General features: G+C 46.6%; 1 protein-coding gene and 2 long non-coding RNA genes across 9 annotated transcripts; 1 reads left to right on the top strand and 2 right to left on the bottom strand.

Moving 5' to 3' along the window:
• Positions 1–44,156: 44,156 nt before the first annotated feature.
• Positions 44,157–113,021, top strand: PXYLP1 (2-phosphoxylose phosphatase 1). Of its 7 annotated transcripts, none has more exons than XM_032347294.1 (9): positions 44,157–44,322; positions 65,017–65,139; positions 68,024–68,167; positions 76,903–77,268; positions 79,643–79,774; positions 96,449–96,607; positions 97,589–97,715; positions 105,999–106,138; positions 110,720–113,021. In XM_032347294.1, exons 5-9 carry the CDS (start codon positions 79,696–79,698, stop codon positions 111,658–111,660), a joined length of 1,446 nt encoding a protein of 481 aa, XP_032203185.1. In that variant the 5' UTR covers positions 44,157–44,322; positions 65,017–65,139; positions 68,024–68,167; positions 76,903–77,268; positions 79,643–79,695; the 3' UTR covers positions 111,661–113,021. The 7 variants fall into 7 exon arrangements, with proteins under 7 accessions (XP_032203185.1, XP_032203172.1, XP_032203195.1 ...); XM_032347281.1 differs by lacking the exon at positions 76,903–77,268 and adding an exon at positions 70,150–70,309; XM_032347304.1 differs by lacking the exon at positions 76,903–77,268 and having other exon boundaries at positions 68,034–68,167.
• LOC116593287 lies at positions 47,798–49,358 on the bottom strand. Its single transcript, XR_004286853.1, has 3 exons — positions 49,305–49,358; positions 48,378–48,445; positions 47,798–47,836 (listed from the first exon to the last, which is right to left on the bottom strand). It is a non-coding gene; the product is annotated as an uncharacterized LOC116593287 (long non-coding RNA).
• LOC116593282 lies at positions 111,347–121,043 on the bottom strand. Its single transcript, XR_004286851.1, has 3 exons — positions 121,000–121,043; positions 119,409–119,481; positions 111,347–111,434 (listed from the first exon to the last, which is right to left on the bottom strand). It is a non-coding gene; the product is annotated as an uncharacterized LOC116593282 (long non-coding RNA).
• Positions 121,044–122,089: the final 1,046 nt, after the last annotated feature.

Below are 122,089 nucleotides of genomic sequence, written 5' to 3'. Positions count from 1 at the left end.
CGGTGCCCGTCATAACCCAACCCCCAGCCCCTCTCATCCCTGCACGTTCTCTGAGGTTTGGCCTTTCTCTCCATGACCCCTTTCTGATGGAGGCCTGTACTGAGACAGTCCCACTAACCACTTTCTAATCACCAAAGACTAGAGCACATGGGAGCACAGTCTCCCAGAGAGCCGAGCCCTGCTGAGCTCCCTGGTTCACACTTTACCCCATCTACCATTGCCACTTTCTAAACAAAAACCACCCTCTTTCCTTTGTTTTTTCCTCAGACTTTCATGCTAGCAGCTGGCCTCTTTGGGGGCCACCTTTCACTGAGAAACAAAGACTTCATCGCCTCACGATGTGGCAGCAGGTGACAAGTAACACAGTGGTGGTTGATTTGTGCCAGGACAGCTGGGCCTGCTCCCCAGGACCCTGCTCCCAGCTGCAGCTTCCAAACACACTGAAAACTATTTTCAAGAGACATTGAAGGAGACCTAAATAAACAGAGAGATACACCATGGCACTTAGAAGATGAAATATTATTGGGAACCTGGGTGCCTCAGTCAGTAAAGCATTGGACTCTTGATCTGGACTCAGGTCATGATCTCAGTGCCATGAGATCAAGATTGAGCCTGGCGTCAGGCTGCATGCTCTGTGTGGAGCCTGCTTGGGATTCTTTCTCTCCCTCTGTCCCTCCCTGCCAAAAAATATTTTTTTAAAGGAAAATGCAATATTGTTAGTATGTTATTCTGCCCAAAATGATCTAGAGTCAATCCAACAACAATAAAAATTCCAAGTTTGTTGTAGGAATTGATAAGTTGGTTCTAAATTCATCCGGAAATGCAAAGGACCTAAAATAGCTGTAATGGTCTTAAAAAAGAAAAGCGAAGTAGGAGGACTTACATTACCAGATACTGAGAGTTTCTATAAACATACAATAATTAAGATGGTTTGCTGGTGGTATAAGGATGAACAGAGATCAGTGACTTGAATACAGTTCAGAAACAGACCCACATTTGCATGGTCAATGATTATATCACTGAAATTCAGTGGGGGAAAGATGGTCTTTTCAGTAAATGGTGTAGGGTTAGACAGACATCCATATGGAAAAAGCTTCAATCATCATCCCTACCTCACACCGCAGACAAAAATTACTGTGAAAGTGATTAGAGGCCTAAATGTGAAAGCAAAACAACAACAACATATGTTTTCTAGAGAAAGTAAGTGAGGCTTTCTTAAGGCACAAAATGAAAAGAAGAAGAAAATAAAAAGATAAATATATAGCACTTTATTAAAATTAGCTGTTCTTCATCAAAGGACAGGTTAAGAGAGTGGAAAGGCAAGGCACAGGCTGGAAGAAGCTAGTTGCAATACACAGAACTGAACATGTCATAGCTATTCCTAACAGGCCCAAATTGGAAACAGCCCCAATGTCCATCCCCAGAAGAGAAAAATAAATTGTGGCATATTCATACAGTGAAGTACTATATAATAATTTTTAATAAAAGGGACTATTGCTACATATGACCTGAGTGGATCTTATGACAATGATGAGTGAAAGAAGTTAGACATAAGAGAATGAGTAATTCTTGAGGTGAGCTCAAGAACGGGCAGAAGTATCTCTGATTATAGAATTCAGAAGACTTTGGAGGGGAGGGGGTCGTGCCATTCATCAGGGATAAACATGAGGGAGATCACTAGGGTCCCAGAAAAAAATCCACATTTTCACCTAGGTGATGGTTACATGAATATATACATATGTACAAACTCACCAAACTATATACTTAAGGTTCACGTACTTTGTATATAAACCTATATTTAAAAAATTAAATTTAAAAAAAAAGAGAGAGGGAAACATATTCCTTCAAAAGTCACTTCTCACTGGAAATGCTTTGGACTCAATAAGGTATTACTCTTGACCACAATTAGTAGTTATGACATCTGAGAAGGGAGATGGTTCCAGAGAAGGAGGAGGAGGAAGAAGGAGAAGGAGAAGAAGAAGGAAGGAGGAAGAGGAGGAGCAGGAGGAAGAAGAAAGAAGGGGGAGGTGAAGAAGAAGGAAGGAGAAGGAAAGGAAGAAGGAGGAGGAAGGAAGAGGAGGGAGAGAAGGAAGGAGAAGGAAGAAGGAGGAGGAGGAAAGAAGACTGAGAGATTGGAAGGTTTTGAAAGAACAAAGAATCCCATTGTCTCATGAAAACATTACCAGAGAGCTGAGGTCGTAGAAGCACTCCCAGGAGTGCAACATCTGTTTGGTGATTTCCCATTCCGAGTGGCCACCTATAAAGCAAGCGTAGATGCCCTCACGAGCCCGATTGTACACAGGGGAGAGGTTTCACGTTTCCATCTAAAAATGCACATTTCTTTCCTGGATAATGGTCATATTACACAGCAGCCCCTGGGACTGTCACATTGAGCCTAATGGGATAGCACTGCCCACCAGTTATAGAAAAACCAACTTTTTTTTTTTTTTTTAAACAGAGAAGAGAAGACAAGCATTTTCTTGAGAAAACTGTCTTGGCCAGTAAATCCCTTCTCCTTTATCAGTGTGTGGGCAGTCCTATATTCCTCCCAAACTCCTCCAAGATTTTCAGATGAAGTTGCCAGGACTGGTTCTGAATTCTTAGAAATTTAAAACGGAAACTGAAAATAATCTTTTTTTGGGGAAATACAAACAAATAGTTCCAGATGGAATGGCATGATGTTGGGGCTGGAGTCACAGGCAGTGGATGCAGATATATGGATGAAACAAAATAGGCAATGAGTTGAAAACTATTAGAGTTGAGTAATGGGGACATGAGAGTTTATTATACTGTCCATTCTACTCTCATTGTTTGAAATTGTCCACAATAATAATTAAAAAAAACCAGATTCTCTGCAGATGAATTGATTTGGAAGGATGAGCGTTTATATCCGATCACGCAGATTAATAATCAGGGAGGTTCTGACTGTTGAAATCAACATTTGATTGCCATTTCTCATCCACCTTAGAAAATGAAAATAGGGGGGCCTGGGTGGCTCAGTGGGTTAAAGCCTCTGCCTTCGGCTCAGGTCGTGATCCCAGGGTCCTGGGATCGAGCCCCGCATCGGGCTCTCTGCTCAGCGGGGGGCCTGCTTCCTCCTCTCTCTCTCTCTCTGCCTGCCTCTCTGACTACTTGTGATCTCTCTGTCAAATAAATAAAATTTAAAAAAAAAAGAAAATGAAAATAAAATTTCCTGATTTGCCCTCTAGGTCACTAATAATTTTCTGTCATCAATGTGTCCTTCATTAACTAGAATCTAAGCTTAGGGTTGAAGAACTTATTTCTTTCCTTTTTGATTGTGCAGATATATTTTGTTTTTATGTGCTCTTTTTTAATCTGGATTCTTTCATTCGCCTAATTCTTTTTAAGGTGCATCCATGGTAAACCTGGCAATTCACAGACCGGTACCCTTGGGGCTAATAATACATTATATGTTAATAAAAAAAATTAATTAGAAAAAAAATTTTTAAAAAGATGCATCCATGGTTTTTTGCGCAGCAATAGTTCATTCCTTTTTCCTGCTGAGTAGCATTCTGTTGGATGAATACACCACAATTTGTTTATCCATTCACCATTGGTGGACATTTGGGATGCTTCTGAATTGGGGCAATTACAAATAAAGCTGCCCTGAATATTCATCTGTGGGCATATGCTCATTTCTCTTGGGTAAATAGGAGAGGAATGCTAGACCGTATGGTAGGAGTATGTTGAACTTTTTAAGAAATTGCCAAATTGTTTTTTAAGTTTGTTGGATCATTTTACATTCCCAGTGTGAGTTCCAGTTCCTTCATGTGATTGCTAACATTTGATATCATCAGCCTTTTTACCTTTAGGTGTGAAGCGCTATCTCATTAAGGTTTTGTGCTTTTTTTCTATTTTATTTATTTATTTGAGAAAGAATGGTGGGGGGGAGAGAGAAAGCATGAGGGGGAGAGGGTCAGAGGGAGAAGCAGACTCCCTGCCAAGCAGGGAGCCTGATGTGGGACTCAATCCGGGGACTCCAGGATCATGACCTGAGCGGAAGGCCATTGCTTAACCAACTGAGCCATCCAGGCTCTGTCATTAAGGTTTTAATTAGCAGATTTCTAATGACCAAAGACATTGAGCATCTTTTCATATGCTTATTTACCATCCATACATCTTCTTAACTGAAGTATCTGTTCCAATCTTTTGTACATTCTTAGTTGACTTGTTTGGTTTTTATTATTTAATTTTGAGAGTTCTTTACATATTCTGGATGCATACTCTTTATCAGATATATGCTTTATTTTCTCCCAGTGTGCAGCTTGTCTTTTCATTCCCTTAGCAGTGTCCTTTAAGAGCAGAATTTTTAAACTTCAACGCAGTCTAAATCATTAGTTTTTTTCTTTTACACACTGTGCTGTTGGTGTCTTATTTAAAAATCTTGGCTATACCACACTCACGAAGATTTTCTTCCATGTTTTCTTCTAGAAGTTTTATGGTTTTAGATTTTACATTTAGGTTTTGATCCACTTTGAGTTAATTTTTATATGTTGGGTAAGTCATTGACCAAAGTCATGGTGTTGCATATAGATATCCAAATGTTTTAGCACCATTTCTTGAAAACATTATCCTTTATCCACCCAATTTCCTTTACATCTTTGTAAAGTGTAGTTGTTCATATATGTGTGGTGTTTTTCTGAACTCTGTATTCTGTTCCATTGATCTGTTTATCTTGATGCCAATACTACACTGTATTGACTACTATAGCTTTATAATAAGTCTTGCAGTCATTATTAATCTCCCAACTTTGTTCTTCATGAAGTTCATTTTGGCTATCTTATTTCCACATAAATTTTAAAATCAGCTTGTTAATTTCTCCCAAAAAGAAAATGTGCTTGATTTTAATAGAGACTGTATTGAATCTGTAGACCATTTGGGAAATAAATGACATATTAACAATATTGAGTCTTCCAACTCATGAAAAACATATATCTGTCCATTTATTTAGGTCCTCTTTAATTTTTCTCAAAAGTGTTTGATACTTTTAGTGGATAAGTCTTGCACATCTTTTGTGAGATTCACCCCTTCAGTAATTATTTGTTGATGTGTTGTGATGTTTAAAAAGATTTCTGCTTCAGATCATTGGTACCTGGTGTATAGAAATACAATTGATTTTTGCACATAAATCTTGTGTCCTGAAACATTGCTATACTCACACACTGGTTCCAGTGTCTTCTGTAAATTTCATTTGACTTCCTATCTAACGGATCATGCTGTCTGCAGGCAAAACAACCCTACTTCTGAATTACTAATCTGGGTGCCTTTTATTTTTATTTCTTGACTTATTGCATTGGCTAGGCCCTCCAGTACAAGGTTGAATAGAAGCAGTGAGAACAGAAATTTTTGTTTTGTTCCTGATCTTAAGGGCTTAAGTATTCAGTTTTTCACCTTTAACCAAGATGTCAGCTATAGGTTTTTCATAAATGTTCTTTAACATGTTGAAAAAGTTCCCTTGGAAATAATTGCTATTTGCTGTGAGTTTTTATGTGGAGTGGATGTTAGATTTTGTCAAATGTTTTTCCACATGTAGTGAGATGATTATGTGGTTTTTCTTTTTTAGTTTATTAATATGATTAATTGCACTGATTTGATGACATATGCATTCCTGGGATAAGCTCACCAGTGATATATTATCCTTTCTTAATTACTTTTGAATTTGACTTACTAACATTTTTATTTTAGATTTTTGCATTCATTTTCTGAGGTTATACTCTGTAACTTTTTTTTTTTTCTTGTAATGTCTTTTCTCTGGTTTTGGTGACTTCATAGAATGAGTTGGAAATGATTCTCTCCTTTTCACCTATCTTGAAAAATTTGTGTAGAATTGATATTCTTTCTTCCTTAAATGTTTCATAAAATTTATCAGTGAATTCATCTGTGCCTGGATTCTTCTTTGTGGGTAAAAAAGCTAGTCCAACTTTAACATTATACTGCCTACAAGAAATATGTGTTGCTTTTTTTTTTTTTTGAAAGAGAGTTCATGTTCCATCTGTTCTTTATTCCCTTTTTCTTCTTTTTTCTGCCTTCTTTCGTATGAGCTGAGTATTGTTTATGCTTCATTTTATCTCATTTTTTTGGCTTATAAACTATAGCTTTTTGTTTTGTTATGTTAGTAGTTGCTCTAAGGTTTATACATTTTTAACTTATGCTATACCTTCAAGTGGTATTTTACTATTGCTTACATTGTATGCGAACCTTGCAATCATATGCTCTCATTTCACCCATCCTAGCCTTTCTGCTTTTGTTGTCATGTGTTTTATTTATACACATATTATAAGCCTCACAAACCATTGTGTTTTGTCGTTATTGTTGTTGTTGTTGTTGTTTAATTATCTTTTCAATGAGGTAAATAATAAAAAAAATCTTATATATTTACCTTTTTAGTTACCATTTCCAGTTTTCTTCATAAAGGTACAGATCTGCGTATCTGAATTAGGATTGCATATTTTCATACTGACCATCTGTTAGCAAATCCCATTTCTATCTTTCATCCTTTCTATTGTTTGTTGCTTTGCAAGCTTTGAACATCTTGAAGCTCTTTCCATCTGTGGTGTGTCATGTCCCTCTCTGATTTCTATAAGAACACCATTTTATTCAAGTATGCTTTGAAATGTTTTGGAAAGATAGCCCATTCTATCCTCTGTATGGAAGAGAATGTGTCAGGAGCCTGCTGCTGATAAAATGAATAAATGGAGTTTAACAATTTGGTGCAAATGAATTGACATTTGAACAGAAGTTCAAAGAGATCACAGACGCCAGGGAAACTTCTCTTTCCTGAAGGAGACCATTCCCATGATTTTTTGCAGGTCAGAGAAAAATCATAAGCCTGGAAAAAATTATAGGGCGATATTTGGAGCCAAGTTCCTGACCAGATGGTAAGATGAACATAGGATACTATCCCCCTTAGTGATTTGTTTATAGTAAACACTCAGTAAATATCCACATGCTTCTTTAATGGAGTAATAAAAAATTACTACTCACACATTTGAGTTGATGTGTTCCTTCTCCTAGAAGTTTCAGAGTTTTAAATCTTATTGGTTGCTAGGGGACTGTACACTTTACACCCAAGAGGGAGATGTCATTCTTTCTGGCCATCCAGCCCCTTTGAGCTGAGTTTAGGAGATCCTCCATGTGTGGGTCAGGGCTTCCTGACTAGAAGAGTTAGGGAAGCTCTCCTTCCCAGCTTCCTTTGAAACAAGGGAACAGCCTGACTGTCACTCCGCCGGTCAGATACCCCATGTCAGAGTGTGAAACAAGTTCATAGCAGCAACAGGAGACTGGGGGAAGAGTGCAGGGCTCAGCGCCAGCGTTCCCAGCAGGCTCTCCATAGCTCCTGTGCCTGCTCCCCAGGGTGATTCCACTTGACCATGATGCCACCTTGCCTGGTTTTCTGGTTCCCCTGGAAATTCTGTGAGCTACTAAACATTTTCTAAGTTTTGCTCCTCTCTGTGTGACCCATAGACCAGCAGATGGGCATCACTTGGGAACTTAGTAAAAATGCAGACTCTTGGCCTTACCCCCCACCTTACTGAGACAGCGTGTATTTAAACAAGATCCCCGGTGGCCTGAATTTGGATTAAAGTTATAAAGCACTAACAGATTTCTCAACTATCCATAGAAATTTTCCATCATTTGTGATAAAGAATCTGCTGGTGAGAGGCACCTGGTTGCCTCAGTCCATTAAACATCTACCTTCCGTTCAGGTCATGACCTCGGGGTCCTGGTATCGAGCTCTGCATCAGTCTGCTTCTCCCTCTCCTTCTACTCCTCCAGACTCATGCGTGCTCTCTCCCTCTCTGTTTCTCTCTCTCAAATAAGTAAGTAAATAATCTCTCTCTTTTTTTTTTTTTAAAGAATCTGTTGATGGAGCACACCCCTGTGCCCCAGTATGCTCACTCACAGATCAAGAAGGTTGGACTCAACGATTTTTGAGGCCTCTTCCTACCCTGACATCCTGTGGTTCTTTGAGTTTTAGAAACCCCCACACCCTCCACTTAAAGGGGTCTCTCCTCTGAGTTTGACCCTGCCAATCCATTCACCTAAATCTCATCTTAATTGTTCACTTAATTATCACTACTAAAAGAAATGATAATTATGTGACCTCATAGAGGTGTTAGCTAACACTACGGTGGCAATCACAGTACAATATAAATGTGTCAAATCAATGGGTTTTACGCCTTGGACTTACACAATGCTATATGTCAATTTTTTCTCAATCAAAAAAATAATAATAAGGACAATACCAAATACTGTGAGGATGCCAAAGGGCTAGATCACTCACGTCCTATTAGGAATGTAAAAGAGCACAGAGTTCCTTGAACTCTGGGACACAGTTTAGGCAGTTTCTCCAAACACTGGACATGCAACATCCATAGATTTGGTAGTTGCACTTCTGGGTATAGATTTCAGAGAAATAAAGACTCCTGTTCACATACACGAGTATTTATGGCTGCTGTGGTCATAACAGTCCAAACTTGGAAATAATCCAGATGTCCTTGAACAGATGAACGGGTGAACAATCTGGCTCCCCCACACAACGGAATACTATGCAGCAAGAAATCAAGATGAACGGTTGCTGCGTGTGACGAGAATGAATCTCAAGAGAATGGTGCTGAGCATAAAGAGCCAATCCCAAAGTTGCACACTGTCTGACTTCATCTGTGGAACATTCTCAAAATGGCAGAATTATAGAAATGGAGAACAGACTAATGGTTGTCAGAAGTGAAAGAGACAGTATGTGGAAGGGAACCAGACCTAGCTCAAAAAGGCAGTATCGAGGACACTCGTGGTGATAGGGATGCTCTGAGCTTCACGGTCTTAGTGTCTCTAACCAGTTTGTGATGTTGTACTATAGTTTTATAAACATTACCATTGGGGGAAAATGGATAAAGGTACTCAGCACCTCCCTGTATTATCTGTCACAACTGCATACAAATAGATAATTACCTCAAAATTAAAAATTTAATTTTTGAAAAGCATCCCAAAGATAGTATATGGTTCTCATACCGCAGGGCCCACTATGATCGGACCTTTGTTTTAGGTCTCCAACTTCACATCCTGAAATTCCAACTTGTCTTTCCAGTCACATAGAATTACTAGGGCACCCCCAGTTTCCCCCAGCAGGTCCCACCTGCTCCTAGAGGTCTGCTCTGCTCCGCCGTGCCTCTGCTAGAAACATGGGTGCCTTCCAGAGCCTGCTTCCAGAGAGACACCTCCCTCATCCAGGGACTGGAATTACTATCTCCGGGGTGGCCTGGGACACGTGCGTGTCTCCGCCAGGCTGACAAATAGGGGCTGCTTTGATATTTTCACAGTAATCGTTCCACATGTAGTAGGCAGGTGCACTCCTTGGGTATTTTTAATTTCCCCTCCAGGACATTGTGGGCCTCAACAAAAGCTGGACAACAGTATATCTTATCAAGCGGGGACACCTGAGTTACTGGTGTCATGTTTTCAATCATTCCACGGACATCTTAGCACGGCTATGGAGGGATCTATCTATAGATTGGTGCCCGGGGCCCACTGGTCTGCCCTTCCCTGTGGCTCTGCTGGCTGCGATGGGTTTGTGAAGGCCAGGAATGTCCTTCCATCAGGCCAGGCGGCCCTAAACTTTGCATTCCTCAAGGAATACGCTGGCCTTTGTCAATTTTGTGAATTCCTCCCGGCTTTCTTAAACCTACACCATCTCTCAAAGTGACAGGCTGCCCTTAGGGAAATAGGATGTCCTGCTCTGTGTTTTAAAGTTCCCCTGAGGGTCTAGACTTCGTCCCAAGATCCAAGCCTTATTCTTCATCTTCTCCATGACCTCACCTACTTCGTGAGTCTTTAAGGAGAAAGAGGCACTTTTTTTTTTTTTTTTTTTTTTGGTGTCTGTCACTTAAAAACCACTTTGCTCTGTGTTCTAGCCTCGGGATGCCAGTCCACTTGCTGCAGGGGGGACGGCTTCCTTTCATGTGCGTAGGCAGGACACACATCCTTTAACTATAGCTGCTCGTCCTTGGGATCCGGGCCCCACAGTTCTGGCTTCTCTCCCATCTGATTTTAAAACTTTATTCACTGCAACCCTGAAATAGGTTTGCATTTGCTCCACAACACTCAAGAGCAAGAAGCTTCATATTACTTCTCTTTTCCTCATTCAAGTTCCATCAGAATCTCAGCCCCCACTTACCAGGGCAGTGAAATGCTCAATAGAACCCATTACTGGGGTCCCTCTCTCCTCCCCAGGGTCACCCGAGTTGCTGGTGGAACTTGCAGAGTCCTGAAAACCTGAGGCAGTATCTCTGGTCTTCAAACCATCACAGTCACCAACGAGATTCTCCTCACCCATGTTGCCCACTTTTTTATTTGTTTGTTTGTTTTTAAAGAGTTATTTAATTATTTGAGAAGAGAGAGAGAGAGTGGGTGAGGAGGGGAAGGGGCAGAGGGAAAGATTTTCCAAGCAGACTCCTGCTGAGTACAAACCCGGAGGCGGGGCTCGATCTCAGGAGCCACAAGAACAGGATCTAAGCCAAAACCAAAAGCCAGACGCTCAACCAACTGAGCCACTCAGGTGCCCCCCAAGCTGCCCATTTAAAATGGATGGTGTTACCTCCTCTCCAGCTTGGGCACAGTGTTTGTTTGCTGCTTTTCCCCGGAGCCATACCCCCTTATGATCCAAGACTGGCCATCTGTGTACCATCTCTCGGAGGTCCTGATATGAAAGTGAGGTGTCATTGTTATTTTGCATGGACTCACCTTCTTCCCCTCCATCCCCAGAAGTCACCCGAAGTCCCAGGCTCTAGCCTCCATTCCTTCCCCTCAGGGAGAACCAAGCTCACAGCCCTCAGTGTGGAGGAGCTGTCTTCCAGGTGTCAGATGGAGCTGTCACTACAGGTGCCCTGCTCCTTACCCCAAGCTCACCTTTCTGGGGAAGCCAACAGCATCTTCCTGCAGGCCCCTGACATTCTGCTCGAGGGCTTCTCCAGCTGCAGGAGGATGCCTGGCCCAGGGTGAAGGCCAGAAGTACCCAAAAGCTAGTGCTCTGGGAGCAAATTTAACTGGGGATGAATAGGACTCTGGGGATAAATATGCCAGTTCTGGACCCTAGGGTGGGACAGCACACATCTGTGTTTCCCACAATCTCCCAGAGGTCCAAGTAGGATGGAGCCCAAGTGCTCATCAGCACATTAGCTTTCATTCCCTTTCCCTCCACTCCCTTACCTGTGCCTCCTGGGATCACCTCCCAGAATGCTTGCAAATCCTCATCTTGGGGACTGCTTCTGGGGACCCCAGCCTGAGGCTCTTGGTAGCTTCTGTTCTGGGCTCTAGAACCCAAAAGCTCTCAACATCTCCAGAGGCAAAGGAGTCCAGACCCAGTCTGCCCTTACCTGTTAGAAGAGAGGCAAAAGAAGAGAGAAAAATGACCTCTTCTTCCTTGGGAGAGTCTCCTGCAACAAAGAGAATATGAGAAATGAATGCTGCCATCCATTTTCCTGCCACAGAACAATCACATACTGAACACTGTGCCCAGCCTGATCCATAGCCATGGAGTTGAGGTGGAGAAAGAAGACAGATTAGAAGGTGCTGACAACGCACATCTCAGGAGAAGAAAATCAGCATTCAAGGATGGGAACGCACCTGGTTTGGGTCATGTGTCATGCTCACAGATACGGGTGTTTATGGGGGAAATAGGGGCTCGGAGGCCTGCACTGATTTGCTCAAGCTGAAGTTCACACGGTCTGACCTTGGTGTGACGAGACATTGGTCAGCAGAGCCTCCCGCCCTGATATGGGGGGATCTGGGCCAAGAGGATTGACATTTGACATTTGACAGGACTTCTCGGCCTTGACTCAGTGTTTTAAAAACCAAGTACTCTAGCCCCATCTCTTCCTGCCAGGAGGGAATGAGAGGCGCAGGGAGACAGAATCAACACTCGGGAAATGGGTGGACGGCAGTGTGGGGAACGCCTGCTTCATCGCCTACCCCAGTGACCCAGGCGTTACTAGGGGTCACATGGAGCAGAGAGAATAGGGGGCCACCCTCTCTGTATTTAAGCCAGCAGAGTCACAAATCACTGCAGTTAAGGACATAAAGTCCTCCCGGAGCCGTGATTGGTGGCAGTCACCTTATTCTGGCCTCCTTGCCAGAGCTCATATAAGAGAGCCTGGCATGGTTGGAAGTCATTGCCGAGACAAAGTGCAAGCTGTGTTTGTTTTCACGGCGGGCACCTTCTCAAAGGCACAGTCTGTTTGGAGCTCGGTTTCCCTGGCTTCCTCTTCTAAAGGCCAAGAGCTTGCAAACACTGCAATGTGAATGATGCATTAAAATTTTATACACTAATATATATTTTACTGAACTTTTTAATAACCCAGGGAGAGATGGCTTTAAATAATTCAATATGGTGTTGGCCCCGAGCTGAACTATGCTACAAGTAACCATGTATAAAATATGACACTAATATTGCATACCTTAATATAATAAATGTTTATCTTGATAATAAGCCATTTGAATTCTAGTAATGTGGGAGTTACGGTTGCCATGGCCTGGTCTTGTTAAGTTTTTAAATGAGACGTCAACAGCAACAGCCACATAAATGTACACGTTCACCTACTTGCTGTTTATAAATGAACGAACTGGACAGTGAATAGCTTATTCATCAATAAAAGTTTTAAATGCTATTTATGAAGCAATTGAATGACTGGAGGAAGTGTGTTGCCAGTAATGTATGTTCCCTCTCAGAGCCAGCTTTGGGATTTTACAGAAAGTCGGCACGAGGAGCGAGGTCACCCTCCCTGCCCAACAAGAAGGCCATTGTCAGAAGAAGGGGCCACTGGTGCATAGTAGGTGCTCAATGAATCCTTTTTGAGCAAATCTTTAAATGGCTGCCTCAGGAAAAAGAATTCAGAAGTCTGAGTGGTTTCCAAACCTGGCTGTGTAACAAAACCACCCGGACATTGCATTAAAAATACAGATGTGTAAGCCCCACCCAGACACAGAGTCAGAATCTCCAGATATGCAGCCCATGAATCCCACCCCAAGTCCATGGTAAACTTGCCTTTCATTAAATCTCTACAAGATTTTTTAGGCAGAAGATCTTAGAGTTGGAAGAACCCCTGGAGATGACCTCATTCAACCCTTAAAATCACATAGCAAGTTTGTGGGAATGCTAGGACCCAAATCCAGTCTTCTTGCTTCCATGCCAAAGCTCTGAAATTCTTTCCAATAAGCCTGGCCTCTAAACTGGAGCATGTTCCCACTGGTTAAATTAGTCAGAACTCTTTCAGTTACAAGTGAAAAAAACCTGATGCAAACCAGTTTCACCAAAAAATTACACGGCTTCAGGTATAGCTAGATCCAGGAACTTACACAGCCCACTGGGACTTGGGCTCCTTCCATGTTTCAGCTCTGCTTCCCTTTGGGTTGGTTCATCCCTAGGCAGCCTTCCTCTACTAAGTGGCCTTGAAGCTTCCAGGCTCTCTCCCAGCAACTTAGCCATCCCAGCCGAAATAGGCCTTCTGTGTCCCAACAGCAGCAGCCAAAGCCCCCAGGGTGATGCTCATTGGTTCACCATGGGCCACACGTTCACTCCCAAAGCAATCACTGCGGGCCAGAAGAATGTAACCTAAGTTTTGAATCCACCCCTGTGAGAGAGGGCAGAGTCTGACTGTAGAGGGAGCATGAGGGGAATGGGTCCCCCAACAGACACTGAGCCACTGGCAGCAGAAAGGGATGGAGGCAGGGCAGGGAAAACTGCAGAACAGCTGTCTCCTCACCAAGACTAAGATGGCACCAACAGAATGCGAAGTCACCGGGAAACTCAGGCATCTCTCTGCAGCTTCTGTTTTACTCACAGAAAGTAATTTCATACACGACGGTACATTAAAACAAGCCCAGGAGTAGCATGCAAAATTCTCATGAATTTTTAAGATGAACAGGTAATTTCAAAGAGCCCTCAAGCTTGTAGCAGGTGGCTCGGGCTCACCCCAGACTCCCAGGGGCCCCAGGCAAGAGTTCAGTGGACATGCTCACTGCAAAGCCTGAACACAGGGTCTGGCCCTGAAATGATCTGCAGGCTTGAATTATTCATTATTTGTTCTCATGATGGATCTAATATCTCCCCCACCCTGGCTATCACTCACTGACGGCCCTGTCTGCCCCTTATCCCTCCTCAGCTGCAGGGAGCAGATCTTCCTTTGGGTGGAAGGGCCTAGAAGGCCCCACTCCTACCTCTGGCCTCAGGTACTTTGACAAGACTAGGTCCCACTGGAGATCAGAAATGGCACAGTCAAGTAGCTCTGAGTCCAAACGGGAGAGAGCTAGAGGCTGAATCAAGTTTAGCTTTACCCTACCAGCCAGGCTATGCAGTGCATCTCTTTTCCCCAACCCTGACAGTTGAGCTGGAGGACCTGAGTGTGAGGCCATCCATTCATCCTCCTGAGTGGCAAGCCCTGTTCCTGGACACTGGGTGTCAAAGACGAGTATGATAGTGTCTTTGCACCCAAGATGAGCAGAGAACAGGGAAGGTTCTTAAGCATCAGGATCATCCAGTATGGTTTTGCAGGTTGAGCACTGCACAAAGGCACCTGAGGGGGTGAATGAAGCTGAAGCCCAGTCAGCACTCTGCTTGCTTATCTGTGACACCCCCACCCCCACCACACAGGGCTGTGTCTGCCCAGAGACAGAGGCACAAAACCCATATGTTCACTAGTGGGTGCAGGAGGGGTACCATGATGCCAAGACCTGGGTTAGATCTGAGGAGGATGCTGGGAAGAATTGTGGAGGTCTGAGGTGTTAGCCAAAAAACTGGGTTTGGAAACCCAGCAGCAGGGAGAGGAGAGAGCAATTGTGTGTCAGTGAAGACAGTAAAAGCCTTAGTCAGAAAAAGCCTGGAAGCCAACAGAGACAATGGAAAGTCAGGGGAAGCAGGTGGTGGGCGAAGGCCTGGAGCAATCCGCTAGGGAGGGTAAACGTTGCCTTTGCTCTCTGACCTATGCCCAGGCCTTCGCCTACCCCGCTCTGTGTTGTGACTGCCTTCCCCAGGCCTCTTGCTTTCTGGCTGCTGGATGGTGTTGTGTATCAACTGCCATTCCAGCCTTGGTGTTATGCCATTCCCTTCATCTAGATCACTCTTATCCACTGGCCTAACTTCCTCAGCACCCAACTCAGGGGTGGCCTCCTCTAGGGAAGCATTTCCTTTTGCACAGAGGGGATTGTACATCTCTCCTGTGGCTCCCATAGCCCCCAGGCTTCCCTGGAGTAACAGACATGCTGTATTGTTGTAAATCACCCAAGATAGGTCAGTTGCCCCCACCCCCAGGGCCCTGAACTCTCAGAGGGTCAGCTCCCGGTTTGGTACTGGCCTCAAACAGGGAAAGCAAATAACATCCAAAGCTCACTGTTAGTAAAAGGATGCACATACCTTCTCACAGGATAATCAGCTAACCCTGCGTAGCAGAAATCGTTGTTATCATTCTCATTCCACAGATGCGGCTAAGTGACTTGCTCAAAGTCACCCACTTAAAGAGTGGCTCTTGAATCCATATCCCCTCCCACACTGTCCTCAGCTCTTCCCAGCTCCCAGACAGCCTCTCCTGCTTGAATGTTTTTCTGAGATCTTTTAGAATAAGAACAAACCCTCCCCAGATGGATAACATCTTTGTTAACCTCAGTCTTGAAACCTGAGAATTTTCTGGAGTCAGATTGCCTGGCTTCAAATCCCAGGTGGGTCCCAGTAATCTTAGGCAAGTTGATTGATCTCTCTGAACTTTAACTTCTTCATCTGTAAAATGGGCTCAATAAAGTCCCTACCTTGTCAAAGGTAGTTAGATAAGACAAGACATGCAAAGTCTTAGCCCGCAGCCTATGTTACAGGAAGGATATTTTTAAGTGTTAGCTCATAGTAATCAGATCAGGTGTATGATCAGAGAGTGTATTCTAACTCGCTGCTTCTCAGTGTTAATGTGCATATGAGTCACTTGGGGTTGTCTTTTTTCTTTTTTAAGATGTATTTATCTTAGAGACAGCAAGAGAGCAACTGCTTATGGTGTGTTGCAGAGGGAAAGAGTCCTCAACAGACACCCCGCTGAGTGCAGAGCTTGACTCCAGCCTTGATCTAGCCACAGATGAGATTATGACCTGAGTTGAAACCAAGAGTCAGACCCTCAACTGACATAGCCACCGAGGCACCCCCCTCTTGGGGGTTTCCTTAAAAATGCAGCTTCTGAAGCAGGAACCCACGATCCAGCGTTAAGCTCCCTGGCGATGCCTGAGCTTCTGGCCCAAGAACCAGCCTTTGAGCAGCAAGGCTGCAGGTCAGGGAGGAGGAGGACCTTGAGACTCTGGGTTTGACTAAGGACGAGTAGTATATTATTTTGGAATTAGGCGCTCTGCCCAAGGTGAGAGGAATCTGGGGATCTACGCCGGGGTTGCAGTGGGCAGAAAGGGGAGTAGGAGGAGGGGCAGGAGAGGGCCCTGCACGCTGGTATCTTCAGCTCTACAGATCAGGTCAGAGGGGAGGAGAAAAGGACCCGGCTTCCCTTCCTGGGGCCTGCCCTCCCCGCAACAAATGGACAGCCTTTGACCCACCTGTGTGAGTGTCTGCCTGCCAACTGCTGCCTCCATCTGTCCTCAAGGAGGGGTGCTAGCCCTGCGGAATGGCCCAGGGCCTAGGGGTGGCTGGTCCACCATGCAAGTAGCCCTGGGTTCCTACTCAGGGAGCAAGTATGACCCTGCCCTGGGGTTCCCCAACCCTACAACCCAACTAGGGCTGTGCGGGAGCTGTGGGGCCCCTGGAGTGCTGAGCTCCTGCTGCCTGGGCTGTGGTCTGGTCCCTGCTCTGCCACCCACAGACAGCACACATGGCCCATCCAGAGAAGGACCCCCAATCCCCTTCTGAGCTCAGCAGCAAACTTCCAGCTTCAGGGCCCCACCTGGTTGCCTCTCTCAAACCTCACCTGATGAGATCCAACATGGGAGAGAGGGGAGGTTTTTGTTTTTGTTTTTGTTTTTAATTAACATATAATATATTATTTGTTTCAGGGGTACAGGTCTGTGAATCACCAGTTCTACACAACTCACAGCACTCACCATAGCATATACCCTCCCCAATGTCCATCCCCCAGCCGCCCCTCCAGCAACCCTCAGTTTGTTTCCTGAAATTAAGAGTCTCTTATGGTTTGTCTCCCTCTCTGGTTTTGTCTTGTTTCATTTTTCTCTCAAGAGGGGAGGTTTTTTTAGAGAGTCCACATCACAACAGATTTCTAAGCAAAGCGTGTCTGTCAATACTTTTTTTTTTTAATTTCAAGAACCGCCACTTAGGGGACAGCTTTCAAGAAGTTCCCACCTCCTCCACTTTAATCAGGAGAAAACTCCTTTCACTGGCTTTAAGTTTTTAGCAGATGCACGTGGTTGATAAAATGTCAAGGAGCACAGAAGAGCTTGGAAGGGAAGGTCTAGTCACCCTTCCCAGCTGTTCCCAGTGGGACCATTCTGAACTCTGCCAAGTACTTTTGGGTGTTCTTTTCATATCTTCAGACAGTTTGATTCTCTTCTCTACATTTAATTGTGGAGTTTGTCTGCCAGTCTTCAGATTGCTTTCCAGTTTATTTACTCAGATGTGAGTGATACCTAGTGGTAAACATGGGAGACATGAGCTTACTCTGCCATCTTTCCAAGCCTCTTCAAGACAGTATGACTTTAACATACTTTCTAGACTTATACATTTTAGACATTATCTGTTACCTTCCTAATTAACCTGAATTTAGATAATCATATGCATTCCTCATTTGGATGTCTTTGTAAATATAAATACTACCTTTTTATGTCTATTCGTAGGCCCACCAACCCTCCACAGTGTATTCTGACTCTGTTAGTCATCTGAAGATATTAACTTCTCTCCTTATTCCTTCCTCCTAACACTGGTCAGCTTTACTTTATGTTTTCAGGACTGGTGTTCTGTTTCACAACTACAAATAAGATTTCCTGTTCTTTGTTTACAGGCTGAATCTAAAAATTGAAAATCAGGCAACAGTGTTTACATGATTATTACTAGGCAAATATTGATGGTGGCTCAGCCAATTATGATAACATACTATAAGCACCCTGTCTTTCTTGGAAGTCTTTTGTTTGTTCAGGAGTTTCTGTTTGCCTTTCTTTTCTTTGTCCCATTTGCTTATATCATATCCTAGTTCTCTTTCAAACTTTCGATCATATCAGATAGTCTAATAAGCAGATAATTATACTAAAAATATTTAATCAAAAACCAATCTAATTTAATTCAGTATGTGGGGATGATTCATAACAGAAAGCAATCAAAATGGACAAAGCCATCAAAGCACAGGGCAGGTACTGGAAGTTCTCTGTTGTGCCAGGCATCAACTCCTAAAGGTCTGGACCATGATGAGGTCCAGAGGATCTGACTGGGCGGGGGAAAGAGTGTGGCTCATGCTAGCTGCTATTTAATAAGCACTTAAGAAGTACTTCAGTGGCACATTTTGGCTAAACATCGGTCCTGCTAACAAGTCATTTTCTTCTGAGTCATTCAGCCCTCAGTCATTCAGTTTCATTGGACCTGCCTGCTTTCTGGACCTGCTGCCTCTCAACCATTCTAGACCTTCTTCACCTGGCTGTGCTGTGAGATCCCCTGGGTCCTAGATCCCATGTGTTCTTTCTTGTTTTACCCCCTTGTTTTGCTAACTATAATACCCAGCTTTGCAATTTGAGCTTAAATTCAGTGGATGAGATTAACTATATTTAAATACCAACTAACTCAAAATTTTTGTCACTCAACACAATCGGGAGCAACGCTCGATTGTCTAATACATCAGCTGCCTCAGGATCCAGCTAGAGGTAATTAATTCCATTCTTATTTAATTTAAAAATAAATGTAAGTAGAAGTTCCTTTTTCAAGATTTTGTTTATTTATATGACACAAAAAGAGAGACCACAAGCTGGGGGAGAAGGAAGTGGGGGTGGGGGAAGCCCACTCCCCGCTTTGCAAGGAGCCCGATGTGGAGCTTGATCCCGGGACCCTGGATCATGACTGAGCCAAGGGCTTAGTCTTAGATGCTTAACTGACTGAGCCCCTCAGGCACCTCACAAATGGAAGTTCTAATGCAGGAGGCTGCATTCTGGTGGGATCGTCTTGCACAAACCCTGAGGTGACCAGCTCCCACTTTGGGCATCACTGCTTTATTCAACGAGCATTTGCTGAGTCTCTACACTCCAGTCCCCTGTTCTCAGTGAGCTCCCCGTTGAGAAGGGCATAGAGGTAAGAGAAGAGACCATTACACCCAGAGCGATAGGCGCTATGATAGAGAGAATGTGAAGAGACTCCACCCAAAGGAAAGATGGTCTAAACAACTGGTTAAACGGATGTGCTGATAAGTGGGATGATGGATGGATGAGTGGACAGGTGGGTGGATGAATGAGGGATGAATATGTGGGTAGAGAGGTGGGTGGTTGGATGGATGAGCAGATGAATGGGGAGCTGGTAGGTGGGTCTATGAGTGATATATGGGTGAGGTGACATCACGTAAGGCAGTGGGGAATGACAACACAGTCCTGATTGGAGCAAACATCCTTTCCCTGGACTGTGAACACCTGAGGTATGGGGGAAATATCTGAGTCACCCCAGTTTTCCTGTGCCTGACAGAATCCTGACACACAGTAACTATTTGATAAATGTTTGTCAAGTATGTGCATCAGTGAAAAGCAATGAACACCAGCCAGCTGGGAGAGTTCAGCTAACTCTCTTCCCCTTTGGGGAGTCTCAATCTTTCCATGTACGTCAAATATGAAAATACCCACCACCAGAATGTATAAGCTCGTGTTGCAAGGGGAGACTGCCCTTGCAGCTCGTTTTAGACTTCGCTCTGTGACAGACCTTAGGTACCGCGGTGGCATCTTTTACTTCACCCACTTGAGTGCTCCCACCTGCACCGCTCCGTGGGCATGACCCTATTCAACACTGGCATAGGTCTTGTTATCATTATGTCCATTTAGCAGATGCGGCTACTGAGGCTCAGAGAGGCTGTGAAACTTTGAAGTTGGTTTGATTGGGATTGCAGTCTCGTAAACTTGAGCAAGTCACTTCCCTTCTCAGAACCTCTCGAACACGTGAAGGTCAAATGCGATAAAGCATGTAAAGCATCCCCACCCACGAGGTGGTGATTCTCTGTTGCTCAAGCCCCGAGCAACAGAGGGGCTGCGGAGGGGATGCTGTTCATTCTATCCATCACGCTGATGACTTCTAGTGAACAAAAAAGATCAAAGTTCTGCTTAGGCTAGGGTGCTTTGATATCTGTAAGGAAGATTTCAATAACGCATTTTGGAACTTGCAGTGTTTAGCAGAACTAAACATTCTAAACTAAACATTCTAAACATAATCAGTGCCCTGCGGGGGCCTTCCCCTGCCGTAAGGTAACGTGGCTCCCTAGTCATTTAGAGCGCCGCCGCCTCTTGTGCGGCCCCAGGCGCAATTTCTTTTCCCCTCCTGCCCCCTGGTGGTAAAGGTGGGCACCACAGCCTCGGCCTCCCGCTAAGAGTCCTTCCCGGGGAGCCCGGCTCGCCGCTGCCTCGCGACACCATCTAGTGACTATTGTTAACACTGCAGAGCAAGAAAGGGCTACCAGGACCTGAGGAAATGATTGAAAACGCCTGGGCTGGGCCTCACTCCCACCGCGCGATCTTGAGCATGTAGCTTAACTTCCCTGCACGTTTGTTTCCGTATTGGTAAGACAGCTAATGCACCTACCTCAAAGAGTTTTTGTAGTAAATGAGATAACCGGGGTAAAACACCTAGCCAGGGACAATGCTGCATAAAATGTAGCTCCTCTCCTAACAAAATGAAAAATTAAATCTCATGATTAGATTATTACAAACTGGATCATTGGTTTCTCAGCAGAGTAAAAGGTCATAAGGCAGGTCAGTTCTGAGGGCAGGGAGGAAAGGGCAAAGGGAATTGCTAGGACAACGCAGGCTGGCCATGGCCAACGCAGGCCATGGTTCAGGAGTACGGATGTGGAGTCAAGAAGACATTCAAGACCCAGCCAATGACATCGAGAAGCAACCTGTGCAGTGTCCTTAGGCTGCAGAGGTGTGGAGGTCACAGCACAAAGCAGCAGAAGACATGAACAACAGGGAAGTTCTAGCGGGACCATGAAGGACATGGCCCAGACCAATTAAGGAGGGCTCCCTGGAGGAAAGGATAGGGTAGGATCTGGAGAGTGAGGGAGAGTTTGGGGAAGAGGATGCTGGTTCTAGATCAGGGAAAGGGAGAAAAGAGAAGCACAGCAAAGGGGCTTTGTGAAGGACACCAGCCAGAGGGAAGCAGAAGCAAGGAGTCAGGCCAGACCGCAATGGGGCCAGGAGCTTCACAAGGACCCTGTGGAATGGGAGGAGCCCATGAAGATATTCGAATACAGACTGAAATAGGCAGATGCTGTGCACAAATGTGGCATCTCTGTGCAAGGTGAATGGCAAGAACAATTAGACTGGTCAAATGCACAAAGAATTCAAAGCAATGGTCCCTGAAACTAGTACTATTAAGCAGGAACAGCTGTCTCCTGGCACCAGTGCTCTTCAGCAGGCTCTGCTGGGCCTTCAGCAGAGTGCAATTCTTTCATGTTCCACGGGACCCCTGTGCAGGGCTGCAGCTGCCTCATCCAGTAGTCCCTCCTCCCTACTTCGGGGGGCGGGGTGTGCATGGTGGTTAGCAGCAGTTCCTAGATCCAAGAGGCAGCAGGACTTGGTGCAGCTCCAACCTTAGACCTGGTGAGCATCAGAATTAACTGGGAATCTGGGGCACATGTGAAAAAAAACAAAACAAACAAACGAAAAAACTCCCTAGCTCCAGCCCAGAACAGCTGGGAGACAATCTAGGGTTTGACCCTAGAATCGGAATTTTTTTTCAAAGATTTTATTCATTTATTTATTTTAGAGAGAAAGCATGAGTCGTGGAGAGGAGGAACACAGGGAGAGGGACAAGCAGACTCCCTGCCGAGCTCAGAGCCCAATGCGGGGCTTGATCTCATGACCCTAAGACCATGACCCAAGCTGAAATCAAGGTTTAGATGCTTAACAAACTGAACCACCCAGACACCCCCAAGACACAGACTTTTTATTTTTATTTATTTATTTATTTATTTGACAGACAGAAATCACAAGTAGGCAGAGAGGCAGGCAGAAAGAGAGAGAGGAGGAAGCAGGCTCCCCACTGAGCAGAGAGCCTGATGGGGGCTTGATCCCAGGACCCTGGGATCATAAGCTGAAGGCAGAGGCCTAACCCACTGTGAGCCACCCAGGTGCCCCGACACAGACTTTTTAATAGCTCTGCAGGTGATGGAGATATTTATCCAGGCTTAAGGGTACTGGTGAGCAGGGGAAGAGCAGGGATTTGGAGTCAGACAGACCCAGGGTAAATTCCAAGCCCATTCCTTTTCAGCTGTACTGCCCTGGGCCAATCATTTTACCTCTGTGAGTTCCACTCTTCAGCCTAGAAAACAGGCATGAGAAAATCTCCCCAAAGGATGGTGGAGGCTCCTAGCACAGTGCCAAGCACACAGCAGGGGCTGAGTAGACAGAAGACTAAGCTGAGGGATGCCTGGGGTCCCCGGTTGTCCTTACCCAAGCTCCACACACACAGACTGTGAGTTGATAACTAAGCCTCCCCAAGAAGTGGCTGGAAATGGCTTTGGGGGGAAAGGGAAGTCTCCAGGAAGGCACTGCTATAGCGTCCCAAAAAGTAAATGTTGAGATTTGGCCTGGATCTTCTTCCCTTGCCGATGACGCCATCCCAGCCAACTGGCACTGGACGGAAGGGTGGGGCATCCAGGGCTTGTCCCTGGGGCTCTCGTCCCTTCAGGGCTCTTTCTCCCTCCATCCAGGCACCCTCACCTCCCCCTTTGCCTTTTGTCTCAGGCAAGCAGGACCTAGCTCCCAGGATTACTGAGGGCATTTGGGGATTCCCTGGCCCCCGGGGCTCCTAGGTCTATGAGTGGTTGTGGGGTGATGGTTTATGCTGGCCTTAACCAGGGCCTAGAGGCAGAGCATGAATCCTGAGATGCGGTGAGGAGATAGGGATGACAGGGTTCTATCACCGAGTGTCACCAAGTGTCATCTATCTCCGAGTGTCACAAGGAGACACTTGGCAGTCAAAAGTGACTCCTGGTTTCTGACTGGGAGAAAGCCAGAGGGAGGACTGCACCTTTACCTGTGGTTGGACACACAGAGGGAGGAGCAGGTAGACAGAAGATCACCAATTTCTTAATGGTCAGTCATGTGGGAAACAGAAAAGAAAAAAACTTAAATTTCCTTACTACTTACAGCCCATTGACAGGTCCTTGAAAAGGCCTCCTCTAGGAACTCAGCAGTTTCGATGTTAATACTTTGCTGAGGGCAAAAGGCAATCTTAGCCTGATCCCCAGGATCATGTAAATCTACTTTAATTATAAAAATTCCTTTGGAAACTTCCTTTATCTCTACTCCCCAAGATACATGTTAGCAATCATCCCCCCCAATTTATGGGCCACTGATATACATCTGAAGTCTCATGACAAGGGTTTTACTAGACAGCAATAAATGACATTTTCCAGGGGCACCAGGATGGCTCAGTTGTTAAGCATCTGCCTTCAGCTCAGGTTATGACCTCTGGGTCCCTGCTCAATGGGGAGCCTGCTTCTCCCTCTCTCTGCCTGCCACTCCCCCTGCTTGTGCTCTGTCAAATAAACAAAATCTTTAAAAAAAAAAAAAAAAAAGATCTTTTCCTAACAATGGCTAGCCCCTTCAAGGTCCTAGAAACCTTGCTTCCAAAATTTCTTAAAGACTTATGCTATCCCCAGACCCTTCCCAACTTGAAAGTATATAATCAGTCACTCAGCACAACCCCAGTGCAGCAGTTTCTGCCCTTGGGTCCTGACCCTGTACTTTAATAAAACCACCTTTTGGCACCAAAGACAACTCAAGAATTTCTTTATGGCCATTGGCTCCAAACCATGACATGTCCTACATCCATTGGGAGGTCAAGGGATGTATCAGGGCTCATTTCAGCTGCCAGACTCGACAGTGGCTTAGACACAAAGCAGTGCTCTGTTGTGTATGGTTTTCTTCCTCCAGAAGAAGTCCAGGCAGGCACCGAGGGCAGGCGTTGAGGCTCTGGCAAGTTCTCCGGGACCCAGACAGTTCCTGTCTCTTGCCCCACCACATGGGACAGCCATCCTTAATACGGCCTCCTTACTACAGCCATCCTTAATACTGCCTTAATGCAGCCGTGGAGTCAGGCATTACATCTCCTTCCAGTCAGTGGACAGGAGCAAGCGGGAAAGGAACACGAAATGAAACCCGGAGTTCAGGGAGCTTCTTCTAAGTGCTTCTCTCAAAAGTCCTCTGTGACGTGTTCACACCTACTGGCCAGAACCGAGTCCCATGGCCCCAACCACCTGCGGCGGAGCGGGGAACTACCTTCTTTACTGCGGACAGCCACGTACCCCGATTAATAGAATGAGTCTGCCACTCTGTATAAAGGGGAGAAGAGATTCGAGGCGGCAACTTGGCAGTCCCTGCTATCATCATCACCCCAGACATGCCCAGAACTTTCTGGGGAGGGTGGGGCTTAAGAAACGGCGACCTTGCTCGGGCAGAGCAAGCAAAGCAAGAAGGTGCCTGGACGCGGAGTCCTGCGGAAGGACAGGTTCACGGAGGGCGGCAGGGGAGCGTGAGGAAGAGCCTGAGGAGGAGCGGCTGGAGGGGCAGGAGCGACGTCCGCACAGCTAGCGATGGGGGGAGGAGCCCGCCCGGAGGGAAGGGCAGGTTTCCAGCGTGAAACGCCCGCAGACCCGGAGACCCCGGAGCTTCCGGCGGAAGCTGGATTTCACTACAGAGCGGTGACCCCAGAGGACAACGTAAGCAGGTTTCGGTGAGGTGACACCAGAGCATGCGGGCTGGAGGAGCCCCAACGAAGAATGCCTGCACTTTTCCAGATCTTAGGGGGTAAATGAGAGGAAAAGGTAGAACAGCAGTTGCAGAAGGAAGATTTAAAGAGGATTTGGGGGGGGGGTGTCCCTCCCCCACCCCCACCCCGACTAAAAGAGAATTGAGAGTATTTACATGCATATGGGAAGAAGCCACTGGAGAGGGACACAGGAGTGGCTCAGTTGGTTAAGCGTCTGCCTTTGGCTCAGGTCATGATCCCAGGGTTCTGGGATCCAGTACTGAGACGGGGTCCCTGCTCACCGGGGAGCCTGATTCTCCCTCTGCCTCTGCCCGCTACTCCTCCTGCTTGTGCGCTCTCTCTGGCAAATAAATAAATAAAATCTTTAAAAAAAAAAAAAGAAAAGAAAAAGCCGATGGAAAAAAGAGTTAAAACCTAGAGAAAGAGGAGGAAAAAGTACAAAAGTGGAGCCTCAAGAAGGTCGGAGGGGAGAATTCCAGACTCCGTTTGCTGCTAGGAAGGAGGGCACCTCTTCTCTGGGGACTGGGGAGCAGGGGACATGGGACACAGATGTGACAGAGGAGAGAATCATTTTTTAAGTAAAATCTGATGGTGGTTTCTTCCCTACCACCACACTCTTGGATCAGAGAGAGGGTCAAAGGGGAAAATCATTTCTCTACTTTCCCTCCTCCTGGCAGAGACAGGTGCATAAGAGGTAATTGGGACTGGAGGGACTCTGGGAATCCCAGTGTTGGTATAAATATTATTTTAAAATAAAAGCATTTGAGGGGTGCCTAGGCAGCTCAGTTAGTTAAGCATTTGACTCTTTTTTTTTTTTTTTTAACTGTATTATTTGCTTCAGGAGTACAGGTCCTGTACTGATGGGTCATCAGGCTTACACTTTTACAGCACTCACCGTAGCACATACCCTCCCCACTGTCCATAACCCAGCCATCCTATTCCACCAACCACCACCACCACCACCACCCCGCCCCCAGTAACGCTCAGTTTGTTTCCTGAGATTAAGAGTCTCTTATAGTTTGTCTCTCTCCGGATCTCATCTTGTTTCATCTTTTCCCTCCCTTCCCGGCAGGACTCCCTGCCCTACCTCTCAAATTCCCCATACCAGAGAGATCATATGATGATTGACTTTTTTTTGCTTAGCATAATACCCTCTAGTTCATCCACATTGTTGCAAATGGCAAGATTTTAGGGTTTTGATGGCTGCATAGTATTCCTGCGTGTGTGTGTGTGTGTGTGTGTTCATTCATATTCCCCATTCATCTGTTGATGGGCATCTAGGTTCCTTCCATAGTTCAGCTGTTGTGGACATTGCTACTATAAACATTCGGGTGCACGTGCCCCTTCGGATCACTACATTTGCATCTTTAGGGTAAATACCCAGTAGTGTGATTGCTGGGTCATAGGGTAGCTCTATTTTCAACTTTTTGAGGAAACTCCATAATGTTTTCCAGAGTGGCTGTACCAGCTTGCCTTCCCACCAACAGTGTAGGAGGGTTCCCCTTTGTCTGCATCCTTGCCAACACCTGTTTTTTCCTGTGTTGTTAATGTTAGCCATTCTCTCCATAATTTTTTAAATCCATTCTTCTAATGATGTGCAGTTGTCTTTTTTTTTTTTTAGTTTGGGGCTATAATGGAAAAGGTGGTGATGAACATTCATATATATGTCTTTTGCTAGATGTATGCATTCATTTCTCTCTTTTTTTTTAAAGATTTTATTTGTTTATTTGACAGGCAGAGATCACAAGTAGGCAGAGATGCAGGCAGAGAGAGGAGGAAGCAGGTTCCTCGCTGAGCAGAGAGTCCGATGTGGGGCTCGATCCCAGGACCCTGAGATCATGACCCGAGCAGAAGGCAGAGGATTTAACCACTGAGCCACCCAGGTGCCCCCTGCATTAATTTCTCTTGAGTATTTGCCCAAGAATGGAATTTCTGGATCATGGAGTAGGTGTTCATCTTTAGTAAATATTCCCAGACAATTTTCCAAAATCTTTTTTAAAGTTTTTATTTATTTATTTGACAGAGACAGTGAGAGATGGAACACAAGCAGGGGGAGTGGGAAAGGGAGAAGCAGGCTTCCCACCGAGCAGGGAGCCCCATAAGAGGCTCAACTACAGGAACCTGGGATCATGACCTGAGGGAAGGCAGACACTTAACGCCTGAGCCACCCAGGCACCTACAGTTTTTCAAAATTGAATCAGCATATACCGATGTACAGATTGCATTTAAATAGTAAGAAAGTCTTAGTTATTGGAGTGATGGTTCCTAAAAGTGAACTTTCTGGTGTTAGTGAGTAAATAGGGGAAATGCCAGACCCAAAAGTCCTAGAAATGCTGGTTTTGTCCAGCTGGTGGCAGTATGGATCAACTGGATGTCATTAATCGCCTGCAGAATGGACGGTGCCTCTCTGGCCCATCAGAACCCGGGGAATCCAGGCCTGGGGCTGGGGCTCACAGGCCACTCAGAATTATGTCTTTCAGTGTTCTGCTCATGGTAACCATACCCACAGGAGACTGATGTACCCCTTCTCCCAAAAGGCAGTGTAGTCCCAGCACTGGGGCCCTGATCTGGAGTCAGGAAAGTTCTGAATGTGTCAATGTGCTAAGATGTTAAGGTCTTAATCATTCAGCTGTTTAGGAGCCATGGACCCTGGACCAGAACGTCTTAAAACAGTCTCCTATTCCAGGACTAAGGTCCCTCTCTAGCAGCACAACTGCTACTAGAACCCCTCTCTCCAGGTACTCTCCTCCTGGGACAGTGACACAGTTTTCTCTCTGGACCCCAGGATTTCTCTGCTGTACTTTTTTTTAATATTTTATTTATTTATTTGACAGACAGAGATCACAAATAGGCAGAGAGGCAGGCAGTGGAGGTGGGGGGGACAGGCTCCCTGCCGAGCAGAGAGCCTGATACGGGGCTCGATCCCAGGACCCTGAGATATCATAACCTGAGCTGAAGGCAGAGGCTTTAGCCCACTGAGCCATCCAGGTGCCCCTCTGCTGTATGTTTCTTGAGGGGGGTTCATGTTCTTGAACTAGGGGTAGCCTCTCTGTGCTACTCTGCTTAGCCCAGGAGACATCCTCTGCAGGTTTCATTCATCACATCTTAAAGTCCAGAGGCCTTGCTATTATACTTGCCTTCAAGTTTGATTTAGGACAGACTGAGTATCTGTGCCCTTTGGGATATGTGAGTTCAGCAGGAAAATAGACACATAGGTCATGAGCTTAGGAGAACTTACTGGACCAGGATTCAGATTTGGTAAAAAAAGAAATGTTTGAACTCACTCAAGGTACATAAAGCAGAAGGCAAAGAAGTTAACCTTGGAGAACACATCAAAATTTTAGGACAGAGGCAACAGAGGAGCAGGATCTAGAAAGAAACACATACCTTTTGGGGGCACCTGAGTAGCTCAGTCAGTTAAGCATCTGCCTTTGGCTCCGGTCATGATCCCAGGGGATCAATCCCTGGGATCAAGCCCCGCGTCAGGCTTCCTGCTCAGTGGGGAGCCTGCATCTCCCTCTGTCTGCCACTCCCCCTGCCTGTGCTCTCTCTCATTTGCTGTTTTTCACATGAATAAATAAAATCTTAAAACAAGAAAAAGAAACACGTACTTTTTGAAAATAATTCCTCAATCCTGCCAGCCTGTAATAGTATTCAACAGATTTGAATATTTATTTCAGAAGGCTTTGTGCTGTTAGTATTACAACCCAGAAGAGCTTCCCATGAGTTAGGTACCAGAAGGACTTTGCACCAGATTCTGAGATCTCTGATTGTCTACTCTGATCACATCCATCTCAGAGAGTGCTTTGAGGGAATCTCTTGGATTCTGCTTCCGTAAGACTGGGGAGCAACATTTATCTGGACATCCCCCAGCCAGTGTGAGATGTGTGACTGCAGAAATGAGAGTCAGGGTAGTGGAGGAGATTGTAATTTAGGGATGGTACCCAACTTCGTGTGGAGAATGAAGATTAAACTATATGAGGACAGTGGCCTTGGCTGCCTGATCTCGAATTTTCTATTGCAATGCTTGGCTTTATCAGGTGCTCAGTAACTATTTGTTAAATGGATGTGTGGGGTGGATAGGGAAATGCATGGGTGGGTAGATGAGTGGGTGAATGGAGAGTAGGGTGAGGTTCCAGTCACCTATTTCCCAATATCATTAGGTTTGCTGCACTCCCCCTCTCCCGGGGCCCATACCACCAGGACCCCTCTAAGGAAACACAGAGGTCTTTTACTTAATCTCTCCAATTTCAGGGGTAGTAATACAGATTTCTCTTTCAAACATGAGGCTTATGTTTGCTTAACAAAAATATTGTACATGTGGACTCAAACCTTACCAGAAGATAAGATTAAGGGATTAATATATGTGAATATATAAAACTTCTATTGTATCTAAATGACCTCTACAAAAACACAATACATAGAGTACCATTTAAAAAAAAAAAAAAAAAGGAAGAAACTACCATCTTAATGGCATTTAAAACATTCTAGGCGGCGCCTGAGTGGCTCAGTCGTTAAGCGTCCGCCTTTGGCTCAGGTCATGATCCCAGGGTCCTGGGACTGAGCCCTGCACTGGGCTCCCTGCTCAGCAGGAAGCCTGCTTCTCCCTATCCCACTCTCCCTACTTGCGTTCTCTCTCTTGCTGTCTCTCTCTCTATGTATATCAAATAAATAAATAAAATGTTTTTAAAAATACATTTAGATTAGTAATAATGTGCCCTATATAATTAATTCACAAAAAATATTTTCAGGATCTTCCTTCTCTAAAATGTAAAAACCAAACAAACAAATAAATAAATAAAAAGCGAGGGTGGGAGGATTCCTGTATGTCCACTTGCCTCACTGCAAATACCATGCATATTTGTCATCTCCATGCAAATATTCAAAGACTTTCTGACATTACTATCTAGGGTCCCTAAGTCATGACTGGAGTAACTCACTCTTTGTCCTGCTTCCATTATAATGGCTCCTGAATGTGCAAAAAGGACCCAGAAGTCCAACCACAGAGACCAGCATTTTCAGCTAGAGGGATGCAAAGCTGGGGAGGAACTTCCTGTACCTGCCTCAACTACTTCACAGGCTTTCTGGGAGAATCCCTGAAAAAAATAGGTGAGAGGCTCTTTGTGACTTTCCAGGCTCTGTGTAGCTTCAGCCAATTCATACTGTATTAGAAAAGGATCATCCTTCCAGGGAGACTCTCATAAGTCAGAGCATGTCATGATTCAACTTGAGAAACCTGATCCCACCCCAGGACCTTTGGATTTGCCATTCCCTCTGCCTAGACTGATCTTCCTTCAGATATTCTCACTTCTTCCATTCTCTGTACATATGTTTCCTCTGCGCAGAGAAGTTTCCTCACCAACCCTATCTAAAATACCATCCATGGAGGCTCAGTCCGTGGTGCAAGTGGCTTTTGATCTCGTAAGTTTTGAGTTTGAACCTCACACTGGGTGTAGAGATTACTCAAAAAAAAAAAAAAAAAAAATCTTAAAATACCATCCACCTCCTGTTCTATTCCCTTGCCCTGATTTCTTTTCCTCCATGGCAATGATTTATTTATTTGTTTGTTTTCTCTCTCCTCAACTGGGAGGGAATATCCACAAAGGCAGGAAGTTGTCTGCCATGTGTCTGCATGGTGCTGAGAACTTTAGTAGGTGGTCAGTCAGAACAGCTAAAATTAACAAGTCAGGAAACAACAGATATTGGCAAGGATGCACAGAAAGGGGACCCCTCCTGTACTGCTGGTTAGAATGCAAGCTGGTGCAGTCATTCTGGAAAACAGTATGGAGGTTCCTCAAAAAATTAAAAATGGAACTACCCTACAACCCAGCAATCACACTACTGGGTATTTACCCAAAGGATACAAAGAGTGAGCCGAAGGGGCACATGCACACCAGTGTTTATAACAGCAATGTCCACAGTAGCCAAACATGGAAAGAGCCCAGATATCCACCAATAAATGAATGGATAAAGAAGATGTGGTGTATATATACACAAGGGAATATTACTCAGCCATCAAAAAATGAAATCTTACCATTTTCAATGGAGGGTATTATGGTAAGCTAAATAAGTCAATCAGAGAAAGACACCTACATGATTTCACTCATATGTGGAATTTAAGAAACAAAACAGGATAATAGGGGAATGGAGGGAAAAATAAAATAAGACAAAATCAGAGAGGGAGACAAACTGTAAGAGATTTTTTTTTTTAAGATTTTCTATTATTTATTTATTTGACAGACAGAGAAGAGATCACAAGCAGGCAGAGAGGCAGGCAGAGGGGCAGGGGGCAGGGGGCCAGGAAGCAGGCTCCCTGCTGAGTAGAAAGCCTGACACAGGGCTCCATCCCAGGCCCCCGAGACCATGACCTGAGCTGAAGGCAGAGGCCCAGACCACTGAGCCACCCAGGTGGTCCAGGTAAGAGATTCTTAGGTTCAGGTAAGGACTCTTACTCCCAGGTAAGAGATTCTTAACAATAGGAAACAAACTGAGGGTTGCTGGAAGGGATGTGGGTGGGGGGATGGGCTAACTGGGTGACGGGCATTATGGAGGGCACTTGATGTAATGAGAACTGGGTGTTATATACAACCGATGAATCCCTGAACTCTGTCTCTGAAACTAATAATACATTATAGTTAATTAATTGAATTTAAATTTTAAAAAAAGAAATCAGAAGAAAAAAGAAGAAAAAGAATATTACCAGGTGATTGTATTAGTTATCGATTGCCATAAACACGAAGGTAGTGGCTTAAAACAACATTCAGTTGTTATCTCAGAGTTTGTGTGAATCAAGAATCTGGGCATGGCTTAGCGGAGTCCTCTGCTTCAGGATTTCTCATGAGGCTGCAGTTAAGAAGTTGGCTAGGGTTGGAGTCTTACCTGAAACTCTGACCAGGGGAAGAATCTACCTCAAAGCTCATACTGTTGCTGGGAGAGTTCAGTTCCTTGGGGTTGTTGGACTTATGGTCTCAGTTCCTTTCTGGCAGTTGGCTAGAGTCCGCCTTCAGTTGTCTGCCAGAGGGTTTCTCCATAACTTAGCCCACAATATGGTGCCTTGCTTCATCAAAACCAGCAAGGGAGAGAGTCAGTTAACAAATTACATTCTATGTAATGTAATCACAGGAGGTCATCTTATCACCTTTGTCATATTGGCTAAAAGAAGCTTGAAGGTCCTGCTCACATTCAAAGTGAGGGGGTTACACAAGGGTTTGAATACCAAAAGGTGGAGATCCCTGGAGGCTATTTTAGAGTCTATCTACCTCATTCCTTGCTCAATACACTTGATTTTAGCCGAATGGCTGAGAAGCGATTATTACTTGCTCAATAAACACTAAATATTTTTAATCCAATGTCCAAAGTTGACACTGGGGAAGGAAAGCTGTTAGATTCAAGATTCTTGCAATTTATTTCTTGCACAATGTAAAACTTCTTTCAAATGTACCTATTCTTTTTCCAACTTCCCTCCGATGTTCTGTGACCAGCCTGGTCTGCCTATCTGCGCAAAGTGCCCCAGGTTTGGAGGATTCACCCAAGGGAAGAGACCCACACACAATTCAGACCCTTCAAGAATCTACAGTCTGAAGATATCCATTCACAGAGCTCATTCCTTCTCCAGGAGTTTCTCTGGAATAGGTGAGTTGCATCCTTATGTATGACAAGCTGGAAGTGGTGTTCTTAGAATGGGCACTTTGCATTTATGAGGTCTCGCTGCTAGCCAAGTTAATAATGCATCTAATAAAGAGAAAGAAAGAAATACATTGTTCCGTCAGGTAGATATTATTAATATGATTCCATTTTAAAAGGGCCATTACTTCAGAGCCTTGATGTCTGGGATGCTGTTAAAGAAGACTTTTTAAAGAGTCACCATGACAACAGAGAGAGCCCCACTTCCCCTGAATTGATTACAGATTTGTCCATGTAGGGGACTGGAATACATCCAGCTTATTGGGAATTCTTTTCTGTCTCCTTTGGCAAAAGCCCTGGCTTATTGTCCAGAGTGAGCAGGAGTCTCAAAGCCATCAGTATTCACTGATGAAGTCGTTGCCATTCATTAACAGAGACTTGATCAGCAGACATTTATCGATCTCCAGGCCTGTGCAAGGCACTCTGGAGGATTTAGAGACATTGCTGTCTGACCAGCTGACATGTCTGCCATGTGACAAGTTCCAGCCCCTCGAGGCAGCAGGAGCCATGTGGGGGAACTCTAGGGAGTACAGACCCTGCTCAAGGACCTGGGATCTGCACACAGGGCCCTGGTGAAGAACTACGGTATCATGATGTGCACCCTGGACGGTTCTGCCCTGTGAGGGCTTTCTTGGTCTGTAGGGTACAGTTGGATGGATGAGAGCCCCGAGACAGTGGATGAAAACTAACCCTGGGCCTTAATTTTATACAAATTCAAACACCAGATTCTTGGGTCACCTTGGGCACATCACTGAACCTCTCTAGCCATTACTTTTGTCCCTTACATGAAATAGGATTGCTTTTCTTCCTGCAGAACCCAAAGTGGTCACATCGTGCACTGTTGCTTGTTGGACAATACAGCTTCCCAGACAGGCTTTTGAAACTGCTCAAGCAGTGAAGATTCAGTGTTGTCTTGCTGAGTGATGCCCAACTCAGTGCTGGGCACTGGGCACAGGGCATATCCTAGCACTCAGTAAATGAATGAACAAGAATTGGAGCCTTCTTGTAACCACTCCATTCTTTGCCCACCTCTCCATGCGGCCATTATGCCGGTCTGCCACTTTTTCAAAGGGTTTTGGGTGGATAGACCTTTGGTTCTCCAGGACAACAGAGAGCACCCCAGTTGTCCCAGGCCTGCTTCTGCCTCCACCCCAACCTATGGCTCAGCTCAGCTTTTCTGCTTTGGATCATTTTGCCACCCAGGAAGTGTCCAAAGGAATGGGATAGGGTGTTGAAGCCAGGTCTGATGGATAGGGAGAAGGGAGCAGAAGAGGGACAAGTCAGGATTATTTGGCTTCTTGCTCCCTATAGAATGTGTGAGAATATGTTTGGGGCTCTGTGCAGTGAGGGAGCACCTCTGTACTCAGCAAAATGAGCAAACAAAAAGCAGAATGGGACAAATAAAAAGCAAATAGTAAAATGGTAGTGTCAAACCCAACGAAATTATTAATCTTTTTGAACAAAAATAGTTTAAACACTTCAAATAAAAGGCAGATTGTCAGACTGAATAAAAAAGCAACATACAGGGGCACCTGAGTGGCTCAGTCAGTTAAGCATGATCTCAGGGTCCAGGCATGGAGCCTCAAGTAGAGCTCCCGGCTCGGCAGGGGAGTCTGCTTCTCTGTCTCCCTCTGCCCTTCCTCCCTGCTTGTGCTCTCTCTCTCTCTCTCTCTCTCTCTCACACACACACACTCTCTCAAATAAATAAGACAACATCTTTTTAAAAAAGCAACATACAACTTTATGATGCTTACCAAAAAACTACTTTAAATATAAAGACATCAATAGATTAAAAGAAAAGGGATAGAAAAGGATGTGCCAAAATACATCCTTTCTTTTCTAACCAAAAGAAAGCTGCAGTGGCTGTATTAATATACTAAGTATATTTCAGATCAAAGAACATTTGAAGGGATAGAAAAGGTCTTTTCACAATGATAAAGGGACAATCTATTAGTTACAAATAACAGACCAAAACATGTATGCATCTATTAACAACTTAAAAATGCATGAAACGGACGCCTGGGTGGCTCAGGGGGTTAAAGCCTCTGCCTTCGGCTCAGGTCATGATCCCAGGATCTTGGGATTGAGCTCCACATCGGGCTTTGTGCTCTGCAGGGAGCCTGCTTCCTCTGCTCTCTCTCTCTGCCTGCCTCGCTGCCTACTTGTGATCTCTGTCTGTCAAATAAATAAATAAAATCTTTAAAAAAATACATGAAACAAAAATTAATAGAACTGAAAGGAGAAATAAACAAACATGGAATCATTCAATAATTGATGGAACAAATAGAAAATCAGTGAGGATAGGAAAAGTCTAAAACCACTATCAACCAGCTTGATTTAATTCATATCTATATGACACTCTACACAACAACAGCAGAATGTATATTCTGTTTCAAAACTGTTAATGTTAAACTATACTGTGGGCCATAAATAAGTCTCAATAAATTTTAAAACAATCAAATCATACAAAGCATGTTCTTTGACCACAGAGGAATAAAATTAAAAATCTGTAACAGAAATATACCTGGAAAATCCCCACATATTCATAAGCTAAACAAACTATTAAATAACTCACAGCTCAAAGAGCAAACAGAAAATATTTTGAACTGAATGTAAATGAAAACAATGTATCAGAATTTGTGCCATGCAGTTAATGTAATGATTAAAAAGGAAATTTATGTAGCACTTAAAGCCTATATTAGAAAATAAGGAAGGTCTGAAATCAACGACCTAAAATTTTACCTCAAGTAATCAGAAGGAACAGGGGGGAAAGTAAATAATAAATATAAGAGCAGAAATGGATGAAATAGAAAACAAAAATCCAACAGAGAAAACCAATGAAATCAAAAGCTCATTTTTGAAATGCTCAATAAAATTTATAAACTCTAGCAGAAAGAAGAGACAGATAAAATACACAGACTACCAACAACAGAAATGAAAGAGGAGAAATCACTACAGATTTTATAGATATTACAAAGATAAGGGAATATTGTGAACAAGTTTATGCTAATATGTTTGACAACTTAGATGAAATTGACAAATTACTTCAATGACACAAATTACGGGGGCGCCTGGGTGGCTCAGTGGGTTAAGCCTCTGCTTTCTGCTCAGGTCATGGTCTCAGGGTCCTGGGATTGAGCCCCGCACCTGGCTCTCCGCTCAGCGGGAAGCTTGCTTCCCCCCTCTCTCTGCCTGCCTCTCTCTACCTACTTATGATATCTTTCTCTGTCAAATAAATAAATAAAAATCTTTTAAAAAAAGAGAGAAGACACAAATTACCAAATCTTACTGGAAAAGAAATAGATATTTTGGGCAGTCACATCCATTTATGAAATAAAATTCATGGTTTAAAAATTCCTATAAAGGAGACTCCAAGTCTAGATGGCTTTCATGGCAATAGCTACAAAAATTTAAGGAAGGAATAGCACCTGTTCTGCACAAAATTTTCCAGAAACTAAAATAGGAATAGATACTTCCTAACTCATTTGATAAAGCCAGCCCTGACTCCAGAAACAGAAAATAACTTTACAAGAAAACTATACATTAATATCACCTGTGAACATAGATGCAAACATTTGAAACAAAATTTTAGCAAATCAAATACAACAGTGTGTTAAAAGGAGAATGTATCATGACCAAGTGGAATTTATCCTAGGAATCCAAGGCTGGCTTAACATTTTTAAAAAGTGAGTATAATATACCATGTTAACTGAGATAAGAGAAAAAATTGTTTGGTCTTCTCAGTAGATGGATAAAAAGGATCTGGCAGTAGGGAATTTTAAAAAAAGAAAAAAATGAACAAGATGGGATGGAAGGGAGACAAACCATAAGAGACTCTTAATCTCACAAAACAAAATGAGGGTTGCTGGGGAGTGGGGAGGTAGGGATAGGGTGGTTGGGTTATGGACATTGGGGAGGGTATGTGCTGTGGTGAGTGCTGGGAAGATGTAAGCCTGATGATTCACAGACCTGCACCCCTGAAACAAATAATATATGTTAATTAAAAATAATTTAGAAAAAAAAGCATCAGACAGAATCCAACATCATTATCGTTGAAAACTCAGCAAATTAGAAATAGATAGGAGCATCTTCACTCTCATAAAAGGGACCTATGTAAAGCCCACAGCTAACATCATACTCAATGGTGAAAGACTCAAAGATACTTTAAAATCATAAACATTCTCCCCACTCTTGTTTAGCATTTTACTAGAAGTTTAAACTGGTACAGTAAGAACAAGAGATAAAAGGCATCCAGTTGGGACAGAAGAAGAACTCTAGGTGTGCCTGGATGGCTGAGTCATTAAGCCTCTGCCTTCAGCTAAGGTCATGATCCCAGGATCCCTGTTCACAAGGGAACCTGCTTCAGGATCCCTGCTCACAAGGGAACCTGCTTCCCCCTGCTTCTCACTCTCCAGCTTCCCCCTAATTGTGTTTCCTTTCCCACTGTCTCTCTCTGTCAAATAAATAAAATCTTAACAAAAAGAAGAAGAACTCTAGCCACACATGATATAATCATCTCCATAGAAAATTTTAAAGGGATCTCCCAAAAGCTGCTAAAATAAAAGAGGTTAGCAAGTTTGCCGGATACAAGAGCAATATACAAAAATCAATTGTATTTATACCTTCTGTCAATGAACAATTGGACATTTTAGAAACAACACCATTAAAACGGCATCAAAAATATGGAACTATTGGGGGTAAATTCAACAAAAAGTGTGCAACACCTGCCCAATGAAAACAACAAAACATTGCAACAGAAAGTTGCAGTAGACATATATGGTGTATATTTCAAAAGACTTACTATTGTTAAGTTCACTAACCTCCTCAAAGTGATCTATAGATTTGATGCAATCCCAATCAAATTCCCAGCAAGTGTTTTGTAGAAATTCACAAGCTGAGTCTAAAATTTATGTGGAAATGGAAAAGACCTAAAAGAAAATTCTGAAAAAAAGAAGAACAAAATCAGAGGATTGTGCTATCTGGTATTACAACTTATTATAAAGCTACTGTACTGACCATGTGGTACTGCCATGAAGAGAGATGCACAGATTAATGGAACAGAGTAGAGAGGTCACAAATAGACAAACACGAATAAAGCAATTGATTTCAACAAAGGAGCTCAGGCAAATCAATAGGGAAAGGATAATGTTTACACATGATGACAAAACAATTAGAAATCATATGCAAAAACTTGCACCTCCACCCTGACCTCTCACTCTCTCTAAAATTAACTTGAATTGGATCATAGACCTAAATGTAAGAGCTAAAACTTCTGAAGAGAGTAGGAGAAAATCCTAATTGGCATTGGGTTTGACAAAGATTTCTTTTTTTTTTTTTAATATTTTATTTATTTATTTGACAGAGGGAGAGAGATCACAAGCAGGCAGAGCCGCAGGCAGAAAGAGGAGGGAAAGCAGGCTCACCACTGAGCAGAGAGCCCAATGCGGGGCTCCATCCCAGGACCCTGAGACCATGACTTGGGCCAAAGGCAGAGGCGTAACCCACTGAACCACCCAGGTGCCCCGACAAAGATTTCTTAAAGAAAACACAAAAATCAAGAACTGTAGAAGTAAAAAAATCAACAAATTAAACTTCATCAAAATTAAAAATTTTTGCTCTTCAAAAACATGGTTATGAAAACAAAAATGCAAACGGGCTGGGAGACATTATTTGTAAAATGTATGTCTGACAGACTTGTTTCTAAAATATATTAAAAAAACACTCATGACTCAATAAGAAGGCAAAAAATGGTTAAAAGGTTTGAATAGACACTTCACCAAGGAAGATATACAGATGGCAGATAAGCACATGAAAAGATGCTCAACGTCATTAAACAGAGGTGATATGTAAATTTAAACTCCAGTAAGATACTCTACACACCCACCAAGATGGCTAAAATTTAAAGTACTGACTGTATGTATCAAGTATGGGTAAGGATACAGAGCAACAGGAATTGTCATACACTGCTGGAGATAATATAATATGATATAAGCACCCTAGAAAACAATTTGGCAGCTTCCTAAAAGGTTAAACATGGGGGGTGCTGGGTAGCTCAGTCAGCAGAACATGAAGCTTTGATCTTGAAGTTGTCAGTTTGAGCCCCACGATGGGTGCAGAGATTACTTAAAAAAAAGAAAAGTCTACATATGCCTACCATATGACCCAGCCAGACCGTATCTAGTTACCTAAAAGCAATGAGAACGTGAGCTCACTAATGCAAGTACCAATACTTGTACACAAATGTTCATAGCAGGTGTCTTTGTAACAGCCCAAACTGGGAACAACCTAAATGTCCATCAACAGGTGACTTGATAAACAAACTGTGGTCTGTATTTAAAATGGAATAATACTCAACAAGAAAAAGAATGAATTTTTAGTACACACATTAGCATGGATGAATGTCAAAGTAATTATGTTAAGTAAGTGAAAAAAGTCAGCAACAAAACAAAAAGCATGCATTCTGTGTGATTTCATTTATATAAAATTCCAGAAAACGCAAAGTACTCTCAGTGACAGCAAGCAAATCTGTGGTTTGGGGTATGGCAGTGATAGGGAGAAGCAAAGTGGGCAAATTGGGGGAATATTTAAACAGGTAGTGATTAGCAAGAGTTGGGAAAGGTTGATGTAAAGGATGAGGGAGAGAGGACGTCTCCCAGTCTCTAGTTTCCAGATTAGGGAAAGTATCTGATGTGCTTTTCCATAGGATAGGAGACACTAGGTTGGACATCAGATAAAGTGTTCAGTTTCACATGGTGGAGCTTGTGGAGGTTCAGGTGGAATCACTGAGCAGGTAAGTAGATATTGTTGTCTATTGCTCAACAGAGAGACCTGGGCTGGAGGCAGAGGATCTCTCAACCCAAGTCAACTCAGCCAGTGGTAAAAAAAAAATATAAGTAACCTGAGCACACCGAGAGTATGGGTGACTCCAGTTGGCTTTGGAATGCAATTTCCAAAAAAAAATTCAAAGTGACTATAAGATAAATTTGTTCAGCTCCTCTCTGGATAATACTGAGATGTTTCATTTTCTTTTCATTCGGTGGTTTAAAACATATATATGAAGTAAAGAAATCCCCTTAGTTCAGTGAAAAGGACCCTGAAATGTTTATGATGCCCCAGATCTCCCCTTTTCTCTGATTGATTTTTGGACAAATTGACTGTTCTCTGTCCCCTCTTTTCTCTGGCACAGAATTCTGCATTGGCAATGACTTTCTTTTGGCTTTTTTTTTTTTAATTTGAGCAAGAGAGAGAGTGGCAGTGGGCAGGAGAGGATGGTAAGCAGAGGAGGAGGGAGAGGGAGAGAATCTCCATCTGAGCACAGAGCCTGCCAGATGACTCAGTCCCACAACCCTGAGATCACAAGCCTAAGACAAAACCAAGCTTCAGTCAATAGACTGAGCCACCCAGGCACCCCTCTTTCTGCATTTTAAAGCTGTTTTCTTTGAGCTTCCATCTTTTCTGTTTTGGGTCCTAACTGGAAGTCTGGGGTTACGTTCATGAACATGAATCCCATGAGACTGCAGAAAGCTCCATGGGAGTTCATTTTTGGGGTTCTCATTTTTTCTTGTCCCCTTTCTGATTGGCTTCTAACTGAGAGGGAGGGACCCTTGATCCATTCATCCGTTCATCCAATTTTTATAAAGTATGTGCTAGGTACTGTGGCAGATGAAATAGATTTCCAGAATCTTTGTTGTCCCTTTATGATTTCTAAATGATATTAGTGAGTTCATCTAGTGCTTGTTTCTTTTTTTCTCAGAAACATCTTTCAATTGAGCTCCGAGTTTAGAGGATGAAAATGAATATTTAGATCTATGATTCAGCAAATTACTTCAGTTCTTTGTGATCCTTTTTGGCTCTAGGTCAGGTTCAGAGCCATCTTTTATTTTTATTTAACGTGGTTATTTTGTGTTCTGTTCTTCCAGATTTGCCTTTCTAATTAAATTTCATCCTGATGGATGGTAAAATGAATTTGCCCTCCCTAGTTGCTCTCAGGAGGGGAAGGGGCTTAAAGAATAAGCCTGAGGCAGTGAGAAGGCATTACAGCTGGTAAAATGAATCACGCATACATAAATAATAGAGAACAGACCACCCTGAAACTGAGAGGCTCTCATCGCATTTTTTCGGAATACGCAAGTGTTAGGGCAAGTACACATTTTTGCAAGAACCTCTGAAATGACTTTTAGCCTTTTGTAAGACTTTTATGTCCTGAAGCCCTGTGTCTTCAGCAGCGGGGTGGACGGATCTCTCTTGAGAGCTTAGTTTGATATTCTGTACCATATGAATCGACAGAAATTTATGATGGAGAATTTTTATTTTCATGTTTATTTTTGTGTACTGTGTATTTTTCCAAGTTTCTACAGTGAATGGGCACTCCTCTAATAATCAGAGAACCAAAACCCACAGTAAATGGAATTTAAAGATAATATTTGTAACCTAGGTATGTGGTGGGGACAAAAGAAATATTTTGTGTGGATATATAATTCTATTGTAAGGCAGGATTGCAGGCAGCAGACCTTTGGAACTTAGAGCCTGATGCAAATAAACTGCCCCACCCCCTCCTCTAGAAGCTTCCCCAGTATTGTTATGTTTCCTCAGTTTCTGTCCTAGACTGCTTGTCTTCTTCCCCTGTAGTGAAGTTCCCTTAAGGGTGAAGCAGTAGCCCATTGTTCCTCTGAGTATACAGGGCACGACAAAGAAGGCTGGACAAATATTTGTTCAATTTTTGCTTAATGGATTGAAACTGAATTGAAGATGGGCACCTGCTCCTAGCTGCTCTTGGTCTAGGCAGATATTGCGTATGTGAAATGGCAGCAAATGTCAGCAGAATATTCATTCAGTAAATGGCAGCTGCCTAGCAGAATATTCATAACTTGGGCGAGCCTGGGAACGTTTTTGTAAGACGGATGGGTTCTGCTTTCACTGAATTTTTATAGTTTCCCTGGGGGGCCAAGATGTGTGTGGAGAGGACAAAGGAACAGGCTGGGAAAAGAAGGGGAGACCAAGGCTGGGAGCCGATGGCATGGCACATTTTCATTTCTGCTTTGTTTCACTGTCGTCGGTGGGCATCACTTGCTCCTCCATCTGATGAATAACAATGATGACAGTTCCTATTTTGTAGGAAGCAATATGCCAGGCACTGGGCTGTGGGCTGGTCCTACTCAGGACTCTCTTACTTGCAGGTGACAGAAAAACCAATTCTAATTTTGGGGGGGATGTAGGGAATTTTCTGGACAATGAACCTGAAAAAAAAATCCAGGTACCTCTCAGAACTAAAGTCCACAGAGAGGAGGAAGGGGATACCTCTTCTTGAATGGAAGGCACCATAGAAGCTCTCAGGGAATAGGCAACATGAGGAAAGAGATAGGAGAGGATGAGTCTAGGGATAGTATGACACCCAAGTTCCCTGAGGGGCCTGACACCACCTCTGTCCCAAGTCTTGACCTAGGAGGGGGTAGAGTACAACAACAGAAGTTCCAGCAGGTTGAGGAGAAAGCTGAGAGCAGAGAGAGTCTGTGCCCACTTCCTGTCTGGGACTCTGCCCCAGAAGGTCATGTGCCAACACAGGAGGACCGCTGCCAAGTGAAGTGGTGGTGTGGCATATTTCATGAGAAATGGCTCCCAATGGGGCCGCTGAGTGACCTTTAGTCCCCCTGTGACAAGGGAGGGATCCAGAAGCACCCACATGTTCCCTGTGGGGGATGAGAAGGCAACTCAGAGAGAGAAGAAACCAATCTACCCTGAGGTAACAGTGGCTGAGAGAACAGGACGGACAGGTGACCCACTCCTGCTGAGGTCAGTCAGGCCCAAGGTCCGGTAGAATGGTTGACAAGGAGAAGCTATTTCTCCACTCGACTTATTGCTATGAGGTTATCAGCCGGGATCTGCTAGAGTGTCACGCTGAAGGAATCAAAGCTGAGAGATGGAGAATCTCATCAATCTTCAGTCTCTAGAACTAAATCCAGATCTGAACAGACGTGCCTGGGATTTTCATTTGTATGTCAACCAATAGTTTTGTTTTTTGTTTGTTTAAGGAAGTAGTAATTGCACCTTCTGTCATTCACAGCAGAAAGTGCTGAACCCATGTAAGTTAGAGGGAGGCAGCACCAGCGGAGGGGTGGAGCCAGGAATCAGTGAAAAGACAGAAGGAGGTGGGCTGGGTGGGATGGATACACTGAGAACCAGGTGAGAGGGGCGATGCTACAGGCACAGTGAAAATATTTTGTTGTGAGAGACGCACCATCCGGCTTCATGACTGGAAGGGGTTTTGTGTCAGGGCAGGAAGGAGCTCAGGAGGGCAGGGCAGGGCATCACATCACAGAAATGCGGTGAGAAGGGCAGGCTACCAAGGTTTGAGGCACCTTGAGCCTTCAGGGGAAGAAGGCATCCGAATTGGCCGGGGGAATGATGAGACCACATGGGTAGATGGGGTTGGGAACTGGGAGCAGACAACTTTGGTGGAGGAAGTTCTAAGCAGAAAACTAGAGAGCCGGCAGAAACATGGGTAAAATATCTGGGTGTAGTATAATGTAGCAGCCATTAATACACGAGTGAAAGACGAGGCCAAGTGATGGTTTTCTCCAGAACATGCTTCTCGAAGGTAAGTCATAGCTAAACACAGTGTCTATTTTGTCCAAGGCCAGTATGCTAGGGCACATAGGGGTCACTGACACCAGAAGCCCGACAGTCGTAGTTGGTGAGATCATCTCCCACAGAGAAATCATGTAGGAATTCCCCCAGCTGGAGCCCACCATGGGAAAGAAATGACCCACAAATGCAGTGTCAAATCAGGTTCAACCGCACAGCACGCGGCTGTCTAACAGCACAACACAAATCCACTTCAAGTGCTGGCTGACTCCTCAGGGGCCGGCTCCTCAGAAGTCCCGGGAAGGGACAGGGCTGACGATGAGGCCTGGGGGCCCGCGACCTGCCCAGGGCGCCTGCGGGCCATCACCACACCCAGCAGCCGCTGGTCTACGGTCCGCGCACAGAGCCGGATGTGGTCGGTGCCGGAAGAGAAACGTGAGGAAGGCTGAACCGGGGCGGGGGCACCGTGGCAAGAATAGTGACAATTTGGGGCCACGTGTCAGCATTCGCCCGCGGTGGAGGACCTCAAACACGCTTGCCCATCCCAGCACGGGGATCTGGGCGGCGCCTGGCCGGGAACACCGCCCAAAGGCACCCTCAGTGGGACCCGGGGTCCTGGCAGGACTCGTGTACCCCGGCCGGGACGTGCATCTGCGTAGTCCCTGATCCCAAGTCCGGCTTTGTGAGGCGCGCGGCAACCCTGAGCTCCTGTGGCCGCGGTCCCGGTACCCTCAGGATGCCGGTGGCCGTGGCTTACGCACGCTGGGAACTCTGCTGGCTGTCCCGCCTCTGGGGACTGTTTGGCCTCCTCCGGCCACCGCCCTCACCGCAAACCCTTCCGCGCCCTTCTCCTGGGGCGGACCGCCCCGCACCGCCGCCTCCGGGGCGGAGCTCGAGGGGGCCGGGCGCGGGGCGGGCCGAGCCCGGCGCGGGGCGGGGCCAGCAGGGGGCGCTGCGGCATGCGGAGCGGCCAGGCGGTGGGTGCGCGCAGCCCTCGCCTCCCCTCGCCCCCCTCGCTTTCCCTCCGCCCCCGGCTGAGCAGGCGACCAGCGCTGGACCCGGCGCGCAGCGGCGGAGCCGGGGCCGGAGCCGGGCCGGGACTATGCACGGTGAGTGGGAGCGGGCCGGGACCGGGCTGGTTGCCGTTGCGGCCGAGCGGCGTGGAGGCGCGAGGCGGACAGGCGTCCTGGGGTCCGGGATTGAAAGCCCGAGGGGATCCTGGGGACGCTCCGAGGCCGGGACGATGGGGCAGAGTCTCCGGTGGGAGAGGTGTGCTGGGGCGGGCTTCCGAACCCCGGGTTTGAAGCCCGCGACTGAGTTCCCTCCCTCCGTTCTAGCTCCCTCCCCAAACCCCAAAACCTCCCGACTTGCGCTTTCTTCCCTAGCCACCCAGCCCTCCGCTCTGCCGCCCCCTGTCCCCAAGCCTCAGCACCCTCCAACTCTGCAGACGATTCCGGCGCCCTCTCTTGCGCCCCTACCTCCCGGCGGGCGCCTCCCCCAACCCCGCTGCCTCGAGCTTCTCCTCCTCCAGCCCCGCGCCTCTCCTGCGCCGCCCTCCACCGCGTCCCCGCCCCTGCCACCCGCTCCCGCCGGGCGCCCGCACCCCTGCGCCTAATTCCACCCCGAACTCGGGCTCCCAAGATCTGGGACCCCGCGGCACTTCTGAACCTGCGGGTCTCCAGGTGAGAAGGCGGCGGCAACTTCGCGGCCTTTCTTGGGGGTGGGACTGGTTTCCCCTGCAGCTGCCTGCGCCGCGCGCCTGCGGGGGTGCGAACACCCAGCCCAGGGGCCAGTGCGTGCGCGGGCGGTCATGCCTGGGTGTTCGGGTTGGGACTGCGTGACTCAGACCCCACGGCTTTGCTTTTGCTAGTCTTTCGCGACGTTCTGAAGAAGCCAGCTTTGTCACACGTAGCAATGGAATTGGCTTAGAGCTGGTGGCTTTCTTTGTGGCAGCAGCCTGGTTTCAAGTTGTACCTGTGGATTAGCGGGGCCGAAGATGTGGAGCCATATTTTCCCGCTCCGCTGGGCGCTCAGCGAGGCTCTCACCGCCTGGGTGGCTAGTGCCTTCCTGGGAAGGCTAGTATGCTTCGTAGGCTTTCAAAAAGTAAAAATCAGGAAAGATGTGGAGTTAGATCCGCGCGAATGGGGGAAGCGTCGGGTGGATGGCCCCGGGGCCCCCAAGAGGGCTTCACAACTTGGGGACATTTGTTGGTATTTGCGGAGGGCCCTTGGCTGAACCCAAGAGTAAAGCAGACCGTGCCCAGCTCAGCCTTACAAACGTGACGTGACTGCCAACGGGGCTTGGCAGCAACTCCTTCTCCTTAGAGGTGCTGGTACTCAGTCTGGACATCTGTGGGAAGAGAGTTGAAAGCAGATGGTTTGAAAAGCCTCATGTTCCCTCGAGAGAGGTGGAGATGTATCCGTTACAGCCTAGAAGCCAGTGCCTGGATCTGCCCCGTCCCTTCTCCTGGCTTTCATTAAGTCTTGGCTTAAATTAATTAATTGTCTATTTCAGGAAAAGGACATGTAGGGGAGACTTCTCTTTGAGGGATTAGCTGCTAGCCAACCCATCCTCGCTCCTGTTTGGAGAGGATGCTTTGGGGCGCTGGGGACAGGATGGGCAGCTTGGCCTTTGAAGCACAACCCTCTGAACTTTTGTGTAACTGTGGGATCAGTAATTTTTTTTTCCCTATTGATTGGCCCGAATGGTAATTAGTTCAATATTCTTTCAGCATTGAAGAATGAATTAATAAGTAATTAGCCCAAGGTCACACAGGGGCTCAGTGGGCTCCCTCTGAGTACCCACCGAATTCTGCAAGTGTCTGCTCAGTCCTCACCATACAGCTGGATGGTGAGTTGTTGGCTGTCAGATGCCCTGCCAGCCTTGAGGGCCTTCAGGGTGGATGCATCTCTGTCAGCACCCAGCCTGGCACCCTCTAAGTGAGAGGTCCTCAGTGTTTATCCAGGAAAGAAATGGATCCCCCTATTCAATCCAGTCTGAGTCCATAACTTATGTTTTCCATTGTGCTGCAGTTTTCAAAATATTATCCTTAAATTCATCAATTTTTTAAAAGTACATGTCACTGGAGGCAATTTTTTTTTTTTTTTTAAGAGAAACTATTTTCATGTTTATTTGGAGCAGAGCGCTCAGTTTATGGGTCAGGCTCTGATAGCTGTGTCTCTGACCTCCGTGAGGACTCCAGAATTTCCATGAAGGAAATTGGTTGTCCTTACCATAGAATTGGGGTGATGAAGTGACGGGCACTCCGGGGAGGTAAGGCTTTTGGCTGAGGGAATGAGTCCTGCGTGGCTTAACCTATAGGGCCCTGAGCTGTGGCTGCAGCCCCCCCCCCCACCCCCAGGAATCCCTCATCCCTTTCTGTTATGGGAAGAGGCACTCAGGTAGATGGAGTGCCATTGGCGGAGCCCTTACTGGCTGCTTTAGATGCCACCATCTTCAGTCTGGTGGTTGCTGGCCGCGCCAAATAACTTCCCCACGGAGAGCGGGCAGTGCGGCTTCTTACACATTTCTGGCAGTATGGTTTGCAGCTCTGCAGTGGGGGAGGGAAGCTGCTGTTTTATGAGGATGGTTGTCTGTTGGAGGTGGCTATGACCCCCTGATAGACCGAGCAAAGGCCGGCTTTTCTGCCCCTGTCAAAGGCTAGCGCTGGAGAATACAGGCAGAGGCTGAGGGAGCCGACCCCTGGGCTGTCTTTTTCCAGGAATCTGGGAAGGGCTGGCATTCAGAATGTTACCTGGATGTGGGAATTCCCTGCACTGCCCACAGGTTCAGGGTTGTCATGGTCTTATCTTTCTTACACAGACTGTCTCTGTCTCTGGATCTGGCTCTTACCCAGAATTCCTGCAGCTGGTGAAAATCTGTTTTCTCGAAGAGGTTTAATTAATGCCTGCAGTCTGTGAATGAGACAGAGAAGGAGAGACTGGGAGCGGTGGTAGTGCCTGCTATCTCAAGGTGGGGAGGGAAAAGGAGGGGAGACTATCCAGGGTCCTGGAAAAACAGAAGGGGTAGACTTCAGCCCCAGGGTTTGCCCTGCATCAAGGCTTCTGATTGGTGGATAAGGACATGTGCCCACATTCTGGTACAGGGGTTACCATTAGGAGCAGAGTCACTGAGACAGGAAGTCTAGCCCCAACAGTAACCTGAAATATAGTTTGCTGGGCTCACTGTTCTGGTTTCTAGAAGGCCCAGAAGAACAGCTGAGAGCTGGGTTTAGCAAAGTGATAGAGTCTGGAACTTTTATAAGTTTTTGAGGGAGGGTTGTGCTCCTTTGGAAATGGCTTGAGTGATGTTGGTCTGGGATCTGGCCCTGGGGAGTCACCTCACACCTGAGATGCTGAGGGGAGAGCACTGGGGAGTGGAGAAGGATAAGCAGCTAGCAGAGTCTCTGCATCCACACTTAGGGGGTGAAGAAGAGGCAATAGCTACCTTCTGGTAGGATGGTGGGCCTTTTGACAGAAGCAGTCTTCCAGGGACACTTCTTGAACCTGCTGGGCAGCCTGGCAGATGGATTAGGGCCTGCTGAAGCCCCTTCACCTTGCAGATCCTGCAGGTCAGCCACGAGGAGGCACCTGGGAACCAGGAGATGAATCGCAGAGTCTGCCCTGAGTTCGAAAGGCAGGAGGGTCAGGGTTCAACTTCTGGCCTGCTAGCCTCCACCCCCAGAACCAATAGGCTGCTCTGAATGTTCTTGGGCCTTGGTTGGACAAACCCCTGTTTTTTGGAAAGGAACCGCTGCATCAGTAACAAAGGAAGGAATAGTCCTAGGTGTATGGAAGAAGATAAATGATTAAAAAGATAAAGTGATTGAAAAATGGACTTAGAGGGGCCTCGTGGAATAGCTCCTGCACCCAGGAGGCAGCCTTGACTGTGGGCTTTTTGGGGGGGGGGAGTGTCATCTATGTAGCCTCCCTCCCTTCCTCTCCCCCTCCCTCCTCTGTCCAGTCCCTAGTCCCCAGTCTTATCCTTCCACACACCACACACAACAGTGAAGCTGCCTCTGTGCTGGTCCCGTGGGGTGGGAGTGAATTTGGGGAACTCAAACATCTGTAGGAACTTGAAAATTCTGTTTTCTATTTGCCCAGTCACTTCCCCAACGTACACATACATTCGTGTTTCCATATTATGGGATTGTCATGCGCTTACCACATTGTGCCTCTGTGTATAACTGACTTCCTTAGAGAGAGCTGTAATCCACAGCATTGAAACCAGACCTTTAAAAAACAAACTAAGATGAAAATTATTGCACCTGGCTTGATACTCTCCCCTGCCTGCCTCTTCCTCTCTGCTCATTTGTGGTTAGAGTCATAATTTATACCGAATTTACAAATAGTTTGAATACTATCTGCCCTACCCCTCAATTAGAAGGAGACATGTGTCTTCCCAAATAACAAAACCACAACTTACTTTCCTAGACCTACCTCATTCTTGGATGCAATACCCAACATTAGGCCTTCAGAGATATGCCGTATCATTTTGAGCTTCTAAATTATAAAATGAAGTTCTTCTTTGCTAATTTTGTCAACTAATACAGAAGAATCTGAAGTTAGAACAGAACATTTACTGCCTTGTTAACTCCTATGCTTCTCAAGTGGAAGAAGCAGGTGGATTAAGGTGGAAGAACATTATTATCGTAGAAATGTCTGGAGGCTCAAAAATAATAATGCAGGGACGTAGTCTCACGAAAAAATAAATTGGGTTTTGAACATTGTTACTGAAATGTGCAGAGATATAAATAGGAACATCCATAGAAGTATGTAGGCAAGTATAGAACGTTGGTGAGTATTGGGTGCCTGGGTGGCTCAGTGGGTTAAAGTCTCTGCCTTCCGCTCAGGTCATGATCCCAGGGTCCTGGGAATGAGCCCCACATCGGGCTCTCTGCTTGGCAGGGAGCCTGCTTCCCCCTCTCTCTGCCTGCCTCCCTGCCTACTTGTGATCTCTGTCTGTCAAATAAATAAATAAAATAAAAAAAGAATTTTGGTGAGTAGTAACTAACGAGTATAGAAATTTTAATCTTTCATTTTGTTGAAATATATTAATATGATTATACATTAGGCTTGTGCAGTACCTTACCATATAAATGGGCAACTGAGTCCATGATCTTGTTCAGTCCTTCCAGCATGTTTGGGATCGTGGGAACAGGGGAACACTGGGGGGTTTCAAAGGCTTCTAGAACTCAGAACTCTTGAGCAGGGAAATACTGTGTAAATCTCGATATTCCTGCTACAGCTGCTTGATAACCAAATGTGGCTATGTAGTTATTTGAAAATTATAGGTAGTCTCTTGCTTAGAGGTAAAAGTAGGCCTTCTTTAAAATGTTCTGCAGGTCACAAAAACTATGATTAGCACCACCAGAAACCATCTGGAAGGATTTCTCAGGGTTTGTGAGTTTCAGAGGTTCTCTGCCGATGACTTTCTAATACTAGAGTACCTGAGTTTGTATATTCAGCAGAGTACAGTAGTGAAGAGTGTAGGCTCTGAAGCCAGGCTGGCTTTGAATCCTGGATCTGCCATTACTGGTCCTGTACACTTGGGCTAGTTACTTCACCTCTCTGTGCCTCATTTTCTTCATCTGTAAAATTGAGATGATGATGATAATGATGATGATGAAGAAAACTGAGATGCTGTTATTGTAAGGCTAAAGTGAAATACCATGATGAAGACTTCGAACGGTGCCCTAGCACATGGTGTGCTTTAAAAATGTTAGCTATTGGGGCGCCTGAGTGGCTCAGTGGGTTAAAGCCTCTGCCTTCGGCTCATGTCATGATCCCAGGTCCTGGGATCGAGCACCGCTTCAGGCTCTCTGCTCAGCTGGAGGCCTGCTTCCTCCTCTCTCTCTGCCTGCCTCTCTGCCTATTTGTGATCTCTGTCTGTCAAATAAACAAATAAAATCTTAAAAAAAAAAGTTAGCTATTACTACTATTCATTCATTCCTTTAAAATAGGGTTTTGGTTCCAACCAGCTGCACTGAGTTGATGGATAGGAGAATGGATAAGACACACGTAGTCTCTGTCCCTCTGGAACAGAGGACACCATGCTTAAGTTCACAGCAAAGGACATGAAGGGTAGTTGAGATGTTTCCCAGGTATTCACCTGGCTCTTGGCCACCTATCGGTCATGAGAGCCTAGGGTGGGCCTGTAAAGGGTTGACCACAGCAGGAGGAGGAGCTGATGACCTTTAGCAGATACACACTGGTGTGACTTGGCCTTGCCAGCTGTTTCGGGTAGGGACTCGAAAGATCGGTCTGTGTCTGACACCCGCTGGTTGTTAATGTTTTCACCGTAACGCTTGGCCTCGAGTTGTTAGTGGGAAGTGTGATAAGAGACCATAAACTCAGTATTTGCACACCTGCTTTGCCAGCAGTGTTCCTAGACCCAGTGGACAGGGCACTGCCCTGGCCACTGCTTTGGACTGGTCTTTCAGCAGCCCTGGGAGCCTATAATACCATAAGGGACCCAGTTCTCAGTGAGGACTGGCACAGCTGCTCCCAAGGTTGAGTAGGGGACTTGCCAGAGGCAGAAGACCAGACTCCTGTGCTTCCTGTGTCTCCCCTAGCCAGAACTATCTGCATATGGAAGATCTCTGGGAAACTGTGTTGATAGGCTTGGGTTTAATAACTGGCCCTGGAGAAGGGAGGTCCTCCCTTGCTCTGTGTGCCTTAAAAAGAAACTCCCACTGGAGGCCTGCCGTCCAGCCCCTGCCATCAAGGCCTAGCGAGGGACTCTAGCCATGGGCCGTGGATGAGAGAGCCTGGGATTGCTGCCGCCTTAGGGACACGAGCGCCTCTCTGCCCTGTTTAAGTGTGATTGGTATGCCCTTGGCTCTAGGCTGGAGCACTTCTGTTAATAAGTTGGCAGGCAGACTGGAAACGTGATAGCTCTCTTAATGAAGAGCCTGCTTATTTTTATTCATTTTTAAACTACTGGAATTTGAAGCAAATAAGGTTCTGTTGTATTTTTTTTTTTTTTAATACTTGCCCCATGCTTGGAAGATAAAGACATGGCAAATAATATCATTCCTTTTTTAAAAAACCATTTATTTGTATGTAGGTAGAACAAAGTTAAACAGAGTGCTCTAAGTTTTCAGATCATGGGTGCCTCTTGATTTCCCAGATCAAGTCATCTCGTCGCCAATTTGTCTGTCTCCATCGCAGTTCCTAATGGAAATGCAGACCTGGAAATCAAAGCTTGGACATTTCTGGTCGAAGGTCATGGCACGGACAGTTGATTTTGTTTTGGCTCTGTCTTCAAGGTGAAAAATTACTGTGTCTTTTTTGAGAAAGAAGGTGTATTTCCGGAGATGACTAACACCAGCAAGCAGGAAGATGTTGGCAAGGCTGCCTCGTTCTTGGTTCATCTCATTTACAGCTTCTCTAAGTTAGTGGCATATGATTTTTTATTTTCTCCTCTTGTGCATCTTGCTTTAATGAGTGCTGATTATCTTGGAACAGCTGCATTAATTGATGGTGTTTAACCACTCAACATACAGTAAGTAATTGCCGTTGGCTTGGCTGAGCCTAGCTCATTCTTTTTACTTCCCTTTGAGCTTGAGGAGTGTTTCCTCTGTGTGCTGAAGGCCAGAAAGGGAGTTGGGAACTCCTTGCCCCCATGCTCACACTCCCCTGGGGCACTGTGTGCCATGATAGCATCTGTGCCTGCTGCATGCGGATTGTCTGTTCATGGGCCTATCTCCCTGGCTTGCCTAGCGGCTCCTGGAGGCCCAGTGGCCTCATCCAGCTTGTCTCTGACTCTTCACCACTTAGCACAAGGACTGGCAAGAAATATGCATAGGTAAAGACTGGGCAAATGAATGCCTGGTTGGTTGCAAAGCAGTCAGTTGGGCTTTTGACTACAAGTAACAGAAAGCCCTACTTCAGTGGCTTAAGCAAATAATGATTTCTTTTTCTCCTGTAACAAGATGTCTGAAGGTAGGTGGTTGCTAGCATTAGTTTCAACAGCTGTTGTCTGTCTGGACCCATACTTCTGTTCTTTTCTTGGCCTTTCCTTTATGGTGGCAAGATGACTGCAGCAGGAAGGAGGCGCCAGCAGCATGGGTACCTTTTATCAGGAAAGCAGACATTTTCTTTTCTTTTTTATTTTATTTTTTTTAAGATTTTTTCATTTATCTGAGAGAGAGAGCAGAGCTGGGAGGAGAGAGAGAAGCAGGCTTCCCACAAGTAGAGACCCTGATGTGAGGCTCGATCCCAGGACCCTGGGATCATGACCTGAGCCGAAGGCAGACGCTTAGCCGACTGAGTTACCCAGGCGCCCCAGGAAAGCAGACGTTTTCCCCAAAACGCCTAGCAGACCACTCCCAATTTAAAGGGCCATGTGAGTATCTGGCTGGGCATAATCCTGATAAGAAGAGTTATGTGGGCTCACTGCTAAACAAACAACCCAGATAGGATTAATGACCAAAACAGGGCAGACATTTACTTTTCGCTCACACAAAATCCAAAAGGGCTGTTCCTAATTCTCCAAGAGGTGACGAAGGGACCCAGGATCTTAAGATGGCCATGCTTGCTTACATTAATCAAGAGAAAGGAGGATGGAAGATGGTGTGGGGGAGAATTTTATGGGCCAGGCTTGGAGGTGATGAATTAATTCCACTGATTTTCCATGGGGGTGGCGGGGTGGCGTATGCTTAGACACATGGTCACACCTCCTGCAAGAGAGGCTGGGGAACTTAGTCCAGGGAGAGGCGTTAGGTTTCACAATTAGCTGGCAATCTCTGCCACACTGTCCCCCTCCCCACCCCTCTCCAAAATCAGAGCTCTCCTAGGAAGGAAGAAGGAATGAATATTGTGGGACAACTGGGGGTGTCTGTCTTACAAGGAAATACTGTGCTAAGAAGGCTCCAGCCAAAAATAGTCTTTTCTTTCTGGATCATCTGTCTTAAATCCCTGCTTCTGTTCCTACCTTTGGGAACTGGGCCAGCAGGGCAGTAGCAGGTCCTCATTATCCCTCTTTCTTGACCCAGGGCATGTTCTTAGCAGCTTTATAGGAATGAGCCATAATTGATCCCCCCTCAGCAGTTGAAGATTACCCCCAGAAGAAATGGCCCTCAACACCCCTAGGCCAGAGGAGCTCTGAGCCTCTGAGAGCTCCTGGCCTATGAGCCTTTCAAATGCCCCCACTCACCTGGCCTTCCAAAGTTTTTCTTCCTCTTCAGCCCCCACAAGAGCCCACTTCCGAAAGGGAGAAGAGGATGCGGAGAGAGAGACCTCTGCTTCCCACTCCAGTGATCTGAGATGTATTTTCCCAACCACTTCCTTCTCTTTTTATCACCATCAACATTAATGAATGATCTGTTAATCTAATGGGTTTTAGCGTTCTTGTTTGGTTTGTTGTAGGTTTCTGTGACAGGTGCCTCTCCTTCCACAGCATCTTTCTTGATTCCCTTCTTTCCTCCCTCCCTTCCTTTCTTCCCACACAAACTTACTGCCTGCTGAGCACCTGCTGTTTACTCAGCTCTGTGTCCACCTAGCCTTGGAGTTAGATAGGCAGGGAAGTTGACAGGAGCCTATGTGTCAGTGAATACTATGAGAAGGCTCTGGTTGACCAATACAGTGGGGGGGCCTCACCTAGCATTGGGGTCAGGGAGAGCTTCCTGGAGGAGCTGGCTTTTGAGCTGACTTTAAGGATGCGCAGGAGATGGGACGCCTGGGGGACTCAGGTGGTTAGGTGTCTACCTTCGACTCAGGTCATGGTCCCAGCGTCCTGGGATCAAGTCCTGCATCGGGCTCCCTGCTTAGCAGGGAGCCTGCTTCTCCCCTGATTCTGCTCTCCGTCTCCCTCTCTCAGATAAATAAAATTTTTTAAAAAGCAAAACAAAAAGGATGAGCAGGAATTAAGCAGGTCAAGAAGGTACCTGGGCAGAGAGAATGAAATGGGCACAGACACTGAGTTATGAGAGGGGGCATGTGGGGCTTCAGTGAGGTGAGGAGGTTCAGTGTGTCACACTTGGGGTAGGGCAGTGTGATCATTTGCTTACTTAATACAGTAGTGAACAAAAGAGATAAGGTCCTACCCCCAGGGGAGCTTGGGATCTGGGCGGTAGGAAGGAATGAGGCTCTGGGGAAGGTGGGTAGGAATCTGAGGAGGGCCTGGCCGCCCAGGCCGTCCCAGCCTCTGCCCTGCCGGGTTTGCTGTTGGAGGTTGAGTAAGATATGGGCCCATTACTTGTACCATCCCCTCTTCTGCTTCGTCCCTCTGTTTCCAATTCCTGTCTGGTCCTTTGCCCGGGAATTACTCAGGCTATAGAGACTGGCGCAGATCACCAGCATGTAGTTGGTGGGGAAAGTTGAAATTGTCATTACATATCAAGATATGTGCCAGCTAGGTCTTTGATGAAGCCCTTTCTTAGAGCTCCGAGGATGAGGTTCTAAAAGTTGGTTTACAATTTTTGTCCTCTCCTTTCAACTCAGTCCAACACTTCTGGCCACCTGGCTCAGAATCTGGCCTGGTTGTGCCTGTTTCCAACCCCGAGGGCAGACTGAAACCCACCAAGTGAGGTTTGGCCTTACTGTGGGCTGGCCTGTTGGGAGGGGCCAGGTCATCTCTGTGGGCCCCTGACTGTGCTGCCATGCAGTCCACGAGGGGTTTCCGTGCAGGCAAGGAAGATGTGAGCACTGCCTGGGGAGGGGCCCCACTCTCACGGTCAGCGGGTGTGCTCAGCTCCCTGAGGAGATGAGGGCTGTGCCAGGGTTTAGCAGAGCTGTCAGCGGCCTTCATGGAGACGAATGGTCCCAGGGTGGTTTCCTTCTCTCTCCATACCCAGCCTCTTTGTTAGGTGGAATTGACAGTGCTGGGGGTGAGATGCAGAGAGGAACCTTCATGCTCCTCAAAGTCCAGGGCTGAATGGACCCAGGGCTGAATGGATGGCACTTTGTCTCCTTGTCTCCGGGAAAGGAAATGTCAGTCCATAGAAGGAAACTCAGATCAGTACCTGGTGTTTACTGCGTGCCTTCTTGCTAAGGGCTGTAGGGAATGTGCATAATAACAAAATGGAAAAAGGAGGATCCTTACAACCTGTGATGTGATTTGTAATAAGAAATAGAGACGTGTTCATCCCTGTTTCTGACACAGAGCCCCTGAAACCTTTAGAATTTCCTAAAATTGGACCGAAGGTGTCTTTTGTTATGCGAACGAGGTGATGTTTTTGAAAGCCCCCAGGTAACCTAAGGGTAGGGCTGGTTGCCTGGAGAACCGTTGGAACTCTTAGTCCCCACCCCAGACCTTCCCGGCCCGAGGGGGATTGGAGGTCAAATCAGTTGTCAGTGGCCAACGATTCAATCAGTCCTGCCTATGTAATTAAGTCTCCCTGAAAACACAAAAGGATGGGTTCCAAGAGTTTCCAGGGCCAACCGGCACCCTGGGAGAGGACATGAAAGCTAGGTGACCTTTCCCACGTGCATGTCTTGCCATGCACACCTCTCCCATCTGGCGATTCCTGATCTAGTGAGTCAAATGTTTCTCTGAGTCCCGCAGGCCACCCTAGCAAATTAATCAAACCCAAGGGGGGGGGTCGTTGGAACCTCCAGTCTGCCAGTTGGTCAGAAGCACAGGTGACAAGCTGGATTTTCAGTTGGCCTCTGAAGTGGTGGGGGCTGGGGGGACGGGGGGTCAGTTTTGTGGGACTGAGCCCTTAACCTGTGGAATTTGATGCTATCTCCAGCCAGGTGAGGTGGGATTGAGTTGATCTGGGACAGCCAGTCGCTGTCGGAGAACTGCTGGGTGGTGTGGGGCAAAAACCCATACACACTTTGGAATCAGATACAGAATCCCTAATACCCTAAATGCTTTCCATGGAGTACCTAATCCTTTCCACAACCCCCATGAAATAGGTAATTTTACATTCCACAAGAAAATAAGCTCCACGAGGGAAGAATTTTGGACTGATTTGGTCACTGCTGATCCCAAGCTTCAAGAACTGTGCTTGGCGTATAGCAGATTCTCAGGAAATGTTTGTTGAATGAACGATCGAATCACCGAATTCACAGGTGAGGAAACTGGCTCAGAGAGATGAAGTAAGCTGCCTCAGGTGCCACTGCTGGTAAGTGGTGGAAGAAAAGGCCTGGATCTCAGTCCCCAGAAGGCACCATGAGCTGTGACTTTGGGGTCCCAGCCCCTTGCCACTGAAATGTGGGTGGCTTCCAGGATAACCCTGGAGGAGGGCCCACAGCCTGTCTGGCTGACATTCTGACCAAATGACAGCAGAAGCTTGGTAAAAGCTAGCATTCGTATGGCAATGAGCCGCGAGCCCCCAAATGCCAAGGCCCACAAGGTTGTCTGCCTTCTTGGCTGTCAGGCCCTTGCTATAAACTCGAAGCTGGGATGAATATGCAGGAGTGTATCTGTCAGCCGCTCAAGAGTGATGTTTTTGGGTTGATGCCTTCATCCTGTCATGCATGTATTCAGGAACCTTCTGTGGCTCCTTCCTCCTACAGGAGCCTAGTCTGGACCCAGTCACTCTCCACCCTCTTCCCTGATGAGTGAGTGCATAAAACCTGTCACCAGTCAGCAGTGGAGGTGTGTAGTCTGCTCCACCCGGGTATTACTGTGTACATGGTTTATCCTCTCTGAAATGCCAGCTCACATCAGGCATGCCAACAGACGTCCATCCTGCCCTTGTAGCTTTAGCAGTTTCTGCCTCTTCCTTGAAGCCCCCCAATGACCAGCTAGCACCCTGCCCTCTTCCCGGGCTCCTGCAGCTTCCATCTGTCTATACAGTGTGTTTCCTAATCACCTTCCCAGAGTCCTGGTTTCTGGGCCTGAGATGAAGCTTCTGCTGAGTGGGACACCCCACCCCTCCTGATGAACTCTGATTTTATCTTCTTACACATCAGGTTTAGTGTTGCATTAGTTTTGAAAGGAGGTGCTCTTTCAAAACCACTAGTCTCTTTATAACTTATTGCATACCCAAGAAGTCTTGTGACTTCTTGCTTCACTGCACTGTTGGGTTTTTGGTTTTTTTAGTTTTTTGTTTTTAAAGATTTTATTTATTTGAGAGAGAACGTGCGAGCGGGCCTGCCATGCAAGATGGAGAGCACGAAGCGGGAGAGGGGCAGAGGCAGAAGGAGAAGCAGACTCCCTGCTGAGCAGAGAGCCCAACCAGGGGGGTGTCCAGATCCCAAGACTCTGAGATCATGACCTGAGCTGAAGGCAGACACTTAGCTGACTGAGCCACCCGGACGCCCCATCAACTATGTTGTTTAAAAAATAATTTGTTATTACTATTTATTCAAAGATTTTATTTATTTATTTGACAGAGAGAGAGAGATCATGAGGAGGCAGAGCAGCACATGGTGGGGGTGGGAGGGTGGGGGTGTGGAGCAGGCTGGCCGCCAAGCAGAGAGCCCAATGCAGGGCTCAATCCCAGGACCCTGAGACCATGACCCGAGCTGAAGGCTGAGCTACCCAGGCGCCCCTAAAAAATAAGTAAGTTCTGCAGCTTCCTTTTTTTCTAATATTGAAAGTAGCAAATGTTTAAGAAAGTTTGGAAAATACAGAAAACTATAAATGAGAGAAGTCTTGCAGGATCTCACCACCTACTTAAAGAATTGTAAACCATACTTTCATCCTTACAGTTTGTTTCAAAGAAAAGAGTACTTGTAATCCCAGCCGTAACCACTCATAACATTAAGGGTCTATTTTTCTCTTTCTGGCGTTCCTTTAAAAATTGTCTCTTTTAGTGATTTCTAAAAATAGCAATAGGTTCAAAATTCTAAAGAGTGTAACAGTAAAAAGTCCCACTTCCAGCCCTGTTTCAAACCACGCGGTCCAGTTTTGTAATATATATTGTTTATAACATAATTGAGCTCAAACTGTAGGTGCTGTATTTGTAAAAAGCTGTAAAAAGCTGCTGTAGCTTGCTTTATTTATTTATTTTTAAAAGGATTTTATTTATTTGACAGAGAAAGAGAGATCACAAGTAGACAGAAGCAGGCAGGGGGCGTGGGGGTGGGGGGGTGGGGGGGATGCAGGCTTCCTGCGGAGCAGAGAGCCCCAACAGGGGGCTCGATCCCAGGACCCCGAGATTATAACCTGAGTTGAAGGCAGAGGCTCAACCCACTGAGCCACCTAGGCACCCCTATAGCTTGCTTTTTTGACTTAACAACATCACATTTCCTGCTGTCATTATTAATCGTTTTTGTTATTTGTACATAATACATTGTAAAAACAAAGCATTAAATGTATGAGTAAATTTTGAAAAGTCCGCAGTTGAGCTGACCACTGTTAATTTAGAGGCTGTCATGAGCACACAGTGAAGGTGTCTTGAAGACACGAGTCGTGTTTTTTCACAGTGTCCGCTTTATTCAGTGATAAAGGAAGGTTAAATCACAAATCGCAGGTTCACAATTCCAGACTCTGTTGCGGGTCCCCGTGTGATTAAACTTGTCTTCCTACACACACAAGGCAGGACAGAAGGCACGCCACACAGCGAACAAGCTAACAGAGGGGTGCAGGACGTTGAGGAACCAACCACGACGTCAGTCTGAGGGCGCACCGCTGAGATAAGGCCCAGGGCTGGTCTGGTTCAGCCCTTGGCACTCGCTGCTTCTGATGTCCGAGCAGTGAAGGATCTGGGGTCTGGTTAGAGATCCATCCGCAGAGCCTTCTTAGCAGTTGCCTTTTTTAAGGGTCAGACATCAAAGGGTTGTGTTTGAAGTCTGACAGTTTGCTGCCCAAATCCTCCCCTTTCTAAAGGGCTTTAGTCAGTTTTAGGTCTCTGCAGAACCCCCTCTGGTTCTGTCAGTGATCGGTTCTGGGGTGTCAGCTGACGTAAGTCCCAAGGGTATCTCCTGAACTGCTTGCATAACTGCTTGACATGAGAGACTCCATGTGGCTCTCAACAGAGGCTGTCTCCTTCCAGGCTTTATTCTGTGAGTTTACGTATTCTCTTCAGATTTCCTTGTATATGCTGAGCTGTGTAGATGTCTTACCTACGTGAGATACCTACATAGCACATATGTACTGGATCTGTGACACCGCCTCTCACACGCTGTCTCATTCATTTTTAACTCATAGAATCTGGAGATTTGTCCACATCCACAGCTAAGCCTGTCTACCTCTTTCTCTTTCTTCCTCCCTTCCTTTCTTTTTTCTTTTCCTTGTTTGTTTTTTAAACGTTCTAATTTTAAACAATCTTTTATACCCAATATGGGGCTCAAACTCACATTCGCATGCTCTCCTGACTGACCTGGCCATGTGTCCCCTCTTCCTTTTTAAAGGCAGAATCATGTTCCATTGTATGAAAAACTATAATTTTCCAACCATTGCCCTATGGGCGAACATTTCGGTTTTCAGACATTTATATTTATTCCTTTTGCCACTTTGCACCCATGAACGAGCGTTTTTTGAGACTAGAGACCCAGAATACAAATTCCTGGGGTAAAGAGTATTAGTTAATTAATTTTTTTTTTGCCAATCGAAATGGTGAGACATGCCATGTCATTTTTAAATTTGTATTTCTTTCCATCCAGCTTTTCCAAGAATATATATATATATATATATATATATGTATACACACACACACATTTAAATAAAATTTTAGAGTCATTGCATGCATGGCTCTGTATCTTTTTTTAGTTTTTCACATTAAGTCACATTAAAATGTTCACATTTTCTTTTCTGGGTCATTGCATTGTCTTTAAAAGCTCAGTTTCAGGAGTTCTATCTTACTGAACTATTGCAGATCACCTGGAGAATTTTTTTTTTTTAGCATTTTACTTATTTATTTGAGAGAGAGCACAAGTGGGGTGAGGGGTAGAAGAAGTGGACTCCCCGCTGAGCAAGGAGCCCGATATGGGGGAATGCGAGAGACTCGATCCCTGGACTCCAGGATGATGACCTGAGACAAAAGCAGATGCTTAACCAACTGAGGCACTCAGGTGCGCCCACCTGAAATATTCTTTATCTTCATTTATTTATGTCCTTAAATCTCCACTGACCTGGGGAATGACAAGTAATGGAAGAGAAAGGAAAGCAGATCAACACCTTGTGCAGAGGTCTGTCCAATAAAAGAACCAAATTAAAATCCGAATTAGATGTTTGCTGAGGAGCTCATCCCTTAGGTGTTTGAGGAGGTGCGGAAGTAAATAATCAGCGTGGGCTCTTGTTCTGTAGAGACCCTGAAGCCTGTATGTTAAATATGAAGAAGCTTCGCCTGCTTCACGTGTTCCATTGTGGAAAGTGCACGGGCTTGTTTGTCGTTGTTTGGAGGGACAGGTTATGATTCCCCCAGAGTTTTCCACAGCGGGGAGAATATCCAGGAGGCAGTGTGGTGTGAAGGACACCACGTGGAACTGGGAGTCTGGAGAGTTGGCTTCAGGTTCCACCTCTTCCCCAGACTACCCAGTAAACCTGAAGAAAATGTTCAACTTCTTGGTTTCCTGGAGTGTGTGTGGTGAGAATGACCAGGGTTTGAGTGGGTTTGGACAGCCTGGTAGAGGGTGGGCTAGCAGTTAGAGGCCAATTCTAGCTCAATATTAATGAGAAGAGTGAAAATAAGCACCACCTAAAAACAGGAGAGTGTCATAAAAAGTAAATATTCGGTTGTTTTTCCCCAGTTCCTGGTACACAGCTCCTAACACCCTGGCAAACTCCAGAGTGCTGAGAACGTCTTTCATATGGTAATACTGTGGGGTGGGGGTAAGTGGCTTCCGGATGGCTGCTGGTTGCCTGAAAGGCCAGAGCCGGGTTGGAGGATTGGACGTTCAGCCCCACCCTCTGACCTCCAGGGAGGGGAGAGAGGCCAGAGGTTGAAATCAGTCACCAAGGGTCACTTGTGACTCAGTCTGGAACCTTAAAAAAGGGGGGGGGGGGGGGGCTCTGAACAACAGGGGTTCAGGTTCAGAGGGCTTTCAGACTGGCAGCATGTCAGGGTGCTAGGAAGGCAGCATGCCTGGAGAGAGCATGGAAACCCTATGCCCTTGCCCGATGCATTCCTTCCATTGGGCTGTTCCTGAGTTTTAGCCTTTATAATAAATCTACAGTAACAGCAAGTAAAGTGTTTTCCAGTTTTGTGAGCTGTTGGAGCAAATTATCAAAGCAGAAAGGGGTACGCGTTTTTCGAGGAACACCTCCCTCCCCGTCTTTGTAGCCAGGTCTGACAAAAGTGGGTAATTTGGGGACCTGGTGCTGGTAACTGACAACTCAAGTAGGGGCAGTCTTTGGGACTGAGCCCTTATGCCCGTGTAGTCTGATACTAACTCAGAGTAGTCAGTGCTGGAATTGAATTGAATTGTAGGACACCCAGCTGGTGTCCACAGAGTTGAAAAATTGGTTGGCTTGAGGAAAAAACACTATACTTTTGGTGTCAGAAGTCTTGTGAATAAAAACAGCTGAGCTGTACGCTACCAGTCTTCAGAAATGTTCTGATACCTAGTCAGCCAGCTCTGAGCCAGGCTTTGTCCAGCACTAGAGACAGGCTTGTGAACAGACCCCGTTGCTTACAGTCAGTCACAGGAGACAGCCAGAATTTCAGCATGATTATTTGATTATGTAAGGATAGCCCTAAGACGTGTCATGAAGGAGGACGGGGTGACTTGAGAGTGTCAGACAGGATCTGAACTAGACGGGAGTTCAAGGGCAGCTCCCTGAGAAAAGGATCTTGGAGCTGGGATCGGAAGGCCAGTCATGAGTTAGCTAGGTGGGAAAGGTGGAGGTGGTGTAGGAAAGAACATTAGAGTTCAAAGCTGATGGCCAAGAAAGAATTCTTGAGACGTCTTTGGTGCAAAAAGGTGATTTTATTAAAGCATAGGGACAGGACATGTGGCAGAAAGAGCAGCACTGGGCACATGAGGAATGGCCCATTATATACTTTCAAATTGGGAGGGGGTTAGGGATAGCATCAATCTCAAAGGATTTTGGAGGCAAGGTTTCCAGGACCTTAGGAGGTCATATACTTGGGGCGTGGTTGCCAACATGTATCTTGGGGAATAGAGATGAAGATTCCGAAAGAATTTTTATATGTTAAAGTGGGCTTACAGAATCCTGGGGCAGTGTGGGGAGAGGAAAGATGGTGGGTTAGGATTGCCTGTTGCCCTTAGCAAAGTGTCAACATCAAGGCAGTTGAGTCCCTAGAAGAATGTCACTCTGCCTGTTTCAAGGACTTGTCAGTGGGCTGTAAGTAGTAAGGAAATTTAATAATTTTTCTTCTGCCTCTGTTTCCCCTGGGACAGAAGAGAGATGGCAACGTGCCTGCTGGGGAAGGCAGAAAGGATGAGTTGCTGGTGGGTGTGGTGAGCCTCTCCCCTATTCATTCATGCATTCATCTGTCCATTCATTCAGTCATCCAGCAAACCTTGACTGATCACCTGGTCTGGGCCAAGTACTGTTCTTGGTACTGAGAACAGAAGAGTTAGGAGCAAGACTGACAAAGTCTCAAGCTTTCACTACTGCTGTGTAACAAGTCATTCCCGAACTTGGTGACTTAAAACCACCATCATTTTACTGTTATCCTTGTGATCTGGAGGTGGACAGGGCCTACTCTTATTTATCACTTGGGTCCCACACAGTTATTCAGGCACTGGCCAGTCTGGAATCACCCAAATGTTCCCTCATTCACATGTCTGAAGCCTGGGCTGGGAAGCCTCGGACAGTTAGAGCTGCTTGGGCATCCCTGTCTCTGGGTGGCCTCTCATGCGGGATTTCTTGTGTGATCACTTCCAAAGCAAGAGACCTAAGAAAGACCGAGCCAGGTAGAATCTCATGGTCTCTGAGGTCACACAGCATCATTTCTGTCCCATTCTATTAAGGTAGTCCTGAGGCCTACTCAGGGGACCCAGAACCCCCTCTTGATGGGAGATGGGACAGAAGATTTGTAGATATGCTCTAGAACCACTACACCCTCATGCTCGGCTCTCCCTAGCTTTTCACACTTGGCTTTTTTTTTTTTTAAGATGTATTTATTTAGGGGTGCCTGGGTGGCTCAGTGGGTTAAAGCCTCCGCCTTTGGCTCAGGTCATGATCCCAGGGTCCTGGGATCGAGCCCCACATCGGGCTCTCTGCTCAGCAGGAAGCCTGCTTCCCCCATCCCTCTCTGCCTGCTTCTCTGCCTGCTTGTGATCTCTGTCTGTCAAATAAATAAATAAATAAAATCTTAAAAAATATATTTATTTATTTGAAAGAGAGAGAGAGAAAGTACACACACACACACGTGTGAGGAGGGGGAGAGAGAGCGAATCTTCAAGCAGACTCCATGCTGAATAGGGAGTCTGACACAGGGCTTGATCTCACAACCCTGAGATCATGACCAAGCCGAGACCAAGAGTCAGACACTTAACCAGTGGGTCACCCAGACGGCCTTCATCCTTTAAACTTTAAACTTACCTGCGTGCCTGAGCTCTCCAGAGTCCTCCAGAAGAGATAGTCTTATGGCTTGCATCCTAGCTCCAGCATGCCCCTTGGGGGTCCCACCTTCCTCCCCTACCCCAAATAGCTCCAGAAAGGTATAGTTTTCTTTATCTCTGGCTCCTTCTTGCGGGGAGGGGTGTTGGAGCCCCTCATGGATTGGCACTCCAAGCATTTGACAAGCTGACTTTCCTCCTAATTGGGTCATTGGAGGACATATGTGGACACAGACACCAGGGCCCCCAGAGCAAGGTACTTTTGTGGGGCTAAGAGATGGCTGAGATGACTGGAGGGCTATGTATGGGGCTGAGGTACACCTGGACTAACACTGGGGCCTTGGAGGCCATGGGCAGGGTTTGGTCAGCCTCCTAAGGGCATTAGAGGAAACTGCTAAAGGCCCAAAGTTTTGATCATCACCTGCTAGGGAGATTATAGAAGACACTATGATCACACTTATATGTGGAATCTTAAAATAAAAAAAAAAAAATGAGATCATAGATATGGAGAAACAGATAAATGTTTGCCAGGTGGGGATGGGCAAAAAGGGTGAAGGGGGTCAAAAGGTACAAACTTACGGTTATAAAATCATTAAGTCATGAAGATGCTTAGAGTGGGTCTTAAAAGTTCTCATATAAGAAAATAATTGTAACTATGTGTGATGGTGAATGTTAACTATGGTGAGGAACGTTAACTAGACTTATTGTGGTGATCCTTTTGTAATATGTACAAATACCAAATCATCCCATCTTGTGTCTGAAACTAATATAATGTTATATGTAAATTATACCTCAGTGAAAAGACGACGACAGACCTCTGGGAAGAACAAGATTTTGCACCGTGTTTTTAAAGTAACCGGTTAGAATGATTTCTTTTGCTTATAGAAGACTTTCAGGTGTGTTGCTAATTTCAGAAGAGGAAGCATCAGTCTCAATCTGGTTAAGCACGTTATAATAATGTCAGTGATTCGGCAGTCTGGGGTTAGTTATCACAGAGTTGGTGGGCAGAGCCGATCTTCTGTAGCCAACAGGGCCCACAACACTGTCAGTGGAACCACCGTCTGCAGCAAACGTTCCTACCATTGTCACGTCCCGTAACACCCAACTGATAGTGCGACAGTCACCAATGAATAGTGGCCAGTGGATAACCTTGGAAGATGACTATTACAGGATAGCTCTTTGCTCTTTTTAGTAGACATACTCAGAATCTCAAGTTAGAAACTCAATTTTATGAGGACAATACAGAATAAGTATTCATTCATTTAGCTTAAGTTTGTGGAAACTGATGTGTAAACAAAGACTGTGGCCACCTCAGTGCTTGGCATTCTCAGAAGCACGGGTGTGAACAGCTTCTTCCCCCACGTTTCTCATTAAGTACCACTGACCTCGTTTTTTTGTTTTGTTTTTATTTTTGTTTTTGTTTTTGTTTTAAGAATGCCTAGTGGTTTACAGGTAAGCATGACCCCCTCTGGAAGACTTGAAAGGGCCTACCATCTACCAAGTGACATCTTTGTTTCAAGGTCTCTGCCTCTCTCAGCTTCAAGTTAGGTTTCAAGGTAAGTACCATATTCCCAATGACAGAGTGATTTAAAGATGCAAATAACCAGAACTCTCCTGAAAATGTCGCTTGGTAATAAGTTTATGGGGCTAGCCCCAATCTGTGCATGTGAATATTCCTAGAAAACTCTTGCTCCAAAGCAAAAAGAAATTAAGCATTTTTTGAGCTATTATGACTTGGGTGTTTTATATGTATTATTTTGCTTAGTACTTATCAAAAGCCTGTATATACAGAGAAGCATTAGGATTTATGTTAAGCTGCTGTAACAAATTCCTAAATTGCAATGGCTTGGCACAATGGATTATTTTTCCTATGTAAAAGCAGTCCAACTTGGCTCCAAGACAGTGGTATTGAGGTGGGGGTTCATGAGGTGGGACCTCTGCTCCATATAGAGATTTGGGGACCCAGGCTGCTGGAAACTCAGTCTTCTGTGGTATGCTGCTTCCACATGGGCTTTTTTTCCACTTTGAATTATTTTATTAACACTGCACATTTTTGTTTCCTCGACATCAAGTTATATCCCATTTTCTTTGCTTTCCAGTTTTATTGAGATATAATTGACATAGAGCACTGTACTAAGGCGTGCAACGTAAAGATTTGGTATATGTCTGTATTGTGACATGATCACCACAAGTTTGGTTAACACCCATCTCCTTACACGCTTACAGTATTTTTCTTGTGATGAAAACTTTCAAGATTTCCTTCCTTTTTTTTTTTTTTTTTTTTTAAGATTTTACGTATCTATTTGACACAGAAAGAGAGAGAGCTTATAACAAACAAGCAAAGGGGAGCAACAGAGAGCGAGGGAGAAGCAGACTGCAAATATAGAGGCAGTGTTACTTCTTGCATTCTCATTTGGATATCATTCATTTCATTATCTTACCTAATTGCTGTGGGTAGGGTTTCTAGTACTATATTGAATAAAAGTGAAAGTGGGCATCCTTGTCTTATTCTGGTCTAAGAGGAAAAGCTCTCAGCTTCTCACCATTGTGTATGATGAATACCATTGACTTTGAGGCATATATTTAATTATGGCTTTAATCTAAGCTGAATCAAAGTTTTGGAGCTTAGAATAGTGTTAGTCCCTGCTTTACTAGAAAGGAGTTTGGACTAATAGCAATTCAGATTCCTTCCCAAGCTTAATGTCTGATTCTGTGTGACAGTGCTCTTAGCTCTGTTTTTGTAGAGTTTGCAATTGCAAGTTAGTTTGCACTTTGCAAAATGCAAGTGCAAAGGAACATCCCCCACCACCAAAAAAAAGTTTTGAGAGCTTGAACCAGAGACTCCTTGGATTTCAGGTACATGGAGCATCGCCAGCAAGTGACTACCCACCTTGACCATCTCCTTGAGCAGGAGGGCTCGTTCTGTACTGACACGGAGGCTGCCACCCTCCCACTGAACCATCCAGAAATTTTCTTAAACATATTTTAAGGGCATGGAGTTCCTGCCTTGGGCGCTGGCAGTGATGGTCCACAGGGGACCTGAAACTCTGTGCCTCATCATGAGGGAGTCATGGGATGAGCTGGCATTGAGCACCAGGTATGATCAAAGCTTTGTAGGCAAGTGTGCTTCAAGCCAGGAAAGGGCCTCATTGGGCAAAACACCTTGATTTGTAGCATGCATCAGTGCCCCCATTCACATGTCTATCCAGAACAAAACCCCGTTTCTGTGTAGTATTGTTAACCTGGAAAACACAGCTTTCAGAAAGCGAAGGGGGCTGTGGCAAACTGCACTCTCAGGGGGCCTGATTCACATTGCTAGGATTTGCAGGCCCTCCGAAGCTCACCTTGTTTTTGTCTATAAAATTTGGCTTTTACCATGCAAACCTTTATTGTACATATGTATTTCTCATTTTATAGCCCTGCGCGTTGAATGTTTTGTGCTTTCCTTGATACCGTAACAAACGTTTAAAGGAAGTTTTTTTTTTTTTTTCAAAGATTTTATTTTTTGATGCACAGAGAGAGAGAGAGAGAGCATATAGCAGGGGGAGCAGCAGGCAGAGGGAGAAGGAGAAACAGGCCCACCAAGCAGGGAGCCCAATGTGGGGCTCAATCCCAGAACCCTGGGGTGCCTGGGTGGCTCAGTGGGTTAAGCTGCTGCCTTCGGCTCAGGTCATGATCTTAGGGTCCTGGGATCGAGTCCCGCATCGGGTTCTCTGCTCAGCAGGGAGCCTGATTCCCTCTCTCTCTCTCTGCCTGCCTCTCTGCCTCCTTGTGATCTCTGCCTGTCAAATAAATAAAATCTTAAAAAAAAAGTCCCAGGACCCTGGAATCATGAGCTGAACTGAAGGCAGACACTTAATGACTGAGCCACCCAGGTGTCCTTCAAATAAAATATTTTAAAAAAGGAAATGTATCTGGCTTTTGTTTGTTTGTTTTATAAAGATTTTGTTTATTTATTAGAATGAGCAGGGCGAGGGGCAGAGAGAGGGAAGCAGACTCCTCCACTGAGCAGAGAGCCTGATAAGGGGCTCAGTCCCAGAACCGTGGGATCATGACCTGAGCCGAAGGCAGGGGCTTAACTTACGGAGCCACCCAGGCACCCCTGTAACAGACTTTTTATTGACACAGTTTGCTTGCAAAATAAATAAATCAGGTATATTTGGGGGTGCCTGCGTGGCTCAGTGAGTTAAAGCCTCTGCCTTCGGCTCAGGTCATAATCCCCAGGTCCTGGGATCAAGCCCTGCATCAGGCTCTGTGCTCATCGGGGAGCCTGCCTCTCTTCCGATCTCTGTCTGCCTTCCTCTCTGCCTACTTGTGATCTCTGTCTATCAAATAAATAAATAAAATCTTAAAAAAAAAAAAAGAATCAGCTGTATTTTTTAAGTGGCTTTGTGATGAGTAAATCTTGCCAACTGCATGTTCTCCCTTTTCTTTGTTGAGGTACTTAAAGCTGCTCTTGACATTCTGAGTCAGAATAAGCCAATTTCAGATGTCGCTACCGCTGCAACTTTAAGAAGGAGCAAAGTGGTGAAGCTGGATGCAACCCAGGCCTCTCCCACAGTGTCGGAAAGAGACCACTAAGAAGTACGTAAGATTGGAGATCCTGGCTTGACAAATTAGTTATTTCAGTTTTTTCTGGTCCTGAGAAGTGATCAGACCCCTTGACAAGTTTATCCTTTGTAGAGCTGAGGAAAAAAACCTCAAAGGAGAGAGTGGCAGGAAAGTAGAGTTCAGAAGTGGGAGGGTGGGGTCTTTAATATTTCAGGGATAAAAAGTACTACATCTGTAGATTATCTGCCTAGATCCTTTCTGGAAAGAAATGGTAGGTAAATAATTCATGTTGCATATTTAAATACATAAAATATGGAACAAACGGTCTTGATGGTAGGACACATGCCTCGTGAGGGTGCCGCTCTGCTGTTTGTCACTGTGGAATTATACCTGAGTGAACCAACACTGGTGTTTCTTAAACATAGAATTAGGACTATATGTGCTTTGATTGCTAGATCTGAAAAGTGCTGGTACTGTCATTATTTTTTAGAATAATCGTGTGTGTTGTCAAATCTCCAGTTGTGGGTTATTGCAGACACCCACTCACTCCCTTGTTTGTAACATAACTCTGATTCTGTGCAGGCCTCCACCGTCTCCCTTCCTCCATGGACCTCTGCCAGGAAGGAGGTGATACCCAGTTGGTTTCACTCCATCGTGGTGGTCCATTCCCAGTGCCAGTGATGAGCTTGCACATAGGCTCGTGACACCGTCCTGCCAGTTTGCCGTTAGGGGAGGTCTGCTGGAGGGTTTCTGGGAAGGCCTTCCTTGCTGCCAGCAAGCATGTGCAGGATTGTCCCTTTCCCATCTGCAGATTGCCCAAGGTGACGTGATGCCCAAGAACGTGGCCACCATCTTAAATCCCTGAGGGGAAGTCATCCTAGGGATGGGACAAGGACAGGATGGCAGAGTCCAGAGATGGAAGGGTGCTGGCTTCCTGATGATGCTTCTGGGGCCCTGAATTAACTAACCCTGGAGCCGCCCTTCCTCACACTCTGACTCCTCATATGAGAATATGACTGAGTCTCTTTGTGTTCAAGAGGGTTTCTGTTACCTGCAGCCAAGACATCTTCACAGATAAATAAATAGTTTAAGATAAAAGAAAAAATAAAGCTCAAAAAGAACCTAGGTTATCACAACCGTGACTAATCTCTATCATATCTAAGGTGACATTTTAGAGTATGTGATGAGATTTTCCTGCCTAGTGCAGTTTGTCATGAATTGGCTTATGTTTATTCATCACTGCCTACAGAGGCAGCCACCATGAAGAGGACTGATGTCATCTAGTGCTCCTGGCAGGTTCTAGTTAGGATATGGGTTTGACTTCTTTAACAGAAGTGAAATAACAATGATTTTTTTTTTAAGATTTTATTTATTTGTCAGAGAGAGAGAGGGGGAGAGAGAGCGAGCACAGGCAGACAGAGTGGCAGGCAGAGGCAGAGGGAGAAGCAGGCTTCCTGCTGAGCAAGGAGCCCGATGTGGGACTCGATCCCAGGACACTGGGATCATGACCTGAACCGAAGGCAGCTGCTTAACCAACTGAGCCGCCCAGGCGCCCCGAAATAACAATGATTTTAAAAGGTTGTGAGATTGTTTTTTCTCTCCCAAAACAGTTTGGGCTGGTAGACAGTCAAGGAAATGGGTAGTCTGTCCCATGAGGCCATCCAGGGTTCTTCTCTGATATGCACTAGGATGTTGTCTCCATGGGTGTCAAGAAAGCTGGCTTAGCTCCCCACCAGCGATTTAGAGCATGGGAAACGGCAAAGGAGGAAGGTCAGAATGAGATGGGGCAGACAGCCTCCTTTTGACCCAGAATTGCTTCTAATACTTTCAGTCACAACTCATTGGCCCAGATTTGATCATATGGCAACTGCTGGTTGCAAGGGACTCTGGAGAATATCCTCTCTAGCTGGGTGGCCGTGTATCCAGCTAAAACCTAGAGGATTCCCTTAGGAAGAAAAAAGAGCAAATAGACACGGGGAGACAGAGATATCTGCCACATAGTGTGTCCTCTGCAGGAGAGAGGCAGCACAGGACAAGGAGAACAGGCTGGGTGCCTCTCTGATTGTGAAGCAAGGATTTGAGTCACAAGAGCCAGTCTCCCGGAGCAGCCTGGAGCCTTTGCCAGTTCTCACCTGCTCTGGCCTCTCTTCTGGTCAATCAGAAGACTTGAATCAGGTGATATTTAAAACCTCTCCCAACTCTGACCTTCTCTGGCAGGGTCCCACAGGCATGCTGCTTCTCGAGTGGGGGCAGAGATGAAGGGGAAGCAGGGTCAGTACCTCATATGTGGGTCGTGAGTATTAAAACCATGAGAGAAGTCACTGCTGACTTGGCTTTTAGAAGCCAGGTACTGTGCTGGGTCCCGTACACCTGCTAATCTCACTAACCCTAACCCAACATGTGACGTGGAGCCTGTGGTTGTTCCCATTTCATAGATGGGGAAACTGTGGCTCCTTAAGGGTTTAAGAAAGGCTTGAGCCCCAGCCAACAGATCCCTGAGCCCACATGCTTAACTGCGTGTTGTGGGAAGGGCTGGGACATGACGTGGGCTTTGTGGGGTGTGGCCTGATCGTAGTGAACCGTGCAAGGAGGGTCAAAGAGCTTTGGGCTTGATGCTAGCCTTTATCCAGGGCCAGTTTGGGGATCGATCTGTAGCATTAGATGGCCCCGCACACCATTACCCCAGAGCCAGGAGATGGCTACTGCCACTTCTGTCACATCAAGGCAGGACATTGTCATGGGTTACATCACCTTTTCACTACCCCAGGGGAGAAGACAGGCTGTTCTTTAGGAAAGAGTACCCTGGTGAGAAAGGAGCCCTGGGACGGTCAGCCGTGGGGCAATGTACGGAATGTTCAAGGGGAGACACACCAGGTACTCTATTGGCATCCTTTAAGCTGTTGCCCCTGTGCAAGGAGCACAGAGGCCTCTGGCCTGCTCCTGTCCTCCCAAAAGAGGCTGGGGCTGGGAAGACACAGAACCCTTGCTCTAGAAAATGAGGGTCATTTTCAGGAAGTCGGCCTGTCCCTTAAGCTGGCACTGATTGGTGGCAGGGATCCTGGGATGACATCCTCCTGCTCCTACTTGGAAGTCAGTGGCTCTGTGCCCAGAGGGGGCTCCAGGGAGGGAGTAGGCATCAGTGCATGTATTTTCTGGTGCGCTTGGTGATAGGCCTCCTTGGGGTCATCAGGGAGGTTGGCCCGGGCAGAGGGAGTGAGACCCTTGCCCCTGGGTAGCTAGGTTTTCCCCGGGCACAGCAGCCCACTTCTCTTCTGTGACTCCTGACACAAACAAGGCCCCCCCACCTTCCTCATTATCCCTCAGCAGTCAATACAGTCTCACTTGGTGCTGTCTCTTTGGTTCATTCTGTTTTCCTAAAATGCAATTATAAATACACCAGCTCCAATCTGCTCTTCAAGGCTGAGCTCTAGCTGAGCCTCTTCAAGAGAGCTATCCTCTCTCTCTGGGCCTAGGTGTGTCTCCTCCCCATCCCGCTCCTGCTTGTGCCTCATGGCACTGCTTTCATGTGGTGTAATGGTCCTTTCACTCGTGGTCCCACTGACCAGACTGTGAGCGTCCTTTTTAAATTTTTTTTAACTTTTACTTTCAAACATTCACGAGAGCAGAGAGGATCATACAAGACATCCTCAAGAATCCATCAACCAGTTGTCAGTTTTGCCAGCAGTTGTCAGCCTTTTGCTACTCTCAATTTATTAATTCCCCTTCCTGCCCCCCCGCTGAATATTTTATAGCATTTCCTAGATCTTGTGTCATTCTCCCATATATACTTTTGAACATTTCAGCTGTGAGCTTCAAGATGGCGGAACTGCATCCTGAAGCCTGTGTTCTGTGCGCGCTCAGTGTGGATGATGCCCGACACATACTGATCTTAAGAAAAGAAATAATGTTTTTTCTTTAATTTTATTTATTTATTTGACAGAGATCACAAGTAGGCAGAGAGGCAGGCAGAGAGAGAGAGGAGGAAGCAGGCTCCCTGCTGAGCAGAAAGCCCGATGCGGGGCTCGATTCCAGGACCCTGAAATTATGACCTGAGCCGAAGGCAGAGGCTTAGCCCACTGAGCCATCCAGGCGCCCCAGAAATAATGTTGTTAGAATCTACTGACTGACTAGGGCTGTGAATTGGTTTCAGCCTTTAGAAGTGAGCATGCGTCCTAGCTGGAATTTGAGTAACTGGAATGTGTGTAACTGCTAGGAACCCACAGCCTCCTTAGTGTCTGCCCTGCTGCCTGGGAGTTTCTAGGAGGTTCTGAAATCTGTCCATCAGTCCTCAGACTTTTAAGGTTGGTTTATTTTGAGACAAGCATCTTTGATTTTGCGATTAAACTCTACGTTGAGGTGACATTGGATAGAGAGGACTGTAAAAAATCTACGTTGTAGCTTTTACCTTTGCTTGGTTCATATTTAGTTCACAATTATAGCCTTGGGGTTTTTAAAAAAATTATAATAACATATTTACTTAGGCCAAGGTGATTAAGACCCAAAAAATCAAAGTATAGAATACATCTTAAGTGTTTTCTTTAATAACATCTTTCTATTCCTGGCAATGGCATTTTAACTACACAAGTAAGAGATAATTAAATACATATTTTTCTTCCAAGCAGTTGTGGTCACGTTTAGAACCCTAAATTCTGTACACTTTGAAGGAGACCCTGAGACTAGAGTCATTGGACATGGCATTTCCCACTCTTATGAGGTAAAAATCAGGCCAGGCCTTGGGCTTTTGGAAATCTTTGGGGGTAGAATGTCGTTTGTAAAAATGCCTTTAACATGTTCCCTTTTCCTCTTAATTCAGAAATGATACTTACTATAATGGGAAGAACCTATCAACTAGTCCTTTATCAAAATTGTATTCTTAAATATTTCCTTTCACCACTCAAATCTACTGTAAAGTTAAAGTTGGCTGGGTTTTCTGTTTGTTTTATTTTTTACTGTTTCATCAGGAATTCAGAGTAATAATTCTATTTCTGGATTTAAGATATTTTTACTGTGTGGGTTTAGCTCTGGGACTAAGGCTGTGCCCAGTAGACATCTGATGAGTACCAGTTCAGCCTGGAACATAAAACACTTGTTTCTACAGTTGTATTATAGGAGTTGGATTGGGTTGTGATGCCATATTGTGTCTAGAGCACCTTTTCTTTGGAAGGTGGTGGACCTTGAGAGATGTCAGAGGACAAGGAGATGTGAGTGCCATGCTGAAGTAGGCCATAGTCCCAGCCTCTCATCCAGCGGCTGTCGCAGTGACTTCCCACACACATCATTTTCTGGGCTGGGAGGGAGGAGGCTCTGGGGCTTCTGCTGTGGACCCAGAGACCTTGAGTCTCTGGCTGTCACTTGGCATGACTTGGACAAGTGTGATAGAGTGTCTGGAGGAGCGTGCGCACAGAGCCCCCATGGAAGGAAGTTGCGGGACGATCCCTGGAGGGAACCCACAACTACATGACTTCTTGAATGCTGCACGAGAATGGACTCTGTGGAGAATAGGCCAGAGCTCGGGCCATAGAGACAGAGCCCATTGGCTGGTAATCCTCGTTTTCTTAGGATGGGGCCTGACAGAAGCTGACACAGATGTTCCAGGCTGGAAAAACCTGTCACAGTGGCTGGGGCCACCACAGATGAGTCAGCCAAGGGAAGACTTGCCATGCTGGGGGAGGCAGGAATGAGGCTGCAAACGTGGCTTCCTGCCCCAACGGCTGGGGCTGGCGAGTAGAGACATGGCCAGTGGCCAGGATTTGGAAGAGGAATCAAAACGTGGGGAAGAAGCAGTAGCCTGGGGGAAAGGGCAAGTCTTTGTGTTCAGATGATGGTGCAGGGATCTGTATGATTCCTCCAGAGCTGGGCAAGCACAGTGCATGCCTGCTGCCTCTGTGGTTTTCTCCCCGGCCTTCCTGCTCTCTCATACGCTGTTTGCCACTCTGGTTTAAAGATCGAGAGATCGAGACCCTGGGCTCAGACAAATGAAGTTAGTTAGTTGTCAGAGGGGCACACAGAAACTAAGCAGCAGAGCAGGGAGCTGGCCCAGATCTGTCGGCCTCTGGAGCTGCCTCTTTGTCACCATGTCAGGGCTCCTCTCCATCTCTCGCAGTGAGGAGGTGTCTCTGCTGAAGACTTCTTTTCTCTGACTGGTGCACCCCACATCCCACCATGGGACCTACTCTTGGGCGCTCACACACACCCATTGGGATCCTAGCTCCAGCTGCAAACACAAATGTCTTCAAATCCATGTGTATTTTAAATACAGTGTTTATTTAGCCATTAAGAAAAAAAATGTAAGAACAAAGCATGACCTTTCTTTCCAAGTTTTCTAGGAAAATAGGCTCCAGAAGAAAGCGTGTGTGTGTGTTTCCTGGGGCCTGAGGTCACCACCCACTCCAGGCTGTGAGCGCAGCTCCGGGGCTGTGATCACACCAGGTCCGTCCCTAGCACAAGTGGAAATAATGAGACTCTGACCACATCCCTGCCATTTGGTGTTTGGTGGTACCAAAGCAGGGCCAGAAAGTGGAGGGTGCAGAAGTCCTGAGAGTATTAAGGGGAAAAGGATGGGTGTTCCCAGGCTGAAGCCCGTGTCAGTTGAAAAACTACAGATGTGTAGAGATGTCAGTAGCCCAAAAACTAGAAGCAGTCAGGCAGGCACACGGTCCCCGCCATCTGGTTAACCCAACACATCCCCAGTATTTTAAATCTGGAGCTAAATATAGCTCCTTTCCAAAAAAGCACTCAGCTTATTAAGGAACGTAGAAAAGTAGAGCTTTGCCTCTGCTTTCTGCACAGGGTGGTATGGAGCTCCAGACCCTGACTTAGGAATTCCTAGTAAAGATGTAAGCCACTTCCACTTTGTTATATCAGTTAGCTTTCATTTTGTAGCAAGCTTCTAAAACTTACTGGCTTAAAACAGCAACCATTACACTTGCTTGTGATCTGTGGGTTGGCCACGTAGTTCTTCTAAGTCTGGGCTGACTTTCCTGGTCCCCATCTGCTGGTGGCGTGGCCGGGCTGGAACGGTCTGGGATGGCCTTGCTCACAGGTGTGGTGATGGGCAGACTGGCTAACGAGAGCCTCAGCAGGGGCTGCTTGCTTTGGCTCCGTGTAGTCTCCCATCCTTAGCCAGCTAGCTTGGGTGTCTTCCCATGGTGGTCTCAGTGTTCCAGAAGCAGCAAAGGAGGACAGGCCCCAATGCATAAGTATTTTTCAAGCCTCTGCTCAGCTACTGTTGTCCCCATAAGACAAAAAGTCAATACCTTGTCCAAACTTAGAGTCCATGTGGGAGGAAACTACACAGGCTCTGGATACAGAAAGACTACAGATCCGCCATGCTATAAGCCTGAAGTCTAACTCAGTAAGTAGTAGTTGTTTCCACCCCACAGAAGACGACCCTGAACAGTCTTGTGGTTCATCCTTGTATAAAAAGGCAGTGTCGGCTAAAACCATAGGCAGAGAACATGGTCGTTGTTCTGGTGGCCTCACCTGCCAGTAAGTGTGGTGGAAAATCCCCCAAGAGGCCGGAGGCAGGAAGCAGTTGAAGAGCCAGACGAGAAGAAAGATCTTCACCTCCCAAACCCAAACACAGAGCAACCAAGTGGCAGGTCTGGTCTCTGACATACTGAAGCAAAAGACACCACTGGGCTTAGAAGTCAGAGGTGGGTGACTTCCCAGAGGCAACAAGATTGTTTCCCACGCCCTGGTGGGGATAGAGGCTGAAGACAGCACTTGAGCTGGAGAGGGAGAGGTGAGCAATAACATGTGAATCTTCAGTATTTGCCTACCTGGAGAAACCTACAAACAGGTGAAGAAACTCTTCCTGTCTCCCAGGAGGAGGGAAGAAGTGGGAAAAAGAACTGAGAGAAGATGAGGAGGAAATAATGCTAGTAACAACTGTTGTCTTTTGAATGTCTGTCGTATGCTAGGGATGGTATGTAGACTTTTAGTCCTCACAGCCTCCTGCGGTGACTAGCTCCAATTTACAGATGAGGAAACTGAGTCTCAGCGAGGTTAAGGAACTGGACCTACGTCACTGAGCTCAATGTTCTGGCCCAGGCCTGTCTGCTTCCATAGGGCTGCTCCTGTCTTTTCCCCACCATGCTGCTGATGTGGTCCGCAAGAAAGCATCTTCAGGTAGCAAGGACTGCAGAGCCCTCCTAACAGGAGAGTTCTCAAAGACCCAAAAAGCCGTCTCCCAGGTAGGAACACTGGAAAATGTTCATGATAAAGGAAAAGATGGCAGCCTCAGATGGTGGCATGGTGACAGAAAGGTGAGGAGGGCATAAAGAAAAAACCCAGCACTTCTTTTCGTCTGGAGTACAGAGATACCCCAAAGGAGGGTCACCTGGGTGGCTGAGTTGGTTAAGCATCTGCCTTCAGCTGAGGGCATGATCCCAGGGTCCTGGATCGAGCCCCGTGTCAGGCTCTTTGCTCAGCAGGGAGCCTACTTCTCCCTCTCCTTTGCCACTCTTCCTGCTTGTGCTTTCTCTCTCTGTCAAATAAATAAAATTTTTAAGAAAGAGAGAGAGAGATACCCCAAAGGAGACATATCCACTGAACCCCCCTCCCCATTCTGTGATCCAGTCTCTACCTACACACCCCAGTCAGTAAGGAGGTCATTGATAAAGTAGAATAAATTCAATCAAGAATGACCTAGGTAATGAGAGGCTTCTGAAACCCAAATGCTATCTAGTGAGGAGCTGTCAGCCATCTTCTAGTACCTAAGAAACTGGCACATGCCAAGAACTAACTTGTTCTTTGTTGATCCACAGCTTGGAGCTAGAGTCAGCGTGCAGACCTGTCGGGGAGACACCACCACAACATGGAAAAACCAACTGTAGAGGCACAGAGATCTTGTTTTGTATCTTGTCACCATGACTTCATAACCTGTGCTCTTGAGTTTTGGTTTTCTGCCTGCATATTAGAGATGCACATGTCTGCCCTGCAGAGCGTGAAAGAGGTTGTGTCAAGGACCCCGCATGGGGGCTGGTTTACACTGCGCTCTATGAATGGAAACCTTGGGAATGATGGTTTTGAGCAGTTAGAAGTTCCTGTTCCCTGGAGAAGCAGAGCAAAACTAGAAAGCTGCCAAGAGGAGGTGCGGGGGTAGCTGAGCATTGTTACTCTGCCCAAGTTGGGTATGTTTTGAAAGCATTGTGGCCAGTGTTCACAAGTGAATATTGTTGCCTTCCATGCTCATCCTCTGGGGAGCTGAGGGTGGAGGACAGAAACTGTGACTCCAGGATGGCTGGGTGGCTTAGTTGGTTAAGCATCTACCTTCGGCTCAGTTCATGATCCCAGGGTCCTGGAATAGAGCCCCTTGTCAGGCTCCCTGCTCAGTGGGTTCTGCTTCTGCCTCTCCTCCAGGGTCCTGTTCTTTCTCTCTCTCTCTCTCAAATAAATGAATAAAATCTGAAAGAAAAAGAAAGAAGGAAAAGAAAAGAAAGCAACTATGACCTGGATTTTACTTAGGTTGTTTGGTCCCTATGGTTTACAGTTGAACCATCAGATAAACATTACCAAGGATACCCCCAAGGTCAAGGTGGCCCAGAGCCACCCAGGTTTAGCATTTTGTATCTGGGATAGGGTTTATCAGCATTAAGGGTTCACCTTCATTGTTAGCACAGAAGAGTTGACCTATAGTGCCACTGTCTGGTGGACTCATGCTCTGTCTCAAACTGTGACCTCAGCCTCCTTGGGTGCTTAGTGTAGAAGCCATTGTCCCTCACCAAGCACAGAGTCTGCTGATCTGCTTTCAGATATGTGTGTGTCTTTTCAAACACTTCCAACTGGAGCTTATGAGGAATTTGAATTTTGGAAACAAAACATTTGTTTGGGATCCCAAATACATGAAGTCCTGGGTGGGATATAGGACCAGCCAGAGTGATATGCTGTCTTGGCCAGGATGCTAGAGAGCTTTCCAGGCTAGCAAGTGCCCTCCCCAGGGCAAGGAGGGTGTCCACAGGAAGAGTCACAGGCCATCTTTGGACACTAGGCACTGGTCCTTGCTTAGGGGTGGTGACTGAAGGGACAGAATCAGTGAGTATTTGAAGGTGTGAATTTGGGATCTGTCAACAGAGATGCTGGTGGCCAGTGTACAGGTGCCATTGTGAGGTACAAATATACTTTTGTTAGTCTTTCAGCAAATGTTCTCTATTTGAGACAGTCTGACAAATCCCTTTAAAGGAATGCTTCTCAAACTCCCTTTCAGGGTCCTTCTGGGGTTAAGAGCTGGGAAACACAGGACTCTAAGGCTCCGGGTCCTGCTTCATTCCCTATAGATAGGTTAAAAAAAAAAAAAAAAGATGATATAAGATAGAATTCTCATACCATCCAGTTCACCCAAAGTGCACAATTCAAGATCTCTTAAAGATTTATTTATTTACTTACTTATTTGAGAGAGTGCATGTGCACACACAGGGTGGGAAGGGCCAGAGGGAAAGGAGAAAGAATCCCAAGCGGACTCGACGCTGAGCTCAGAGCCTGCAGTGGAACTCGATCTCACGACGCTGAAATCAAGGGCCAGGCACTTACCCCATGGAGCCACCCAGGTGCCCCCCGACAGCCTCTGATATATTTATTCACAAAGTTGGGCAGCTCTAACCCTCACCGAGTGAGCAAATGAGCTTTTGTCTGATTGTGTCTATTGGGGCTCTGAAGGCGATTGTATTTGAAGGAGGAAAAGATGCCACTACTAAAATCAGGTCTGAAATTATTGTTGTCCTCATACTGTAACAGGTGGGACCTTTTCTGAGGAGAGCGTGGTCTTCAAGTTCTGTTTCAAGCCCCAGAGAGAACCAGGAGAGAAACTTGGCTGATAGGTTACACCGTCTAGCAGCCATTCAGTTTTCTCACAGAAGGGCCTCGTTCAGCATTTCTGAAATCCTTCTGTGCAGCTCTAACATGGTGGAAGGAAATGGGAATGGTGAGAGGAAGACCGGTGGACACAGCAGAAATAGGGTCACCAGTCCAGATGGGAGAAGGTCTTCAGTTAGCAGATGGGGCCACTGAGTGTAGAGACAGATCTCCTGGCATACTCCAGCCATCCCTAAAGCCATGACTGTGGGACACGTGGCAGGGATTGGCATTCAGGTGAATGATGCACATTTTTAAAGGACCAGAAGTGTATCCGCAAAATATTCACCAGAAAACGCTGAAGGTGAGGAAGTTGCTTGTCAGAATGGGCTGAGCATGAGCTGGTCTGTAAAGACTTCATTGTCTGGCACTAGATGAAGCTCTTTACATTTTTCTTTGGAAAGGTCCTGCTAGGAAGTGTCTCTTTCTGTGTGGATGTCAGATAAACGAAGCATTCAGGAACCAGTCTCCTCCTCTTAAGTTGAAGGGAGCATTTGCATTTGGGCTTGTCTGGGGGCAATGCCATAACCCACGATTGTTCTGCGACCAGGATTCACGCTCCCCTGCTGGAGGACCGGGCTAATTGGATTATTTTCAGTTGACAAACTCAGTTTTCCACCTCGGAACACATGTTTATTGCCTCTGTTTTATTCACAGGATGTGTTCCTGTTCGGAGGTGAAACCATGAAGAGAAAATAGAGCAAATAATAATGCTTTTCCGCAGTCGCTTCTTGCTGCTGTTGGCCCTGGCTGCCGTGCTGGCCTTCGTGAGCCTCAGCCTGCAGTTCTGTGAGTGTCACCTGGCACCGCTGGGACAGGGGGTTGGGGGGGAGCCTTCCTCCTGAGAGAGAGAGCCCTTGTGGGGAGGAAACAAGCAGGCCCCAAAGCCTTTGTGTTTCGAATGAACAAGGCAGTTTTAAAACAACTGAGTATTTTTATTATTGGTACTGAGAGTGGACGGTTGTGCGTACAGATCCTAAAACCGCTGAGCTTTGTGCTGAGTGTCTTTTTCGGCCATGAGGAACCAGGCCTCCTGAAATGTTTCTGGCTTCCGCAGAGATTCCTGACTGGCCTGGTTATTCCCAGATTCTTGGATTCCCCAGGGGGGAGACACCGAGCGGCCCAGCAGGAGCTGGGGTGTTCAGCCTGCTGGTACATTCTTTGAGGGTTGGTGTCTGTTTTCTGTTCAGACCGCAGATATGGGGCTGCGGTTGTTGGGAGTGTAGGGGGACTAGGTCCCAAACTCTGTTTCCTGGGCAGTGGGGACCATGCACAGGGTTTCTTGTGTGGTGAGGCAAGGGCAGGCCGATGAAGCCAGTCCACAGATCTCTCCGCCCAGCACTTTGTCCTCCACTTGGCGCCTGTGTTCAGGTTTGGTCCCCAAGCTGCATGCCCCACTGCTCCCCCAAGAGTAGGCATCCTCAAACACAGATCCGGCCCCAGCAGCTCCTTGGTTATGATCTTACAGGGGTGGCCCATGATGTCCGGGGGAGGCTCTCTGTCCTCCAGTGGTCCCTGTCTCATGCTAAATTGCTTGGCGTTCTCTACACATTTACCCTCTTCTCTGTGCCCAGATCCCACCGGCCCCTCTGCCTAGAGCGCCGTCCTCCTCATGTCCCTCGACGTGCGTCACTCAGTCGTCTTCCTCCTCTAGGAACCTTCCAGAACTCCCCCCACCTACCCTTCAGCCAGATCTGATGCTTCTTTGTTGTACTTCCAGAATGCCCTAATCCTGTTCCCCTCCTCACACTAACCATGTAGTATTCTAATGTTCAGTTCTCATGTCTCTTCCTCCCATCACACTGTTCTCCGAGAGCAGGGACCATGTTCTGTTTTCCTCCCTGTCCCTGGAACTGCACTGCCTAACACACAGTAGGGGTTTCATGACTTTTTATTAAATGAGTGAATGAATCTCCACCTGTTGTGAAAAGCAGGCTGATCCAAATTCCCTCTCCTTCTGGTGCTGTATACCCGAAGTTGAGAGTATCTGTACGACACTGGGAACTTTGGCTTTGCTGTCCCCTGCTTTCCCTCCATTTTACCACCACACCCTGATGGATGGGAGGTGCGCGGTTGGCACCCGTCACTGCATAGAACAGCTCTGTGAGGAGGTGGCACTTCTGTCGCAGTTTGAGTGATGGAAAGAAGGGCAGGTGGCTCAGCAAGTGGGAGGTTCTGTGAGCGCTGAGGAATGTGGGAAAGACTTGGCTTTTGGAATAAGTGGTTTGAAGAGAGGAGTCTTTGAGCACGTTTCCCCTCGTACACCTCCAGTTTGTGACATACTCCGTGCACACGTCTGGTACCCATGAAAGGCTGTTTCTAATACGAAAGACAATTAAAAATACTCATTTTATCCCTCCAGAATAGGAAACGAGGTCAAGAGTAGGTGGGCACAGGAAATTTAAAGATACTCCAGATGGTTAATGAACCATAAAATACGAATCCTTTCCAAAAAGTGTGTTAGGACTTTCAGTAGTTTAATAGCTCATAACTTTTCATTAAAAATTTTCCATCCTTTGGCTGGGGAGGTCAGAGGTTACAGTCAACCTTGATTTTTTCTTCTGTGAAGCTGACAGGATCTGAGACGTGAATGTGGGTTACTTGTGTTTGCTGCGTTTCTCTTGCATGAGGTGGTTTCCACGTCACTGAATTGGCCAGTGTGTTTTGCTTATATAACTCCTCTGAAAGTACCTTCTGTTTTAGGAGAGCCAATTTTCAGCCATACTTTTTTTTAAGGAGAATTTTGCAGGGTAAATTAGCCTGCCTGGGTTGGAGCTCTTTATTCTTGGATACGTTGGAGTTCGGAAAGCTATTAAGATATGGATGTCCTTACTGCTCTTCTACTTCTAGGTAAACTGTAACTTTGGAACTTAACCATTTCTGTAGATGTGGAGTTTAATTGCTTTATTTATTTAATTGCATTGTGGCTTGCTGGTTATTACAGTGTAAGGCACTGCACTAATTGGTAATACAAAAGTATACATTTAACTAACATTTGTGTTTTCATTCTTACCCTAAAATATATGGACTTTTTTTTCATCATTTCTTTTGACTAATTTTTGAATAAATACCAGATTAGCACATGTAATTACTTCAGGTAATGTGCGTGAGGCAATCCAATATAACTTGGTTTTTCTCAGGCTTTAAGTAAACAGTATAGTTCTATTTGCGTTCTGCAACGATCATGTATTTTATTTTGTCTTGTTGGCTTTTTCTGATGTTTTGAATATGAGAAAGTTATGACCCGGCTTACAATTTAAAAGCCAGGTTGTTTAAAGAAGCATTTCTTCTTGGTACAGAAAGTGGGTCTGTGAACCCATATATATTCATTAAGTGCATATGTGTGTTGGGCATTTTTCTACAGTGTCAGGGTGGAGGTGGAGGGAAAGGATATAAAAAAGGTTAAGATACAGTTCATAGTTTCTCAAAATATGTTTATTTTAAATGATACTAATGACTTGCTCTAGGCTAACAGCCTTTAATGAAAATCATTCATTTTGTATTTTTAAGTCCTGGATATTTTTGAGTTTGGAAATAGGGAAACGTTGAAATTCCTGGTGTTCAAATTGTAGAAGGGAACAAATAAGACATGGCTATCTTTAGTTATTCTAGTTAAAATGTGTATGTGTATAAAAATTACTTCTCAGATTAAGGGACTGCTTTAGGGCAACAGGACAAAGACCACTAGTACGTCAAGACTGGATTAGTTGTTGTTCTGCTTTTTCTGTTCCTCCTTCCACCCAGCCTTTCCTTAATGCGTATTTTGTGCTCCTTTCACCATTTTCCAACGGCGTTCCCAAAATGGCGGCGCTCAGGAGCGCAGAGGCTCTGGAATGACAGCCTTGGGTGTGAATGCCGCTCTGCCTCTTGCCAGCTGTGTGCCCTTGGGCAAGTCAGACGTCTCTGTTTCTTCTTCTGTAAAGTGGAACGGGAACGAGCTGTGGCTGCTCCAGCGTTGGTGTGAGAACAGGAACCTTGTGGGGAAACTCCTTGGCTTGTGGAAATATAGTCCGTGTAAACCTTGTAAGCAACAGCACAGATGCCATCACCAGCGCCCGTCCTCAGAAACCAGGGCTCTTGGGGTCCCAAAAGGCTGCCAAGGCTTGTGTTCCTTCAGCCACTTGTCAGGGAGGAGGTTTCTGAAATATATCATACTTTTATTTGTTTCTGATCAGAGTTCATTGGCCATGAAAGTGGTCAGTCCATACGGTGCATATGGCTCTGTATCTGGGGGTGTTATTCCTGGGCAGGGCCCCAGCTGACCGGAGCAGCTTCTAAGGAAAATACCAAAGATGGACGGGGGTTCAGATCCCCAGGCGTAAGAGGGAATGTTACCCTCCAGCAGTGAAAACCAGGGTTGTCTTCAGTATCTGAAGAGCCTTTTCTGCAGGGGTCAGACTTGTTCTCTGTGGCCCAAGTGACTGTGTGGGGACACAGTCCAGTGAAGCATAAGGTGGAGCATCCTAAAAGTCAGTGTTTTGCAGAGGTGGAAAGCATGGCATGCAAACTCAGGAGCGTTGCTCTGTGAAGGGGAGAATTTTAGGCAGGTCGTCGGGCCTGATTCCATTTAAGGTCTCTTCAAAGTCTGAGGTTTTAGGAATTTTATCTTTTCTTGTTGACCCAGTGCCATGAGTATGTACAGCTTCGTCCTTCAGTAAATGTTCCCCAAGTTTCCACCATAGGTTAGGTCCTGGGCTGGGAGTTTAACCCCCCAAAGACTACAGGAGCTGTCTGTCTTACTGGAGGAAAATCATAAGCAACCCTTGGAATACAGTGTGTGATGTGCTAGGAATGGTAAGAGGGGATAGCATGTAAGGTGGGGGTGGGGGGGTGGAGAACATGGCTCTAAGGAAAACCCAGACTGCCTGGATTGAATCCTTGTCCTGCCACTTAGCAGATAGGTGACCTCACCCATGTTATTTACCCTCTCCCTGCCTCGGTTTACTCATCTGTAGAATGGGGATAACGATAGTCCCTATTTCACAGGGTTAGTAAAGGATTTAGTGAGCTCCGATTTCAAGACACCCAGAACAATGTCTGGCACGTAGCGATCTCTGTAGGAGTGTTGATTAACTAAAATGATTTAGGGATCCTTTACAGCAGGGTGATATGGGAGGAAAGAGGACAAGAAGCTAATCTAGTCTGAGAATTCACAGACGACTCCCCAGCAGAGGTAACATCTGAGCTTCGTCCTTAAGGGGTGAGTAGGAGTTGGTCGTGAAGGAAAGTGGGAGAGGCATTCCTGCAGAATGACATGGTTGTGCAGAGACAGAGTGAAAGAGAGTAGGACCCTGGTAGTTGCCTGCATGTAGCTATTAAGGTGGACAAATGCTGGGGCCACCTCCATCTCTACGTTATATCCTGAAGGCTATGGGGAGACCCTGGAAGCAGGGAACACACCAGAAGACGGATGGCTTGGAAGGACCATAGACCAGGACAATGTCTGCCCTGTGTGGTCTCCTGAGCACCTTGAGGAGAGTGGCTCTGGAGACTTTTAAAGAATGCCTGCTCTACGACCAAAAAAGAGCTCATTTTGTGCCCCTCCCTGCAGAACCGGAATTTTGGCAGGCGTGGGGACCCAGAAATCTGAACTTTTGACATGCTTCCTGGGCAAGTCTGATAAGCACAAATCCTGGGCACTCCCTGTTCAGAGGCTGATGGCAGGGTGAAGCTGGGTGGCAACTCAGGCAGGTTTCCCTCCATAAAAGGCTGAGGGGGCATCTTTAAAGTATTGGCCCTGGAAGAAGGATCTGTGCAGCCAAAGTGGCAGGGGATGCTGTGGGGCTCTGAGCCAACTGGGTGGTAGTGGGCTGGGGTGAAAAGAGGAGGGGAAGACCTCACCATGACACACAGGAGTCTGGCATGGGCAGTTCAGCAGATGCCTCATTCACATAAACGTCTCATCTCCACCGGGGTGAAATACACCAAAGGCTAAAGGAAATGCCCAGAACATGGCCTGGGAGGTAACCGTGTGGGGTTGACGGCTCCCTGGGTCTGGATAAGGCCCCAGCACATGGACAAGCCAGGTGTGGAGTAGGACAAGGGGTTGGAGGTGTCGATGAGGTGTCTGAGGGCTGTCTCAGTACCGTGTCGTGCTGGAAAGTGGTTTCAGGATCTGAGCCGAAGAGAGACCCTGCTGGAGGACTTTGTGTTCACTCTTCCCAAAGCCATGACCTGAGGAGACCATGTCTCCCAGCAGCCTGTGGATATCACTCCAGACCAAGGTTTTTATTTGGCCCAACTAGTGTTTTCACATTTTTTTATTTATTTACCAGTCTTTGGGAATTTAGGCAATTTCATGTAAATTTTAAGCCCCTCTTGAAAAACAAAAACAAAAACCAGACTGTCCAGCATGCCAAGACCCATGGTCCCTTCGGGGACAGTGCCTGGAGCCAGCAGCTGGGTTCTGGCTGCCCCTGTTGAGGGGAGTGCAAGCTCTTCCTTTCTCCATGGTCTCTGCTTGCTGAACCCTGTCACCTTGGGAGTTTGTGCCCCTGGTTACAGGTCGGAGGAAGAAGAGGACAAGGGAAAGATGAGATCTTGGCAGACCAGGGAAGGGAGGCCATGAAGGAGACAGAATGGCAGCAGAGAGGTGGGGCCCCAAAGGCGAGGGAAACAGGTAGGCCCCCGAGGAGCCTCGGCTTAATCAGCTCTCTGTATGTGTGTCTGTTCAGTAGGCACCCCAGCCAAACCAGCCTGTGTGTGAGTTGTGTTTATGTGGTGTGAGTGGTGGTGGTGTGTATGTGGTGTGAGTGCCGTGTGTGTTCAGTAGGTAACCCATCTGGGCCAAATTAGTGTGTGAAAGGTAGTATGGGTGTGGTGTGTGTGTATGTTCAATAGGCACCCCAGCTGAACCACCTCAGTGTGTGTGAGTTGTACGTATGTGGTATGTGAGTGGTGGGTGTGTTTAGTGTGTATGAGTGGCAGTGTGTGTATGTGAGTGGTGTGTATGTGGTACATGTGAGTGGTGTATGAGTGGTGTGTGTGTGTGTCTTGAGTAGTTTTCCTGGTACCTCTTTTCCCACAGAGCCAGCATTTTCCTGCAGCCCCCACAGCCCCCCCCCTTATATGCTGCTTTGAATCCCTTGTCCTCTGTTCTACCAAAGCTTTGGTAGAACAGTGTGTAAATTAGAAGAAAATTGCCTCTGAGAAGGAGAGTGAGGAGCCCTGAAAGATGATTGGGTGTTGTCATATTCACCGTGGTCATTCAGACCTTGGCTTCAGCCTGCTCTCCGTAGTTGGCTGTTGGCATTCACGGCTCCCACACTCTGCAGGCACCCTAACTCTGTGGTAGATGGCACCATGGATTTTGCTGAGGCACAAATTTGGATACTAACAGCCAGGAGTGAGCTCCTGGCTGCTGGGCAGGCCTGGCCCTGGCAGCCAGCAAGGGTGCTTTGTCACTCCTGCTCTTTATTCTGTGTCTGTTTTATGGAGAAAAGCAGGTACCCCAGGGCTATGTGTGAACTGGGGATTCAAGAAGATTTTAATGTTTTCATGGCAAAGGTTTGGGGGTGCAACTCTTAGAATGCCAAGGGTCTTGAGTACTGTGTACTCTATTATTTGTTTTTAAAAAAAACGTTTATTTAGTTATTTTAGATAGAGAAACAGTGCACAAGCAGGGAGAGGGGCAGAGGGAGAGAGAAACTCAAGCAGACCCCTGCTGAACACAGAGCCTAACACAATGAAGCAGGGCTCTATCTCAGGACCCCGAGATCATGACCTGAGCTGAAACCAAGAGTTGGATGCCCAACTGACTGAGATACCCAGGCATCCATGTGTACTCTATTTTAAAAGCCATGGTAAGATTCCTCCTGGGGTTTTATTTTGGTGAATTGGAGTCAGAAAGAATGAGGAATTAGGGCACCTGGATGGCTCAGTCCTTAAGCAGCTGCCTTCGGCCCAGGTCATGATCCCAGCGTCCTAGGACTGAGTCCCTCATCGGGCTCCAGGCTCAGCAGGGAGACTGCTTGTCCCTCTCCCACTCCCCCTGCTTGTGTTCCCTCTCTGGCTATCTCTTTCTATCAAATAAATAAATAAAATCTTTTTTAAAAATGAGGAATTAAATATGATGGCTTGCATTTTTTTAAATTTTTTTAAAGATTTTTATTTATTTATTTGATAGAGAGAGATCACAAGTAGGCAGAGAGGCAGGCAGAGAGAGAGGGGGAAGCAGGCTCCCTCCTCAGCGGAGAGCCGGATGTGGAGCTCAATCCCAGGACCCTGAGATCATGACCTGAGCCAAAGGCAGAGGCTTAACCCACTGAGCCACCCAGGTGCCCCATGATGGCCTGCATTTTTAACCTAAGAAGTTCTGTATATGATATCCTAATCTCATCATTATCACTTAAGTTTTACAATAGTATTTTGTTTTTATTTCAGTTCTTTTCTTGGAGGTTTATTTTCTGTTTGATTTCTGAGAGTTTTGGGGTTTTTTTTTAAAGATTTTTATTTATTTGACAAAGATAGACTTAGTGAGAGAGGGAACACAAGCAAGGGGAGCTGTAGAGGGAGAGGGAGAAGCAGGCTTCCCACTGAGCAGGAAGCCCAGTGTGGAACTCGATCCCAGGACCCTGGGATCATGACCTGAGCCAAAGGCAGACACTTAACAGCTGAACCACGCAGGCGCCCCTGATTTCTGAGAGTTTTAATTTTGCTTTTTCTCTGAATCCTTCCTGTCCATCTACCCCATAGAGTTAAATAAATATCTGTGAGTGAAAAAATTCTGTAGGTGTCAAAATTAAGTGTGACAGATCAGCTTTCGTCCTATGTTTTAAGTTCATGTTTTAGTTACATTGTTGGGGCAGAGTATCATGTAGCAGGCCCTTCCATGAGCTAAAAATGGACTTTTCTAGTATCCCTTGGGGGTGGGGAGGACATTGTTTCTCTCCTCTCTCTCTTTCCCCTTCTTCTTTCTCTCCGTCCCTCCTTCTTTCCTTCCTTCCCAGTTTCTGATCTTAGAGAATTTCTCCGAAGAATAATTAGACGAGAGGATAGAAATGTATGTTTAAAGGTATTTAGTGCAGCATTGCTTACAAGAGGCAAAAGGGGGGAAGGCAGCAGAGCGACCAACAGTAAATCCTCTTGCAGCCACTATGCTCTGGTTACACATACCTATCGGTATTCACCTGCAAGGTTGTCCATAACTAAAAGTACATACGGTATTTTACATGGGAATACTCGTGTGTATGTCAACAGTATCGGCAAGAAGGAAATCTCCCATTTTAGAGAAGAGGAGACTATTGGGGCTAGTTAGTAAAACAAGAGAATGTTAGTAAAAGTAGCCAGTGAACTCAGGGAGAGCATCTGCCTATGCCAAGACTGTGTGAGGAGAGGGACAAAATAGGAGAGAAAGTGGAAGGATGTTTACATTGGATTAACCACCGTGGAGGGGAGCCAAGGACACAGTGGGAGTTTGCCCAGGTGGAGGGAATTTGCTCCAACTGCACTGATGAACTTGGCCCCCCCCACCGGTTGTCTTGGCAACGGTGCACCTGCTCCAAGCTGGATGACATTAAAAAACAAAAAACAAAAAACCTGAGAAAGTCCACCTTGACCTGAGGTCAGTGGTAATCAGAGGTGGAGCCCCTGGTCTTGGGAGCAGCTCCGCCCCGAGGGGAGGGTGGCCCCGGGGGTTCCTGAAACTACCAGGAATGAGGTCTGGAGGGCGGAATCTGAATCTAGAATCTGAGGGAGCCAGGCCACACCCAGAGAGAGCCCTCCGACCATCTTCACTGTCGGCAGCCAGTGCCTCATGCGCCCCGCAGAGCCAGGCTGCCTCCAGGCAGAAGGGACCAGGAGTCATCACGACCCATGGACCCTCTGACCTGTCGGGCTTGGGCCGCAGCATCACATCATGCCCCTGCCTCTCTCGCTGGCTTTCCTGTGTCATCTAAGGGGTGGAACCCCACTCTCTGGGGGTGTCCTCTGGGGAACCTGGAAGCCAGCCAGAGCTCTGCCTCTCCCCCACCCTAGGCATCCACCAGAGGATGGGCTGGCCGGTCCATCCAGTCACCTGAGGGTGAGTGCCCCTCCCTCAGCATTGTCTTTCAGTGCGGGGGGCTTCCCGAAAGCGCACCCTCATTCCTGGCTGTGTCTTCCTCGTGATCCTTTCCACAGAAGGCAGATGACCAGCCGCCTTCCTGGACAGTTAGTTTGGTGGCTCCGTAGGGTTTAGTGCTCCCAAAAGATAGGCCTTTGAGACCCGGAAAACTTACTTGTTTCTTGAGGGGAAGGGAAATGATGCTCTTGGGCCTTAGTGACTCTCCTCAGAGCAGGGACAGAAGCACAGACACCTCGGGCAGGACATCCAGACATATGTATGCACTAAAATATAGACTGTGGGTTGTTCCGGGTGATAAGATTATGGGTGATTTTCACTTCTTTTTATACCTTAGTGTTGAATGACTATTTTAGGATGAACACATGTTTATGTGAGTTGTAAAGCTCCCTTTTGATTTTGGGGGGGGAAAAAAAATCTCCTATCAAGTGTGTCAAAATCAGAAACCTATTTCCAGGCACACTGGGTTGTTATCCTGAGTCCACAGATGTCCGCATCGTCTCGTGTGGCTTTGGGGGTTCCTGTGAGCCCTCAGAATGCAAATTCAGAAGCTTGTGTGTGCAGCCCTTTTTCAGGGTTGAGGAGCAGTAGCTTTTGTCAGATTCCCAAAGGGGAGGCAGGGGGGATTCAGGCTATGAGTTAAGGATGGCTAAGGTTTTTTCAAGTGGTTAAGGTTCTCTGAGTGGTTAAGGATGGCTGAGGTTCTTCTCTCAATTCTTTCTGGGGGCTTGTCCTTGGATTTCTCTCTGATTTCTAGTTTCTGTAATGATTTGGAGTCCTTGGGACTTCTGTCATCTAATCCAAAGGACTCTGTTTGGGCCAGGCCATTTATCAGTTGCTTAAGAAGACAGTGAGGTTTCCTGTCCCCTCTAGGAGGCCACAGCTGGGCTGAAGCTCAGGCCACCGTGGGAACCCTGGCCCTGTGCTCTGGCAGTCCTTGCACTGATGGCTCAGTGGCTGACGTCAGAGGGAGGGTCAGGCACAGGGGAGATAAGAGCTTGGGAACAGCCCAGGGCAAAACCTCCAGCCTGTTCTCTGTGCCAGTCCCAACCCCAGGAGCCATACCTCCTATGGTTTGCTGGCTTCCTAAATGGGACCAGGCTTATCACTGGCACCAACAGCACTTACTAGGTTCTTACCTAACAGTGGTTCACCATGAGGCAACAAGAATAAGGAATGAAGAATAGTTGAGAACAAGGAGAACAGGAAAGGTTGGTATTGTTTTGTGGCCCAAAGTGGATGGTTCAGAAAGGGTAGATTCAGCTGTTTGATCAATCTTGCCCATGTAAACCAAGTTTCTCAAAGTATGCAAATGTGGACTTGATTTCCACCTTGCAACCCTAAGCATGATTTCTCCTCCTGCCTCTAAAAGCAAATGGCCAAAGGCAAATAACAGAATGGATCTCCATTTGGTTTATATTTGAGAATTACTCACAGACATTTTTATATTCAGTGCAGGGCAGAGGCACGATGGACCTTTAAGACAACTCGGTGGATGGAGGGGCACTGAGGGAATTGTGGGAACTACCTGTAGAGCAAATCATTATTCTTTGGCAGGCCAGTAAAGGAGATGGAATTCAAGAGCCTTTGGATTATTGGGGGATACTGGAACTAGGGGTATTTTAGCATATAAGAAGGTGGCATCTTGGGGGCATCTTGTGGGCTTAGTCAGTAGAGCATGTGACTCTTGATATCAGGGTCCTGAGATCAAGCCCTCACTGGGTGTGGAGCTTAAAAAAAAAAAAAGGTGCCATCTTAGATAAGCTGAATGTATTTAAAGGAGTCAGAAAAGCTGCTAAAATTGGGTAGTTGAGAAGGGACAGGAGACTGGTCCATTGTGTTTCTGTGAAAGGTGTGGACACAGAGGGGCAGCATCCCTTCCAGAATCCGAGTTGAAGGGAGCACCTTCTGAGAGCCTGGAAGGAGCCAGAATAATCACTTCCATGGGACAGACATACAAATAACACTTTTTTTTTTTTTTAAGATTTTATTTATTTGACAAACAGAGATCACAAGTAGGCAGAGAGGCAGTCATAGAGGAGGAAGCAGGCTCCCTGCTGAGCAGAGAGTCTGATGTGGGGCTCAATCCCAGGACCCTGAGATCATGACCTGAGCTGAAGGCAGAGGCTTAACCCACTGAGCCACCCAGGCGCCCCATGCAAATAGCACTTCTTTATCCTTAAGAAGGGATACACAGCAGGCACAGCTCAGTGTCCCACAGGGGAGGTCTTGGGCCATCCACGACCCCACGCTGGTCGAGATGCCATCATCTTCGTTTTATGGGGGAAGGGCATGAGGCATAGTGAGGCAGGAGGATTTGCCCAAGGTCATACAGCTTGGAAGTAACAAAGTCAGGGCTCAAACCCACGATTGTGACTCAGTAGCCCGCAGCTCCCTACCACCTCCCTGCATTCAGAACCATGGACAGCCATGGCAGCACACATGACCGAGGACAGACTTTAGCGGCCCCAGAAATGACAAGTCCCAAGAGGTTACTACCGTCTGCTGGGAAGATGACCAGTCCAGCACTGAGGGTGAGGTAGGCCCTGGAGCAAGGGAGGTAAAAGGCACATGGTGGGGCCGTGCCTTTGGCCCCATGAGGGTCTTTGCTGACATGGTCAGTGATGTGACTCAGGCAGCTGAGCCAGCAATGGCGAGGTGAGCCAACACTTTTGCCTGTCGTGTTTGCCTTCACCAGGACACCTGTGGGTCCCTAACACCTGATTTGGATCTGCCAGGATATCAGCGTAAGGAGAGGAGGAGCTGACCACTGAACCACATAGGCCTAGGGACAGTAGAAAGTGGCCTATAGCCTCAAGTAGGGATGGCAGGAGGCCACCTCACTTCTTATGAAATTGCTGCTTCTACATAGGGAAACCTTTCTTTCCTCGAAAGGGCCCTCGTTGGCACAAGTGGCTAGACTTGGGTCCCTGTCAGTCAGTAAGGCATGGGCGGGATCTTAGAGGAGCAGCATGGTAGCCCTCCACCTGGCCACAGTGTTGGCATGGGGTAGGGGCGGGGAGTGCCCCTCCAGAGAAGGAAGGGAGGGGCGGTGATCTGATCCTGGGATGGGAGCCCCCACAACACTCAGGCAAGTCAGATTTGAGGCACCTGTGAAGGGCTTGCATACAGGCTAAAGCTAGTGGAGGAAAGCCTGTTGTGCAGGTAGATGTGTGTCGTCTGTCCTTGACCAGAGCCCTGATACGGAGAGATGAGCTAGAGACCCTGGGCATGGGCTTCGAGCCCACACCTAGCAGAGGGACTCTAACTTGTTCGTGTGCAAGTCAGAGCCTCCCTGGTAATGAGCTGGCAGCAGACACCTGGCTGTAGGATCACCTGCTGATCCTGTGGGTCACTGAGTCTGTCCAAGTAACTGAGGTGGCCTGAGGCCCAAGGCCACATAGGGGCTTATGGCTCAAGGGCCTGTGCTGTTAAGTAACAATCTGCTCCTGACCCAGGCCCTTGCCCATCTTTTCTCTGTCCAGTAAAACACTTCCTCAAAAGCGTGGAGCCCAGCACCTGGCTCAGAGTGGGCCTCCAGTTCAACAAGCCATGTAGGGCACCTACCCTGTGCTGGTCGGACGGGGAATATAAAAATGAAAAGATACAGCCCTGACTCCCTCGATGTTTGGGGTGGCCTGTTGAGCAACTGTGGACAACCCTGTTTATGAGTACTGTGTTGTAATCCAAGATGGCAGCAAGGACCAGGAGTCAGGGGGGCCAATGGAAGAGGGATGTTGGAGTGGGCTTCCCAGAGCGGTGACACCAGGATCATAATGGAGTTGGCCAGATTTGGGGAAGAGTGGTGGAATGAGGATAGTTAAACACAAAGGAGGGGTGTGCCCACCCTGTGGCAGCGGGGGCAGCTCCGAGCAGTTCAGGACAGTGAGAACTAAGTTGGGGGTGAGGAGTAGGAGGGTGGATCTGGAGGAGACGTCTTGCTTCCTGGCTTCTGTGCATCAGAAGCTCCCCCAAATGTCTAGCATCTGGAGGGCTCACTGAAGGGCCCTGTGTGGACCCACCCTGCATTCTGGTGACTCAGCAGGGTACAAACGGCATGGGGTGATCTCAGTAGCATGGGTGAGGCTGATCGGTCCAGATGCTGGGAAAGTAGTAGATGAAATCTTTCTGGATCGAAGGCCTCTGATTATCACCCAGTCTCTATCTGTCTTTTTCAAACCACTGCTTCCTTGGGTAGCACAACCACCCTCGTTCCTTCCTATTCCACTGGGCAGCTTAATAAAAATACCATTAATGGGGTAGCTTATAAACAACAGAAATTTATTTTTTTCCGTTCTGAAGACTGGGAAGTCCAGGATCAAATCACCTGAAGATTCAGTGTCTATGAAGACCCGCTTCTCAGAAGGTATCTTTTCTCTGTAAACTCAGATGGTGGAGGGCCAGGTGGGGGATTACTCTTTGGGGTCTCAGTTATGGGGATGCTAATCCCATTTGACCTAATCATCTTCCAAAGGCCTCCCCTCCCAATACTATCACGTTGAGGGTTAGGGTTTCAACATGTGAATTTTAGGGGGACACATTCAGTCTAGCAGTTCCCAAGTGGTGGCTCCCATAGGCCTTACCCCACGCCACGTGCTTACAGGTAAGCTTGCAAACCTGTGTCCCTATGTTCCTGTGTCACTCTTACGTTCACATGTCCTTAGCTTCACCTCTGCCTGGCCCAGACTCAAAGGAAATATGCCCGCAGGCATGGCCAAGGGGCCAGAATCTGGTACCATTTCAAGAAAGAGCAGAGTTTAGTACTGAGGGTTACCACACGGCCAGAATTGCTGGGTCATTAAGATGCTGCCTTCAGCCATATCCTTTTCTCCTTCCCTTGCTCTGACCCAAATCCCACAATGGTAAATTACCTCTGGACACCTGAGCTTGTGTTTTAGCAGTTCTGGCCATTTCCAGCTGCTGTGAAGAAAGTGGCTGTAGGGCCAACCAAAAGACTAATTTGAATTGGTGAAGGACCAGTTCTATAGCTCTGTGATGGTTGTTTTAATACAAGTAAGGAATGAAAATGTGCTGATAAGAGAAGTGTATCTAGATGTTCTGGAAAGACACGTTTATGTCTATACGTAGAGGAGGTATGTAACACGTGCTTACTGTAAATGTGTATGTATGTAGATCTGTAAAACAATATAAATATTTCGGGAGAAAAACAATAAAAAATACTTGTTCATACCCTGTTCCACCCATTCCCCAGAGGAAACCACTGCTGCATTATAATGGATGTCCTTATAGACATTTTTCTGTGTACTTACATAATAAACTGATGCTTATATATTCGTATATTTATAGTTTGTTTTTTTCTTATCCAGTAACTTGGTATTTTCACCTCGTTTCATTTATCTTTGATTCTTTTCCATTCTCTTTAACTGTAGCAGAATATTCCCAAAATGGATGTAACGTTCTGTTCTGTTAACGAGGGATATTTAGTCGTTGCTCTTTTTCCGTTACTACAAGCAGCCTTACAGCGAATCTCCTTGGCCACATAGCTTTGTGATTGGGATTGATGTCCGATGAGTAAATTCCAAAATGTGGAGTAATGGAATCGGGGATAAGGCACATACAACATTTAGTAGATACTGCCAAATGTTTACGGACAGTTTCTATTTCCACTCTTACCTGTGGTGTGGAAGTGGGTTTTCATACCCTTGTCAGTACTGCTATTATTATTAAAACATGATATTCTAGTCTGATAGGCGGGATCAGAGACTGCATTTAAGTATGAAAAACGTTGGATATCTTTTTGTATGTTCATTGCCACTGGCATTTGTTTTTCTGTAATCAGCCTACTCGTGTCCCCTGCCAATGTTTTAGTTGTAGGATCCCATATGTATTTTGGATATTAGTAATTTGTCTGTTATGTAGGTTGCAAATATTTTCCTTTCAGTGAGTAGATTGTTTGTCTTTTACCTTTTTTTATGACATCTGTTTGCCCAAGGGAAGTCTTAAGTACTTATTTGGAAAAATCTGTAGAAGGAATTAGGGAATTTAAATGGATTTAAACTGGTGGTTGGGCCGTTTTAGCTATTGTTCAAATGTATGTATATATATTCTGGTGGTTAATAAATCTTTTAGAAATTTAATGATACATGGGCACAACTATTTCTATACATTTCCTCAGCTGGTGGATACTAAAAATACAACTATTATTGCATAGAGAGTTCCAGAAAATCTGTGATGCTGCAAAGAGGTCCCTCATACATGGAAAAGTTGGGGACCATTGACCCAAAAGATGGACTTACATCTGCTTATAAGTAATTGATAAAGTCTATTAGTCAGGACTCATTTGGTTGAAAGTAATTAAAGCCCAATTCAAACTAGCTTAAGCAGCAAGTGTTATGTACAATGTATATGACTGGGACATCTAAGAGAGGTCTGGCTTCAGCCACATCTGAACCCAAGGTCTCCAAGAATAGATGTCCTCAACTCTCTCTCTGAGTAAGTCTCTGCATGTCTTGTTCTGCCTTGTCTCTACTCGGCATCATTTTCTCCCACTGCAGACAGAGGCTCTCTGAGGAGGGACAGGTAGCTGGGGCAGCCCCGGGTTTCTGTTCTTAGAGATTGGCATACAAAAGAGACCCTTTTCTAGTGTGTGCACAGTGCCTCTGTCAAGCAAAAGGAGACTAATTGCCCCATCACTGTCCTCATTGACTTGGTCACATGTCCATCCGCAGCTGGGGACAGGGACATGCGGAAGGAGCCGTTCACCCACAAAAAGAGGGGTTCTAGATGACAGATAGACTGCAGGGCCCACATATGACATCCGGAAGACTGGTGGGGAAAACCTGGCCTGGAGGCACAGGAATGAGCTTCGCATGGGGCTTCGTCCACCACCTCCGCCTTGGGCAGCTGCCTCAACTTCCCACTTAGCACCAGGCTCCCTCCTCTGTAACGTGGTCTTGTGAGGATTAATGAGTGATGCCTGTCATCGGGCTCCTGGGGACCTCAAGGTACAAAGCCAGTGATAGGAAATGAGATCTGTCCCCACATCTGGTACTTCCTAGGCACTCAAGAGGTGATGGTTTTCCTCTCTGGTATTTACTAGAATTCAAAGGGTGTTAAGAATAAGGTAACCAGGCTGCACAAAGTTCTTCCTTTACCATCGGAGCAAAGCCCCTTTCTCCAGGGTGGCCCACCTGCCTTTGCACAGCTCATTACTGGTCGGGAGGAGGTAATGGCCTTGAGAAAGAGACAGGGCAAAGTGGGGGCTCAAGAAACAGTTCCTGATGAGAAGCTGACCTCTGGCTGGACTGAAGTCCACCCCAGTGCTGAGGGAGGAGAAGAGTTACTCGGTGAAAATCCAGCCGTGCTCTGGGGCCCTGGGGCTGGCCTGGTACCCTACCCCCCGGTGACTGCACGTGTCATGACCTGCTTTGCTTCCCTTGCAGTCCACCTGACCCCAGTGTCCACAGCTAAAAATGGAGTGAGTAGCAAGAGTCGAAAGAGAGTCATGCCTGAGCCGGTGACTGAGCCCCCCGTGATGGACCCCATTTACGAAGCTCTCTTGTACTGCAACATTCCCAGCGTGGCTGAGCGCAGCATGGAAGGTAGGCCTGCCTGTGCCGCCCAGTGTGGCACCTGGACCCGCACCCCTCTGGGGACTAGTAGTTCTTCAAGCAGCACAGCGTGGTAGGAAGGGACAGGTGGCCTGGGCTCACACCCTATAGCTGCTCACACCCTGTAGGCTGTGCCCTTGAATGAGTTCCCAGGTCTTTGCTTCCTCATCTGTGAAATGGGCATAAGTAGCAGTCCCTACTCACAAGACTGCCCAGAGGCTTCCGTAACTACTCTGGAATAGCACATGGCTCACGAGAGACCCTCTGCACACATTCACCCTCATGTTTTCTGTTGAGATACCAGAGATGGAAAGGCAGGCTTTATGGACTCAAGGGCGTCACCCCTGTCTACCCCCCTTTCCAGTAAACTTTCTCAGGGCTTTGGACATCCACAGGATGCGGGCTGCTCTGTTGGTATCTTGCAGTAAAGGTGTAGCAAAATAGGATTTCTGTGTTGACTTCTGTTTTTTTTTAAATGTATCAAAGAATGATATTGAATATTTTTATCATACTGTGCCCTGATTTGTTTTATGGACCTTTATTTTATTTTTTTAAGTAGGCTCCACACCCAGTGTGGGGCTTGAACTCACAACCCTGAGATTAAGAGTTGCATGCTGTCGACTGAGCCAGTTAGGAGCCCCTGTTTCATGGAGCTTCAAAGCAGAAGTCATTGTTTCCAGCCCTTCGTAGGCCTCCCCCAGGCTGTGGATGTGAGAGGGGCTGCGTGAATCATCGGGACCCCATTTTACTGGCTGCTGGCTGCCAGCTCCCAGCTACACTCCCAGAGCCTCCCTGTTACTTTGGGGGCAGGGGTGTCTGAGACCTAACTAGCCCTGTCTCCGTTCCTCCACCTGCCTTGTGAGCACCCCCCTCCATGGCACCCTGCTGCCATGCTCATCCGTGCTCTTCTGTGGAGTGGACAGGGTCCATACCTCCTAAATGCTAACCAGGCAATCCGCTCCTCTCCTACAGGTCACGCCCCACATCATTTTAAGCTGGTCTCCGTGCATGTGTTCATTCGACATGGGGACAGGTACCCACTGTATGTCATTCCCAAAACCAAGCGACCAGAAATTGACTGCACTCTGGTGGCCAACAGGTAAATTGCACTTTTTCTACAAGTTGTTTTTAAGAATCTGTTTTCTCTGTCCCAGTCAAAACACTGGCTGGAGAATAACAGAAAAGGGGACTGAGCCACACTTGTCGAGCACATCCTGTTTGCTGGGAGCCTGATCTTCAGAACAATCCTGCGTGTTAATTGTCATTTCCCAGTGGAGAAAGAGGAGGCCCAGAGAAGCAAGGACAGCTGTATAAGGCCACACAGCAGAGAAAGTGAGATGTGGGTCCAGGCCAGCATGAGGTCTCCTCTCCCCTCCTGTGTTCTACAGTTTGAGAAAGAGCTGGGACACGGTGCAGTGAACACTGGGCCAGATGTCCTCAGACCCTGGGGCAGCTGTGGGGTTTGGGACAGCAGGGAGGTCTCTTAATCTCTGGGCCTCCCCCCTCATCTCTGCCATGGGGATGCTGCCGTGGACCGGTGCTAGGTCAGGAGCGAGTGAAATGATAGAGGCGAGCGTGCACACCAGCTGCAGAGTCATATACATGATAGAAGAGAGCGTGCACTCCAGCTGCAGAGTCATATACATGGTAGAAGAGAGCGTGCACTCCAGCTGCAGAGTCATATACATGGTAGAAGAGAGCGTGCACTCCAGCTGCAGAGTCATATACATGGTAGAAGAGAGCGTGCACTCCAGCTGCAGAGTCATATACATGGTAGAAGAGAGCGTGCACTCCAGCTGCAGAGTCATATACATGGTAGAAGAGAGCGTGCACTCCAGCTGCAGAGTCATATACATGGAATTCCACCTTTTCATTTTTCATGAGGATAGGAATAGCACGTCCTTGGTTGAGAGCCCTTAGGATGAAAAATAATCCAACAGATTGCATATGGAAAAGGTACGGTTCTAAAACGAGAGGCAGGGTTGGCACTGAAATGATGGGCCAAGCCTCAGCGCCGTGTCCGGGGGCACCTAACACCCCTCACAGGGCAGACTGAATGAGCGGAGGAGACGGAGGGGAGTGCTCAGTGAGGAAGATGTCATGCAGATGGGATGTTTCTGGATGCCAGCCTGCCCCGCGCAGGGCCAGTCTGGGGGAACCGTGGGTTGCCTTCCTGTTGCCAAAGCCCTGTTCCTTCTAGTGGTTGGTGGTGTGAACCCCAGGGAAGGGGTCTCAGAGTGACTCTTAGCATCTCTAGGCTTCTCACCATCCAGGATTATGGAGAAGAGAAAGTGAACCCTTGAATAGAAACACATCCTGAACTAGCATCTGACTGTAGGCTTTCCTGTGCTCCTTTCCTGCTGGAGGCCATAGAGCTTGCAATCTGGGTACTTGTGTCCTTTCTATGTTTAGGAAACCTGGGTACATGTCCCAGTGTCCCATGGGTCAGAAAAGTCTCTGGGTCGAAGGCCACACAGACACTGGCTTTCTTCCTCTGACCTCTAGCCTTCTGTGCCTGCCTTCCTGCTGGGACCTTCTACTCCTGCTCTGGCCCCTCTCGCCAGCCGCCTACCCCTTCAGGCCTTTGCCCCTGCTGTTTAGCTTGCTCGCCCCATCCCCACGTGACCCACTCCTACAGCTCCGCAGACGCTCCCCTGAGATACTGCCGCCTCGGGGAACCTCTCCTGGTGTGTGAGGATGGCTTCTCTGGTTGTATCAGGCACTGCCACTAATAAGGGGGATTACAGCAAGGGTCTCAGAACAAAATATTTAATGACCAGTCCTGAACTGGCCTTAGGATTAGAGCAAGGATAGAGGCTCCTTGCTGCGCTGGGGATTCATCCTCTGGTGGCTGGATCGGGGGATGGTCTGGAGTGTCCGGGACAGCAGGAGGACAGGGGGTGGGGTTCAGGGAGGGCAGCTCAGAGAAGTGGCTTTGCTCCACCAGCACAGACCGTGGGTATCTGCTCTTTGAATTGCCCAGGAATGGATAGGCCAAAAGGCCTCTTGGTTGGCCAGATTTGGGGGAGCCTCAAGGACTCTGTGGACAGTACCTGGCAACTCATGGCTTCTCTCCCCTTTCTCTCACTGGGCTTCCCATTCCCAGATGTGAGAATTCCAGTGGCTTGGTTCCGACCGGGGGTCTCTCCTCAGACCAGTCGTGTCCCTGAGCACCTCGAGGCTCTGGAGGTTACCCAAGCTGTTCCTAGAGAAGGCGCCCATTGGGAACGGCTGCCCGCCAGCATGCAGGGCCTCCCCTGTGCACTTCGATTCTTTTTGTGTCTTCTAGCATGATCGCTTCTGCCCTTCCCACACCACGAGGCTCCTCGAGGGCATTGTGTCTTGCTCCTTTATCAATGGTGCCCTGCCCAAGCTTGGCATGAAATAGTTGTTGGGCTAGCTTGGTTGCAGAGTGAATTCAGGACCTTCGTGAAAATCATGAGTCAAAATGACCAATCAGGTGCCTCATGATAGATTTCAGCCTCTGCTGTGGAACCCTCTGAGGCCCTTGTAACATTTCTGATAGAGAGCAAATCCCTTCACCTTTGTGAGCCTCAGTACTCCGTCCTGGAATGTGGGGAAAGTGGTCCAACCCTGATCACAGCCTTGTGAAGTCTAACTAAGGGGAAGGACTAAAGCACTGAGCTGGTCATACTGAGAGGTGGAACCATGATGGTGTTTCATTTCTTACAGTGGCCTGCAGGCTTGCTGGGCCTGGCCTCCTTCCTCCCCTGCAAGGTCGCGGTCATGAGGCCAGGTCCCAGGGCCCCTCATTACGTCACAGCCATGGCAGGATCCCCTGACATGGCCATTTTTGGAGTTCCAAGTTGAGAGACACAGTTCCTGGGGGGGATCAGCTGCTCTGGCTACCTCTGCCCTCATTACCCTGGCCTTGATCTTTTGACCTACTTCTATTTTACTGCACATTCTGTGTCTTTAAGAGCTGCTTGAAGACATCGGTGGAAAGAGGAGAGAGTGTGCTTGTTTAATTACTGTCCTTTAGTCCATCTTTAAAAGCATAAACTTGACTTGTCCTTATAAATGCACACTTAGAGTGAGCAGGACTCCCAGGACGTGGCGCCACTTTGGGCTCCTGAATCCCCTGGGACTGTGGGGTCTTGGTCACTAGCTGCGCCTGCTGCCTTCCCAGGAACTAGTTCAGCTTCACTAATCATTAATTTTTATGACCTCTGAAAGGCCATGGGTCCTAGAGTATGCCTGCTGCGCTAATCTAGTGAGGGGGTATCTGAGCCAGCAGGCCAGGGTTTCAGTGAGCTGAGAACGTAGGAGCTGACGTCCATGCAGGTTGGTGGCCCCGGTGTTTCCCTTCATGGTGACACGTTCCGTGACTCTCCCAAGTCTTTGCAGTGGAAAAACTTTGAATGCCCTGTGCCTCATGACAAAGTTTTCCTAGAATGGCGTTTAGCCAGCAGTAAGGTTATTAGTCATAGATATACCATGTTTATTAAATGTAAAAAATAAAATTTGCATTCACGGATATGAATTAGATACTCTTTTCTACATCCAAGGAAGAAAAGAATATTCACTTCAGTCTGTATTTATTCAATACATTTTATTTTCAAACACCTGTTATGCATCAGGTATTGTGACATGTCGTGGGTCCACGTACCAGGAGATGGGATGTGGGCCGGCACCTAAATAAAATGAAGGAGCCTGGGGGTGCCTGGGTGGCTCAGTGGGTTAAGCCTCTGCCTTCAGCTCAGGTCATGATCTCAGGGTCCTGGGATCGAGCCCTGCGTCGGGCTCTCTGGTCAGTGGGGAGCCTGCTTCCTCCCCTCTCTCTGCCTGCCTTTCTGCCTACTTGTGATCCCTCTCTCTCCTGTCAAATAAATAAAATCTTTAAAAAAAAAAAAGAAGGAGCCTGCCCTGTACAGATCTGGCAGAAGAGTGTTCCAGATAGCAGGAACGGCAAGTGCAAAGATCCTGGGGCTGGAAGAGCTGCTCAGTATGAGAACAGTAAGGCAGTATGTAACCAGATGGGAGGAGGAAGTGGGAGAGCAGGAGGCTAAAGATTCATACAAGAGAGGCTGTTCCTGGGCACCTGGGTGGTTCAGTGGTTTAAGCCTCTGCCTTTGGCTCAGGTCCTGATCTCAGGTACATTGTCCTGCTGGGAGATAGGGGTTCATTTGAGAGGTCACGCTTATGCCATGGGTGACTGGTATCAGAGCCTATGGAGCAAGGGAAGGCTAAAACAGGGTCCTGGCAAGCACCAACCTAGAACGTAGCACAGAGAGAAAGGAGGATCCTAGGAGGAGACACGGTGACTTTGCAAACAGGAGGCGATGTTAGGAGAGTTAAGAAAGGAAAAAGTTTGAAGAAAGGATGAGGGGCTGTTAATCTCAGGTAGTGCACAGAGGTCCAGAAAGCCAACGACCAAGAAAGGTATATTGAGCTGATTTTTTCAGAATTTCATTGCATTAATAATATAAATTCTTTCACATAAATTCTAAAAATCTATGGTATGAACTCATTCCAGTTTGCAGCCATGTAAGCTTTTTTGAATTGTGTCTTCTGATAAAGAGTATCACTGGTATTATACCTCTTCTCTGTTTTAATGTTCTGGCAGGACTCAGTAATTGCTCCGGTTATAGCTAAAGCACAGTAAATTTTCTCGTGGCTGTATAGATGCTGTGTCAAGCTTCGTGGCACGGAGGGATGTAAATGATGTGTACAGAAATGTAAATAAAAACTCTGGAAGTGAATTGTATGAAGCCTTAAGATAGTAGCACCTTTAATTCTTTCAATTTTCAGTAGGCAAGTAGATTTCCAATAAGTCTGCAATGACATGAGTTTTTCCTGGAAAAAAAAATTCATCATGACAGACATGATCATCTGTGTTAGTCAGACTAAGGCTAGCCTTTGGTAAAAAAGAGACTGAAGAACACATTGCCTCAAATAACAAAGTTTATCTTTGCCTTGTGTGAGGGTCTGAGATGAGTGATCCAGGTTATATGAAGTGGCTCCACTTGGTCATTTTAGTCCCCAGGTCCCTTCCAGGTCATGGCTTCCATCATGCCCTAGGGATGTCTACATGACTGAACCTAATTGCTGCTATGTCTACCTAGGAGGCACTGGGAGGGAAAAGAATGCATGGGGCACCCCAAGACCTGAAATCCTAAACCCAGTAGAGGGATACATCCTTCCATTCTATTAGTGAATACCATGTAGGGCCTCAGAAATGGGATCTAACCCATTTCCCAAGAAGAGAATAGATTCTTTTTTTAAGATTTATTTGTTTGAAAGAGAGGGAAAGCACACACAAGTGGAGGAGGGCAGAGGGGAGAGGAAGAGAATCTCCAGCACATTCCCCACTGAGCATGCAGCCCAACATGGGGCTCCATCTCAGGGCCCTGAGATCATGACCTGAGCAGAAATCAAGGGTCACATGCTTAACCAACTGAACCACCCGGGTGCCCCAGAGGAGAACAGATTTTAGCATACAAGTGTTAAAGAAAAACCAGAGCTGGACAGTAGTTAGTAGCAGTCAAAACAGATTGTATTCAGGAACTAAAGCAGTAGGGGAAAAGAGATCTGCATGTAGAACTGGGCTCAATTCCAAATACAACATGGGCAGTGGGAATTTATAGCCAAGGAGCAGGGTGGAGGTCAGTGGATGGAAAATGACGGAGAGGAGACCTCCAGGGTGAGGAGATTGCTAAAGGCAGGCCGGGGTGAGCACATACCACCTGGGGGATGAGGAATTTTTTTTTTAGATGAGGAAGTTGATCAGATACCAAGAGTGGGAGATTCTGGATAACTCCGACTTAGCAGGATTTTTGCTAAAACTGAGTGCACAAGTCCAAAGAATATGAAAGTCCAAAGGTTGAAGCCTAGTTGGAAAGAGGGTTCAGAGGAGCCTAACTATGGTTTACTCAAAGAGAGTCTTTGTCACAATTAGCAGTTTTGCTCATATTTCCATCGAATTATGAATATTCTAATAAACCAGGATAGGACCTTCCCATATTCAGTGCTATGGGAAGCTTGGCCTTTTCGTGAAGTATCTTAGGATGGGGTACTTCCCAGTCACATTCATTCACACGTGTTTTTGGATTATCTGCCTTGTGCCCCGTACCCTCTTGGCTGGGGGTGGAGCTGAGGACTCGGCAGGTAGGACCTGGTCATTTTGATCCAGGACAGGCCTAGGGACTCAGGTTACCTCTTCCTCTTCTTATTAAAAAGATCCGGCCATTTGCTCTCTCCTGTAAGTGAAGTTTTTCTTCCATGAATCACCATCTTTCCAGACCAAAACCAAATTGTCATATATACAGTTAGATGTTAGCATATCATTAAGCAGTCAGATGCCCTGAAAAGCTGGAATAGCTCAGCAAACACTTCCTGTAGTGAAATTTCATTCCTGAAATTGGCAGCAAAGCCTTCTCAGAGCCTCAAAAATCACCAACCTGAAATAATGGCCTCGAGCAGAACATTTGACTCCTGTTGATAGATAGCTTTGTTAATGTGGATTCATATTGGCAGCCTCATTGTCAGTCTGGAACTCTTATTCCCCAGTTTGCAAATATTTATGTGATTTAGCCCCAGGAATAATAACAGACCCTCTGTTTTTATGGAGAGACACAGTACCCTGCAGCAATCCAGGATGATTAGACTACACTGTGTCAGGGTAAGCACTCTAATTTTAAAACATTTTTTTAAAGATGGGCTCTTTTTTAGCATTATGTTTTGGAAAGCAGAGCATTTTAGCAGCCAGAGTTAACCAGGCTTTCAAGCAGGAGAGGTCTGCCGTTAGAACAGTTAGTCCTAGCTTCTTTTCATGCTGATTTAGCTTACCTGGGAACTCGTCTTATCTGCTCACTTCCGTTCAGCTGGAAAATGTGTATACATTCATCATAGGCCATTTCATTATCCAAAGAAAAGGTGTGTATATTCATAGGTCATCTCATTATTTGGAGAAAATGTGTATGTATTTACAGGTCATTTCATTATTCAGGGAAAGTGTATATTAGCAACCAGAAAGATAAATTAAATCTTGATTTACCCCAGGTACTTCATGGCAGAAATATAAGTCAGGTATTATTAAAAAAAAAAGATTTTTTTTACATCTTTGTTACATCTCTGTTACCATCCCACATAAAAAGAGATACTGTATGTGCAAAAAGCAGAGTGAACTGTAGAGAGCTGTAGAGATCTTGGTTCATAGTCGGCTAGTTCTCTTCAAAGGAGATTTCTGAGAGGGAGTTAAAAATTCCTGAGGGTGAAGTCTGAGGTAGGTTTGCTAGGAGGAAGGGGCAGCATGGGGAAAGTCTCAGACATAATAAAGAACAAGGTGTGTTGGGGGGACGGAAGGCACTTGGTTATGTGGGACCAGAGCCCAACATTAGAATGGAGAGGGTGGGGGGCCCTAGCCTCAAAGTGAGGTGGGACCAGGACAGAGTACTAGGCCACGCACTGGTCCTGGGGGCAAGGGGCGGTGCACAGGAGCAGGGAGAGCCGGCCTGGCTTTTAGGTAGAGCTCAGGCTGTGGAGAAGGCAAGATTAGGCCACAGGTAGGCCAGAAAGGAGCCCATGGCTTCCAGACAAAAGCTGCCTGCGCCAGAACCCGGGCAGTGGCTGCAGGGGTGCAGGAGAGAGGGGCAGAGAAGCCCCATGAGGACACAGCTGCAGGATTGGGTGGCAGATGGCATGTGTGGGAGCAGAGGAGGGAGAAATCAAGGAGGACTCCGGGCCTGGGCGTGATTGTCTGGGGGCAGTGGGTGGCCTCCCGAGGACGGAAAAACAGGAGGAGTGCAGGCTGGGGATGTGGGAGGTGGAGGGCAAAGCTGATTCCCCCAGCACCCAGGATGATGGATGCTGCAGCAGAGGTTGGAGGCCCATGTTAGTCCTATGGAATGTCAGGGGTCGGGCAGTATTGATACTGGAATTTAAAAATTATTGAGCCAAGGGCTCCTGAGTGGCTCAGCTGGTTAAGTGTCTGCCTTCAGCTCAGGTCATAGTCCCAGGATCAAGCCCCACATCAGGCTCCCTGCTCATCGGGAAGCCTGCTTCTCCTTTTCCTTCTGCCTGCCACTCCCCCAGCTTGTGTGCTCTAAGCTTCAGACTCTTAATTTTGGCTCAGGTCATGACCTCAGTGTCCTGAGATCTAGCCTTGTGGCGCTGGCCTGGCAGGCTCTGCTCAGCAGGGGATCTGCTGCTTTCCTTCGTCTCCCTCTGTCCCTCCCCCTGCTCCTGTGCATGCTCTTTCTCAAAATAAATAAATAAAATCTTAAAAAAAAAAAAAAAAATCAAAGTGACTGAGCCAGGACCTGTTATTATGGATGAGCAGGGTTTCTGCTGGCTGAAGTGGAAACTCGTGTGGGCTGTTTGGAAGCATAGTGACCAATGAATCTCTGTGTTCTCTCTTTAGGAAACCATATCACCCGAAACTGGAAGCTTTCGTTAGTCACATGTCGAAAGGATCTGGAGCCTCTTTTGAAAGCCCCTTACACTCCCTGCCCCTTTACCCCAATCATCCACTTTGTGAGATGGGAGAGCTCACTCAGACAGGTATGTGTGACAGCCTCGGCTCACCCCGTCTCCTGCACCCTCCTCCGTGTGGCATACATTGGAGTGAATGCTCCTGGGCAAGGCACTGTGGGCTCACAGGGACAACTGAGGACTGGCACCTCAGGCAAGAGTCCGGCGCCTGAGTCCACCAAGGTATCTAAGTAAACCTCCAATTTCTAAAAATTAAAAATAACCCTTATTCTTAGTGCAAGAGCAGTATATGGCCATGGAAGAGAAATTAGGAAAGACAGTTGAACAAAAGGAAGAAGAGTTAAAGTATCCATAATCCCAATCCACTGAAGAAATTAATCATCCTTTTTCATTTATGTGTGTGCACACATGCATACACAGTAGTATCTTACTAAGCACACTCTTTGATAACCCACTTTTTCAGTGAACAGTACATTGTGATCATCTTTCCCTGTTGATAAACATTGGTTAACAGCATCATTTCTGGGACCTACATATTAATTATCCCACTATTGCTGGACTATAATTGATATAACCAATCCCATGTTCTTAAAAACTCCAAAGAAAATGACCTGATAAGTTTTCACGTGCGAGATCTCAGAAGCAAACGCGTGGGGCAGATCCCTAGTGAGCACAGTGTTGGACTGAGTGTGTCCCTCCCAGAAGCCCAGCTTTCCCTCTGCAACCCTGCTCGTACCCTCACACAGCCAGTTCCCTGTCAGGGCAGGTTGGCAAGTTAACCGTGGGGCTACCTCCGTTAGGAAGAGAAGGAACTGGGGGTCCTAGCTAGGACCCTAGCTAGGACCCGGTAGGTCCTAGCTTCTTCCTACTTCAGTCTGGGACCTCAAAGGACCTTTGTGTGGTCACCAGCCTTTTTGGGAGAATCGGAAGGACCTGTTGGCCATGTTGTTTCCTCGTCCCACCAGTACCGTGGGACCTCAGCTCTGATGGAAGGGAGGTCTGTGTCCTGTAGTTGGCCCTGCAGAGTTTTGCCATGTTTTAGAAGCCATTATTATTGGGGAGAATATGGTGACAGAGTGGGCTGAACTGAAGACTCTGGAAGACTAGCCTTGAATAGGAGTTTTGTCAAAAGCTTTTGATTATCAGTTCCATGTGCTCGAGGTCTGCAGTAGTTTTAAAACAGGAGTTCGCATCCAACCAGACCAACCACCCCTGTTCTGTAACAAGTATCTTGTGGTGCTCCCTTAACTCTCCTGAAGTGAAATTCAAATATAATTAGAAACTTTCTAGTTACAAAATTGTAAAGAAGAGCAGTTACATCAAGTACCCTAACTATAATATAAAGGAGAAACAAAAGGAAACAAATTTATTATACAATGCTATATGTCTCAGTATAGAAGTCTGAGCACACTGTCACTAGGAAACAAAATGACACAGTCGGTTGTTTATGCTTAAATGAAAACTGGCAACTGTGACTATTACAAATGCAGACCAAGGGATATTATACTGAGGACTCTAACACCACATTTGGGGACATGATTTTTTTGACAAGTTCTGATCAAGATAAAATACAGATGTCCCTTAATTTCTCTTGTATTTCTGGAAAAAAAATCAGTGGACATTAATGATGTGTAAAAATGATTTTGTATTTATGACGCAGGTTCTAGGCTAAAGTATTTAAACAGGTTTTTCACATGTGGTAATATCTTGTAGTACTGTCAAAAGCTACGTGGGTCAGAAAACAGTTCTTTGGGGAGACTGTCTAGCTCCGTGGCCCCGGCCCAGTAGGTGTCCGGAATGTTCCTCCCTGTATCATTGTGACAACTCAACCCCAAATCCTCCCTGACAGCAGAGCCACGCTTGTTGAGAACCACTGGTTAGACCCTCTGGTGGCAAGTGACAGAAACCAACTCCAGCAAAAGATGGACATTTATTATATGGATTCAGGGTGACTCCAGAGTCTGAAGGCAAGAAGATGACCAGGCCTCCAGAGACTGGAACCAGGAATAAGAAATCTGTCTGTCCCAGCCCTGTAGTTTTGCTTTATGTCTCTCTACAGAGGGACCATCCTAGCCTCACCTAGAGATGAACGGCAAGTCCAAATTCTTGAGAGACAGTAAGAGAAAGAAAATCTGACAGGGTCCTTCACGGGTCAGTGTCCATCAGCTGACTCAGAGGTCATGGGGACTGTGCACTGAGCAGTGGGGGCCTACCCAGCCTCTCAATCCAGGGGCTGTTCCCCGAGAAGAGTTGGGGGGAGCTGGCCCTCACACATTTAGAGACACTCATTCATTCCTACCTTTCTTCTCAGTCATTCTATTGTCTACATCGTTTTCTAAATCAAGAAATCTTTTTCACGGTACTGTTTGCTCCTGTACCCTAATTCTCTTTTAATGCTCACTTTTATCTTCTATTTTAAATTTCATTAAAAATGCATAGCTGTTAGAATAACCATTTATAACTCAAACACTTTTGGTGCCCCACAGTAACTATGGAGGCCTGATCATTAGTGCCTACTCTTATTTAAGATGCTTTGGCAGCTGCTGAGTGTAGAGGGGTGGGGAGCGGCGGGATGAACAGATGCTCCCCACCTTGTCCTAAAGGAGCCCGCACGCAGCTGCTATGGGACAGCGGGCATGGAGGCGGAGGCGACTCACCGTGCTACTGCAGGCCTGCGGAAGAAACCCAGGCTGTGGAGTAGAAGGGGCCCATGGGACAGACTGCAGATGCCCCCTCCCCCCAGGGCCGGTGGTGAGTGAGATTAGCGTGTGTCAAGTGCCTGGCACGGTGCTAGCATGTGCTGGGCTGGACAATCGCAGCCCAAGTCCTGGAGAGCCCGTGGAACGGGAACAGGAAGGAATTCTTGGTCTGACCTGGGGGAGGAAGAAGGAAGGCTACAGAGTGGGCCATATTGGAGCCAGGCACCGGGTGAGGATTTCTCTAGGCTGAGAAATGCGAAGGGCATGACCAAGGTCATAAAGATGCAGGCTGGGTTTGGAGACATTAAGAGGCTCTAAATTGCTAGAACTTCGTATTTCTGCCTGAAAAGACAGGGGAGAAGGTGCTACGAGCAGGGACTAAGAGGGCAAAGTTGGGCCCACATTGGGCTGAGTGCCAGCTCTGCGACCTCTTAACAGTGATTGGCTCAGGGCCTCGGTTTCCTTGGCTGTAAAATAAAGAAAATGGAAATAATAATACGCCTACTTTATTGGGTTTTTATGAGGTTGAATGGAAGAAGGTCTGAACATGGGAAGCACTCAAACCTAAGATACACAACCTGGAGATATAAGGCAGGCCCAGAGGCCAACCGGGGCCAGACACAGATTCTTAATGTTTGTCATCATGTTTTGTCTCTTTTTGCAAACCATTTTTGGAAATGCGTTAAGACCTGTGTCAGCCCAGATCTCTCAGGGAATTCTGTGCTCGATATACTTCCTTCAGAATGGGATGCAGACGTCCTTGGTAATGTTTTCCTGAGCTGTTCCCCTTCCTGGGCCAGTGCCTTGCCTTGTGTCTCACACATCTCCACCTCGAGTTGTCTCAGGTTTTCACACAGTTTGGGCATCTGAATAAGCAACATTGGTCATGACCTGGTCGGGGTGGGGGACTGCGTGTGGTTGACCCTCAGAGAATGCAGATCTGTTACTGGGATTCCATCCCCCTACATCCTGCTGCCTGGAGGGTAAGCTTGCTTTCATCTGGGATTGTCTTCTACTTGAAGATAAGGCTCTTCTTTTCTTTGTTTTTTGGTTTTTGTTTTTTTCCAAGATAATTTGTTACCGTACTGGGGTAGTTCAAGACTAAAACTTTTTAAACTTTTAGTTGGCAGGTAAATTTAAAATTCTTGCTCCTATCCATGTTCTATTTGCCATTTCTGTACCCCTATCTCCCCAGGTAATACTGGTTTCGTATGCATCCTTCCAAATTTTCTTTATGTAAAACACAAACTGCAAATACACATTCTTATTTTTTCCTCATTTTTATTTAAAAGGAGTATAATAAATGTACTGTTCTGCCCCTTGTTTTTCCCAAATACTCTATCCAAGGGTCTGAAAGAACATTCCATATCTCCACAGACAGAATGTCCTTGATGAGCAGGTAAATGCCCCAGGAGGCTTAGGCAGAATGTACCTAGAAGGTTAGCAGCAAGCCTTCACTTGGGAGAGTAGGAAGAATGAGGCAAAGGAGAGAACCCCCCAATAGTGAGAGGACTAAGCAGCCAGCAGCACCTTTTTCTCTTTACCTGTCTGATTTCCGTGGGCCCTCCCTGCACACTAACGAATACTGTGTCCCTGGGGAGGAGGAAGAAAGCTCTTCTTAAGCCCATGCCAGTTACAGCCTTGACATCTGCCAGCAGGCTCGACAGCTGCCGTCTAAGGCCCCCCCCTGGTCACAACGCCTCCTCCCAGGGAAGGGAGGGATTGAGCAGATGGTCCTGGTGCTCCCCTCTGCTCATCCCTTCCTGGATAATCCCAAGGGGCTCCCCTCATGAGTTCACACAAACCCATTCCTGTAGCTTCCACATGCTGGTTTTGATTATATTCCCATGCACAATGGAAAGCACTGCAGAGTCGGCCTCTGACTCCGTCTCCCTTTGCTACTCCTTCTGCTGAGCTGGTAGTGAGGACAGTTTGTGTCCCTGTGTTTCAGGAGTTGTGCAGCATTTGCAGAATGGCCAGCTGCTGAGGGACATATATCTAAAGAAACACAAACTCCTGCCGAGTGACTGGTCCACAGACCACCTCTACTTGGAGACCACTGGGAAAAGCCGGACCCTACAAAGTGGGCTGGCCTTGCTTTATGGCTTTCTCCCAGATTTTGACTGGAAGAAGATTCATTTCAGGCATCAGCCAAGCGCTCTGTTCTGCTCCGGAAATTGCTATTGCCCCATGAGAAACCAGTACCTGGAAAAGGAGCAGCGTCGGCAGTACCTCTTACGTCTGAAAAACAGCCAGCTGGAGAGGACCTACGAGGACATGGCCAGGATTGTGGACGTCCCCACCAAGCAACTTCGCGCTGCCAACCCCATAGACTCCATGCTCTGCCGCTTCTGCCACAACGTCAGCTTCCCATGCACGAGGAACGGCTGTATCGACATGGAGCACTTCAAGGTGATCAAGACGCATCAGATAGAGGATGAGAGAGAGAGGCGGGAGAAGAAGCTCTATTTGGGCTATGCGCTCCTGGGCGCCCACCCCATCCTGAACCAGACTGTCAACCGGATGCAGCGTGCCGCGGAGGGCAGGAAAGAGGAGGTCTTTGCCCTCTACTCTGCTCATGATGTCACTCTGTCACCGGTTCTTAGCGCCTTGGGCCTGATGGAAGCCAGATTCCCAAGATTTGCAGCTAGGTTGATCTTGGAGCTCTGGCAAGACCGAGAAAAGCCAAGTGAGCATTCTGTCCGGATTCTTTATAATGGCGTCGATGTCACATTCCATACCTCTTTTTGCCAGGACCACCACAAGCATTCCTCCAAGCCCATGTGCCCCCTCGAAAACTTAGTCCGCTTTGTCAAGCGGGACATGTTTGTGGCCCTGGGGAGTAGCGGTAGTACTAATTATTACGACGCATGTCACAGGGAAGGATTCTAGAAGGGAGGGAGTGCAGGACTGATAGAATCTATGCCAATACAGAAGGATGGAAAGGGTCCACTTCTAGATCTGTCCATTGTCAAGGGTATAAGACTATTGATTTATATAAAGGCTAGAAATCATGTTTGAGCCACGTGGATGATTGGGTTGAACGGGAAGCACATCGCTATAATTGGGTTCGTGGGTTACTTGGTACATCACGGCCAGTTCATAGAAAGAGGAAGGTACTTCCGTCGTAGCCTGAGTTTGCTCATGATGCCACAGGGTATGTCAATACCCAGAGCTGCCAATCCATATGTATAGTATTTCGATCTGCAGGGGTATCATATGATGGAACCAGCAAACCTCAACCAAAATTTTCTTCATCTGGGGTGGTTTTGCCTTGTTCCTGTTCAGCAAAACCATTCCCGAAGTGATTTATCTATACATTGGGGTTGGTACATTTTTCCCGTACAGAGCCAGATAGTAAAGACTGTGGACTCTGGGGTCCCAGAGGCCACATACAATCATGTGACATGAAAGCAACCATAGACAGCATGGAAACAAACGAGTGTGGCTATATTCACAGCCCGAGTTTGCTGACCCCTAATCTCAGAAACACAGGCTCTGCTACATTTGCACTTCCAGCACTTTGAGAACCAGTTAAGTGCAAAAAATTATTCAGTGGTGCCTCCAGGAACTTCTGCGAGAAACACCAAATTTGCTCTGTAGCTGGTGTGATAACAAAACTTGAGGGGAAATAAACATCAAATCAGAATGAATCGTAGAAAAATTATTAGAATAATACTTGATGTTCATGATGATTATGGTAGGTATGTTTTAAATATCTGTCTGCTGTAGTCTATTTGCTGTATAGGCTGAAATTTTTGTATTCTATTTAGTATTTTTATAGTCTAGGGAACTATTTTCTAAGACTGGTTTTAGATGTGCTCCTAGTCCTAGGTAAAATTCAATTTACCATACCTGCTTGGTGGTTAGAAGGAAGCTAGACGCTGAATTCAAGCACTTTCTTCCAATAAAACTAATTATGGCTTATTCCCTTTGATAAGCTGTAGAATTGGATCAATTTTTAAACCGTCTGCATCAATTTCAAATGGTAAATTCTAATTGATTTTTAAATAAGCTTTTGGGAGAACTTTGTTATAGATAGCTAAATAATCTTTCTAAGATATTTTATATATTAGAAGCAATTGTAATTAAATCTGTGGTTTCTGAACTAAAATGGTGCTAGTTCCATGTGAAGAAATGTAAAGTGCAAGTGAGATTCTGAAGTGTCTTTGGCATTCCACACTTTCCTCTTTGTTTTTGTCTAATGTTGCCTTTGGATACGTCTGTTTCTATAAATAAATTTTTGAAGAATACTCATACATGTAAGTCATGGTTTGTACCTACAAGGCATTCTAGTTCTCTTCAAGTAAGTTCCCAAATTGTAGAAACTTATTTATTTATTTAGTGTAAGTAAAAATGTTTAAATTAAAGAACTCCCCGGTGTGCGTGGAAAAGGGAGGCTAGGCCATGCTGGCCCACCAGAGATGGAGGAAAGGGACAGCAGTGCTGGGCCTGAGGGCCAGGGCTTCCAGCTCTGACAGCAGCATCCCGGCTCCGTGGGCTGGGAGGCCGTGCACAGATAGCGGCCTTGGCGTGGTTTAAAATCTATCTTAAATCTTCCTTTTATTGCTGAAAATCACGTGTTGTCTCTTGAGTAGTTAAAACTGTTGTTTTTTGCTTCCACTCACAGTATATCCAAATTAGAACTACTAAACACAGCTTGAAAATGTAAAACTAAAAGTGGATCAGAAGATATTTTAAAAATCAGATTGAGGGGCACCTGGGTGGCTCAGTCGGTTAAGCTTCTGCCTCTCGGTTTTGGTCCAGGTCATGATCGCAAGAGTTGTGAGATGGAGCCCTGCCATGCACATCAGGCTCTCAGGCCCTGGGTTCAGCAGGGAGTCTGCTTGAGATTCTCTCTCCCCACCCCCACCATCCTCTGTCCCTACCCCAACCCCTGCTCTTGTGGGAGGAGGACCCCTCTCTCACTCGTCTCTCAAATAAATCTTTAAAAAGAATCAGTGTGGGGGCGCCTGGGTGACTCAGTGGGTTAAAGCCTCTGCTCTCAGCTCAGGTCACGATCCCAGGGTCCTGGGATCGAGCCCCACATTGGGCTCTCAGCTCATCGGGGAGCCTGCTTCCCCTTCTCTCTCTGCCTGTCTCTCTGCCTGCTTGTGATCTCTGTCCGTCAAATAAATAAATCTTAAAAAAAAAAAAAAAAAGAATCCGTTTGAAACAGCTATTGGTAAAGGTAAATATGTTGGATATTAAAAGCGTAGCTAAAGGTTTTGCCTCCCAAGACCTCAGGTGTGCACATGATTTACACATCTTCCTTAGTATTAAGTTCCAAGACATCTCGCTCCATAAACAAACGCTGATCACTGAGCTGAGATTAATGCATCCAGGTCTTGGTTTCTGGACAGTGGTCTTGATGGCTTAGTTCATGGCAGGTGTGGGCGTGCACATGTGCACATTCAGCTTTCTTGCTTTTATGATTAAAATTAATACACGCACACTGGAAAACAATCAGACTATACTGAAAACAACTTCAAAAGTGAAGTTCTCTTCTATTCCCACCTCCAGAGACAACACTGTGGGATGTTTGACAGATATTCCTCCAGAAATTTTCCACGCAGATGTGAGATTGAGTTGGGCATCAGGCTCCGAGCTTAGGGTGGAGTCTGCTTAAGACTCCCCCTTTCTCTCAAATAAATAAATCTTTAAATATCATTAAAAATGAGTAAAACTGAAACTTAAAACCAAGGTACTAGAATGGGGCGACATGCTTTTGAGGTACACAGAACAAGCAGAAACTAGCAGCTATAAGTAGTTAACCCTTTTTCAATACTGCTAGATAATTATTAATATACTAGAGTAGTATTTCTCCACTTTCACTTATAAACAGAATTGAAGAACTCTATACTGCTATTAAGCCTGCTTGAGGGTCTTTGAAGCCACAGCAGAATTGGGCTTTGGAAAGATGTGACTGATTCCTCTCTCTAGGACCCCTAGACTGAGACAGGAGAGGCAGGGATGCGTGCTTCCATCTTCAGGAAGCCTGAACTGATGCAGCAGCCCAGCTAGTGTGGGTGTAGCCCTGTGTGTTTAAACATAGCCGCAAGTCAAAAGCCAAGAACAGCCAGGGTTTACAGTGCGGTTCTGGCTTGGACGGTGGCCAGAGTTCTGGCCCGGGCGCCAGTTAGCCGCCATTGCCCAAGGCCACTGGACTAAATGCTGGGCTTGCACCCCTGTATAATGTCTGTCCTGTGACCGTCTCATGAATAATAACAGCTTCTGCTTAAGAGGAACCCACTGAATGCCTAGAGTCTGCTCAGGCTTTCCTGGCCTCTGCAGCCCATCTGCCAGCTGAGCCTGGCCTTGAGGAGCAGCGGGTGGGCCTGGAGAGTCAGCTTCGCTCCACCCAGAGCTGCAGAGCCCCTTAGCATGGGGGCAGCCTGAGGCCTGGCATCTGAATAACTGAGTAATAACAGCACTGCTGTGGGCTCCGTGCTTCCCTTGAGGGGCCCCACAAGCATTTCTTTATCAGTCCCAACAACCCTCTCGAGAAGTTTCTATTACCCCTCATACAAATGAGGAAAGAGGCTGAAGTTGGTGGGAGGGGGGCAGGGGATGAAGTCACTTTTCCAAAGGAAAACTCAAAGCCTAGAGGCTAACTAACCCAAGCGTCTATGACGCCCATGAATTTGAGTGCGTGTGCTGTGTGACCCACCGGGGCTTTTCTTAGACTAATTTAATCCTCCCAACCACCCTACAAGATACCATCTTTGCTGATGAATATCAAGTAGTACTAAAACATAGTGGGGTTACAACTGTTACAAATTTAAATCTAAATGAACAGGAGACTATTCCAAAGGTGCCCCTGACCATCTGTGGTTGCTGTTTTTGTTAAGAAAAAACCACTCATATAATGTAAAACTAATTTTGGCTGTGATGCTATATTATATTCAGCCATTAGGAGATAGCATGAAACATCATTTGTAGCCTTCAGGACCCAAGTCTGGTATCTGTAAAGGAGACAGGGTAGTTTGGGGCTGTGTTTTTTTGTGTGTGGTTTTTTTTTTTTTTTTTAAGATTTTATTTATTTATTTGACAGAGAGAAATCACAAGTAGCTGGAAAGGCAGGCAGAGAGAGAGAGAGGGAAGCAGGCTCCCCGCTGAACAGAGAGCCTGTGCGGGACTCGATCCCAGGACCCTGAGATCATGACCTGAGCTGAAGGCAGCGGCTTAACCCACTGAGCCACCCAGGCACCCTGGGGCTGTGTTTTAATAGGGAGGCCAGCTGTTTGCCTGGGACTGACGAGTGTTTCAGCATGCAGGATCCTCCTTGCTAAAACCGAGCAAGATCCAGGCACACTGGGACGGGCTGGTTGCGTGGTGTCACATGAGACGCGTTTTAGGGAGTACCACCATTCCCAATTCTGAGAGACAGGTTAAGTCTGACGGAGTGACTCAGCCAAGGTTTCCCATGCCTAGCGAGTGTGCGTGGGGGGTGGGACTCCAAGCTACTGCCCATGTTCCTAAGCAGGACTTGACAGTGGCTCTCAGAACTATTTAGGACTCTGGGGTTCCATGAAACAGAAACCTGAATACAGTAGTTAAGCAAACTAAGCCTTTCATTTTCTCCAGTGGCCCTACCATTTCATCAGGAAACCAGACTGCTGTTTACATCTTACTGGCCAGGAGAGGGTCCCTGGGCTCACCTCCATTGCAAAAGAATCGAGGAAAGTACTTTTATTGGGCACATTGCTGTATCCAATCCGGCCCAGGGCCGGATTCAGGGGTCCCTGAAGGGCGACCCCAACTTCAGTGTTCCCCACAGGGTCAGCACAGTGCACTTCTGCCTCCCCTGCTGTCTTCCATTCCTCCACAGCGTTGGCCCCAAGAACATTCCCTGGTACACTTCCCACACCCATCCCTATCTGAGTCTGCCCTGGGAAACAACTTGCAGCAGAGGGCAAGCAAATCCTAGGGCCTGAGACCTCTGCGAGTTAGGGCAGAAAAACTCGTGTCATTTACTTGAAAGGGATAACATATCTACTGATTACAAATTTCTTCTATCACTGCCTTTGCGGGGCTTATTTTATTGTGGAAGTTAAGTAAGCACAGAAGAAGCAGTAGGAGAAACTTGATCCTGAACAGCCCAAAACTGATTACAGAGAACTGTTATACGAAGATTTCCCATTTACTGAACACACACCAGGGGCTGGACACTGGGCTAAATAAGCATCCAACGGACCTAGACTTTATGTCATACAAGATGTGTAAGCATTTTTTATCTTCACTGTGTAGGTCAGGAGACTGAGGCTCAGAGGAGGATCCCACAGTCAGTAGGAGGTGGCAGATCCAGGACTGGAACATGGCTCATCCCAGACTACAAAGTCCTTCCAGCTCTCCTGGCCCACCGCTTCCTCTGCCCCTTTACTCCACCACCCTCATAAAAGCAAATTAGCAGGAACACCTGGGTGGCTTAGTTGATTAAGCCACTGCCTTTGGCTCAGGTCATGATCCCAGGGTCCTGGGATCGAGTCCCACATTGGGCTCCTTGCTCAGCGGGGACCCTGCTTCTCTCTCTGCCTCTGCCTACCACTCTGCCTGCTTGTTTAAATAAATAAATAAATATCAACAACAAATCAATGAGTTTAAAAAGAAAAGGGCAAATTAGCAGAACCTGAAACCGGGGGTATAGCAGAGTGGATCCTAGCCCAGGAAATGATCTCTGCTACATTCATCTTTCTAGCTCCTTTCCTTTTCTCTTCCCATTTTTAAAAAAGACTGTATTTATTTGAGAGAGAGAGAGAGAGAGCGAGCATGAGCAGGAGGGAGGGAAGAGGGAAAGGGAGAAGCAGACTCCCCACTGAGCAGGGACCCAAACTGGGACTCAATCCCAGGACCCTGAAATCATGACCTGAGCTGAAGGCAGATGCTTAACCAACTGAGCCACCCAGGTATCCCTCTTCCCACCTTTTTTTTTTTTTTTTAAAGATTTTATTTGTTAGAGAGAGAGATACAGAGCGCAAGCACAGGCAGACAGAGTGGCAGGCTAGAGGCAGAGGGAGAAGCAGGCTCCCTGCCGAGCAAGGAGCCCGATGTGGGACTCGATCCCAGAACGCTGGGATCATGACCTGAGCCGAAGGCAGCCGCTTAACCAACTGAGCCACCCAGGCGTCCCTTCCCACTTTTTTCTAATGCAACATTTCCAAGGAAGTAGGATCACCTTATAGTGGGTTGTTTTAGCCTGGGTTCTGAAAGCTGCCTGAGAACAAAATCTTAGGTGTAGATGTTTATTAGGGAATGTGCTCCCAAGGAGCAGAAGTGAAAGACAGGGAAGGGGACAAAGGGGAGAGGGAAAGCCACAGGGAAGCTGCATACTGAGCTGATATGGTGACTGGTTACTCTAGTCAGGACTACCTAAGAAACCTGAGACACAGCTGAATTGTTTACCTGGAGGAAGACCAGGGAAGGGGGGACATCCCCATCCTCTGCTCTCTACCCCACACACTGGGTTGAACATGCATCAGGGCAGAGGGCTCACCTGGGCTCTCTGGCATCTGAGAACCCCTGGGGTGGAAAGCAAAAGAATGAGGTCCTATCAGGTCCTGGGCCCAGTCACTGCAACAGTGGCCCACAAAGACACAAGGCCGAGAGGATAGGGAGTGGAGCAGGGGATGTGTTTGATGTGAGGGTGAGTCGGCATTCACTGAGGGCCTTGTAAGGGCCTATTTAGCCAGAGCGATTCCATCCGGTTAAACAGTGATTTTGTTGTTTATGCAGTAAAACTCAAACTGACCCTACACCCCCATCCCCGGGGAACTTACTTAAAAGCAAGTCTGGGAAACCAGTAGAATGTGGTTGAACGATAACAGAGCCCAAATACAAGGGCGGGTCAGGTCAGATGGAGACAACAGAGCCTGAATGAGGGGATGAGTTCTCACCAAGGTGATAGGCTAGTTCAAATAGCTACTATGGGGTGAATTGTAATTCAATTGGCCACTCGTGTGTGACCTAGCATGACTGTGCAGCTTTCTCTGTGTGCTACAATCTCATTGGTCACCTGTGTGTGGCCAGGCTTAACCACATGGCCTTTGCTCTATAAAAGTTAGTCTGTGAGGCTGGGGGTGGTAGCTCTCTCTGTAAGAGGCATCCCTGAATGGTCGGTTTGATTCTCAATGCTTGGCGTGAAATAAAGCTTTGCTTGACCTTCGCTTTGTATCAGTCTCACTCCTTTGACCATGTCATTGCAAGGCCTCAGCGTCTTGGGCACTGCACTGTGCTTTAGAAGCAAAACCTTGTTTCAGCCTCAAAACCATACTGTGACTTGGAAGTCATCCTTACTGTCTCCCAGTTTTCAGATGGAGAAAGAAACCAAGAGGAGAGGTCCCCCACCAAGGCCCCACAGCAGGGAAGTGGCAGAAGTGGGAGTCAAAGCAGCCGATTCCCAAGCCCTTGCTCCTCATCATGACACCATCATAGTAAACATTCCCCCCAGGTCCAATATAAAGTATGTGTGAGGGTTACTCACACGCTAACTCCTTACTCAGGATTCCTCTCTGACGTCTGGACTGTACAGATCAAACCGTGCCCCTCCTTGTTAAAACCCTGTCTCCTCCTCTACCTTCTAGATGAAATCCAAGCTCCGTAAGGTGACTCACAAGGCCCTTCATGGTCTGACTCCCACTTACCTCTCCAGCTTTGTTACTGCAAGGCCGAAGCGGTTGTGCCCAGATTGCCATTGTTGACACATTTTGTGTGTGCCTGGGAGAGAGGAAAAGGGTTTTAATGTCACTACGTGGGTGGCCAGGTTTGCAGAATCTCTGAAGGGTCAGTCCTCTCCTGTCCAGAGCCCATCCCCACCCCCAGCAAATCTTCCTCAGGACCTAACAATCTCCCAGTCTTTCACTTTCTTCTCCTTCCCCAGTTGTATCTGGAGTTGGGTTTCCCAGAAAGGTAAAGAGACTTGGAACCACATAGACTGAGTTCAAAAGCAGTTCCACACCACTTCCCAGCTGTGAGACCTCAGATGCCCCGTCTGTAAAGTGGGGATGACACCTTCTGGGAGAGTGTACATAAAGCACCAGGCACACAGGACACCTCTACCGTCACTACTGTCCCCGAGTTATTCTTTCTTTTAACTGCTCTGACAAGCAAACCAGCTGCAGCCAGACTATGCCCTTGCCCATTAACCCAGGAAGCCCATCTCAGGGCATAACCTCATGCTCCACGCATAACCAGGAGACACAACTACCTGGGCCCATGCACGTCCCTTTGGGGGAGAAAAGAACTACAATCTTCTGAGTCCTGCCTTGGTGCCCAGGGCCATATCTGACACTTTATATAAACATCTCAGCCATTCCCAGGGGGAAATCAAGCTCATAGCTCATCCTTTCCCCACATTGCCTTCATTGTCTATATCTAACCTCCATCTTTGTGTCTTAGTTACTGGCCACTGCAGAAGCAGTCGCTTCCAGGGAGCCCAGCAAAGAAATGGGAGTCACTGGCTTAGGTCCATTGGCCTAGCCCCTCCTGGGCCCCTAGAGAAGCTGAAGCAGCAGCCCAGAAAGTGAAATGCACCTGGACAGAAGACAGATCCTTCCCTCAGCTTTGGGGAGTTGCTCCCCTCTGTATTCTAGGAGAGAGAGGGGTAAGGGGCCTCTCCTCCATTCACCCTCCTCCCCCCATGGCTGGTATGCTCCTGGCATCAGGGCCTGGGATTGGCAAGTCCTCCTAGTCAGCAGCTTCCCGGCCTCCTCTTAGGAGTCAAGTATATCTTGGTTGAGCACTTCCTGGGGGAGAAATCCTTTCAGGAGCCCACTGGCCAGAGATTGGACTCCCACAAGCCTCAAGTTTAGCTCTGAACAGGGCCTAGTGTGGATGTGACTGGGGAACCACACTGCCCTCTACTGGCAACTCGGCCTGACCCTTGTCCCTTGTCCTAACAGCTTTTTCTTTCCCGGCTCCCAACACCAGAGGACGCCTCCTTCCCAGAGACCTAAGGCTCCCTCTGGTGGCCTCGGAGTCAACTCTTCTCTCCGCCTACACAGGAGTCCACACTTAACCCTTGAGGGAACTTTCCAAGACCCCCAGTGCACGCCTCAAAATGCAGGTAGTACTGAACATTACATAGACGATGTTTTTTCCTATACACAGGAACCTATGGCAGAGTTTAATTTATAAATTAGGCACAGTAAGAATTAACAATATTAATGATGAAACGGAACAATTATGACAATATACTGTAATAAAAGTTCTATGAATGAGGTCTCTCTCCCTCACCTCTTCTTCCCTCAAAATATCTTCTTGTACTGCACTAACCCTCCTCCTTATGATGATTTGAGATCATAAAATGCCAACATGATGAGATGAAGTGAGTGAACAATGTAGGCACTGTGATGTAGTGTCAGGCTACTACTGACCTCCTGATGATAACCCAGAGGAAGGATCATATGGTTCCCAACCACAGACCACAAACACAGGTAGCTGAAACCATGCAAAGCAAAACGGCAAACACAGGAGTGTGTGTGTTACTGTACTGTCGTCATCAGGATGTAGCAAATAGAAACACACTTTGCATCCAGATGGTTTCACCCCAGCTGCCCTTTTGTCCCACTGGCGACCCAGCTGTTCGGCATTCTCAACAACTGGCTCCCTGATGAATGGGCTGATCATTAAATCGACCTTCAACTGATGGATCCTGATGGACTACTGTCCATCTGAAAAACTACCCCTAAATGACTGGCCGGTTGGCTGATTTTCTAAACCACAAATCATTTGACTGACCTACTGGCTTTTTAAATGACCTACTAACACTAAATAACTAAACATCTGATGGGCTTGAACTGGCTGCCTGCTGACTCTTCCACTAACCAGCTAAATGACAGCCCAGCAGAGAACTTGCAGACTGACAGTGTAACTCCATAACTAAGGGTAACAGAAAGATGGAAACTGGCTGCCCCTTCCTCATACCCTGACTCCTCTAGGTGCTTGGGGTCCTACTTTTCTCCCCTCTAGGCCCACTTGAAAACTACAGAGAGGAAAACTGACCTTCTGATCTACCTCTAGTGAGGTTCTTAACCAGGGATTAATAGATGGGTCTCAATTTTGTTCTCACAATAGTATGGATATATAGCTGTGTTTATCTAAGAAGAAAGTTCACAAAGTTCATTGGAATCTTAACAGTCCAGCACACACAGACATGTTCAGAATTACTGCTCTGGGAAAAGCTTCAGCAAAATTCAGATAAGCAAATTACCTGAATTCAAACCCCATTTATCCCTCCTATCAGGCCAGGGTGGCAGGAATTTAACAGGAAAAGTCAGAGTCATAATGGACGTGATGTAGGAAGGATAGACAGAGCTGTGTGTGA

Source organism: Mustela erminea, chromosome 1 (genome assembly GCF_009829155.1).
Source record: "Mustela erminea isolate mMusErm1 chromosome 1, mMusErm1.Pri, whole genome shotgun sequence".
In the NCBI taxonomy this organism is placed as follows: Eukaryota; Metazoa; Chordata; class Mammalia; order Carnivora; family Mustelidae; genus Mustela; species Mustela erminea.
The sequence above is the reverse complement of the archived record's forward strand: the minus strand, read 5'-3'. Positions and strand labels throughout refer to the sequence as shown.

What these genes read in the sequence shown, in the direction of transcription:
- PXYLP1 (XM_032347304.1), top strand. Translation starts at nt 79,696, where the DNA reads ATGCTTTTCCGCAGTCGCTTCTTGCTGCTGTTGGCCCTGGCTGCCGTG. An exon ending in GGCTGAGCGCAGCATGGAAG is followed by an intron (nt 96,608 to 97,588) that starts GTAGGCCTGCCT and finishes CCTCTCCTACAG; the next exon opens with GTCACGCCCCACATCATTTT. An exon ending in TGCACTCTGGTGGCCAACAG is followed by an intron (nt 97,716 to 105,998) that starts GTAAATTGCACT and finishes TTCTCTCTTTAG; the next exon opens with GAAACCATATCACCCGAAAC.